General features: G+C 37.5%; 1 protein-coding gene across 3 annotated transcripts; it reads left to right on the forward strand.

Moving 5' to 3' along the window:
* The first annotated feature begins 29,593 nt into the window (after window positions 1-29,593).
* XIRP2 (xin actin binding repeat containing 2) lies at window positions 29,594-100,551 on the forward strand. 3 transcript variants are annotated; one of them, XM_057746235.1, is made up of 9 exons: window positions 29,594-29,728; window positions 53,803-53,963; window positions 58,760-58,897; window positions 79,895-80,008; window positions 80,385-80,457; window positions 81,408-81,538; window positions 82,198-91,555; window positions 93,608-93,741; window positions 98,665-98,742. In XM_057746235.1, exons 2-8 carry the CDS (start codon window positions 53,907-53,909, stop codon window positions 93,700-93,702), a joined length of 9,966 nt encoding a protein of 3,321 aa, XP_057602218.1. In that variant the 5' UTR covers window positions 29,594-29,728; window positions 53,803-53,906; the 3' UTR covers window positions 93,703-93,741; window positions 98,665-98,742. The 3 variants fall into 3 exon arrangements, with proteins under 3 accessions (XP_057602218.1, XP_057602219.1, XP_057602220.1); XM_057746236.1 differs by lacking the exon at window positions 53,803-53,963; XM_057746237.1 differs by lacking the exons at window positions 29,594-29,728; window positions 82,198-91,555 and having other exon boundaries at window positions 53,824-53,963; window positions 98,665-100,551.
* Window positions 100,552-144,179: the final 43,628 nt, after the last annotated feature.

Here is a 144,179-nt window from a genome sequence, read left to right on the forward strand (position 1 = left end):
CAATTCACGGTCTCTCCTTTCTCCGAAATCAGGCTTCTTCTGGTGCTCTAACCTTATTTAATCATACCATAACTCACTTAGTTGTGTACACCAGAAAGAAACATGAAATTCTCTCTCTCTCTCTCTCTATCAAACCTCACATTCAATCCATTATCTAGTCTTGTCCGTTTTACATCCTAAATAGCTTTCAACTTAGTTCACTTCTCTTTACTTCCATCACCACTCTTTGTCATCCCTTGCCGGGAGCACTACCATCCTCTCATAGTTGATCTTCTCATGTATATATTGACCTTCCACCAGTCCAGCCTACTCTTGAGCAGTGGCTCTCAACCATGGGTGACTGTGCTCCCCACTGGAGATCTGGCAATGTCTGAACACACTCGAATGGTGTCAGCTCGGGGGCAGGGGGACTGGCATCTGGTGAGTAAAAAGGAGGAAGGCTGCTAAACATCCTACAGGACACAGAGTAGGCCCCTCACAACAGAGCACTATCTGGTTCAAAATGTCAGTGGTGCCAGTGGAGGCCCACACTAACCATTACGGTCTCAGATGAGTGAGGAGTTACTGAAGAATTTTAAGCAATGTGTGTGTGTGTGTGTGTGTGCACATTTGCACACATGACAGAATCAGCTCTGCAGTGTCTGCAGTGTGAAACGCTCAGCCTACCTCTGGAGTAGGTTTTGTCAAAATATGATATTTATCCCTCAAATATCAGCGGAAGATCTTTTCCCCAGGGGAGCTTTTTATTTCTTTCCTCGCTAAGCTAAGTCCTCCATTTTAGACACTCAGCCTGTGCATCTCTCTCCTTCGTGATCTGTACATTGCTGCATATTTACATTGATTCATGTGCTTTACTATGCTTTGTCTCCCTCACTAGACAGGAAGCTACAAAGGATGAATCATATTCCTTTATTTTATTTTGTTTTATTTCAAATGAAATTGTACTACACATGGTTGCTAGACGTTCAGTGACTAAACCTCTTCCTATAACATATGAGCAACTTAGTCCCAGATGTACCAAGTGACCCGAAGAAAGTCACGCAGCTAATAAGTAGTGAAGGGAACACTTGAATCCAGGTTTCTCGTGATCAGATGCTGTGGTTTTTTTCCCATCTAACCTGGTGCGTGCATTTGTTTAAGCCTGTGGATTTTCACTCAGACTAAGTCTTTTGTAGAAACACAGTGTATGAAACAGATTAAAAGATTCTAAAGCAGATCACTGCTTTGATTTGAAATAGCTCAATTCAACCTTATCTAAGAAGTTCTTTTCTACACAGAACTTCTTACATATACTGTGTGTGTGAAAATTAGAAAACGTAAACATGGTAAGAAGTTAAGGGGTTATTTATCTGAAAGCCTTGCCTTTCCAACCACATCATAGACACAGAAAATGTACCTACTCTAAAAACTTTGAGCTCTTAGCTATATCTCAAACTTGACTCATTCATGCCAATGTATTTAAAATGTAACAAACATGAAGGGCACTTTAAGTCTTTATTTGAATGGTTGTTTAGAAAATACAACCTCGTGTACAAAAATATAAAACTTGTGATTAGCTACTTAAAATTTTTCAATGTATTACTTGATTTTAAAAAAAATACACTTTGTTTCTCAAGCTATCTTGGCTCATTTACTTACTTTTCACAATTTTTGATTCAAAATAATTAGTCTGATTGACTTGGTTTGTTTTATTGGATTGTATTAATTTATAAAATAAGGAACACTAGACTCCCTGTATTTGAAATATCCTTTACACTTTTTTCCTTTGGGAAACTTTTATCTCTCCAATTTTGAATTACTGTCTCAAAGAAGTAATTTCACAGTCTCCATGAATTGCCAAACTGTACTTACTGTATGGTAGCTAAATAGGTTTGTAACTTGGGAGCTCTATAATTACTAAGATTATCACTATAGGATGAGCATGATATTAAAGAAAAACTCATTTCCTTCTGTCTTACATGTATAATGTTGATATATAGCTATTTTTGAAATCCCTCATGGACCTTTCTCAGGCCCTAGGAAGTTGCATCTATTAACATATATTATATTTTGACTCATTTCCACTTTCTCTCTTTTATGAGAGCAAAAAAAGCCACATAAAAGAAAAGCTAATTCAGAAGTGGAACTAGTGGCAGAAAAGTAAACTAAGCATCAGATATGTGTTTGCAGTTCTTGACTAAGTTATCAACATTTTACCCAAAGCATATTGGAAAATATCACTCGTAGAAACCTCCTCCTTCACTCCCTCCCACCTTCTAAACCCCCTAAAAACCACATCTGTTTCCCACTGATAGCTTTTAACACACATCCCTTTAATGTCTTCTAACAGGAAGTGGAAATTGAGAGAAATTTGTGTTCACCAACATTTAAGAGTCACCCTGGGAACCAGTCCGATGATTCTGTGAAAGATGCAGACAAGAAAGGCGAGGAAACACCTTTTGACAAGATGCCACCTGACGGTGGCCGCAGCCACATCTTTGAAGGTTAGCATAACATTTTGCTGTGATTTCTTGGGATCATACATTGTCCAGCATGAGGGGTTAATAAATAAAATCTTTACTAGTTTTGTTTAAAAATTGGGAAGGAATAGCTCAAGAAACACAATTCGGAGGGGAAGGGATATTTAAATACTTCTCTCTACACATATTTGCTTTAATTTTTTAAAGTAAAATATACTTTGATTATAAATCAGTACAATAAGCATTTTCAGTATTAGGCTTTCAGAACAATGCATTTGACCGTCATTTGACTTTTCCTTTTGTGAAAGAGAGGAAAACATATTTGTCTCTCTATCTGTGGGAAATAAAAGGAGAAAAGATAAGTAATTGTCAGTGGCAAAAAAAAATTTAATGCCCTCCGCATCTCTTTTTCAGACAAACTAAATGTGCTTAATGAATTCAGAATAAAAAGTGACATAAGAGTATCATAATTTAAGGGAAAAGCTCATAAATTTGATTAATGTTTTACAAATGTCATTAAAAAGTTAATGGCTCATATGTTAGAAATTACACTATCAATACAATTTCAACTATGACAGCAGTGCAAAATCTAAATAATTTATCATAAAATACAGATATCATTTATCGTTTATGATTAGTCACATTCTGGGTTTTTCCATTTTAGCTAAGTAATGCATATTTATAGCATTTGTGATGTTTGTTAAAGATCATAATTAGTACAACTTTTAGGACTTTCTTTGATATGTGTACTCATACAAAGCCAATCATCAAGTTCCCTGTCAACATGAGCAACTGTGGAATAGTCTTTGGAATATGACAGACAGGTCACAATTTGGGAAAGCAAATGATACTCTACTTTAAAACTTTGCTGTTCAAAATGTCTTCTGTGAATGAGACCAGGAGCATCACCTGGAGGCATGTTGGAAATGCAGAACCTTGGGCCTCTAACTGGTCGTAGAGAATCAGAATCTGCATGTTAACAAGATCCTCACATGATATGCGTGCAGTTAAAGTTTGAGGAGCTATCCTCTTTGACAGTACAAACTGAACCTCAGAATAATTTACATATGATTTAGCCCATTCTGTTTCCAATTGGTTTAAGTATGTAATTTGTAGTAGGGGGTGGTGTGGGAAGAATAAAGGGGAGTTTTCTAATGATGGGCAAGGCACGGATTTCTAAATACCTTCAAATTGGGATCTCAATCTCTATTTTTCATTTTCAATTCATTTTGGTATGCCCAATTGATATCCTAATACGATTAGTATCAGTCTTGAAGAATTTACTCCACATATTTCTGGCCCTGTGATTAAACTTTGTGTGCACTTGGCTGAATGCAAAAGAATTAGATTAGCAGAGGCCAAAAAAAGGGGAAGCTTTAGGGAATGATTTATGTTCTGATGATGCTGGCCTGTGGAGATCTTAGCACAGGGAGGCGAATATCAGTTTGGCAAACTGATCAAAGTTACATGAGATAAACAACTCTCATCTCACCTTACTTCTCTCCTGTGTTTTCTTTGGTTTCCATGCAAAGCTTCTTAAAAAGCCTCTTTACTTTACAAGCTTAGGAAAGGTAGTCTTAGAGGGTAACTATTATTTAGTATCAAGATATGACTTAAATTTAAGAGTGATCACAGATTTAAATTTCCAGATATATTGAAAATACTAAGAGCTAAACTAAAAAAAGACAGAGTAGGGAAATCGCACTAAGGATGACGAAAGCAACTAACTTCATTTTTATTTTAATTATGCATTGCACAAGAATTCTAATCCCTATGCATCACTATTTTTTAAAAGAGAAACTTCTTTCATTATAGGATCCCTTTAATTCTTCCATGGTGCCCCAAGTTTTTCTCTCTGATGAAACAATCATAAGCCCTTTTAATACTTAAAGCTAACTTATAATCTTGACAAAACCTACACAACCAAAGAGTATATCGATGCTGTTGTTTTGCTGCAAAGAGATAGAATTTGTTCCAAGAAGGTAAAAACAAATGTCTGAATACAATGTGATAACTGAAAGATATCAGAGTTTATACGATTACATGACTGACTGTAATAGCCTCATATATTAGATCTCTTAAGTAGCCTCAAGCATTTCATACCTGAAGGTAGTGTTTATTTATAGCTTTTTCATAAACAGTAAAATTTTTAAGATCAACTAACAATATATCATTAAAATGTAGCTACCTAATGTCCTGCCTTGTTAGAATTTAGTAAAATCAATGTAAATGGATAGTCCCATCTCAGGACTCAGGAATAGAGATGCACAATGGATTATTTCCTGCCCCTTAGCCTCAACTGCAGGTCCCAGGGAGCAGCACAGAAAGGCCCTGGGGTTTCCCCAGACTCTTTTCTGTGGCTGATGAGCCATCACAGGTTGTGTTTCATTGTTCTCACCACCCCTTCGGAGGCTTGCTAAGATTTCCCCACTGATGTTTTGGTGTCAAGTGAAACACAGTACTGTGTGTACACGTCATGCACAGTTTCTGTGGGATGTGCTCTAGCAGTTAGTTGTTCCAGTGATTCTAGGAAGTCTTGGCTCATTTGAAATTAAATGTCAAGCATGACGAATCCATAATTTGACGAATTTGGATGATGTCATGGGTGTGAAAAAAAGTAAATTTATATAAGTGGTTTGACTGAAGTATTGTAGTGATATAAAAATCTGATTTGTGGAATTTCCTTTAGAAATTTAAAAGGCAATAAATTGGAAAGTGAATATTGAGAGTCTTGGGTACTGATTTACATGGCTTGATCTACTTAGGTTTGATCAACCTGTACATAGTGTAAAATCTCTACTTTTTCTGCTGAAAAATTCTGGACCAAGGGATACTCCAAATATCACAGGTGATTGGGTAATGTTCATAAAGTTTAAATTACTTGGGATTTTTTTATGTGACAATTACCTGCTTTCCACTTTTATTTTCTAAACCATAATTTTAATATTAATTTTCTAAGTCATCAACATGTAAAATGCTAACAGATAAATTATACATTCAAAGTCACTCTTTCAGGGATTTTGTGATAAATCTTAGAAATTACGTGCTGTCTTTCTCTTTTTATTATGCTCCGTTAAAGCTAAATTCATTCTTTATTCTTATAATGGCCATTCATCTTCTCTGACAGATTTTACAAACTGAGTGTTCTGCTCTGTAAGTGGTGGGGTCCTTTCAACTATTAATGTTTCTACAAAATTGATATAGGTGCAGTATATATATATTTGTGTGTGAGTGATTCCTATTTACATATCTCATTTGCTGTCTAAAATTAGGCATTTTAGAGTAATGTTTTTTGGGATATAAAATTGCTCCGCATGTGCGCTGTCCAATGTGGTAACACTACTAGCCAATAACCACCAATGGCAATTAAGCACTTCAAAAGTAGCTGGTGAGATTGAGCAACTTATTGTGAACTTTACTGCATTTTAATTAATTTTATACAAATAGTTACTGTTTGGGGCATTATAGTTTTAGTAGATGTCATTTCTCCAAGAAACTCCTTGTCCACCTTTCTCATAGGAAGGGATCCAGACGATAGTTATTCATTTTAAGTTACCCTCTCTCTGCAAATTTATCCTTCTTAAAATATATGTGGATAGTGTAAAGAAAATTTATGTCAGCAAAATAAACAAGTAAGTAGCAGTAATCCACATAGTAAAAAGATTGTCTTCGAGATTTAGTGACAATCTCTCTGTGCAGTATTTCTTAGTGACAAAATTAAGAGAAACATAGTTTCACCTGTGTTCTCAACACGCTAAACAACAATGGTTTTATCACAGGAACAGAAATATCTACTGTGAGGCTATGCGTTTTTCTATAACGTCTTTTCTAGAGCTTAATTGTCTTGGGAATATGAATCCTCTCAGGTCAGGAGGCAAACCATTCTCTAAATCCCTAAGGTCAACAAAGTGAAATAAAAGGCAGTAGCAGGATGTTTAAAAATGAACAGAACCATTCCTTTAATAAAAAAGGGCTTCATTTGGAAGCTTATAAATACATCAGACATTTAGTCACAGAGCAGCTCCAGCAATGGCCATCAGCACCATTTGTTCTGCTATGACTGACGTGTTCTCTCTAATGAAATTCAGAGCACGAGCTTTTAGACCTAGTCTCTGGACGCACCGTGGTGAACCCAAGATGCTCGACCCCAACTTCTGCTCCCAGACTTACGTCCTTACCTGCTCATACCTTCTTTCACACCTCTGGACAGTCTCCTGAAAAACAGCCATGTTATTTTAATTCACACAGAAGACATTTCATCAGTACAAGTATTGTCAGTGAATCACCACTTAAAATAATCCTGAGGTGACGTCCTTTACCAAGTGAAAAATCCTTTTGTCACATCAAAAGGATTTGCTGTGTTTGATCTGTTCACTAAGTTTGGGATTGTTTTTTTTTTCTTTCTTAGAGTGGGTCTCACCTGCAGTTTTTCAACGACTCCCACATGTTCCTTTTAGTCCCTTTTATGGTCAGTGAGTCAAAACAATTTCCAGAGTTAAATCATGGGCTCTGCTGGAAGGGGCAGCTGGGAGTTTGCTATTCTGAGGAAATTATAATGAAAGGTCTTTTCAGGAGGTCTTTCACATGGTAGCTATAAATCAGTGCCTTGGAATGCTGGAAAATTTTCATTGATTAATAATCAAAATCCCAGGAAATCATTTTGAGCTGGGGCATGGTCATACTTAATTTTAAAACATGATGCCATCAAAGAAAGAGAACAACAAATATAAATGTCCCGCTTGAAAACCATTCATTCATCTTACCCCCTTGCAATTGGAAAGAACTAAATATTATTTTTAAATATTCTGATTGTAGAATCACTAATGTATATCTATTCGTAGAGAATATTTTTGATGCACTGTTTTCATTTACCCATTCATTCCTTCAGCAAATAGTTTTGAGCGTTTATTTGTGCCAGGTACTGGTCTAGGTGCTTGGGAACATCCATGAATAAAGCAGACAAAGATGAGAAAAAAAGAAAAAAACCTTGCCTTTGTGCAGCTGGTATTCTAACAGGGAGAAACACACAACGCACAATAAAAATAGTTAAGAAGTAAATTACATATCAGAAGGTAACAAGTACTATAGAAAATATAGACCAGGATAGAATGGCTGGGGCATGGTGAGGGTTTGCAGTTTTAATTAGTGGCCAGGATCAGCCACAACAAAAAGGTGACATTTAAGCAGACTCGAATAAAATGTTTTCTCTTTTTCGTCATCCTTAAGGGTATACAAAATCATATTTTTTAATGTGTTTAAGACAAATATATCCAGGAGGATTTGAGGCAGAATCCTCCTAGGGTGATGCCAGGCTCCATGATCTGAGTTGACTATATTGCTGGTTTCTAGGAAAGATACATATGACAGTAAAACCCTCATACCTTACCACTGTCACCAATGCAAAGTGCGTGACTATTCCTCCCTTTGTTCCTCAATATACATCTTATACATTTGGGCTATTCATTGCTCTCTTTTGGTGTCCAGAGGACAGGTCCAGATAGGAGGCAAGTGGTTCAGGTTAAAATCACAGGGCTGGCTGACAACATGGAGGCCACACATGGGAGCCGAACCAAGAAGTGGTTATTCTAGGAAAAGGGACATGAGAATTGTGTCACCTAATAGGTTTGAAATTAGAATGTCAGTACAAAGGTGAAACACAAGAACCCCACATCTTAACCTGAGTTCATGACTCCATGTGTCTCTCCAGGTTGGCACGGCTGATATGACCGTCAGTGTTTCAAAATAAAGGCAACATTAGAGGTTCACGAATGTGATAGGTCCGCACTGGACGAGTTTGATGACAGGTGTTGAAGATGCAATCCTAGCTGGGTTTAAGCAAAAAACCTAGGCACTAAGGATTAGTGCATGACTAAGAAAACTCATTACTTTGAGGCAGTGATTTTGAGGGAAAGGGAAGAAGGAAAGAAGAAAGGAGGAGCAGGAGAGGGGCAGAGAAAGGGACAGAGAGAAACAGAAGTAGGAATGGGGGGGGGTGGGGGAAAAAAGGCAGGAAGAGACCGGGGGGGGTGGAAAGCAGTTCTAAAACAGCTTTTGAGAAGTAGCTAGAACCCAATTATTAAAGAACTGTTTTTGGTATCAGAGACAAACACGGAGGGAGCGAGGTAGCAACATCTAGAAATTCAGCAGATGTTACTAAACACGTGCTATGGACCTCCTTCTGTGTTTGGTACTGGGGAGTGGGGTACGTGAAGACACACTATGTCCTTGAGTGACTTTAAAGAAAGGAAGCAGGTTCATAAACAGATATCTTTAAAGGATGAACAGTTCTACAGTAGAAGGACACAGAGGAAGCCATGTGTCCCTGAAACTGAGATGCTTTGTAGAAGTGCTGATTTTCTTTTCTTCTCTCTTTTACTTTTTTTTTTTTCTGATGGTGGAATGGTTGTCAGGTATGATTGGGATTTGACCAAGAAGAGAAAGAAGGGATGTTTGAGAGGGAGGAATAGGAGGAAGGGTGGAACTTCCAGGTAGATCCAGCAAAATCATGAAAGATTATTGAAAGTAAGGAATTTGGGGGGAATAGGGACCTTCCATATGTTTGATGCTTAGCAGTTCATGTCAGTGAATGTCCTTATACCCCATGAGCTGGGGCCAGAGTGGGTTCTCGATTCTAAAATGAGGGGGAAACAATTCAGGTTGAGGTTAATTAAACTCAGTTGCCAGGTTAAGAAAGCTGGTTTGGATGAAAAGGGAAGACAGTTTTTACATTTTCAGAGTTGATTAAAATGTTCATTGACATGTTTTAACAATGTTTACAAAAGTGAAGGAGTGAAGTATTTGTCTATTTTTTACCACAATAAAAAACTAACATTCTGGGACAATCCTAAGCTCTAGACATCCTAGATACGGGGAGTGGGGAAAACGTCACTAAATATATTAGCTAATTAGCAATTTTTAAAATTCAATTTCAAAGCATATAAAGTTTTCATGTATTTGTATTTTCAGGTTTTGGGCCGCATACTTTTATTAAAAATGTATATTTTTTCCACACAATTTAATATTAGAAATACTTCATGTATTTAAAATCAAAATTAATTAGAAAAATTTTAGTTTAAAGGTAATTTTTTTATTATTTCTGCTTAGTGCAGCTTCATATGCCCTTTAAAATATATAGTATCCATGATGAATTATAAGAATAATAACTTATTAATAATAAATATGAAAACAAATAATAATAGCACATGAACCTTTCTCTTTGTGAAGTTACAAAACATTACACATGTTTCTATATTTGGCTTTTTTTGCACATCTATAAATATGAGGATGGGGCTAAAATAATGTTCTATGAATAAATTTTGCATGTCATAGTTGTGATTATTTGCAGCTTCCGAAGTGATGAAATACTAGATGAGGCCTCAATTAGAAGAGTACACAAAGTCCCAGCCAGAGGGTCTCAGAATTCTTAAAGAATAACACATAACTTTGTATTGACTAAGACAAAAGACTAGTTGCTCAATTTTTTGAAGGTCATCTATTTAAAAAAAGATAATCAATCCTTGCCAAACATAATCGGAAACTCATCCTGTTTAATAGTGTATTAGGTCTAATATTTCAGCATGTAACATTCTAGATAATTCCAGATTTATTAAGGGGTATGTAATCATTCTCTAGTGACTTGTTAAAACCATTGCCTTTTATAAACATCAGAGAAGAATTTGATACACTACCTCCAAACCTATTTTATATCATCATGTCACAATACTTCTGACTCATTGCTTAAATATCTTCAGTCTCCATCGTTAGCAATGATGTACTGGTCTGCAGGAAGGTGGTGTCAGAGCATGGAGCCCAGTACTTTTCGTTATAATATAGATAGGAAACTATTAAGGAATTTTAATATTAATATTTAATGGATCCAGGTTGATAAATGGCTGGTAGGACAAAATTTAAATCCTCTCTGGAAGAATTTACTTTCAATTGGGGACTCAGTAAAGTCTAGGGATAGAGTTCCAATGAACATGAGCTCACAATCAAAAATCACAATACAGGCAAGAAATGAAGCTATATGAGCAACATGTATAATAAAGCAGAACTATACCTACACAGACATCAGGTATGAATTAGAGATTTTAGAAAGGGAACTCTGTATACTATGGAATTTAGTTTGTAAAACATCTAGCATTCAAGTTCACTGGAAATGGATAGACTAGTCTTGGATAATTGTCTGTCATTAAAAACAAACAAATAAAAAATAGTTCCTGTCTCATTTTACACAAAATTTCTTCTAAATGGTTTACTGTTAAACATAAAACTCAAAACTCTCACAAGTTAGAAAAATTATAGAAGGATATATTTATGACTTTAGGGGGGAAAAGAGACACTAAAAATAAGAACCAGAAAGAGAAAATATGAGACCCAATATCATAAAAGTATTTAAACTTCTGTTGACTAAAAAAAAAAAAAAATGCACAATCTAAAAGTTAAGAATTATGTTTTATTTGGGATATTACTGAGAACTTAAGCCCAGGACACATCCTCTTAGATATCCCTGAGGGACTGTTCCAAAGAGGTAAGTGAGGAGCCAGGATGTATAGGAGTTTTTGCAAAAGAAAACAAAAAAACAAAACAAACAAACAAAAAAAAAAACCAGGTAGTCAAACATCAAAAGATTCCAATTAAAGAAAAAACAGACATCTCAAGTTAATGAATTTAACACTTTTTTATGTAAGAGAAGATACAAGAGTCAGGGCTTAGTGAAATTATTCCTATCATATACACCTTAACTATCTAGGGCCAGCATCCTGTTTTTCTCCATCCTGAATCCCCTAAGGTTGTACCAACAGAGGTTGCTGCAGTGGCCGGTGGCTCAATGGCCCCTGTGTCCTTTGTTTTCTAATATGGCAAGCAACATTCTTTCTCACAATTCTATGAACAATATATGAACTAATTAAAAGACTAGAAAAATAGAAAATACTACAGCGCATATAACCAACAAAACATTAACATCCAGGATATAGAGGAAGCATCTACCAAATAAGAGACAACCAGATTTAAAACAGGGGAAAGTATATGAACCAAAACAAAACTGTAATAGATAATAATCATATGAAAATGTGAACAGCATTACTAATGATTGGGAAAATAGAAATTAACATAATAATTAGACAATATTTTCCATCAGGCCATCAGAATAAAAAAAAAGCTGTGTAACAATTTGCATTTGTAGGATATATAAAGAAACAGACCCTCTCATACATTAGAGATGGTAGTATAGAAATAGTATGGTCTCTTGGCAAGACAACTTAAAAATGTTAATTAATTAAAATTCAAAATCTCAACCCCAAATTTTTTTTATCAACTTTTATCTATTTATCTAAAAGAAACACTGCAAGTGACTAAAATCATCAATGTTGGAGGATATATATTGCAGTATTGATTTTACTAGAGAAAACTTGGATACAACTTATAGGCCTATAAATAGGAGGATTATTAAATAAATTATGGTTCACCAATATCATGAGATATTATATAACTTTGATAAGAATGAGATAGTTCAGTTGGTACTGACATTGAAAATTTTCTAAGATGTGTTGTTAGGTTGCTCTGCTATTTTAATGTTTTACAGCAGGAAAGTACTTTTCATGTATTACTAGTATAATTTTAAAAATAGAAAAATTCCTAAGAGTGTGGTAAATTTTGATGAAGTAAAGATATTAAAATCTTCATAATATTGTTGTCAAACCCACATTTGTGTGCCTGACTGACAGGCCAAACTAAAATATCAGAATTTGGAGCAAAGAAATGTTTATTGCAAGGGCCGATCAAGGAAAACAGGTGGCTCGAGCTCAAAAAGCCCAGCCTCTCTGGTGGTTTTCCTGGAAGAGTTTTTATAGGCAGAGTTTAGGGGAAGGTGGTCTGCTGGATGTGTGGCCTTCATCTGATTAGTTGATGGAGGGGGAACAGGGCGGTTCTTCCAGGAATCTCAATCATCAGTATTCTGGTTCCAATCAGTCTGGGGTCTGTGTGCTTTTGCTGAGCCTGAAATTGCCATTCTCCACCTGGGTGGGGGCCTTAGTTCCCGTAGAAGAACTCAGAGATGTATTGGATTGTTATGTGCATCTCTTGAGGAGGAACCAGGACCTGCCCCACCACTGCACTATTGTTTCTTGACTGCCTTTCCTTTGCTTCTGCATTCTCTCACTCTAATTAGTAACTGTTTGAATCTGCCCTTTGGAAGGTCTAGAAGGTTGAAACCTTTTTTCTACAAATGAGAAATGGGGGACATGGAAAGGCTTTTGTATCTGGGAGGCCCACAGGGTCCTGCTTGGTTTCAGTACCGTGAGTAGCATATCCATGTGCTTAAGAATTGTAAAAAGCTGTAAAAACTTAGGTTTCAATTTTTTATGACAAGTTTATTAAAACAATTAGGTTTTAATTATTTCAATATAAATGAAAAACTATTACAAGGGTGAGTCATGAATTATCCACACTCTGGTTATATTAAAACTTCTATAAATTCTAGAGCCAGAGTGTGGATAATTTTTGACACCCTCATATATTAAAATGTGGCTATTTGTTCAGTGGAACTGGCCTTTTGTTACTTATCTGATTCAACATTTTTTAAAAGACCACTGTTATTTCAATCTCTTTCCACCTTGGTGGAAGTTTTTTAGAGATTTGCAAGTTTAACAAATATTAGTGAATAAAGTATTTTAGAAGAGGTTAATATAAAATCCTATACCTTTAAATAAAATCCATTTCAGGACATAACCCAATTTATGACATTGCACTGTTTGAAGAACAAAGTTTAGATTCCTTTACAGGTTTACAAAGGAATGAATTCAATGTTTGTCATTTATCACCAAGCAATCTGGATTAGGTCCCAGTGGCTACAGGACATTGCTTAAGTTGTTTGCATTTCAACTGGCCCTTAATAAACAATTCAGTTATCTTAAGCGATATTGGGGAAATTGTTAGTGGCATAAAGAAGGTTCTCATTAAATATAAACCAATAGGTGGAATTCCTATTGAGTCTAGGCCATAACATAGGATAGGAAGTAATAGGAAATGAATTCTGGAGCAGAGAAAAGGTTAACAAAAGAAGACAGATCATGAGAAAACCGATTCTCTAGGAAGCATAGGCATCTACATTTTAAGGGAGGATGTTAATAACAATTAGGTGTCAGACGCAGGCACTGACAGTGCAAGGCTGAGTAATACTTCATCTCTGAACTCTCAAGTCTTAAAATCTGAGCTTCTCAAATCACCCTGTTAGCATGATTATTAAAATGCAGGTTTCTCAGTGCAACCTACAGCTTAAAGTAAAATGTAGCTTATCTCTTCGATTTAGATTCTGAATATCAGTGCATTTTAATAAACTTCCCAAGTGATTTCTTTGCACTCTGGTCTAGTCTGGTAAACTATATTACCTTGGATTTTTATTGCTAAGGGAAATACCACTGAATTCTAGCATCTCATCAATACCAAGATTGATCCTGTGTTTGGAGAGAGTCAGGAGTTGGGCTGGAGTGAGATCAAAGTTTTGAGTTTGGGGTACGGGCCAGTCAACATGAAAATGACTAACAATGTAAGGCACATGAACACAGATAAAAAGTACCATAAATTTTAGATTAGTAAAAATTCTCTTTAGAGAGAAATAGGGAAATACATTCTCAAGTAGATCCTGGGAATGCTCCCTCTCTCCCCATTATAGTCATTCAAGGAAATTATATGTTGGAGTTGTTTGTGTGAGTGGAGCAGTCTTGCAACATCTGGGTTGAATTAATTCATTTAATGAATTATAGTTGAGCATCTTTTATAGACTAGGCTCAGAAGACACAAATATGAATTAAGACTATAATCTTGCTGTCAACAAGCTCATAGTTTAGAGAAGAAGATGGATATGGATACCGATGTATTGAGATACATGCTAATAGACCTATAGACATCACCATCCATTTGTTCAAGCAACAAATTCATGGAATGACTACTGGATACCAGGCACCAGATATACCATGATGAACAAAAATATGATTCCTGCCCATATGGATCTTTCATTCTGGTGGAAAAAGGTAGACAATAAGTATATAAACCAAGAACAAAATAAGTAATGACAAATTGTGAGAGTAAAGGAAGAAAACGGGGCATATGGGGTGGCTGTGGAATTACTGGAGACAAAGGAACCATTTAAACATAATCTTTAAAATTGAATTTCCAACTAGATTTCAAAATAATTAGCTCTTAAATCTGACAAGATATTTTCTGAACTATTTATGTATCAGTAGGCTATCAAATGATTGTAGAGGTGATATCAACTCTCTTTTCCTGTTGTCGTATTTATAAATCAACTTATTCCTGAAGTAAGCACCTGTGGATGACCGTTCTGTGAGAGAGATGTTCTGCCAATATATTTTCGTTTCATTCAGGTTAAGTTTACTTTTTTTTTAGACCAGTTGGGTATTATTGCTTATGTTTTTTTACAGTCTTCATTTATATAAACATAATCATTTACGTCCTCACAGCAATGCATTTGATATGTCTTCATGCCCAACACGACCTGGACTTGAAGAGCAAGAAGCCAAGTCAAATCATAGTTGATTAGGGCTAGAAAAACAATATAGCAGAAGCCTCAGCTCTGGACATGTGAGTAGCTATTCCATGAGGACTTGTTTACCGCCCCCTCCATGTAATCACTTTGGGAAGTACAACATTCTACCAAATAGAAAACACCTAGATGGCTTAAAGGGAAGCTGGTGTTCTGAACCACTGGCATTAGAATAACAGATAAGATGATCCCAGGACGTCTTCTCCAGATGCTCCCTCAAATGCAACCCCTCCCCCAATTGTACAAGCAACCTCTACATGTATCTATATGTACCTTCTGGCATATTCCACACATGTAGTGCTTTATTTGTCTGTGTTATTCACAAGTACGTAGCAATGTGTGCCCTGTGTGAGGTATATGTTCGAAATACTTATTGAATGAATAAATGAACTAATTACTTTTGAAATACTAAAAACATTGAACATAGTTATAATTGTAAGCATATGAGAATATGCTCTCTCATATACAGACGCATGATGAAATAGTTGAACATGCCCTTTGGTGATAGGCAAATCAAGGTTAAATCCTGTTTTGGGTACTTACTAATTGTGTAACCTTGAGAAAGTTACTTAACTGCTCTAAGCTTTAGTTTCCTACTCTTTAAAATAGTAAAGTTAATAATAGCTGTCTCTTAGGCATGTTGTTGGTATTACCTAGAATGTTACATAAAAATAACTTATTATACTGCATACCACTCAAAAGGGCACAGATTTTGTTTGCCAGCTAGGGAGAAAGGGCATTCTATAAAACTTCTATGAGATATATTTAAAATTATAGTGAATTATTTTTTAAATGTTTTTTAATATTCATTTTACTAATTTATTTATTTGCACTGGGTCTTAGTTGCAGCAGGCAGGCTCCTTAGTTGTGGCATGAGAACTCCCAGTTGCGGCATTCAAACTCTTAGTTGCAGCATTTGAACTCTTAGTTGTGGCATTCGAACTCTTAGGTGCATAATGCATGTGGGATCTAGTTCCCTGACCAGGGATTGAACTCAGGCCCCTTCCCCCACCCCCCAACACTGGGAGTGCGGCATCCCAACCACTGCCCCACCAGGGAAGTCCCTAGCGTGAATTATTTTAAAGCATATCTCTAAAATGTTTCCAAGTTCTTTGCATCATTAAATAATTGTAAGTTCATCAATGCAAGGCAAGTTGTACTTGCATACTCAGTGCCTAGTAAACATTCAAGGAAAGTTATTTATGTGAATACATGATTTTCCAGTTTTTGACAAAGTGGTTGGCTATAGATTGTACTTCTGAGGCATAAATTTAAATGATAAGTTTTGAAAAAAACTCTGTATCAAATAGTCTGCTATATTCATGTTTTTATGACCTGTCAATAGAAAAATATTTTTTAAGTAACTAAGGGTTAACAAGTAAGAGAAACTGACCTATCAACGTAAGATGACAATTGAAACAAAATATAAATGGCTCTTTGTTTAGTCAATAAAAATAGGTGAGGAGACAGACAAGTGTCTAAAACTGCTAAGGTAATGAAACTGACTGTTCATGACTTTCCTCTTCCAAGCTCCACTGCATCTTTTTTAGATTTTTATTTTCATCTTGTTTATGTTTTTTCGATTCACAGTCTAAAAAGGCCCATACTAAATCATCCTTATACATTTTCCCAATTCCCAATATAAACAAATCAAATATTGCTTAGAAATGTTTACTATGCTTTGTTATTTACAACTGCAACAAAATACATTGAGTGCAATAAAAACACGGAAACAAGCATTCTCAACAGACACACAAGAGCAGTTTATGACATCCAAATGGCATTCTTAAAAAAAAGTGATAGATTCATGAGAAAGCCCAGTGATCCTAGCTTTGTATTGCTAAATCCTACCTTCAAATTTTTTTGACTTTCATTCATTCATTCATTCGTTCATCTATTTATTCTGTATTTCATAAAACAGATGTTTTGGGTGTGTTTGACATAATTCATTATTTTTGCTTGGGATAACATTTGATCCTAGTATGTTCAATGGGATGTTCCTATGTCAAAAGTCAGTATCTACTTTATATGGCTATTGTTCTTCATTTACATGAAGCAAAGGAAAGACACTTACAATATATTATACTAAATACATATACATGTATAACAGCTCAGAAGCTATTCTTTGTCTCCTTTTTCTTTTAGAAACACCAGACACAGACACAGAGAAGGAAGTCCACTAAAAAATAAGTGATTTTTCATTACTTTTAGAAAAAGTTTTGGGAATCCAGAACCCTTGCCTTTCTTTCCTCGGTCTATGATCAAAGCAGCTTGTGAAATGTTACTAATTCCATACTCTTAGGAAAAAAGCAATGAACTTCCTTGACAAGGCTGCTGGAGATCATTATGAAAAATGGTGCAGTAGGAGGAACAAGCAGATATGTGAATACAAGCCCACGTACTGATGTAAGAAGAAAAATTGTACAGCTTCATCTTGGCCAAAGTGACATATTTTAGCTTGACGTCTGTCTAGGCTTTTTGGTGAAAATATTGTAGAAGAGACTATTAAAAGTGAAAAAAAATCTATGAAAGCTGTTTCTTTTCTCCCTGAAAATAAAGGGCATCAAGTGTGAAGTTATTTATCCACAAAATAAATGCTTTAAAACAGTGTTCCAGTCATGCTGTAACAAAAACAGTTTGCCATCAGAACCTGTAATTTGCTTAAAGATAACAAAAGAAAAATCAAAGTCAATTGCATGTCTGATCACATTATAAACAGTAAATATCCTTACAAAATGTATCTGAAAATCCCTAATTAAACAGTGCATCACAGTTTTAGTCTCTGAGGCTACATCATTTTCTCCATATTTTCTATCTCATTTATAACTACAGATATTTTTGAGGCAAGAATCTACAATAGAAGATTTTGAGACGTAGTCGAAGGAAACGAAGTATTTTTTATTGTATAATGTTTACCTATTGCACAGTTGAAAGCACCAGATTTATTTACCTGACATTTTTTGAAATTCACTTCAAATGGCCTTAAACGTGACAAGGAGTCACAGAGGCGTGTTCATGCATCTGTTCTCCAAACCAGCAGCGTCCCAAGCCTTGTGCAAGGCCCCTGGGTTTCCAGGAACAGCAGGAAAGAGACCTGCCTTCGCGGAGTCTACCGTGTAGTAGTAATAATGTACATTTCTATTGTGCCTTAACAATAGGTAAGGCATTTTTACAAGCATTTGTGTTATCTACTTCTTACCCTTTGAGACAGGTGTTATTATCCCCAGCATATAAATGAGATTATTGGAACTTGGACATTGTAAGGCTGGGAGGTTCACAGATAACTACAAATACATATGGAAGATATTCAATCACAAAAATAGCCATTTATATTTTGTTGCACTTAATGGTTCTTTCAATAAGATTTCGATCAGAAGACCAGAAACATACAGTAATTTCAACAGGGAAAGTCTAAAATAAGGAATTGTTAAACAGGAGATAGGAGCACAGGGGCGTTCGATGTAAAGGGGTAAAGAAAACACTGAGGAATAGCAGATACAGAGAGCAGCCACAGCCTCTAGGAATAACACAGAGTGCCAAGAAGGAAACAAATACGGAAAGGGGCCTCTGACCTAATAAGGCTGGGATCCAGACCTCCCTGGAGAGGGCACTATTGTGGCCCACTGGATGGCAGAGGAGTTCATCGAGGGGCTGCACTGGGAAACTGGGATATCACCTTTCCGGTTGCTGGGGGAGGTACCATGGAGAGGTGCCATATGCTGCTGGCCACAAAGCATGACAGGACCTGCCAGGAGAGAGGATGCACAGAAACCAAGAACTGTTTCTCTTCCAGGATCCCTCCAGGGTTCTCTACTGATGAAGCTTACCATCTTGCCAGCTGGCAAGGGAGAGATGTTCCAGTATCGCAAACAGAGCCTCAGGGGGTAGATTTGGAGCTCAGAGGAATAAAATGATGTGACACATTGGTATATCAAGAACATTTAGATGAGTTACATCATGTCATTTATTTGTCACAATTCACTAAGGGGATACCATCTTATATCATGGATGAAGTATTTAAAAATATATTTCATACATTTATTTCTAAAAGATAAAGAACTTTGAGATTAAGTATTTTGCCCATTATTATAAAGAGTAAAACTTACAAGCATTGAATTTGGCACCAGGCTGTTTGGATCCAATTTTTGACTGTTAGACTTTGGCAAAATAGGTCAGGAAAAATATTTAACCTCTCTGTATTTGTTTCTTTATTTTAAAAACAGACAAAAAAGCAGAACTTACTCCATATATTTCTTATGAAGATTATATTGGATGATGTTTGCAATGTGTTTGGAATGTAACTGACACATACATAATGCTCATTTGTAGACTACTATTGTGTTATCATATGTTATTAAGTTACTTCTTCCATTAAAAATTCTTAAATATGTAGGATCAAGAATAAAAATCTATAAGCATCCTGGGAAGAAAATCAGTCATATACAAAGTAACACTGTCACGCTGCACTGAGTTATTCTCCAACCTATGCAATGCTAGGAAACAGTAGACTGGCATGTGCAGGTTTTGGGGGGAGGTGATTATTAATAAATAATTCTATAAGCAATCTAGTTGTCTCTAACATACGTAGGCAACAGAAAAATATTAAAAAAATAAAATTTATAGAATCTGGCTATAAAAGTTCTGTATATTGTCCAATGGCAAATGACAGCATGTTTCTTATTTGAAAAAAAAAAATTAATGGGGTTTATTGTTTTGTTCCTGTAAATATAATATGTGATTTTCCATTACAAGATAGAGGGAGTTTAAAGAAAATAAAAATTACTGATATTCCTATCCAGTGAGAAACAGGTGTATTTCCTCCTGGTTTTTTTCTCAATGGATTACATGTAAATAGGCATACATAAATATACATTTTTAGGAATTAGTGTTCTGCTAGCTGTGTAGTGGTAGTCTACGTTCTGCTAGATGTGCAGTGGGATTTGATTGTGTTTTTATTAGATACAGTAATTTTTGAAGGTTTTTAAATATATAGTAATGCAATTTGAATAATGATGTTTGTACTTCTTCCTTTCTAACCATTTTGTCTCATATTTCTTTTTCGTGCCCTGTTACACTGGCAAGACACTCCAGTGTGATGGCAAATGGAAGGGATGAGAGTAGACATCCTCATCTTATTTTTAATAAAAACCAAATATTCACTTTTTATCATTAAGTGTGATGTTGGCTCTAGAATTTTATGTACATGCTATTTATTAAGTTAAAAAATTTGTTTTTGTTCTTTGTTGAAAGTTTTTAGTTATGAATGGGTATTGAATGTTGTCAAGCGTGGTTCTTCAATTACTGGAATGAAGACTTACTTCAAATTTCTTTAATCTACAGTTATGGTGAATGACTTTATTGGCTATGGAGAAGGAAATGGATTTGCATCACTGTTCACAAAAAAATAAAGCAAATGCAGAGCAATGGGTATATAATTCTTCCATTTGTATAAAAAAGGAAAGTACGGATATATATATATGTATGTATACACACACAGACATGTTATGCATATGTTATCGCTCACCTATGTGTCTTTTTATGCACAGAGAGCATTTCAGAATAATGAAAAACTTAATAACAATCTGTGTGGGTGTCTGGACAAGGAGAAAGGTTTTATTTTATGCCTACTCTCTCATGCTGTGTGAAATCTTGACCATATATGACTCTGAAAAAAATGCATGCCTCTATTTCTTATGGTTATGTATTGCATTTAGGCTTAGGTATTTTATTAGCTTAGAATATATTTTGAAGTAAAGTATAAGGTGAGACTTTGAAATATTTTTTCCCAATTATTTAGTTGAATTTAATCTGGACAACTAATTCCATTTTGTTATGCTTGATTCAGAATGGTTATTTTTATCCCATGAAAAGGAATGGTGATTTCAATACCAATTTCACTGTATTTGAATTAATGTAGCTTTGTAAATTGTAATTTTTGTTGGAGCTAGTGTGCCATATTGGTTTATCACATTTTTTACCTCACTCTTTTTTTAATTTTTGTATTAATTTTTCTGATGAAATTTGAAATTTGGCCACCACCTTAAGGTGTGTACCTTGACCACTCAAATTAAAGTGTTTTCTTTTTCATACCACTGATTTCTTCTTTTTTATAAACTTATCCCATTTTATACAGTATATATATTTGTGTATTTACTACGGCCCATGGATTTTTGTTCATCCTATAAACACTATATCTAGACAACGCCTGATACACAGCTGCTCTATAAATATTTGATGACTGATCTACTCAATGAATGAATGCATGAGTGAGAGATTGAATAAATTCATCAAACTCCAAAAAAAATACATACTCGATTTTATTTCCCCTGCTTTTCTCCACTCTTGACATTTAATGTCACATAATTTATTTTAATCTGTGAGTAGAGCCCTGAATTACATTATTAAGATAAGATGTCATGAATACTAAAAATATATTATTTTCCATATATGTTTTTCCAAAGATTTTGGGGGAGTTTACATTCAGTTTTTTAACTGCATTTACAATATTTGTTTACTTTTAATTCAAGTAATGTCTCATACAATAAATTTCTCATTCATTTATTCTTGATTTTTGAATCATCTTTTGTAGGCTTGAAGACATATTTTTAGTTGCTTCCCTACTGAGGATATATGAACTATTTTCTTTCAGAAATTTTCTTCTGTATTGAAAAATATATCTCTGTATGCCTCATGCATAAATAACAGACACTTGTCTTTAAAGAGAATTCTTCATTCAAATCTATTTCCATCATAAAAACAACCAAAGCAAAACACCTCATACACAACATTCCACTCTATCATAGCACATAATATCTCAGTACAGAACTCTGAGACCAGCTTGTCTTTTTCCTTATTCATTATTTTTTATATTTGAAATTCAAAAATTTATAAGGACATATCCAGGTATCTTGATGAGCCTTTGGTTTTGCCCCCTCAGATCTCTCTTCAGCCTGAACACTTTTTCTTTTCTTATAAATTTAATTATTTATGTCCTTGCTATTGTTCTCTTTCTTCCCCTGAAACAGTTATGTTTCTTTGATCATATCTCTGTCCTTCATATCCATCATTATCTAGGCCATCATTTTCATCTCTTTGATTTTGCTCCTGCATTACAGAAAAATTTCTCAAATCTTTCCCCACTTCATTGATTGAATTATTTTTTTTCCGTATGTGCTCTTTACTATCTCACATGCTACTTTAATTTTCTATTGAATTTTGCATTTTCTTACAACCTATTTTAGTCTTCACTTTCTCCACTCTTTCATTCCATCCTATTCTCTCCTTAATAACACCTGTTATGGTTTTGTAGAGGCAGCTCCTCCTGAACCTTTTTGAGAATATCAAGAATGTATATGTAAATTTTTCAGCTATTTCAAAAATAAACTAATTTTTAAAACCATGTTATCAACTGGCCTCATCAAGTCAGTGCCTTTTGCCTTCCTCTAGCAGTGCCTCTTTATGACATCTTGATTTATTTACTTTACTTGAACTGTGTTGAGATCGATTCAGGCTTCCCATTTCCTTCAGATAGGGTGGGTGAATCTTTTCTTTTTCTGCCGTCACGGAACAGTTGGCTCTTATAATTTCTTCCATAATTTTTCCTTTTTCTCTCTGAACTACATCTAAAATCTTTAATTTTTCATCCTATCCAAATTTGCTGAATAGAGGTTGAAACTTTTACCCCATACCTTCCAAAATTAACTTAGGTTATCAGATACCGTGTGTAAACTTGCTTTTGCATGGTACAAAGTGTGAAAAGTTATACAAAGTTCCATCATCTACTCTCTAAAGTGCTTCCTTAGGAACCTAATCCACCCCACTTCTCCCTTCTGTTCTGAGAGATGTAGTGCATGTATTAATGTCTGCAGATGAGGGTAGGGGGAGATAAGTCAGGGCTATAGCTCAGGTTGGCCCAGAAAGTATTTCACATTGTATTGAGGGAAGACCTCCTAGTGTTGGTCAGAGAAACATGAGACTATGGAGCGAGTCAGTCTTTCCCTCTTATTTCAGAAAATGATGTGTCCACTTCTGATTCGGAAGGTTCTCTATGTGATGTGTCATCCAAACCTGTGATTCATGTTTGTCCCTCTCAATGGTCGCCACTCCTGGAGATTCTGAACAAACATCAGCATATTTTCTCCACTTCCTCTCCCTCCTCTTTTCGCTCCTCTTCTTTATCTTCTTACACAGACATAAAATCACATTCATGCTCTCTTTCTTTACTGTATTAGCAATTCATGCTATTTTGCACTGCTTTTTCCTTTTTCTTTTTTACTATTTTAATTGACAGTTAATAAAAAGCCTATTATGTCTAGTCCTTTGTCATTTTTTTAACCAGGTAGCTCCCTAATTTTAACTTTCCTTTTTCTGGATCAAATCTCATAGATTCCCTAGAGTTCTTTAATTCATCCCTCTGTTATAAGGAACATGTTTTATACAAATTATATTTAAAGAGTAGGGATGATTCACATACTGAAATACCTAGTAAAGAACCTTGTTCTTTTCCTTTTTTATGTTGGGAGCCAGGTCGCTAGACAGCCCCTGTATGCAGACGCCAGCAGTGAGTCAAGAGGGTCCACATTGGGCTTGTCAGTCGGGTGATCCCACATCCCTGTTTGCCCTGGACAGTTCCAGATTGTGCTGTTGTGTTCGCGTAATTATTTATAGTGTTCTTCTCACTCTCTAAAGCACCCTGGTTTGCATGATAAATGACGTGATCACCCTACATAAGACCATGAGATATGGTTTAAATGTGAGTCATATGTGCCTGAAGGACTTATTCATGCTTCCTTAATATCGTGATGTAATTTTAATGGAATTAAACTTGAGCAAGTGGAAATTACAGTTAATTAAATTCAGCCACAATTTAGTTACTAATACCCTAATCCTGCTTGCATGGCAACTGAATGGGTCATGCCATCAACAATGTTCAAAGCAGATTGTTAAACCCTAATTGGTGGATTAGTACTTCATGTATGCTAGATAATAATGTACAATTTGAGACTTTTTATATTCAAGTTCTTTAATCCCAAAAAATCTAGATTTTTCTGTTCTTTTAATCCTAAAAAGCTTAGATTGGCACTGTTGGTCCAGGAACGATACATCAGGTAACTGAAGTGCAGTTGTCCCAACTTTAGAGTTCTCACTCATCCACTCTTTTTGTCTTTGGAGTGTCCACTGATGGTTTCCTCTGCTGCCATGCACAGACGGGCCTTGCCAGAGCCTACCTATTGCGCAGGCCTACACTTTGCCTTAACCACAGTATCTATTAATATGTGAAAGAGGTGACCCCTCTCAAAGCATATCATCCAGCATATGTAACAGTGATTGGTTAGCATTTTTAGATGAAGGTCAGGATAAATAGCATATCCCAAATAATCCGAACGTATGAAATCAACAGAATTGAGTCTAATTCCCAATAATGCCGATTAATGTTTTTCTTCGCAGAAGTTGCTTAATTTCACTTCCCCTCAGTTCTCTTCTGTGAAGTGGGGATACTACCAAAATCTTGGGGTTGTGGTGAGAATAAAAGAAAATAAATGTAAATCACCCTGGTACAATTCTTTTATAAAGTATGGATTTATTATTAAGGAAAAATTAAAGGAAGAAGAAAAATTCACTGCTTTTCTTGGAAAATTTTAATATTAATGAACAAGAAAAGAACGTGAATCAAATGCATTCCTGGATGGTGTCTATCTTTTTTGTCAAGGAGAATAGGCTTCAGCCAACAAGTGGTACCAGCAAAAGTAGAAGAGGGAATAAATTCCAGATTGCTGAGGACCTAGTAAAGAAGCACATAAAACTTTGAAATCCCCTAATTTTAAGTCATCGAGAACACCTACAAATGTAAATACATAAGTGGATCTAAACTCATACACCAGTTTCCCCTCAGAGGGAGATCTTTAGCGGGAGTGTGACTTTGTATATGTTAGTGGCTCCGTTCTGTTAAATATTCTTCATTGACTTAGATAAGACATATATTGCCACCTGTGAAGAGAACAGCTATGCTTGATGGCAGAAGCAAGCTGGAATAAACGGGATGGAACCATAGCCATTCACTTAGGCATAAACTAAACAAATATAAGAGAATGTAAGGTGCCTCGTCAGTAACATATGCAAAAAAGACTTAGATTTTAATGGACGATAGTTATATGATTCAACGTCATGTTGTTGCAGAACATCCTGTAAGCACTTTTTGATATTCAATATAAAATATCCAAACCAAAGCTTTCTATTTTTTATTCACCTGTCTTCCAGATTGCTAATCTCGCTATTACTAATCTTTTACCATCTCCCATTTGCTATTAAACTATCCCTTGAGTTCTTAATTTCTGATATTGTATTTTTCAATACTGGAATGTCCACTTCATTATTATTTTGTAATTTTAATCTTATTATGAAATTCTCCATCTTTTGTATACATTATGTTATTTCTTATATTTTCTTAAATATATAAATCATGATGATTTTAAAGTCCTTATCTGCTCATTCAAACATCTGTAACATCTGCTTTTTCTCCCTTTTTTTTCTCTTTGTAGCTAGCGACAATCTTCTGTCTCTTTGTGTGCCTACTATTTCTTTTTAACTGAAAGCCGAGCATTGTGTTTTCAAAAAGTGAAGGTGGATAAACTCCAGATGATATACTTTCATCAGAGAGGTTCAGCCTCTCCTCTGCTAGGCAGATAGAGTAGAGTGGGTAGAGGGGCTGACCACGTTAAGTTTTCATTGAGAATCTGTCAGATCCTAACTCTGCTCTACTTTTCAGAGGTCTTCAGCTTGGCTCTGTAGCCTCACATCCCATAAAGCTTCAGAATTTAGCAAATGTCTTGAGGAGGAGACTGGCTGTAGCTGAGTCCACACAAGTCACCACTTTTATCGCCCCAAGTCTGATCAGGTCCCCAACTTTGCTGTTTCACCTGTCTCCCATTTTCTAGCGGCTGAGACAGAATCCTCACTCAACTTTCAGCTCAGTCCACACTGTCAAGCACCTCTAGGGACAAAACAGTTACTGCAGATTATTTAAGAGTCAGTTCCCCTTTCCTCCGAGGACTTTGAACTGTTACCTGTCCTCCTCGTAAATCTTTGTCTCCGAAGTGTCATGAAAATGTGGGCTCTTCCACTTTAATTTTCTGTGTTTGGACTTACGACTGTAGCCTGCTACCCTGTGAAATTTTGAAACTTAGCAGATATCTCGGAGAGAAAAACAAATTTGCGGTCCTGCTCCTCTCCAGCTTTGTTACTCCAGTGCCGTGGAACTGCCGGAAGGTTTCCTGCTCTTCTGTCCCCCAGCAGCAGTGCTCTTCCTGAGTGGAGCCGGGATTCTCAGCCTCTATCTGCCTCCAGAAGTGAAAAGTAACCTACAGGGACATCCTCAGATTCTTGGCACACATTTGAAAAGTCTTGCATTTCTTGAATTGTGTTCCCTCTGGTCCTCATTGTTTGGCTGATCCTTGATGCCTTACATATATTATTTTTGTAATTGATTCAGCTTTTCTAATTGTTCTCAGTGGGAGCATTGTTCTGATGCTAGTGACTCCATCTCACTAAAAACAGCAGTCCTATGTAGGTTCCAGTTGAGTACAATACAGGTTTCAATAGGTAGAGGTATCGAGGCACTGTGAAGATAATTTAAAGTATGTTTATGGATTGGATGAGGAACAAAATTTTCCACTCAAACTTTCTAAGATTTTTCATACAAGGAATAATCTCAATATTTCTACCTGTCTATCTACTCATTCATCCATTCATCTATCCACCCCTCCATCCATCTTGCTTTCAGAGTAATTTCATAGTAAGTAATTAGATTGTTACTAAATGAAGAATGGAAATCAGTGTCTGAAACAACTGAAATAACAAATGGTAAGAATCCTGGTGCTGATATTTTCATTGTCTTCATGACTAAAATGATAAACCAAATTGGATGATAGCTAGTTAATTCTATATGAAAATTTTTGCTTGATCTTAGGTTAGTCAATTTATGCATACTACTTCAGATCTAATCTTTATTACTCTTAATCCATTACCAACTATTTTATAATGTTCCAACAAGGAACATTATAAAATATTCCTATCCAAGGAACATTCCTATCCATTATTGTTTTTCCTTTTAACAATGCATAGTCATTGAGTTTTGAGGTGATTATAAGCATTAGAAAATATAAGAAAATAGGAAAAAATAATTTTATTTATGTATGTATTTAAATCAAATATACCTCTTTCCTGAAAGGCTGAAAAACAAAAAGTTTGAAGAAAGGTTATCTTGAATGAAACTTAGAGAAACAAGTGAAGAAAGCTATCATGACAATGGAATGAGAAAGCAGGCAGTTTTGAGTAAGAAGAGAAAATAAAGAAGCTGCCAGTCATATCGTTGAGTAATTTATAATATTTTGAAAGACTAAAGCCATGAATAAGCATCATTAGCATCTATATGCAAATACAAGAGTAAAGTTGTCTATATATTGTAGGTCGATCTCCTTATGACAAATTGAACTATTGTGATTTTAGATCTAGTGCCATTTTCTTATCCATAGAGCAGGATAAAGTCGTAATAATAATAATAATTTTAAAAGTAAATATTTTGTCCTTTCATGAGTATTATCTATATGTATTATGTCATTTAATCTTCCCAATCACCCTTTAAAGTAGGTAAACGTCATTCCATTTAGTTATAGAGAAGTAAAATGAAGCATAGACAACGTATGAAATTTTGCCAGGTCACAGAGTTTAGCTAGTGTCAAAGCTGTGTTGAAATCCTGTGCTCTAAATCAGCATTGTCCTATAGAATTTTCTGCAAAAATGAAAATGTTCCATCACTGCACTGTCTAGTACATAGCCCGCCATCAGCCACATGTAGAAATTGAGTACTTGAAATGTGCCTAGTGCAATGGAGGAAATGAACTTTTTTTTTTTATAAATTTATTTATTTATTTATTTTATTGGCTCTGTTGGGTCTTTGTTGCTGTGCACGGGCTTTCTTCTTAGTTGTGGTGAGTGGGGGCTACTCTTCATTGTGGTGCACGGGCTCCTCATTGCCATGGCTTCTCTTGTTGCGGAGCACAGGCTCTAGGCGCTTGGGCTTCAGTAGTTGCAGCACATGGGCTCAATAGTTGTGGCTCACGGGCTCTAAAGTGCAGGCTCAATCGTTATGGCTCACGGGCTTAGTTGCTCCGCGGCATGTGGGATCTTCCTGGAACAGGGATCAAACCCGTGTCCCCTGCATTGGCAGGTGGATTCTCAACCACTGTGCCACCTAGGAAGCCCAGGAAATGAACTTTTAATTTTATTTAATTTAATCAAGTAAAGTTTAAATGGTCACATGTGTCTAGTAGCTACCACACTGGACAGCACAACTCTAAAATAATTAGATTATGTTGGCTCCTGGCCCTGAAAAATCTTGTGGAGTGTATAAGAACACAGTTTTGGAAGCTTTTTCTTAGAGTTAATCAGCTGGAATATCACTCCTTGACCTACTTTCACTAGGAACCAATATTGATATAGAAAGAAATGTAATGTATATACTGGTCTTTATCAGTAAATAATATGGTAAATAGCTTACTTGTAAGCATTTGTAAGAAATAAACAGATGTAAAGTCAGGTGCTTTCTTTAAGTCAGAGGGCAATTTTCTATTTCTTTATCTGGGCTTGCTGTGAGGCCATTAGCATACACACTTAACCCCAGGCGAGGAAAACAATAGAAGAGAGGAAAAATAGGGGAAGCTGGTTGTTTTATATTTACTTAGAATGTATTAGATGTTGGCCTTATGGAACTAAATGGCAATTCTAGGTGAGTTCTCCTACTTCCTTCCAGGTGAGGTCTGCAGGGTGTGCTGAGTAAGTAGGGTGGCAGCAAAGGACACTTAACATGATTCTCTCAGGAGCATGTGAGGTGACTCCTTTCCCTGCCCTGCTGTTCCTCCTGCCAAGTGATTTTAAGCTAATATTCATGGGCAGGAATCACACGGTAGGTGTGCCTTTATTCTCTCTAGAATGCCCCATCACTCCTTCCTCCCTCACTTTTTTGTCCAAAAGAGCACTTTCTTTACTTATATAAACATCGCATTAGTGTTTTGCTTTATATGTGAAACCTCAAAAAGCAAACTAATATTTCCCATACCTAAGAACATTTTGTAAATAAAAACAGCATTTCCACTTCCTGAGAACCCAAATTCTGCCAGAATAAATAGGAACATTTTATTTTCAGATTCTTGACTCTTAAAAGATTGAAATTATGAAAACAAATGCCAGTAATTCAAGGGCTTTCATTCCTCCTTTTCCTCATCGGTGCTGGTTAATTTTCAGGCTTTGTTCAGAAGCTGAGGGTTGGCTTGATGGTCATGGCTGCGGAAGGGAGTTTGATTGACAGCACATGTGTTAATGCCATGCATATGTTATTGAGGACACTATGAGGCAGAGGGCCCTCAGAGACACACTTCTGAAAGGAGTAGTTGACTCAGGCCCCACCTATACAGAGCTCAGTTGCTAAAAATAGGTGCTAAGTTGCATCCTTTAGACGCGGGGCTAAAATAAATTCAGCCGTCCCGTCTGCTTGCTTGATAGACCCTTCAGTGGAGCTGGCCTCCACTCCACCGACTGCTTTCAGGGGACTGGGAAATTTGCTGTACAGAGGAGGAAACTAGTCTGTGAAGAACTGTAAAGATACATGACATTTCCACGAACTTGGGGTTAAGTCTAAATATTACAAAAGGTATGTGTTATATAGTCATTGATGCTCTACTTTCAGAGTTATATGTTCTTGCTGTTTGCTTAAGATCAATGAAGACCACAGGTCAAATTCTAATTGTTATCAGCGCAAATATTCAGTCGGATTTTGTTTTCATAACAATATTTAGCATTATTTCAGCCTGTTAAATTTAAGGAGTCATCTATTAATCTCTTTGCAGAATAGTTAGTTTTCATTTTTAGTATTGAAGAGTAATGAGCCAAACTTGATAAACAGACATGAATGAAAATCATACTTCAGTTTATAGCTAAAAGGGAAAACCAAAAAAATTAGTTTATCTTTTATGAGCATAAATTGATAATCTATGCAATGAATATATTTAAAACTCTAAACTATATTTCTTAAAATTTGCCGAGAGAAAGAGTTTAAGGTATGCTCAACTGTCGCAGCTCGCTCAGAGAAAATGCATGAGATGTATTCTTTCTCCAGCCTTAGTTTGATTTTGTACTCCTTGTCCCAGCCACAGTCTCATCTCCTCTGGGAGTATTACTGGAGTAAGGATTAAAGAATCAGGTTCTTACATGTTTTGCAGAATTAAGAAAAGCACTGCCAGTTGGATCTGCCAGCCCTAATTACAGTAACTACAAACTTAAAGCGAGGAGACAGATTTTACTTTAAAAGTAGCATGCCCTATATACTGTTTCAAACGAATTTATTCTGTCTTCAGTTGCCTGCGAACACCCTCATTTGGTCCTGTTGTGCCTTAAATGTTTAGATGTTAGAGACTGAAGTGATTTGGAAGAGACGTTATAACAGAATCTCTTAAGACACCAACTAAAAGGAAGGACACTTTAAGATTGCATAATACAGGGTTTAAATTTAGCCAGCTGGTGCCGAACTCAAAGATATTTTATTTTTACCAGAGCTCTATTTGGTCACTGACGAGCTGGAGGTTGTTTGAATTATTTGAAAATTTTATGTGCAAGGTGCCAAAGGACGAGTACAATATTTACCTCAGCTACATTCAGAGCCATGAATTTTGATATGAAAGAGCACCTGTTCTGAGTTTTAGAAGCTATTACCGTTGAGTGGCAAAAATACTGGATCAAAAGTGGCAAAGTCTTGAATTCCATGCTTAAATGTTTCTCCACTTCTTAATCTTTGAATCTTTTACCTTTTTTACTGTTAATATGTAAATGAGCAATTAGATCCATTTTTTAAAGTCATTCAGCATTTCCGCTGTCTACCATGTGGCGAGGTGCCAGTGTTCGGGGAAAATGTAGTCTGAAGTTTGGAGTAAATGTTTCTGCGTGCAGTGTCGGCTATCTTTAAGATACAACTTCCCTCAACCACCTGAAAAATAAAAGTAGACATTCTAATGATCACAGAGAGCTTTACTTCAGAAAATGTCAGGCAGGCCTCAAGTCTTCAGTGATTACAAAGGAAGAGACGGTTGGTTGTCTTTCCTCAACTTTAGTTTTGGGTAAAAAAACCCACAAAGTTCATAGATAATTTATTACTCTTTACCATTGATAGCTGTCTGCTATTCAATCATTTCCAGTATTTTGCCTCTCACTTACATTTATCGCAATTGAAAAACTTCTGCATATCAGTATTCTTTTTATTTTTTTTTATTTATTTTATTGGCTGTGCTGGGTTTTTTTTGTTTGTTTGTTTGTTTGTTTGTTTTTTGTGGGTTTTTTTGCTGTGTGTAGGCTTTCTTTTTAGTTGTAGTGAGTGGGGGCTTCTCTTCGTTGTGGTGAGCGGGCTCCTTACTGCCGTGGCTTCTCTTGTTGCAGAGCACGGCCTCTAGGCACGTGCACTTCAGTAGTTGCAGCACATGGGCTCAATAGTTGTGGCTCATGGGCTTAGTTGCTCCGCGGCATGTGGGATCTTCCTGGGGCAGGGATCAAACCTGTGTCCCCTGCATTGGCAGGCGGATTCTCAACCACTGCGCCACCTAGGAAGCCCCTGGTATTCTTTTTATTTGTTGGTGAAATATTATTTATGATGAGACAGTTTGGGGTTGGACTCCCATGGTAACCTCGGAAGTGGAAACTGTTACTTCCTCTCTTCTCTCTCTCTCCTGCATGCACATAAGTCTGGGCAGTAAGAGACCATTTTGTAACACTTGTTTGTTAGCTTGGAGTCATGTCTAGATTCAGTAATTTATAGACCAGGGCAGAAACTTAATAAGTGCCTGGCAGTATAATTCCAAGATTTCTGATTGAACAATCTGTGGGGGATAGTACTTAATTGACATTACATTGTCCTTTTTATTTGCTTCACACTCCCTCTTTTAAATGCATTCGAGTTACACTTTGAAATTTAATTAAATTGTAATTTGTTTTTTCCTGCTTCTGAAGCAAACACTTGCTCATTCAAATTATAGTTTCATCCATTGCAGAGTGTGGGTAACTTCAGACTTTTCTGATTCAGGAATAACTTTTTTATAACACTGATTTATTCAATATAAGTACATGGTCTTTATGTGACTGAATGATACATTGTATTGTGGGGTTTTTGTCCCTGACACTAAATGTGTGGTGTTTCCTGACACCAACCAGTTCTCCAGTTCTCTGACACCAACTGGGTATACAACAATTCAGTTCATTTCTCACACTAATTTCCAGAGTTAGAGCAGAACCCACAGACTGCCACCACTTTAGCCACTAACTCAGGTTACAACTCAGGAACAGCCAAATGGAAGAGAATTATAGAATAATGGCTGGGGTGCAGGGTGGGGGCACAGAACTTCCATGCCCCCTCTGGGGCTCACCACCCATCAACATGTTCACCAACCTGCAAGCTCACTAAATCCTCTTGTTTAGAATTTTTTTGAGATTTCATGATGTAGGATGATTGGCTGAATCTTTGGCCATTGTTAAGTAGCTTCAGTCTCTAACCCCTCTCCCCCTTTCCAAGGTGAAAGGTGGGGCTGAATATTCAGACTCTCTAATCACTTGGTTGGTGATTTTTTCTGGAAACCAGCCGCCATCCTGAAGCTCTCTGTATTTCCCCCACCCCCACATGAGGCCAGGAATTAGCTCATTAGTTAGCATACCAAAGACGCCACCACTCAGGAGATTCCAAGGCTGTTAGGAGCTCTGTGCCAGGAACCAGGGACAAATACCAAATACTTATTTTGTGTTATATCACATATGTCCACAGTGGTACTTCTCCGTCTACGAAAGGCTACCTTTGAACTCCAGAGTAAAAGTTTCACACTATTTTCCTAATCATGGGAATCCTTGTTTTGCAAATTTAACCAACCTGAGTACTTTTCCATGTGTACAATATAGTCAGGAAAAGCACAAAGAATAATGATAATCAGACAGCCAGTGTAAAGAACAAAGGTTTTGTTTTCTTAAGAACTGGGAATCAGCAGATTCAACGAGTTATTTGTATCAGTTTGGATACAACAAAGGAGACTATGGCTATATTTAATGACTCTTGGGACTTCCTGGGCCTAAAGATGGCATAAAAATAATCTGGCAGTGAGCAGTGCAATAGGTAATCCAAATTCCTGGTAGAGTGGCTGTACTTCTTAAAATGTCACAAAGGATAAGAGGAATTTATTACATAGATAACACAAAGAACCTCAGTGACTCTTCGATTTAACACTTTTAAGTTCTCGATAAGAAGACTGAGCCGCAGAACATGAACGAGTAACTTACAAGAGTTAGGCAGGAAGACCTAGAAACCAGCTCTCTGGGCTTATATTTCAGTGCTACATGTCATTCTGCAAAGCTGTGTGTCATGATATCACCCCAACCCCGCTCCACCCCCATGACTTGGAATGCATGAAAGGTACACCTTGATAAAGCCTTTTTTCTTCCAGGTTTTTGTTGCTTTTTATTTTGCATTTTATGTTTCTCTTAAATTTAGGGTAAATTATGGAAAAGGAGACCTGATCCACATACTCATTTAAAACTCAAAAGCTGGTGATTGGTTTATTTTTTAACTTTCCTAAGGAAGCATGTAAGTTGCTCGTCTCCTGTGCTGAATGAGCTCTTGCCCCCCACCCCCCGCCGCAGCCCCGCACCATCATCTTGTCGTTGGACACGTCATTTTTCACTGCTCTTTTTGGCAGACCTTCAAGGAGGTTTTTGTTTTCTACATTTTTCTAAAGCGTATGCAGGATGTATCATGTTGCCTGGTGAGCTGAACACTCTAGATATGTCTGACTGTTCAAAAGTAAATACTTGCCAAATTGCTCCAGGCATATGAATGACTTAAAATAAACATAATACTAAAAGAATTTATTTTAGGAAATTTTTGTTTGTCAAAGATCCACTAGTACATTCCCCCCAAATCTGAATATATCAGCATGTGTGTTTCTAAATGCATTACCTTGGTACCTATCAACATAGAAAAGCTAAAAAGAAAAAAATCATATCACCATTAATTTTAAAAGCAAAGTCTAGCATTATAAATGGTTTCGAAACATGTCGATCGTTTTCATGTAAAGTTTTATAACTATGAACTGAATATAAAACAATGTTCAAATAATCATTTTATTTTATTTTTTAACTCACAGGAACTTACTTGCACTGAAATAAGATGTAGGCAGACCTCACATTATAAAGTGGCTGCTTTTTTTTAAACTATGTGTATTAAATTTGGATGAGCAGAGTCACATTTCCCCATTCAATTGCATTAAAATTCAAGGGTGCTTTATCACTATCTCTATTGTTGTTGATTATTTTGTTTGTTTTTAGTCAGTACCATCACAATAAGAATTCAGCTTTATCTTACCTAACCACTAAGTCTTTTTGTCAAGTAATTAGACTTTGTAAGTAACTATAGTAAATAAGTGCCCCAGGGAAACAGCAAAAAATCTTTTTGCAAAGCTAAGGGTCATCTTTTAATTTATCTGTCTTATAAGTTAGAAGTTTGATTGTTGACACAAGGGTCTTGTTGTCAAGTTGGAATATTCTTGGAAAGAGATAAGAATAAAGTGAGTTTGTTCACATTATTTAAGGGGGGTCAATTCCAGCTACAAGCTTTGCTTAAAATTCACTGCCTCTGTCTCTGTTGGATTCCACCTGATTCTCCTGAGTATTGCATGGGGTAAACGTCTGGTGTTTGGCTACGAGGGTGAAGCCCAGCCCAGTTTCCAGTTGGAGCACAGGGGCTGGAGCTAGAGGTGCCAAAGGAAGAGCCGCGGCCGGCAGTCAGCCGCTCGGTCAGCTCCTGCTGTCCTCTGTGCCACCCCAGGGTGCTCAGAACCTTGTTACGACCCTGCCTTCTTCAGCAGAAACTATGTTAGCCCTCTGGGTCCTGGAGGACTCAAAAACATTTATTTTTAGGAATGTAACTGTATTAGTGCATGTGTGCTTCAGTCACTGACTCATCCTGGGATGGGAATAATTTCAGAATTCATCACCCATTCGTCATCCAGAGCTGGACAACAGCCTCAAGTTTAACTCTGTAAAATACTGAAATTTTTTGGAAGGCATGTGAAATGAAATTTGAAAGGAAGGCATGTGTTTGTATTTAAGTTGCAATCTTTTTTTCCCCCTACAAAGATCTAGTCCAGCTATTGCAATTGTCAGCTCAAAACCATGATTTATAGTTTCTAATAGTCCACCCTTTAAATACAAGCAGCAAATTACCTCAAACTTCAATTTTCACTGCTTTTCATTTAATTTACCATTTCAACCCAGTTGGACCCAGCTTTTTGACTATGTCATTATGTTACACTATTACCATCTCTTTCAATTTGTGCTCCATTATGCATATATATATATACACACACACACGTGTATATCTATGTGTGTATGTATATGTATACATTATTTTCTATAAAGCACATGTTACCTATGCCTCCATATTGTTCCCCATTTCTTTCATATTCTAAAAGTCCATTTAGATGTTCAAAGAAAGATAAGTAGTCTTCAAACAACATCCAATAACAACAACATCATCCATAATGACACCTCTTTTTACCTTTTGTGTAACATCGGTAAAGAGCCTGACACAGTTTTCTAAACATTGGTATTGAGAAAGCGCAAAGCTACATCTTTACAATAACAATGGCAATAATAAACATTTTCTACAGGACTATTCTCCCATAGATAGCTATATAAAAGGAGTTCCTGGAGTTGATATTTAAAATTTCATTATTGATATCATCTTTATGTTTTGAAATCAAAAAGTTTTTTGAATAGTTTTTGAAATTAGAAAGATTTCACAAATGATGTGCTATGTTCTCTATCTCTCCCTTTCTCCTTCCTTCTTTTTTTACTTCATTTCCGTTAAAGACCTCTGGAATATATTACTTAACCCCAGAGCTATCACTATCCTTAAGATGTGTGAAGTGTCCTCAGTTTATCAGAGTCACATAAACATCATCTCCAGGGCCAGAAGAGATTCCAAAGGAAACCCACGTAACACTTTACTAGGGAACCAGAAAATGCTGTCGGGTAAACCCTAATTAGCTGAACACAGACTTTGAAACCAGACCCCCTGGGTTTGAATTCTGGCTCTTACACTTAACCAGTTGGTTGATTCTGGGCAAATTACTTAATCCATCTCTGTGCCTATTTCCTCATCTGAAAATCGCGATACTAATAGAATCTATCTCACAGTGTTGCTTTGAGGATTAAATAAATTCATATTTGTAAAATGACTAAAACAATAGTGCCTGGCACATAGTAAGGGCTACATAAGCTTTTGCAATTATTATCATTATTATTATCATTTAATATACGAGGCTAATAGAATAACCTTTACATTTTTCCCAGAGAGCAAGATAAAAATATAAAGTACCAGGTTATCCTAGATGCTGAACATTCAAAATAACACCACACTAAATAAAAGCTGTTTAAGAGGGAGAACTAGCTACGTGATTTAATAGGTTGTTCTCTTGTTAAAGGCATCCTTACCTTTCAGAGGTGCACTCTTAAGCTCCAATTAAATTTCTGTTCTCTCTGGAGTTGTAGAAAGCTGTTAAATACCCTTTTTCTATTATAATCATTCCAACACTTGAAACTAATAATTTTTCGGTTATCCTTAGCGCTGTCAACATCACAGTACTTCAAGAAACTGAACTCTTCAACCACTTCAACCATAACGACTCTGTCTCCTTTCTGATGGAGCTGCTCACAGCCACACGTTGGACCTTGTCGTTACTTTGACTTAGTTCTTGGACTCTCAGAATACTCTCTTAGATCACAGTTTTCTTTCTCTTCAGCTACAACTGATCTTGACCCACAGCATAGTCTTCCCATCCTCCACACATCCTGCCCGTCAGCCCTGTGCCTCTTTTGCCTCATCTCTCTCTGTATTTCGGATCCACTCACAGTGGATCTGAGTAAAGATGGAAGGAGAACTCTTATTTGTGGGGGACGCACTGAAAGATGGGTACCAGACTGTTTATCAGGACAATCTAAAGCAGAAAAGGCAAAGACGAATCCAGTAATGGAAGACAAAGCAAAAGGTTATGAGCCAGTGGAATGGTATAATGCATCAGGTTTGATGGAGGAAGCTAAGCTATAAACAGGAAAATAAATCACAAGCTCAGAAGTAAGGAGAACTAGGAACAAGACAGGATACAGCCTAGGATGGACTAGGGCACACATTTCAACCAAGGCCAAGAACAAATCAGAGGTGCTGGTGGCCTGGTATTAAGGGCTGCTGACTCCAGGCTTCAGGGATGGGTCTAAAGTTTAAGGGAACCATGCGACACCCAGGGCCCATTCAGCCTGGGCGTCATTGTCAGCCGCAAGAGTAGAGCTTTCACTGACCTCCCATGTCATTTGTCCCCACATTCTTGCACTAAATCTATCTCATCAAAAGCCAATTAGACACTTTCCTCATAAGCTGATATATATTTGCTCCCATTCCCAGGCTGCCTACGTATATATATTTGTATATAGATTTAAATATACATATTTAAAGGTCTGTGGTTTTGCATATATGCTAATACCCAACAATCATTTTATTCACTTTTAATAGACTGCATATCACTTTCACCATCATCCCTGACAATCCCAGATATTCTCTATTTTAATAGACAACTGGAAAATCGGAAAATAGAAACAAGTTTGTGGGTAATATTTTTTTAAAAGCCACGTTGAATTTTAAAAGGTTTGTCAAGGTTAAGATTAAGGCTTAAATAGTTACTAGAAATATACATTGATATAATACGGATGAAGCTGAAAACTGATGGGGTGTATGTGGTAAGACAAAAGCAGAAGACTGAGGATAGAGCCCTGAAAAATATACATGGTTGGGTGTCAAGAAGTGTGTGTGGGGGGTGTGTGTGTGTGTGTGTGTGCATGTTCAGGAGACCAGTTATGACAGATGAATGTTACTTCTGTCTGGCCTAAGCAACCTACCAACTCCACACGCAGTTTTGAGATTTTATACAAAACAATGCAAAGAGTGCTGGAAAGCATCAGAATTTTTAATTCCTCCTTCTGAGATATTTCTTGCACTGGCAAATGTTAGGCTCCACGAGTTTTATGACATTTTTCCTCAGGCCCTGCACTGCTGGTGAATGGGACCTGGGGCTTTCTGCCACATCTGCTTTCCTTGGCAGGCTTTCAACTCAGAGTTGCACTGGGACACTCTGAAAACCTACTGAGGTCTTCCTCCTAGATCTCATAAAACAAATAGGATACTACTTCTGATTAAGTGGTCCTCCAAAGAAAGGGGTGTGTGTGTGTGTGTGTGTGCGCGCACATGTGTGTATTAGTGTTTGCATGTTATAGCTGTGGTCCTGTACTTGTCCACTGGGCTGGTGAAGCTAGTTATTTTCTTCTGGGCCAAACCGTGATAGAGATATGAATGTATCTGAAATTTTTTAGATATAACACTTTTCTAATTTCTTTCTGCAGATATGTAATAACAGGAGAATTTCTGGCAGAAATTAAACTGGGCAGAAAGCCTGAAGTTGACGAGTTTCACTTTCCAAACACATTTTTGTGCAGTTCTAATTTTCACCTGCTCATGTGGTGTCCTGCTGAGTATTTGGGGGGATGAGCTGGATTTCGTTGTGGGAAACTCACAGGTTCACAAGCAAGAAGTTTATTTTTGCTCCCTCCTGGAAGCTCTAATCCCAAATTTCACATCACTGCTCTGCTTAAATAACTTCTGCTACAGAATTTAGAACTTGTTTTCTACTCTTTAAAAGGAAGTACGAGAGAGACATTAAAATCTGTCAACAGGAAACATAAAAAAATGGGCATTGAATTTTGCAGTATTGTTGTAAAGCAGATTCATTCAACAAATGCTTATTGGGCATCCACTATGTATAAGTCATGATGTTATATGTTAAATACCTGTGAAGTTGGCCATATTCATCTCAACTGTCAGTTTGCTTCTTGGCAATCTAGGAGTTTTAGTTCTAGGTCATAATAAAAATTGAATAACCAATTGTGCAAAAATGTTAGGAAAGGCTCTGGCACTCATTGTTAGGGAAAGCACAAGCATATCATGCTTAGAAGTGCATTCTTTTTCTCCTACCCCCACGTAAGGGCCCACAGGAGCATTTTTGACCACTGTGTGATGGCCAGCTTTTCATATTCATAATGTGGGTGTTGCCATTTTGCAAACTGATGAAACTAAGAGATTCTTTGACTGAAATCATGGTAGACACAGTTATGCAGGCTACTAGAAGATTTCAGAGACGGAGACTGATGCTGAGTTCCTGGCTAGTGGTTGATAACCTACAGTTGTAGTTAAGCGTCTAAACTTTTTAAATAATCTTTAAAAACAAACAAGGAGATGCTTAACTTTACAGTCTGAGTACCCTTTCAGGTAAGTTGTCATAAAACAGGAGGAGGTCACACTAAGTTGAAGTGATTTGTTCATCTGCCTAAGGCTTTTGGTACCTAAAGGGAGTAGTCTTGGAAAGTGGTTCTGTTTTAAAGCTGTGAAAACCTAGCTTCATATGGAATTTTACAAAGAAGCCCAATACATAGTTTTTAATTGCTTCTTACAGTTCACTCCCCACAGCTTTCCTCCTCTCACCTTCTACTACGCTTGCGTTTAAATACCATAGGTCTAGGAAAAATTTTTGTTTGCAAGCTTTAATTAAATTCTTTGTTGTTCACAGATGTTACTGTCTTAATGTGCATGGAAAAGAGCAAGTTTCAATCTGAATAACATTGAAAGACTGATTTTTACACGTTGCCCTTTAAAAACAGGAGTGAAATAGGCAGTGTAAACTGAGTTCCTCCACTTACATGATTAGGTTTTGAATCTGAGGGAGAAGAAACAGACGTCAATGCCAAATTGTTTTAAGATAAGTAACTATAAATAAATTAAGGGATGATGAGACTGACTAACTATGTATCCCATGCATATCTTAAGCCAGGAAGACTATTAAATTACTTCCACTCTTTGGACTGTTCCTAGGACCAGCATATCATGAGGAAACTGACATCATCTCTTTCTTTTGAAATTACAGTCTACGTTGATATGCAGAGGGTATTTACGGCATGTTAATGGTGACAGGGACAGTAACCTAGCACTTGGCTGATTCAAAGTTTTGATATATTAAAATTATTATAGCTTTAATTTATAAACATCCCTGTTCTAAATTTAAAAGACTGTTCAAAATGTATACAGCACTGTCTAGTGTCCCCTGCAATTACGGGGTTCAATAATCAGAGAGGAGTTGTGACAGTACAAACATTTGACAAGTGCTGATTACCTTTCATTTTAGAGCATATTAGAAGAACCTAGAGCTTTGGTAAAAAAAAAAAAAACGGTATCCTGTATGGATTCTTAACATTTCTGCTTAGCATTCGCAGTTTTATCTTCCTACTCAGGAAACATTTAAATGATTAAAGATCACATCGTTTGGAAAGTGTTTATTTCTTTAGGTAGAATTTTTGTAAGTACATCACTGCTCTGAAAGAGTGAATTTACTTCCAAAGGAGTCTTTTATGCAGCAAGAAAAATGTTGCATTATTTAAGCATTTTCACTTTTCTCCTTGATTGCTTAGCTTTTCCAAATAATGTTTAGTAAAGAAAGCACATGGAATTAGTGTGCTTTCCTTTCTTTGATCAAGTCTATCAGCCATTAAGTTCAAAAGAAAACCATATCAAAGTATGCTGTTATTTGTGGACTTAGGCAGAGAAAGCATTTTAAACAAAGACTGACTTAGGGTCATTGAAAAGAGTTTGTGTAAATTCAGAGACTGAATTTCTCTAAGACAAAAGGCGGACTGAATTAAATACATTTTGTTATTCAAAGGAAAAGAATGATTAGTAGGAGAGAAGCTGCCACAGCATCAATTGTCTAAGTCAGTGAGAGTCGGAATTCAACGATTCGCTTTCTTTTAATATCCTTTGTCAGAATAAATGTCAGATGCTAACCTTAGCAGAGAGGGGAAAGTTGGAAAGAGGGTGAAGAAAAGAGGAATTCCTAAAAATGCGTCTGGAAACATCTGGCTTTTCCAGACTGCAGCTAGCATAGAACTGATTTAAGGTCATAGTAAGGAAGGAACTTTCCTACCCTGCCTATGCTCAAACAGTTTAAAGGTGGGCATGCTGGGAAGATGTTTTTCAAAGCTGCAAATTATTAAAGGTTCATCTGCATTTTATTACTGTTGCTTATTTTTGATCTGTGAGTGACAACAGCATACTTGGAACTAAACAAAACAGTTGGTACACGTGAACTAACTTCGTATGGATTTTTTTTCAAAGCCTATGAATAGGGAGAAACAAAAGTGGATTATTTTAGGTAAAAACAAATTCTAAGCTAGTATGCAGTAGGAATAAAAAAAGGACTATATATAAAAAAAGGAGTCTATTAGGAAATAACAGGTGAAAAAAAGAAGTTATATCAAAGAGGTAACCACTTAGGGAGAGGTGAATAATGTAGAATGATACCAACTTTGGAGATTTTCTAGAACAGAGACTTTAGGGAAAAAGGGATGGAAATCAATTTAAGTAGAAGGAATACAGACATTAAATAGAAAGAATACTTATATTCAAACTAACCAAATATTAAAATACCTCTTCCTTTAGCAGTTATCGATTACCTGAATAAGGTAGTTAGCAGAGGTACTTACAGAGGTCCCTAGCAATGCAGAGGTACTTAACGGAGCAACAGCAGAATGGATCATAAGTGAGGAGTCCGGGATCCTTCTCTTTCTTTGCCTTTGGTAGGCAGCGACAAGGGCCGCAGAGACTTAGGGAGCGGCCCAGTCATTACCACCTAACGGGTCCAGGCCAGGGTTCATTGTGCCAAGCCCACTGTTCAGAGACCCTATAGGAAAATGAAAAATGTGAATAACTTTGAGTGACGGATTCATGATTTTACCTAAAAAATAGAGAACAGGGGAAAATATGAGGAACCATTGCGGGGAGAAAAGGAGTAGATCTGCCCCTATAGTGGGCCTTACTAGGGTGATTTTCACGCACTTTACATTTTCAGGGGACTGCGCTCTTGCTTGTTTGCTGGTGAAAATTTGGTGGTTCAATGGCTAGTGCCAACAACACAGGTAGACTAATCCTTTGGATACCATATGCATTGACATTCTTCTCTTTTATATATACTTTGTCCATTCCTGTGGCCATATGAGCAGGACTGTTCCACTTTCCTTGCCCTAATCTCTTCCTGTAATTATCTATTCTTTCACAATCTATTGTGTTCTCCTTGTTTCAAGCAACATGGTAGATAGTTGGCTTCTAGAAAGGAATGGAATATCCTTATAGCCTTTAGATTCGTATGGACCAGAATCAAGTCCTATACTTCCTACTTGCTAGCTTTAACATTTGGGAAAATTTCATAACTTTTATTATTCTCAGACTTGTATTATCTCAGATTATCTGGATAATAATACCTAGGATATATAATAACACCTAAAGTGACTGGAAGCTAGAGTGCGTATATTATTTACTAGGTGCAGGATGCTATCTACAACTCCTTACTTTAATAAGATCTCCTTCAGTCCTCACAGGCAGTCAGGTTCTGGGAACATTCCCATGTTATAGGTAAGAAGAAAGAGGCCTTGAGAGGTTAAGAAGTTTGCTTCAAGTCAAAAGTCAGTGTCAGAGACAGAATAAATATTGGACTTTCTGGGTCCAGAGTAGGTGGTTAATCTCCCTGTGAGTTTGCGTCCTGCAGGATGAAACCAAGATAGAACCTGGTGTAAAACAGGTTTTCGAAATGAGCTTAACCCTGTACTGGGGGAACTTGCATGTGGGTGGAAGGTGAGAGAAGTAGGGAGGACAGAGCCATTCAACCAGACACTAAGAAGTAACAAGTAATACCAACAGAGGTGTGATTTTTACATGCTGGGAGAGCACAGCAGAGGGAGCGCCTCACCGCCCAGGTTAAGTGGGGAAAACTCTGAAGAGAAATTGAGCCACTATGAGGATACTTGTGAGGGACTTTTCAACCCCATCAAATCTGATTGGTCTTGATCTATTTTAAGTCAATTTCACCTCAGTTTAAATGAATGTGGTTTGGGGGATATGGATGTGGAATGTGTGCTACCAAGTTCCTCAGGATGCCCCCCCTAAGGAGGACTCCATTTGGTGTGTCCAGAAAATCTCACTTCCTTAGCAGGGCCAGCCATCAGGGAAGTTCTTTTATTCCTAAGTCAGCGTGCTGAAATGGTGCGACCTGTTTTAGTTCTGTTTTTAGAGATAAGGTCAGATCAACACTTAGAATACCATATTTCTTGAGGGTCTTTCTGGTGTTTTTCTTTTCTTCCCTTTTCAAGTAGAGCAGCACTAAATACAATGGTGAGTAATTTGTGCCCGGCCCTGAGTGCTGTGCTTGGTCAGCAAGAGATGAACAGTAGATGTTTTCTGAAATGTATGCCTGAAGCCTTGAGAGGAGCATTTATCAAATACCCTTATTGAATACCTGGGATGCAGATTTAAACAAGAGGAAACTTTGTTGGAAACAGGCAACCACCTCCCATGCCCTGAGGCAAAACAAATCAATAGAAATGAGAGCAGTGGACCTTGCTTCGCATTTTCCTTCTCTTATAGTAAAGTTCGTCTCTCTCCCTGCTGGCTTGGATCAATACCTAACCCCATCTCAAGTCTGATCTCTAGAGTGACCAAAGAAATATAACGGAAGAATTTGCTTTGATTTCTAATTCTAAACTCAAGCTTATAAGGACAAAAAAGGATTCACTTAGAGCCATAGAAATTCAACTTATTGGTTTCCCTTTGATTTATCCCTAGATACACTGAAATAAAGGATGTGTGTGAAGATGTTTAAGAAAGAGAAAGGAGGATTCACACCCTTAATTAAAAATTTACATTACATGTAAAGCAATTATACTCCAATAAAGACCTTAAAAAAATAAAGAAAAAAATTACTGTATAATGTTATATTTTAATGGAAAATACTTACATAAGAGGCTGTGTAGAGTCAAATAGCCTTGTACTCAGAAATACCTGAACTTAATTCCAAGCTCAGCCACTTACTATATGATTTTATCTTTTTAAATGTTACTTTCACCATCAGTAAACTGAAAGTAATACCACCCACTAGACAGAGTTGTTATAAGAATTAGATGTAAAATGTAGGTGTATAAGAATACACGTACAGACTTCCCTCATGGTCCAGCAGTTAAGACTCTGACCTCCCACTGCAGGGGGCCCGGGTTTGATCCCTGGTCAGGGAACTAGATACCACATGCTGCAACTAAGACCCCGTGCAGGCAAATAAATAAATAAATATTTTTTTTAAAAGAAGAGAATAAGTGTAAAATGATTAACACATAATTGATAATCATTAACAGGTGGTTATCGTTGTTATAATGTAATATAAGTCTGAATGTGCTGGGAAATGTCTAACAAGAGACTTACACTATAAAAAGAGGCATCATTGATAGGCATTTAATAGATTTAATTTATTTGACTATTTCAAAGAAATTTGTCATTTTTTCAATTATTGATTTTTTAACTGACCAATTCTTTAACTAAACTAAGCAATTAATTAAAAATATTTAATAGCAATATGATTGAATTTTCAAAAATGCCCAAACTAGCAATATTAATGTACTAATGGTTATTTAATTTGTCTAAATTCTGTGCATTTATAACTGATCTTGTACTAGGAGCACTTCTTGTGAGATGATAGGAGCTGCATAAGAAAGAAGACAAGTCTATACAAGATGAAGTTATTGCAATTAGAAATGACAGTTACTGTTCCTCAGAGAGATTAGAATCTAAACGGACATTAATGCTGAGTCTTCTCTATAAGTAGGTGGACATTTATTCTTTGGGACATGAAGAAATTCAAAGATGTTTCCAGCACAGGGTGGTTTGTGTGTGAGATTTGGGGGAGCTAGAACTGAAATGTGCCTTAAAAAGAATTTATTGTGTAGTGATTTCTGACTTGGTCAGGTGTATGTGTATGTACAGTGGTTGCTTGTATTAGTTTCCTATTAGGGCTGTAACAAATTACTGCAGACAATTGTAAGCACAAATAATTGTGCTTATAATAGCACAAATCCATTATATCATAGTTCTGGAGGTCCGAAATCCAAAATGAGTCTCACTGGGTCAAAATCAAGGTGTTGTCTGGGGCCCCACTCCTCCTAAAAGCTCTGTGGGGGAGATCGCCTGTTTCCTTGCCTTTTCCAGCTTTTGGAATCTACCCATATTTCTTTACTCATGTGACCTTTCCTCCACTTTCAAAGCCAGTAGCTTAGAGTCTGCACTGCATCTCTCTCTCCCTCTCTTTCATCTTCTTGTCCTTCTCCTTCTTCTTCCCTCTCTCTCCTTCAGTCATTACCTCTCCTTTCTGACTCTGACTCCCCTGCCTCTCTTTCGCAACCCACCTGGACAATCCAGAATAACCTCCCCACCTCAAAACCCTTAACTTAATTACATCTGCAACGTCCCTTTTGCCATGTAAAATAAGGTATTCACAGATTCTTGGGATAAAGAGGTGCACATCTTTGGAGGACCAATATTTTGTTTACCACCTTGCTAAATCTTGTCTTTTTTCTCTGGATGTATAGGATCTCTTCCAGTACCTGGTGAATTAGGAGAATAGTGGTTAGGGAAACATTAGTAAGGAGGCAAGAACGAACCATTTTTATTACCCTGAGAGATGATCTGTTTTTGTTAATGTGTAAATCATGCTAACCAGACAAATGGATGGATTTGGGGGAAGGTGACAAGAGCACATGCAACACAATGCATTTGTGGGGAATGGGACCATAGGGAGGCTAGTTTAAAATGTGATTCACTAGGTTCGTATGCTGGAGGGATACCACAGTACAGTTTTTGTGCCGTCTCATTTTTCTCTTTGCCCTTCCTCTCCTTGTTTTTTAGAAACTGTAAATTAATGCAAGAGTGTACTATACACTTGCTCCTTAGTTTTATTATTCATCTATTTCTTGGTTTTATAATATTCATGACAGTAAAATATATAAAACTCAAATTGATTACAAATTTGATTTGGCAGCAGCATTCTGAATGTTTAAAAGAGATGAATTTTATTATTAGCTGAGGGATATGCAAATATTATGAATTATAGAAAATTTATTCATGCTAATGGCTCTGAGTCTATGGTGTGTCCATCAGTATGATATGCTGTACACAAATCTGAGCTGGGCTGTAGATCATATGTTTAAATTTGACAGCATTTAGTTCACTATTCTTTGAATTTAGTTCTAAATCAATTTTCTGAGTACTAAGCAGGTGACTTCTTTATAATGCATCCAGAATATAATAGTGAGGCTACTGATATGTCACCAGAAGTACACTTGCCTCCTTGAAGCTGGCATCTGTATTTGCATCAGCTTTGTGGGCTTCCGTGTGACACCCCAGCTCATTCTCTGCCTGGCATTTAGTTTGGACTAAATAAAGGCTTCTTGAATTGATTTTAGAAAACTTCCAAGAAAAAAAATCATTAAATTCTCATGTTTCTGCTTGAGAGTTCAAATTACTATCAAACTGTACAATTTCTTTTGAGTCATAATTATACATTAAATTAGTTATCCAGGACTGTGTGCTCATTGTATATATTTTATTGCATATGCAATGAGTCAGTTAACAACAAAAAAGGTATCTTTTTGTTGTGTGAATTTTCCTTCATCTGTTTCCTTGGGAAGGTGATTGTTTGGGTTTGTCTTTTGGTTTTTGGACACTTGTACTTCTTGAGATGTCGCATACAATTGTATTTAAGTCACAGAACCTGGAGCCAGACTGCCTGGCTTCCCTTCCAGGTCTGAAGTTCACCAGCCACCTGACCTGGAGCAAGTTTTACGATCTTTCTGTGTCTCTGTTTCCTTATCTGTAAAATGGAGATTAAAAATAAATATAGTCTCTACCTCATAGGGTGGTTGAGAGCCTTAAAAAGACTAATGTCTGACACAGAGAAAGCACTTTATATATATTTGCTGTTGTTTTGTTACTTGTAAATCATTCTTTTGAGTCCCTTATCTGTCTTTTCAATAATGGTAGGTTTTTTTGCAACCAATGTTCTTTATAGAAAATTAACACTTCAACTTATTTATTATAATTGTCCCTCCTCCATTTTCCTTTTTGTCTTATACATTTTTTGAAAGATTTTTCACTTTGAATTTTTATGCTGAGAAAGTCCAACTGAAATCACTTTATGAATTACTTATATCTCTCTAAGGATTTTTCATCATTTAAAAAAATCTCTTCATGTAATACTCTTTAATACTCTGTGTGTGATATGCAGTGTCGTAAGGAACTCTTAATGTTTTCCTCAAAATCATTACCTACTTTTCCCAAAATGATTTGTTGGTGATGCTGCTGTTTCCTCCGCTTTGGCATCTTCCTCTCTTCCACATAGTCACATGGACAAATCCCTCGTGTTTCAGCACCAGTGTTCCACTTCTCAGGATGCCTTCCTGACCCCTAGCTCACTGACACAGCCAGGTGCATTAGGTTCCCGCCCCCCCCCCCCCCCCATAGGCTCCCAACCTACCTGATGCAAAACCATAAACTCTTTGGACTATGACTGCCTGTCTCTCTTGCCAACTAGACTGAAAGCTCTGGAGCATAGAGAATGTGTCTTATGCTTGTTGTAGATAATCGATATTTGTTTCAAAATAAAGAATACATAAATAACATTAAAATAAACTTTACTAGTTTAATTCAAGTAATTTATTATTGACGTTTCATATGGCAAAGATGGAAGAAGGTTAAAGTCATGCACAGCAATTACATTCCCATGAAATTCTCGTTCTTCTTGTTACAGCTGGTCTTTGCATATGTCTGAACTATGCTAGTCAGCACGTAGAGGCCTTTGTTGTTACAGCGTCATAGCGGGGTGGCACTTCTACCTACAGAGTAGCTCTCTATTTCATCTAAAATATTTTGTCTCTCATGCTACTTTGCATGAAAGGAACATAGGCATGGTCACTTCTCTTCATTTATTTTTGCCTGGCAAGTTCTTCCTCAATATTTTCTTTCTAAATTTTGTGTCTTGCAGGTGGCATATGGTTGGAATTATTTTTCCTTGTGTTTTGGTGGTGAAGGTTGACCCTTGTTTATTTACATTTGATTTTACACTATTCCATTTGGTTTTATTTGTTAAGGCTCTTTGTTTTCCTTTTGGCTGACTTTTTTTTTTTTTTTTAATTGGCTGCGTTGGGTCTTCATTGCTGCACTCAGGCTTCCTCTAGTTGCAGTGAGTGGGGGCTGCTCTTCCTTGCAGTGTGTAGGCTTCTCATTGCGGTGGCTTCTCTTGTTGGGAGCACAGGCTCTAGAAGCATGGGCTTCCGTAGTTGCAGCACATGGGCTCAATGGTTGTGGCTCTCGGGCTCTAGAGCACAGGCTTAGTTGCTCCGCAGCACATGGGATCTTCCTGGAGCAGGGATGGCATCCATGTCCCCTGCATTGGCAGATGGATTCTTAACCACTGCGCTACCAGGGAAGCTCTTTTTGGCTGACTTTTGTTAAATGGACTGACTGTATTTGACTTTTTGTTGACTTCGGACTTGAGTTCCAACTTGGATCCACATAAGCTCTAGTTCTCAAAACTAAAATTTCAGTAACCAATAATCAGTTCTCTAATTGTTTTTAGTGTTCAATGTTGTAAAGAAGATATCTCAGGATGCCTGAATTTTGTTTCTTCACCACAGAAACTCTTCATGTGTCTGAATAATTGTAGAACTTTTCTTTTTCCTTGATTATGAAATGTTTTGCCAGAATTTTCTGATATATTGGTGTTTTAAAATTAAGTTTATTTCTGGATTACGGCAAATACTTCAAATCTATGCCCAAATTTTATTTTCAGCAAAATTTTTCTTCTATTGTATTTCATTTGTCCTGCCCACTCCCCCACCCTCTCACCGCATTTTTCTATCTGTTCTCTGCCTTTGTCATCTTCTTTCACTTTGTTGTTAGTATGTTATTGGTTTTCTCTTCTGCAGCATATATTACTCTACTAACTGCCTTCAATATGTATTTTAATTATTCTAAAAAAACTTTAATACCCTTCGACCTTTTCTCACTTTTGATAACTTTCCTTTCTTCTGATTTCACCACAGCTAGTAAGACACATCTCTGCTTACATCTGTGCTGTAAATCAGACAGCAAACATTAGCTTCACAGTTCAGACACTAGCAAGTAGTCCCTTCGTGAAATAAAGAGGTCTAAGTATTTTTTACTTTATTCTATAGACTTTCTCATAATTCTTATTGGGTAGGCAAAAAGGATAAGTAATGAGGTGACTCACAAAATTTACACAGTACTTGTGTAAGCCAGTTCTAAAATTCCTGGTGTTCAATATCTATCTTTTCATTCAATAACATCCATTCACACAGTCATCCTTTCCATAAAACTTTACCTGCAACTACAGTTTGGGAACATGCCTCTCATATTTTAAAATAAGAAGACATATTTAAATTTAGAAAATGTGCTGAGATTGAGTCTTGCTTTAGAAATAAACTCAGGAGAAAGCATTTGGCCGTGTGAATCCTGCCATATTAGGTATTTTCTAAATGAACATTTTCCTGACTTTGGCAGTATTTTTAAGCAGTACACCGATCCTAGCCCTATGTATCAAGCCATTAACCTTTATTTCCAAATCATTAAAAAAACTGAAGATTATATTTATAACTTATTTCAGTTTTTAGACAATTATTTGTTTAATGGGAAATGAGGATAGATTTGTCATTTCTTAATGTTGTAGAAACATATCATTTTTATAAACCACTGAATTCCATCTTTGAAAATTCCTAAACAGCTAATTAGAAGAATGGTTCATAACAAATGTCTCAGTGACCCTTTTGAATGCGTCTTGATATTAGTCTGTACATATTTCTAAGAATTCTTTCACTGATAATAGAAATTGTGAAATTAGGAAAAAATTCCCAAGTGTATTCATTACATTGACTATTCTTCATTGTTTTCTTTATCTGACATCTTAAAGCTATTATTTTATCACCTCCAAGGAAACACAGACCCCTGATTATGCAATCTCTTCTGTGACTGACATGCAGATGAATAATTGCTCAAGAAAGGAAGGGGGTTCTGCCTTCCATTGTGCTACTTTGCTTTTTAAAAAATGCTTCAAACAAGGACTCTCCACAGAAAGTAAAATTCAGGAAGGCGTACTGAGTTTGGTAACCTGGGTAAATTTGATTGACTGCTCAATTGATTTAGTCAGTTTCTTCATTTTTAAAAACTGCAGAAGAAAAGCACGTGTTTAGGAGTCATGAAAAATCGTTCTCTAGTCTCACAAACTCATGATATAAGAAAATAGAAAGTGGACATAAATTGGATCTATCTGTAGTATATAACTTCCTGTATTACAAAAGGTAATAATAGAGATCTTTTCCCTAGGAACCTTAGAATTCTTTGAGAAGACATTCTTATCCTTGGTTTCTAATAGTCTCATGGTAACAGCTTGTATCTGTTAGTGGTTTAATTGTCTTTCAAAGTGCTTTTGCTTTTGTTCTTTCGGCTTTATAGGATTTATTCTATTACACAAAGAATTAATAATTGGGGTGGATTAGCAATTATTTTATTATCAGCAAAGAAAACATTTTACATTTAGGGTACAGTAGATTCTAGGCCGAGGTATGTCATTAACTTTGGAGATTTGGGAGAACTCACTGAACTTTTAAAATGTTTTATTTACTCATTTGCACAATGGATTACCTCTAAACCCCAGAGACAAGTATCTAGTACAATGGTTTCGTGATGTTAGTATCTATAGTGCTTTCTAACAGAAATAGTCATCTAAAAATCATATTTTTCTCTTCTTTTTCACAGACCACTTTAGCAAGTTCCTCCACACTCTGTATTCCCTGTATTACCTGTTTTCCACAGGTATTTTATGATAGTAGCATCTTTTGTTTTCAATTATCAGCTTTTTAAATTTTTTATACAATTTTTAAAGGTTACTTGCCATTTACAGTTATTACAAAATATTGGCTCTATTCCCCATGTTGTACAATACATCCCTGAGTCTGTCTTACACCCAGTTGGTTCTTCTGTGTTACCTTTCTCTTTAAAGTTACCCTAAACTCATTTAACACTGTTTCCAATCTCAGTTGCATCCTAGTCTTCCAAAATGACACATCTTGAGGTCAGGCCACCAATGTTCCTATCTTGTTCCGCACACATCCCTAAGAAAGGGGCTGTCTTATCAACCTTACAAATTTACATCAGGTACCATCAGCATCAGGACAGGAGCAGATAGGTCCACTGCCTTATAGTACACGGCAGGAAGCATCACCTTGTTTTTCAGATGAGGAAACTGAAACACATTAAGCTAGAAGGTTAGGAAACAACGTGGACACAGCTTGTTAGCTCAAGCTAGGATTTCTACTCCACCACCCTGCTTGTGTAGGCAAAGTTACTGATGGGAAAAATAGACAGAGAGAGAAAAAGAGAGAGAAAGAGAGAGGGATTAAAATGTAATGTCTTTTCTGTGATCGGAATAAAAAGCCACAAGGCAATGGAATCCAAATCTCTTAACACTCAGGCAACTGATTTTCTGACCATTCATCTTAGGCATTTCCCAGTGGGATGAAAAATGACAAAAATTGAAATATTTGGAAAGTAAATACTGTCTGTAAATTTTCGCAGAAATAAACTGCTGACTTTCTGTTAATGTGAATAAAAGAATGACATCTTTTATGAATAAAGTGCAAAGTGAAATTTATATCTTAATGTGGAAAAACTTCAGCAGTTCACATTCAATAAAATTTATATTGTGACCATTTACAATAAAATAAGAAGAGAACAGATGAACATAAATGGAAGTCATCTGTGCACATGGATAAACCACAGAGAGAAATACAGATGTATTTTCTTCAGCACGTGAAAGACTTTCAGTAGTTTGTGGGAATCTCTTTTTATCAGAATCAGTTGGAGGAGTCTACTTTTGTATGGTTATGAGGTCCTGGAAGACAGCTGAATTTTAAAAAATAACTGACATTTATGGTGGATATACGTGGTTCTACAATCATAGCATTCATATGATACATTGTCTTATTCCTTTATATGTTGTTTCCTCTCAATACTGTGTGAAATGAAGTATAAAAAATATATATTAATAAATAAATATTAGAATTTTTAAAAATATATTTACTAAAAATATTTTTTATTAAAATAAATGAAAAATTAAATTGACTAAGACATCCTTAAGGAAAACCAAATACTCAGGGAGTCAAAATACAAATGATTTTTGATTTTTCCTGGGTTGCAGAAATTGTTCTCAACTGCTGTTGTGTACACAAACCTTGAAGAAGCTAATAGAAAAAGCAAACAATGTTATAAGAGGATTCAATGTGGGGCCTGGATGAGGAGGCTGGGGGAACATGGCTGGGAGGAAACAGCTTGCTGGTCTGTTACCTGCAGTTGTTTGGGACTTGTTGCACATTAATGAAATCAAGCCAATTCAAATAACAAAGTACACCAAAGACCCCCACCTTGTGAGTCCAAAACACTACCAGCCCTAAGGTGAAAGGCGGGAGGTGTATGAATGAGGAATAAACATATCAAAACACATAGACACACACACACACACACACACACACCCATACACTGGTTGGTCCCAGTAGGAGCCCTTGAAATGATTTTGTAATTACAATTCTTTAAGAGTGAATAGTAAACCAACAAGCAGTGATAACAGCGAAGAACCCTGGATTAAATAAGAAAAACTAGTTTTTAAACCAGCTCTGGCACCTATATCTAAATAACCATGGAGAATCACATTAAGCAGGGAGGCTCCTTACACTTCTTCCACATAAGGAAACATTTGTTTACTTATGCCTAAAAGGAGCTGGTTAGACTAGGTGAGACTATGTTATCTATATAATTTCACCTATATCATCTCTAAGACCTTTCTGTTTTTAACAACTGTTACTCTGTAATCATGCAATCAATCTTTTGCTATTTTTGCGAGTATGTAATTCCTAATACACTATATTTTTGTCGGGTAGGTGGTTTACATGGGAAAATATCAGATGATCTGGAATGACTGACAAAGCTTTTTTTTGATGGTACTATTATTTCTTTCTTATGTAACACATGCCTCTATGGAATAAAAGGAAAGAAAATCCACAGTCTATAACTCCTATAGCATGCACATATTTTAGCTAGATCTATCTCCTTGAGGGTTGAAGGGTAGGGAGAGAAGCAAAGAGCAACTTTTAGACTTGCTAAAGATTTAGTCAAACCACCAAATCTGACACATACTAATTGTGTGATCATGGGAGGGTTCTTTAACTACCCTGACTCTCCATTTTCTTTACCCATAAATTTTAGAAGATAATAGGACCTACCTCATGAGGTTGTTAGAGAAGTAAATGAGATGATGCTTTTATAGCATTTAGCATAAATCCAATACCTAATGCTTCAGGAAATGTTCATTAACATCATGTATCTCTTAATAAATGCCTACTGTTGATCAGAATAATTGCAGAAGTAGGAGTGGGGACAATGTTTTCTTTTACCGTTTGCATAAGCATATGCTTCTGTATAGGGATTTTGTAGCTTTGCTTGAAAGTTTGAAAAAAAAAGAGGGTGACCGTGAAACATGGAAAATACCGTGGAACGGTACAGTCTGTTTTCCGAGACCAGATGTTTTACGTGCCTTCACTGTTCCTAAGCTGATGCTATTTTCTTTTGAAAACCGGAAGCGTATCTGAGCATGCTACATTTGTTTTCAGTGACTGCTGGCCCTAATAAGCCTGCTAGTGGATTTGCAGAAGACAGTGCTGCGCAGAGCGAGGGTGTGTCAGACCTCCAGGAGGTGGTGTCCTTGAAGGAGCGGATGGCGAGGTACCAGGCAGCTGTTTCCAGGGGTGACCGCCGCAGCTTCTCTGCCAACGTAAGCTGCTCCTGTGATTTTGCATTAGGCAGGCTGTTTGTCTGCCTTTCACACACTTTCTTTACATTGCAGTGTAAGAATACTGCTGGACAATGGGATAAAGTAGAAAAAGTACATAAATAGTGTGTATCAAATTCAGAATATCTGAAACTAAGCCTCAGCTCTGCCACTTATTAGTTTGTGAATTTGGGCTACTATGTTAGCCCTTCTCTGAACTTCACTTTCCTTAACTGAAAATTGGGAAAAATCATCTACTGCAGAGGGTCCCTATGAAGGGTCAAAGAGATAATTTACGTGTAAGCCATAAGGCACTGTATAAATGTGTTATTATTGCCGTAATTATTATTTAACCTATAGCTATTCTCCTCAGGAAGGTTGGGAATTAATTTCAAATCTTAATAATGTGGGTCTGCATGCTGCCCTCCTTGGTCTCATGTATAGTTCATTTAAATTCACTGGCAGTATAATTTCTTTTGCTTTTTCTCTTTTCTCCATATGCACTAAATCCATTAGGAGTAGCTTAATCAACATAGAAATGAGGGAGATTAGCAAAGTAGGCACTCTGCTAAACCAATTATGATTATAGGAAACAGCAGGATTCAGTAAGACCACCAATTTTTAGAGCCAACGTGTAATAAAGTCATATTCAAAAGAATTTGTTGGGTTCCATATTCTATGGCCTTCAGTCCACAGGATTTGATAAGTCATTTTATTAGTAGCAGCTTTATATCTTAATGGAATGTAAGGATATTCTTTTATAAGTATAATCTCCAAATTAGCAAAGTTGTTCATTTAACCAAAAGAGAAAGAGAGAGTATAGCCAAGAAGGGTGGTATTCTAAAATAGCTACTCTGAACATTTTTCTTTACAAATTATTCAGAGACAAGAATGACTGTGCCAACCTCGTTAACAATATTGCAATTCTAGGTGACATTTAAGTTTTTACATAGTCATTAAAATACGTTTTAGGCACACCATAGATTTTGAATGAATGTACAGAAATGACATAAGTGACTAGATCACTTCCAAAACAAATAGTATCCCTGCGAGTCTTCGTACATAGCACCCCCTGCTGGATCATTAAGGAACTTTACTACAAATTTAGTATTGTAAATGGGAAATGATTCTTGGGGAAACGAGCTGACTTTGAAAATACCTAGTTAAAGACTGGTTATTTAGTCTTTAATCTCTTATCTAGGAAGACTTTTATCTTGCGAGGCACTAGGAGAGTATACCATAAAACAAATGTGTATAGGGCATGATTGGTACTTACAGTGTTCTAAAAGGAGACCATTTAAATTGGGTACATAAGGAAACTAGATTGTCTCACTATTTAATATAAAATTTTTTTAATTTTAGTACTATTCTGAAGAAATTCTACATATAAGGAATTTAATAACTCTTCTCTTTCCTGCCCATTTACAGACAAAACAAATTGAGGGGCAGTGATTTATGGGAAATCATGAAGTTAGTGACAAAGCCAGACTAGATTCCAAGTCTCTTGACTCTAGTGCTCTTCTAACTATATTCAGCTGCCTCCTCTTATATAAGATAGCATCTTTGGCCCCTCCAAAAATAACCTACTATTTGGTTTGGCCCTATGTTAATATTGTGAGAAAAATGAGCATACATTATCTCAGAAAAATCCTGATAAATATCTCAAGTAAAGCAAAATAACCGCCTTATTTGGTCAGTTGCAGCAAATGTTTGTTCAATCAAAAAACCACGGAAACTGCTTATAACCAAATTTGTCTACCCAAATAAACCAAATATTTTACGTGCAAAATTTGGAGGTCACTGATTCGACCCCAAACTGAATCCATTATATTTCAATCACATTGAGGTAGTTTCTCTTTGTCCTAGATCAGTTTCTCTTTGTCCTAGACTCAGCCAGATGGCATTTTGTTGCACCTAAACTGAAGGCCAGCCTGTGAAAAGGCATCTGCCCGCAGAGGCCCCCTAGAGGAGAAAGGAGAAGTAATATTTGTTAAATAAGAAAATAAGATTCTGTGCTGTGCATTTTCTTTCCTTTATCTTTTTTAATACTTGCAAGAAATCTGTGAGAAATATATTGCTATGCCCAGTTTATAAGAAAGAAAACTGAGGTTCAAGAACTCTAGCCCAAGGTTTTAAGAGTCACAATAGGTTTAGAATCACCATCCAGCTCCCCAAATTATGTTATTTCTATTATGCCCTGGAAACCAAGAACAATTCCTTGTAAAGGAAATTGCTGATTCTGTGTGTAACATACTTACCTAGGTTTAAGTGTCAGGTATCTAACTTATTATTAAAATAACATTAGGTAGGTTCTGTGTTAAGTATTTATATTAACTCGTTCATAGAATAATTATTATCAGCATACCTATTAAATTCCAAATCTTATTTCTGTGTCTAAGAATAAGAAACATAGAACAAGGATAACGTTTTTAAAACGGTTCAACACAAAGCAGTCTAAGTTATGTGGTCATTTACAATTACATGGATTAGTTGGGGTGTTAGTACCTGGTGGTAAACAAGGCAAAGTGATCTCAGTCTGAGCAAAGGAACATCACTCCAGCTAATGGCCAGAGGCTGCTCCTGGAGTAAGTCCTGCCGTCTTACCTACGTAAACTTCCATTTACAAGCTGAGCTGAACAAGCAAATCTCATCACCACCGCTAACTAAACGATAGCTCAAAGGAGTTTCTCCCATAGGCCGGTGAGCAGCATCAGGAGGGCTGGGGTCATGGTTGTACTACTAGTAAAAATAATCAACGGCATGCATTTTTGCATGTGTAATGTGATCTGATTCCAAAGCCCAGTGCTAAAGGAAATGAATGGATGTATCTGTCTTTTAATTCATTTAGTAGATAAGAGGCAATCTGTTCAGTATAAGAACTGATATTTTTGTGCAAACACACACTCTAGGAAAGTATCCATTCATTAGCATAATTAATGAGGCTTACCAGACTAATTTACACATCATTTGGACATTGTTTATAGTTGTGGGAAACAGTAAGTTTCTTCTTAACAAAATTTGCCTTAATTTCTATAATTTAATATTTATGTATTATCTACATATGATCAGTTGAAGAAGGCCATTTATGGAAAGTAAATGGCAGAGGGGGTAAAAGAATTAGCCTTAATTCACCCATCCCTTTCTTTGTCTTAAATTTCGAAAGAAATGCCATAATTTCTTATGACTTTAACATGTATCAAGTTGACCAGGATTTACATGTGAAGTTTGTTGCCGAATTTGATAGAACGTATCCCTTCTTTCCATAGAGCCACTGTGCATATTCTTCAATATCTGGCAGTCCCTGTAACTGGGGAAAGGTTATGAACTTGATAAAGCAACCACTTGAGTATTTGCTAGTAATTCAGATAATCCTGAATATTCATTTCACCTCCAGGATCTTGGCGTATGGAAAACCCCAAGCAAATAGTAGTATTTTTAGCATTCGTTTGAGAAACTGTATATTTGGGTAAAGATTTCAGGATCTCAAAGAGTCCACAGCCCAGGGTATGGGAAGCTCAGCTCACAGGCACCCAGTTATTCTCAGGTCTCAAGGCTTCCAGGGTTATGTCAGGACCGGGCCAGACCTCAGGAGACCTTCTGTGCGCGAAGTGTCACTGAGTCTTCTCCCAGTTTCAAGTGGACCTGGACGCATCCTAGAGGCGAGTGGGTTGGCCTGGGGCCTGTCTGCTTGACAGTTGTCATCCCATCTGGGCTCGAGTGCCCGCTGGGCTGCAGGATGTGCCGAATCATCAAAACCAAAGCCTTCAAATGACTGCACTTCCCACAGGCGCATAATATCCGACAGGACTCCTCAAAGTTGTTCAAGTTGTTCTAAATGACAGCTACTAGAATCGGCTTTCTCATCGGTAAAATGCCCATGATAGACCAGAATCCTTCTAAACTTAGACCCCCCCCTCTCCCCCCCACTTCTCACATACCAATGCTAAGAGCTGAGTCCCAGGGTTGCCAGTCCTGGAGTAGCTGTTCTTCTGCTGTTTTTTAAGGCTACTGATAAGACAGACAGCTGCAATTAAGATAGGCAGATATGGGTTCAAACTCCAGCTCCTACACTCACAGTCTAGCTGTGAGGACTTAACAAGCTGTCTTACTTCCCCAAACCTTGATTTCCTCATTTTAAAGTAAGGAGGATGACAAATGACCATATCTTACAGAAGATGGAGAAGCAGCAAACGACAAAATATATGTAAACACAGTGTACACAGAAAAATCACTCAGCGCTATATATTAAGTAGTTGTTATTTTTACTAATATTAATATTTTTGCATATTATTAAAATTTGCTCCCTAAAATAGCTCCAAAGCTATTTTGTTCATCCTTAATGATTTAAATACATTTTGGAATAGGTCAAATGTTCTTTAATAGTCTTAATAATGTGTTACCTATACAGACATTTGGAATTTTAATGACAACTTTATTGTGGATTAAAATTAAACCCACTATTCTAATTTCTGCTAGTCTGTGTATTATGAGAGAAATACATTCTAATAGGTCTAATCTCTAGACACCAAAATCTATCTGAGATAAGGAAAATTAACTCAATATTTTGAAGATCCTTCTGACTTTATATCAAAAGACTGATACATGAAAAAATAACATGAAGAGATTATTTTTATTAAGTTTTTCTGTAATAAGGGCCTCCTGAAATAATTGTGTATGTTAATATGTTTTTTCATATACCACCCATTAATAACTGTCAATGATTTTTTTAAAAAATAGCTTGAGAATTCCATCCTGAAAAGATGTCAGACTGAATTTTCCTTTTTCTTAACTTATCTTAGATGCTGGAAGAATCAGACATGTGCACCGTGCCTGGTGGTTTGGCCAGAGTGAAGAAACAATTCGAGAAGGACAAAACTGCTTCTTCCTGTAATACCTTTACTCAGTACCAATACCAGCACCAGAACAGATCTGAGCAGGTAATACTCCTATCAGTAAAGAATAAATCATGTCTGGTTGAAATGCTATCATTTTAGTGCTAATATAAAAGACCACACCTGCCCTCTTTGGCGGTATATTTATTATTTTCATTACTCATTAATAAGAATTGTAATTTTAAAATGTTTTAGAAAATCATCTTTAAAACATATCAATGTATTGATTTCTTTACTTGGAGCATTTTGCCACATTTCTAGGGAATCATACTGGAATATTTTTCCTCTCAGCTTCTAATGTCTCAAACAAAAATGAAAATTAAATAGCCTAGGTTAGTCAACAGGTAAATAGAAATGTTGAGGACAGTGTTTACACTGAGCCTCTGCCTTTAGGCTATGAGTCATGAGAAACTATCTGTGATTTGTTTGCATAGATTAAACTCAAAGCATTATCCAACTGCTTCTTTTGATGAGTTTTCTGTCTTCTTCAAGATCATCAAAAATTGAGTAGTGGAACCCAGATGTTATATAAAACTGCACAGTACAGCTTCTAAATGCTATCTTATATAAAAGATTTTTTTCCCATTTCGTTACTCCATTGTCACATATCACCAAATATTGTCATGGGTTATGATTTTTGAATGTGAAAATCTAAGGAATAACACTCATTAGAGTGAGCCTGGCACTTTGAAAAATAGTAATTGCACTGTAAACAGCTGCACTCGGGCCCATGTTTTCCATGAGGGAGAAAGTAACTGGGGTATTTCTGAAATGTTGCAGTCAGAGATAAAAGTGGGATTTTGTCTTGTGTTTTTTCAGAAAAATCCGTAGGATATTTAAGTTGCCTACGTTTTGAATATTAATGCAACTAGGTGTATATGGTGGTGGTGGCAGGGCGAATACATCAGATAGATTGATTAAAAGTCTGGTATGTGAAATAGTATATGTTTTCTTTTTCTGGCTTTGTTTGAAAAGTAAAAAAAAAAAATTTTTAAGTGCAATATAAGTAGTTCAGTAAGTTTACTGTAAGATTTCTTTTAATTTTGCCTAAAGGAAATGTAAGGTAAATAAATAAAGACTGGATATACTTGTGATTTAATGCATAGCTCTTGCAACATAGGATTCTAAGTGAATCGAGTATGTGTGTTTACTTAAAATTGATCAACCACATGATATATAGTCATCATTAATAATTAAAATAAATCCTACGTAGAAATATAGGTAAAGTATTTACAGATCCTTCATTTTGCAGGGAAGCCGTGTGGTAGAGTGTAAGGGCTATGGGACTTGTAGATCTGAGTTCACACACCACCTCTGACACTTCTCAGCTGAGTCACATAGACCCAGGGCCACTTTCATGGTGGGCAGTTACACAGGGACCAATGTTTAGAGGGGCCCTGCACTTAGTTTCATGCTCTGCTCTCATCTTGAAATTCTTAATGATTTTCGAACAGGGACCCCTACATTTTCATTTTGCACTGGGCATGGCAAATTATGTGGCCAGTACTACACACCCAAATTCATAACCCCTCAAGTCTCAGTTTCTGTTGTGTTAAGGTGGAGAAACTGATGAGTGATTTGTCTATCTCATGAGGTGATTGTGGGGGTCAAAGATGACTAAGAGCAGTTGCCATGAAAGCATTTTATCTTCTGTGAAACTTGGTATCAATTAGGATGCTTTATTTTGAAAAACCCAACCACAAGAGTCTTAAATCAAAAGGAACATTACAAATTCATAAAAATGCAGTCTTGTGGAAGGGAGGTCTGATGTAAGTTCCAGGGGTGTGCGAGCACAGCTCGTACCAACTCTTTGATTATTACATTTTTAGGAATTTTGCAAACCAGGTAATGTCATGTTAATAGCTTGCACTCTGCCATATTTGGAATATTTATACCAAGGGAATTGGCAACTACAAGAAACCAGGAATGTATTTCCTCCCTCCCTCCCTCTCTTCCTTCCTCCCTCCCTCCCTCCCTTCCTTCCTTGATGGATGAGTCACAAGACCATGATGATGGAAAAAATGCCAGATCTGGAGTCAGGAATGTTGTGATCGCTGGATTTTGAGAAAGAAAAATAACTTCTCTGCGAGATTTCATAATTGAGAGAATTCCCGAGTTGATGGCTCTAAAGGCAGATACTGCATTTGCCTCCTTTAACCCATCTTTCAACCTGTTTGTTTTTTTAAAGGCTTCACTAAGGGTTGATATATACCATGATATGGGGCAATTTTCAGTCAGCTAAGGCAAAAACCTTATGCATGAACATTTCCCAGACTCCTATGATGCTGTTGAGGTCCTAGGCAATTGATAAAGCAGTTGTGATAAATAAAAACCAAAGTCTCCTTTACTTCCTGACATAGATACTGACATGACAGGAAGCTCTTGGATTGGGGAAAGTAACTAAATTTTAGATTTTTAGAACATAGACTCAAAGTGGCTGAAACAAATTGGTTGATAACTTTAAATTGGTAACATATTGTTCCTCTGGTATATCCTTTAGGATTGTTTCACTAAAGTTTTATTTTTCAAAAAACTTTACTTCACATTATTGTACATAAGTAATTACTTGTCAGTGTTCCAGATATATCTTAGCTAAAACTTGTGAATGCGCTAATTTGGATGGTTTTGAAGCCTGCACATTTGGTATTCTTTGACCCTTAAATTTTTACATCTCTTAGCATGGAGGACAAAGAAAGGCTGCACATTGTTGCCTGAGAGTCTGTACATTTAGAGCAAATTTGTATTTGCACTGTCGGCATGGCAAGTGAGTGAAAAAAAATGTTAATACATTATTGGACTTTTTCTTTCTTTTTTTTTTTTTTTTACTCAGCTTGTACCTGGGCTGAAAAACCTCAATTTATGTTCATGACAGTAGTGATTTTTTTTAATGTCTACATTCTTTCTAATAAACTTTTGTAAGACTTCTTGGCTATCCTTTCAAATATGGATAGATAGATGATGGATAGATAGATGATAGATAGATAGATAGATAGATAGATAGATAGATAGATAGATAGATAGGTGATAGATAGGTGATAGATAGATGATAGTCTCTACTATAAGCTCCTTGCAGATATAGTTTATTAGTATAAGCTGAAGTCCCTGCTCTGTGAACATGAAATACTAAAGTGTGTGAGAGTAAAAAAAAAAAAAAGTGCTAAAAATCTGAATATCTGCATGGCTCTGGACTTGTAGTGACCTCTGTGAACTTCAGTTTCATTATATACCTTTAGACATGTTAATAACACCCTGTAATTCCACAAAGAATGACTAAATCTAAGTCATAATGCAATGCCATATAAATAAAATAGAAAGGAAATGTATGGGAGAATAAACTAGTATATACCATTTGTTGAACTGTATGCAGAAATCTGTAGGAAAATGAAAGAAACAAGTCATCTGTACCTTAGAAAATCAAATGACTAATTTACAATCCTTAACGGAAATTAGAGATACATATCAAATTTGGTCATAGAAAGGAAAACATAGAAAAATCATCTCTTAGATATTCACTTAAACTTCTAAAGCTATCCTAATGCGTTCTAAAAATCATTTCTTTTATCAGCAGGGTATGAGGACAAAACATTTACTGCTGGACAGACAGTTAATTCTTTAATTCTGTCTTACCCAAGCTACTGTCGGCTCTGAGAGTGTTTTCAGTCTCTTTGTTGAAAGTGCTTGAGGTTAATCTCTCTGCTAAGTCTGCTCCTGGCCAGAAAAATATTTATTTTGCTAACACATAAAAATTAACTTGAAAATCAAGTTTAATTAGAGTTAAAAGAAAGAACATTTGTTTTGGATTTCTGACAGTATTTAAAATCACAATTAGTAATAATTGCATAAGGTGTAGTAATTAAGTCCAATCTGCCTCTTTCCTTCTTAATGTATTGAAGTCAGGTATTTCAGGGTAATTAGCTATTTGGAGACAGTTTATCTGGGTGATCGGTAATGGGACGAAACAGGTTTTGAAAATTAAGCTATCTCTGAGGTTAAATGTCCCTCTGTTTTTTGTTTGATTACCTTATACCTTTTGAAAAAGGGATACTGAAATAAGGAAGAAAGAAAAAAAAAGGAGGTACAAGATATAGGAACACTCAGTTATGCCAGACATTTTAACTTAGAATGATGTCCTATTTGCGTATTCTAGACGTGTGCTTTATGGTTCTGCCTATAGAACAGTCAGCAAGATTCATTGCTAACCTGTGGGGTATCCTCATGTAAATTAGAAAAAGGAGCCACTCTGGACAATCAGGGCTTCTGGGTGAGGGAGGTGTGGGGTGACGGTTCAGCTTCTTAGAAGAATGTGTTGGAGAAAACTTTATTAGGTGGCTCTGGCAGTTAGTACTGTTTTTAATATCATCCAATTAGAGTCTGTTTTTCAAAACAACCATTGCTGATTCCTATAGATATGAATGGAATCCAACCCTCCTTAAGGGATTATAAGTCATTCAGCATGTGTCCTGTTGATATTTAGGTTAGAAATATCACATTAGCATTGTTTCTGATTTTGTCTTAGGATTGAATTCTCAGAATTCTATGCCAGTGAAAATCAGTAGGTTCTTATCGCTAGAATGGAAAGGACCACTCAAGAGGGATATATTTAATCCACTCACTGCAACAGGCACCCTTTGGGAGAACATTCTGAATAATCCACGCCCTCACCTTTACTTATTTATTTATTTATTGGTGGCAGTTTCCTATTTAGTTTTCTTTCTTCTTTTTCTCCCCCTCATCTTTAAAAGAGTGTCTTGAAGCATGCTGGAGCAGATATTAGGATAAATGTGTTGTTGGTAGGAAACTGCCATTGTCTCTTTTCAGAGTTTATCTTCACTCACCCATTCTGTGGTTTCTGGGTTGTAGTTGTTTTTAAAGACTTTCTTCCTCTCTTTCTTCTTTTCTAACAGCATTATTGAGATAATTTGCATACCGTAAAATTCACCCATTTTAAGTGTACAATTCAATGGCTGTTTAATATATTTACAAAATTCTGCAGTGTCTAATTTTAGAATATTCCCATTCCTCCAAAAATCAAACCTTAGACCCATTAGCAGTCTTAAGACGTTCCTTCTTTGTGCCATTTTCTCACATTCAGGGTTTAATTTTCATCCTCTCATGCTTATTTCCTCTTTGATTTCTTTCTCTTTTATTTAGGCAGTACTGAGTAGCTCCTTATGTATTAATTGTGAGTCCTAGAAGCCGCTTCTTTTCTGGAGCTGCTTTTTTTTTTTTCATTTTAAGTGGCTTAAGTAGGGAGGAGCAGATGGAGCTCCAAAAATCTGGTAAGTAATCAGTGCAATACAGCCCTTAGGTAACTGCTTTCATGTGAAAATGGCTGCACTGAATCTATGTCAAGAGTCTAAAGTATTCCTGACCTTTCCTCCCTGCCACCAAGTCTGACGTGGACCAGTAGGGAGCTGCACAAGACAGTATGCATCTTTCCACATACATCTGCTGTTGCAAAAATCCTCACGCAAACATTAGCACTCTGTAAGATTATGTGGATTTGGAACAATCTCTGGGCAGTTTTAGGTTGATCAGAAAACATTTTTGACAGCTTGTGACAGATATACTCTGACATCTGTGTGTTTAAGACTCTTTAAACGTGACCCGCAATTATGTTCTAGCAAACTAAACATTTTTATCAGCTAAATGTCCACATGGCAAAGCATTTCTCATACAAGTGTTTTAAACCTACCTTTAGCTTTCTGCCACATACAGAATTTTTCAGGGACCTAGATTGCTATTAACAGCCCCAACCTAACCTAAATCTCTATCAGCACACAAGGTTGTGACCAAAAGTGTGACTTGAAAAGTTTTTTAATTGTATGCAGAGTTTTAAAATGATTATTATAACTAAAGTAATCCCACTCAAAATGAGGCAGTTTAGAGTAATGGTTAGGCCTATTGGCTCATACAGCCCAGGTTATAATCCCCTGAGTTAACCAGATAACCTCTTCTGTAAAATAAGGATGAAGTAACAGGTGTTAAGAATAAAATGAGACAGTTGATGTAAAATTCTTACTAGAATGCCTGGTGGATATTCATTGTTCAGTAAACACCAGCTATTATCATTCGTGCTATTGCCACTAAAGCATAATCCAGTGGTAATTATTCTCAAAGTAGAATACAATTCATAAACATTTTGTGTATAAATAAAATGATGAGGAAGGATGGCATTGTTATGTGCCTCACACCTTACTTGGTTTTTTTTTTTTTTTTTTTGGTTTTTTGGCCCAGGGAGACAGAATCATTTCCTAGGAGCTCATTAGGTAATTAAAGATTAGTTTTAAATTAACATCCCTGTATACGCTTTGCAACCAGTGACCTCCTGCTACCCAGTCTCCATCTGTCTCCTCTCTTCCTACCTGTGTCCACCTTCCTATAGCTCTGTAGGTCTTGGTGGAATCCCATATTTTTTTCTACAGAAATTGAATGAAAAAGAATTATATTTGGTAAAAAAAAAAATTCCTTACTCAAGATGCAAAGTCAATTAACTGCCTTTTGTATTGCTTTTCCCAACTATGAGGAAAACAAAAGCAAAAACAAACTAAATTCTGTGAAAATATGTATTTCTCAGGATGAAAGCCTTTTTCTCCAGCCCCAACAACCCACTAATTCTTCTCCTGCTTCTGTGAGGCCTGTATGTGCCTGGTTTGTATAGAAATGCACCCTCCCTACCCACTCCACCCTCCCCGCGTCCCAGTCCTTATGGAGCCCCTATTACGTGCTTCTACCCCAGGCTTCCCTGGGTTGGGGTACAGGAATATAGTAGGAGTGGATTTCAATAAGTCTTCTGTCCGCTGGTTTCTATGCCACTCTGGACCTGAAGAGGACCTCTTCAGAGCTCCTAACATGTCTCCTCCTGCCTTTTCTCTGACTGAACAAGGATTTAGAATTGACATGAAATCTCAGTGGGAGCTCTTGTCACCTAAGTTTCCTAGGCCCTCAGTAAGGTGGTCCTCAACTCTGGTCATACCCTGGAACTCCCCGGGGAAGCCCAGGTAATTCTGATTTAATTGTTCTGGCGGGTGGTCAGGGATCAGGGGAATTTTTATAGCTCTCCAGGGGATTCTAATGTGCAGCAATGAGCATGGCAGTGCAAGCCTGCGCCAGGATTTGTTATCCCAGAGATGACCACTCCCTTCTTACTTTCTCATCTGAAGCTTCTCCACTGCCCACCTCATTCTTCACTCTGATTCCAGGGCCCTTCTATTTCTATTGACATTTCTCTTGAGATGCCTACTGCAGTCAAAGAATAAAACAGGGGCTGCTGAGAATACAGAAACCAAGGACTTAAAGAAATCATGGTGAATATAATAAATGCCAATCAGCCAAACAACCAATTTACTGGTCCCTCCAAGCCCAGCTAACACCTTTGTTAATGCAGATAGTATTAAAATAGTGGGGTTTTTTGCATTTATACAAAGATATATTCAAATTTTTTTTTAAAAAACTAGATAATGGGAGTGATATAAGTGAACTAAAGAAATATATATCAAAGCATTTAAAATAAACCGATTAAAAATAAATTAAATAAAATAAAATAAACCTATTAGAATAAAAATAAACTAAAAAATAATGAACTTATTAGCTTAGGCTACACTGATATGCCAATACTTAATTAAAACTGAGATTTAACTCCTTATCAATACTGCCATCTTTCATTAAAAAACTTTAATTTCCTAGGATTATACAGTCTGGATACCTAATGTCTCTTGAGTTTGTACCTTTGATATTTCTATACAAATAATACTAATTTCTGAAAAACATGACTTGATTATAAAGTGATAAACCTTATTAAATCATGTAGTAACGTGCTCATAGACATTTGGCTCCTTACACAGCTAAATTAATGTGTGAACTCCCCCTGGGATACAAGGTGTGCCCATAAAGCACAATAAGACTGTCTTCCGTGATCTACTGGCATTAATCACACTATTTTAGAGCCACACACTCTAACTCTCAACTTCTGCTGTCCCAAATGAAGGGGATGGTAATTGCTAACTGTCTGCTGAGATGTGACCCTACAGTCTCAGTCATGGTTCCTTTACAACTTCCAATTTCAGCTTCTTTTGCAGAATCTGTTGGTAGAGGCTAGTGCATGGAGGACTTCACTCCTCCCTCCCCTGGGGCAGTGCTGCAGGCCATTCCAGTGCATCACTAGAAAGCAAAATGCGTTCCAACCCCACACTGAAGATGTTGGCACAGAATGTACCTGGGTCTTTTGCGGAAACTCTTTATCTTCGTGATGAAACAGTGTCATCCATCCAGTGCATGCATTCGGCCTGGGTGCCTTTACTGTGCTGAAAATGAGCAAACAAACGAATCTGCCAGGTGGCTTGGAGGGGTTTAGAAACATTACCACACGAAGCCCCTCACCCCACCCCACCCCACCCCACACTGTTTCTCAGGCAGTCAGGGGCTCAGTGGGTAGTACAAATACTCACAGTAAGACTGAGTTGCAAGAGTCAATGCTCTCAAAAAAATGTGAATTGGTTGCTTTTCTATGACTCATCTTATTCTCTAAAATAAAATTGGTAGTAGCGACATTTACCCCAAGTATTGGAATATTACTACCAGAGTTTCTCTTTTTCTTAATGGTACTGTGAGTTCTCTATTCCTGAAAGCTATTTGTTCTTATAGAATCCATTTTCAGTTTCATTTACAGAAGACAGTGTACAGACAGATATACCATTCACTCCTGTAAAGCAAAAGGAATTAGGATTGCTTTAGGAGAAAAGGAGTGGAATTGTTCTCATCACAGGGCCTGTGGTTGTTGAGAGTATCCGCTACACCCTATCCTCAAAGACACAAAGTCACAGAGTTTCGTGTTCTCAGTGCTTCAACAGGTGATCACAGAAAGTTTTTGATGTTGATAAAGATGTAAAACATAGATGTTTTGACATAATCAAATTCTATGTCTTCTTTTATGGGAGGCAGTGGACATTTAGGGAAAATCAGAATAGAAAAAAAATACATTTGTATAGCCCCTTCTTCAATCTGAAGTCTCTCCTATTAGTTTAGAATTATAACTGTGCTCTTTGTATAATTACACTTAATAGAATTCTCAAGTACATAGACAATATAATATACTAATTAAATTTACTTTCTTTTTAAATTTTATAATAGAAGAGCAAGATACAGAATTTTAAGTCCTGAGATTTTGCTAGTTTGTGAGAAGCAAGGAAAATTATAACAACAAAAGAAACCATTACCATTACGCAATCATTATGTTTGCAGAACTTGGTAAAATCTGCAAAATGTTTTTCCCACATAATTACTTTTATGAAAAGGGGTGGTTTCTGTAAGTACTTGACATCAGAGGATATTATTAGCTCTCTCTGCTGCTTCTGGGTCTGATATTTCTCAGAATAAACCCATCTTCATGGATCTCTGAAAATGATGGGATTGAGTCATACTTGTCTATTCTTTTGGATGTTTGTTTATTTATTAGTTTGCATAATTACAAATGAATTATCATGCTAAACAAAACAAAACAAAAGAAATAGAAGAACACAAGGCCTCAGCAAAGGAAGAGGCCTTAAGAGATTCTGTCCGTAGCACCATGCTCTTGCAGAGATATGTTTAGGAAATTCTTCATTTTTTCTAGCTTCTTTGCAAATCTCAGCATCACGGAACCCAGAGTAAAATTACATCCTCTTCTTGTGCTTGTTCTTTATCCCTCTCTGTCCTGAGTGATCTACTCAGCATAGTCCAAGAAACAACTCTTTAGGAGACTACTTCATTTCCAACCCCATCAGGAGGACAGGGCACTTCATGTATCAGCCACTAGATGGACACCAATAGGGGGAGCCAAGTGCTCAATCCATCATCCTTATCCTTGGGTAAATACCAGGGTCTTCTAGAGACATCATCCTGCTATGGCACTTGAAATTCCTTCCTTGGACCCTGCAATTCATCATATTGCACAGTGAATAGAAATGTTTACGGGAGATTTGCGGGGGCTTCAATGAAGTCAGTACTTTAGGCTGGGATCATTATTCTAAAAATATCAACAAATTCCCCCCAATCATATTTTCTGTGTTTTGTTTTTCTTTTAGAGAATCAAAAAAAAAGGAGTTTTCTTTTTTTTTTCCCTCAGTTCCTTTTCTTTCCTGTCTTTATTTTTTCCAGGCCTTTCATTACTAGAGAGGGCATTATAATAATGAGAAAGTATACCATCAAGTCTGGGTACAGAAAATAGAGAAAGAAAAGCAGTAATTTGTAGGGAGGAGGGAGTGTGAAAAAAATATGGATGAGAGAATTATAGATACTTATATACACAGCTACTTCTTCTATATCAGAATCAGATGTAAATATGTTGATTTCCTCCTGTAAAAATAGTGGCGAGACAGACAATATCATGTCACACAAAATACAGGTTAACTTACTTAATTATAATAATCATAGGCTCTGTGTTTGGCACCTATGCTCAGCAGAATTTCTCTTCTTATAATTTTAAGGTACATGATCAAGTATTTATCTTTTACTATTTCATAGACCACTATACTTAAAGTAAGTTTTAAAGACTATCACTCCTTCTTAGCAAAGCCTGTTTGAATCTCATCCTCTCTGACCCATCCTTATAGAACCAACTTGATCTTCAGTCACAAGTCTCCAGCAAGTGGGTGAGTGCTCTGTCCTTTACAGGGCCCTGAACTGATAAGTATAATTGGGAGAATATCCAGTACAGACCAAAGGGTATGTCCATAAATTTCATTTCATCTGACTTGTTTCTATAAATCTATAGGAGTTAAATGGCTCAGTTTTCATAAGCTGTAGATGTATATTTTTAGGCAAAATGAAACTATTTAAGCATCTACTTAAAGCAAATCGTTCTTTATCCTTTTTTGTAAGAACCGCTTTTCTATTTTGAGACCCCTCTAACTTCTGACATTGATTTTTGTATTTTTTGAATCTTTGCCCTTGAGACCGATATTATATTGATAGAAAAGATGTTTCACTGAATCACTAACCCTAAAAGAAATGAAGAAAAGTGTGTGGTTAACTGATATACTAGTGAAAAGCATATTAAGGGGAAATATTAAATGATTTTTTTAAAAAATTAACATACAATAAAAATTACAGCACATGATTATTATTTTTTGGATTCTTTGAAGGCATTTCAGTGCATTTCTTCAGCGTATTTAGCTACTTGAGGATAATGACTCTCTTTCTTGTCCCTACTTTAAACACACTCTGGGTACAACACCAGTGCATGCTGAGCACAGCATTTATTGCTTTTAGGTGTTAAAAGCATTGATTCAAAACAACTGGCTGATGGAATTCTTGTTAATCTCTATATTCATGGTATATGTTTGGAATTCTCAAATCTTGCACAGCACCTTCCTTTCAACTCTTTTTACTGATTAAGTCCATAAGTAATCAACATGTAAAATTTAAAAACGGTAGAATTCTTAAGAAATTAGGTGTTATAAAGTGTGTGAAGGGCCTTGTATATTTCCTGACACACACAACACTCAACCAGTGGTAGCTCTTTCTCTCTCTCCTTCAATGCTTCCTTACTCTCTACCCCAGCAGATTACAAGCCAGGAGTCTAAGTGAGACTGAAATTAACTGCGATTTACTTACCTGATTTCTCACTTGAATTGATGACAAACAGCCCATAACTCAACATTCCTGTCTCTTCTCCAGTCTCTTTCCATTCCCCATTTTACTAGTAGATACATTTACCAGTGAAATTGCAACTAATTACCCTTTTATTTTTTCTGGCTTTCCCAGGGAAAAACAACCGAAGTGATCAGATAATTACTTTGTAGTCATAATTAATACTTATCTTGAAATTCCTTACATAGATTATCTTGGAATGCTTGCATCAGAGCCAAATCTGTTTTATTGTGCTTCATCCTTCTGCTTGGATTTTATATAAGCATTTAAAATATATTCCTCCCAGTGAGCAAGACTGATGGCCATAAAGACTCAGAGGAAGAGGGAATGAAGGAGGCAGGTGTGGATAACAGGAACTCCTCATGATCCTCTTAGCAGGCAAATCGTACTGTCTCAGTCTTCCTAAAGGAACTTGTAATGTCACATGGAACATATATTGCCAAGAAATAAGCCCAAATCAGTTTCATCATAGGACATGAGTAGTGTTTTCTATTATGTTATCTGTTGTCAAAATGAGCGGCATTCCTTTTCTTGTGTTTTTAACTGGTTTCTGTTTGGTTAAGAAGACCTCAGTGACCATAAAGAATACCTTAGGAGACGTGAGGTGCACTTCTCATCCTTTTGCACATCTGAACCTCCTTCTGCCCTTGAGGACTCCCTCACCCCATGAGGCAGAACCAGCCTCCACTAGAGAAGCTGCAAATACCATGCACTCACTCTCCTGGCCCTCCTGGTATCTGGGACTGAGGCTTGGGAACTAGACTGCACCGATCAGACACCCCCAACTCAGTCTTTGCATACAAAAGTAATGAGATGGCATGAGAAGCAGGGACTATGCAGAATCAGTTTTGGTGATGGCTGGTAGGCATGAGATTAGCTACACCAATGTTCAAAAAATAGCCATTGTAGAAGCAATATCTGTTTATAGTATAGTATAGTATAGTATAGTATAGCTTTGGCAATGAGTGTGTCCAGTGTCAGCAGCAAGGGTGCCTTTTCCAGAAGGTTCTGCAGCATTTTTCAGCACTGTTCCTGGCTACAAAACCTCCAAGTCTTATTCTGTAAGAATAAGTATATTTCTGGAATCTTATTCCTGGAGATTCTGTGAAATACACTTCTGCTATGAAATGTCTCTTTAACAAAGTATCCTGTTTAAATCAGTTAGCCTCTGATGCTTGACATGGGGAGCTGTGACTGACAAAAAGACACATAAATTAAAACTCTTAACATTCTTAATTTATTGTCTAGATGAGAGGCACACAACAAAACCTTCCAGGAAAGAGTTAAGTGTGAGAAGAATTGTATAACAGTAGATTAAGTCACTGTGAACTGACTCTTCACTGGGAATCAGTTCATGAACGATGAACCAGAGGAAAACTGGATAGGTGATCAGAAAGCCACTCTCTGGCCATGCCTCTACAGAAATGTCCATGTCCTAAGGGCCAGAGTGACTGAGAAGGGTTATAACATGCATAAGTACCTTTTTGCTTCTCTTTGAATAACCCCCCAAATCCACTACTTCTCTGGTTGAAAACATGTACATATTGAACCTTATTTTTTCTTTCATTTCTGGGCTTAATTCTATAATGAAAAAATTCATGGCAAAATTTATTGACATAACAATAGACAATCTACTTTCCTTCAATCTTTTGTTTCTTTTTTTGTTTTGCCTTGTTTACTATGTATCCCAAGTTACTAGAAAAATAGCTGATGAAGAGTAAGTGTGCAATGAATATGTTAAGCAAAGATAGAAAATACTAATGTAGCACGTATGAGCCAGGTTTTCGCATATGTTAACTGACTTTCTCCTCACAACAACCTTCTGAGATAGGCGTTATTTTTAGCTGCCCCGGCCCCCCCCCCCCCCACTTTTCTTTGATAAGAAATGAACTCTTGGAAGATCTAAGTAACTTGCCCAAAGAAAATAAGCAATGTGATCCCAACTCAGGAAGGCTGACTCCGGAGTCTGTGCCTTATATTTTTTAACCAGCTGATAGTCACTAAGCACTCACCATCTGTCAAGCACAAAAGATTCAGTGAAGAGTATGATATTATTTTGCCCTCAAGGAGCTCACTCTATCAGAGAGACACACACATGACAAATAATTACAAGTGCACTATGCTAGATTCTATCATGGAAAATATAAATGAGGTTTGTTAGGACACAAGGAGGTTGTGATAAACTTTACTCTGGATGAAGGATGGTCGAGGAGGGGAATTTGAGGGTGGAGGATGCTTCAGCTGTGACTTAAAATAATTTTTTATAAATATAGAATTACATTCTAGGAGAAAGGAACAGCTTATGCAAAAGGTAAAATAGTGTATTTGTGAATATAGTGAGGCATAATTGAGTCATGAAGCTGGAGATGTAGCCAAAGCCTGGATGAGCGAAAAACTTATACGCTTTAATAAAGAATTTTTACTTTATTCTAAGACAATCAAAAGCCATTGAAGAAACAAACAGGGGAGTATGTTGAATAGATATACATTTAAGAAAAATTTTTTCTAGCTGTATAGGATTGATATAAAGGTTTCCAAGGTTAGACTGAAAAAGATAAGAGACTACTGAAATAGCAGATTAAATACATGAGGACTTAAATGGGTCAGAAGTTCTAGGGTAAAGAGGGCATTGACAAAAAATAATTAAAGATAGAATTGGCAGAGCTTCTAAATCAATTGGATATTGGTGAAGAGGGGTAGTAATTAAAAAGGTAGAATTCTTCTGTTTCTCTATTTTGGTTTGCATTAATTAACATAAGATACATGTTACCCCTGGTTTTATTTTTCTTAAAATTGTTTTCATTCTTTTTGCAAGCTTTTTATTTGCAGTTTCACTGCTCCTTGAGATCCTAAGTTTTAGCCTCTTTTATTGGACTTTTATGTTTATTTGTATCTTCATGCCTCTTTGGTTTTAAGATGCTTATGTCTATGTTAGATTGAAATATTGTATACGTATATATATGTGTGTGTGTATATATATACATATATATTTAACATACATCTACATAAAACTTCTAGAAAGTGTCATTTACTGAAAATTGAATGTTTTTATGTGTCCTGTTTTTTTAGTTTCTCAAATAAGTATTGTTATTTATATAACTAATGTGTTTGATGGCCCAGTTGAGAGTATATCTTTTACCTGTTCTTTTTAATGAATCTTCAGCATTTTTGGATGCTGGGATGTGGCTCTATAAATATCACTTTGGGGAAAGAAGAGGACAGATCCTTAGAAGTGAAAGCTGGCATTACTTATTCAGAAACCTCTCTCTTTGAAGTCAAATATTCCTACTTTTAAATTAAATATTTTTATTAAAAAATGTTTTGCTCTTTATAGCTAAATATGACCAAAGAATAATTGATTTGAGCCCAGAAAGAGTTGAAATTAATAGTACTTCTCTCAGAGATTTATGCAACAAACCTGCATAATTCATGCATGTGTACATATTACAAATCTCATCTCAAGAGAGTTTCAAGCTAAGTGAGCCATTTTTATTCTATTAGATATATATGTACATTTTATTTATTTATTTATTTATTTATTTATTTATTTAGCTGTGCTGGGTCTTCATTGCGGCAGGTGGGATCTTCAGTAGTCACATGCGGGATCTTTTTAGTTGCATTGCAGGCTCTTAGTTGCGTCATGAGGGATCTAGTTTTCTGACCAGGGATTGAACCTGGGCCCCCTGCATTGGGAGCACGGAGTCTTAACCACTGGACCACCAGGGAAGTCCTGTACATATTTTTATATGTTGCACAGAATACAGAGACAGATGAATAGACAGATGATTGATATGTAGGTAGGTTGGTAGATAAAACTTTTACTAAAACAATACTGACAGTGCCTAGCAAAATGCTTTAGATAGTTGGTGCTCAGTAGTATTGGCTGAATAAATAAATGTATTGGTGAAGCTATATACGATCACTCACATTTAGGGATGCAGTGATTTCAAAGGAAAAAGTTATTACCTTAATTTTTTTTCTGAATGTTTTGCATCATCATTCTCCTAGGACCCAACAGTCCAACTAGGACACACTCAAAGCTTCAGGCAGCACTACTACTGAACCAAGTAAAATTGGAGTCTTCACTCCCAAGCATATTGAGTTATATGAAGGATCACAACTCACATTTGCCTTGATTCTTCTTCCCCCTTGATATTAACAAAAAGGATAAAGGATTGTCTTTTATTGTCATCATAAATATCTCAACTTGATTTTTTGAGGTCATAGTAATTCTATTCAACACATTTCTACTGCTATTTCTACATGATGCTTGACGGTACATAAGGCTCACCAACTCAATGAATAATAACAATTCACTAAAAAAAGGACACACAGACTAGTTTGTTTTTAGCATCATGAAGATCTTTTTATAAAAAGACCACTTAAAAATAAATTTTCCTATTTTGAAATGTTCTTTACCTTTTTGTATGTGTTTATAACCTTTGTGTATTTTTTGGTGTCTTGGTACAGGCTCTCCTCCCTCTAATGATGCCCCCTGCTCTTTACAGCATCACAGCACTGCCCAAATTCTTCCATAAATGTTCTGATTACTTTCAATGTTATCAAGAGACCTCTTATGCATATACTTTGTCAGTGATTGACATGTTATTGTTACATGCGTCAGCTTCAGTAATTCCACCTACCAATCATAAAATGTTCAGTATCAAAGATTGTCAGCCAAAATACCAAAAAGTAAACTCATAGGATTACGTGGGGAAAAAACAGAATTTTAATTTTAAATTAGATTTTGATAAAATCATAAAGTTTTCACACTCCTGGGAAAAAAGTGTCTATTTGCTCATGATCTTACTATGAACTATTTTCTCATAATATTACTATTCACTCCTTGATATTTAGCAGGAAGCTAAACATGGGATTTGAGGATGCATGAGTTCAGTTAAAGGAAAGGGTCATATTATCAAATAATGAATGTGAACTGTGACAGGTAGATAATAGAGATGTGTACTGACCATGCAGGAATACAATAAAAGAAGCAGGAATAGGGAGTTCTGTGTAAAAAAGTCAGGACAGGTTTCACATAGAAAATATTTTTTGAGCCAAGACTCAAAAGTGTATAGTGAATGAAAAAAAGCCCTAACCTAGAGCTTAAATGATAGGTATGTCAAATTTTATACTGTAAAATTTTAAAGGAAATTTTTACAAAGTGAAGAGAGAAACCTCAGGGCAAAAGCAAAACATGTTTGAATTCAAATATATCCAAATCTAGACAAACACAATATATCAACCACAAATGCTCACGCTCATCACTTAAAGAACGGTTGATTCTTTTAAACCTTGAATCCACTGACATCTTCGCTAACATAAATAGCACACTTTGGGTATCGTGTCTGTCTGTTCGACAATGATGCAAGTAACGTTAGTACATCATAACCCTTCCTAGGTTTATGAGGAATGAGGTTAGTGATGGGTGAAAGTGCTGAGTTACTGGCATTGAGCGTGAGCTGTTTTTGCCCCTCTAGTGAGGCAGCGACCATCTCCTCTTCGGCCAGTCTTTCATCACACTTTTTTCTATTGGGTATACTTCTAAGAGTCACAAAGATAGTGAGTCACCATAAAAAGTCTGTCCTTTTCTTTCCTTACTCCTTATGCTAGCATGCGTTTGCATTTTTACCAGTGGAAATGTACAGTGTCTTTTCCTGTAATGATAATAACAAGGGCAAGCTAGGTAGGCAAAGTGTGAGGTCTTTCCTGTGCTGGAGAAATCTCCGTCGGAGAAGAGTACGTCAATGAGACTTTTGTAATATACTTGGCTAATCTATCAGCTGATATCAGATTGGGATGAGCTATGCAAACATTCTAACATTTTGTGATCACGCCACATTTTCTCCTTTAGATTCCAAAATTAGAGCACGTATATCATCTGTGTTTCTTCTCATGGATGAACGAGATTTTTAAAAAGAGTTTAAGTGATTCAGTAATTTACCCAAGATTATGGCGTATCTAGTATAAAGGAGGGAGGGAGTACTAATCCCCATTCCTGACTTTGGTTAATCCACCTGTGAACAAAACTGCATTTTTCTTCCTACCGCCCGATCTATATTTGAACTTAATTTTTAAGTACCAATTTCATGAATTGTTCCGTGTGAATTTATGTATGGTGTTCCGGCCAGAATTCTGCATTACATTTTTGTCGTGTAATTAGATTTCTTCCTGAGCATTACGGTGGGCCGTCCTTTTATCTAACCCTTCACTCTACAGACGCCAGCACTTGGGAAGAATGAAAGTCAGATTTAAAATCCAGTGCTGCTAGTTGTCAAACATGAAACACAGTAAATGATAGAAGCAAAATCTTGGAATATTTTAAGACAGACTTTATGTAAATTGCAGAAAACAGGGGGCAGTAAAATTGATGCATTGACACTGACATACCAAACTAGTGTAGCAATTACAGTTCTATTTAGTAATAGAAGAGAAGTCCTGAAGTAGAAACTCTAAACTAAATTTATGTAACCTTGTTCTGTTGATGTTGTGTCATCTCCCACAAGAAAATATATTTAGAGATGATAGGCCTGGATTGTTTTTACTCAGGTAGATACACATCAAGTATAAAATGTTTGCCCCAGAAAATCATAATTTTTAAAAATGTGTCAAAACACATTTATTTACTGTTTCTTGACTCCCAATATTTTGCATTTGTCTTTCTCAACACACATTCACATTACTAACTCTATTCTTTCAGCCTGACAATTAGCAGCAAGTATCAGGAACTCAACTTTCTATGGTTCCAGGCAGGTTTTTAAAACATGTCAACATGGTGTTAAATACTGTATTAGTGAGTGATGGGAACAGTGACCAGCTGAAAAGCACATGCCCCAGCTGAGACGGTGGCCGCTACTTCGTTCCAGCAAGCCACTGCCATGGTGGAATACGAACCCAGTGTTGCCAGATCTTCGAAATTTTCCAACAGAAGCAGAGACCTTGAATTTCTGTAGGTTTTAACTAGTTCAAAACTTTGAAAACATTGAGTGGGTCAAATAAGCTTGTCTCTGGGCCACAGCTTGTCACGCGGGCCTCTAGGTGGAGACGTGATTCTATAGTCATGACCATGGTGGCGCCCTTCAGTAAGGATCTTGGGACTGGTCAGGTTCCCATGTCCTTTGCTCTTTCACCATCTGTTTAACCAGTACTTCCTGTTTCTCAGTGTGTCATAAGAAAGTCATAGACTATCCCCATTATGTTCCTACAGATGCAAAGACTTGCCACAGTTGTCAACAGTTATTACGCAGTTCTTATTCGCGCCCATGCATTTTCTTCTGTGGTCTGCAGTGACAGTTATTGTTCCCTCCAGCCTAATGGTATTAATATCCTTTAATGAAACTTGATTATGCAGAACTTTTTATTATATAGAATATGATTCTTTGAACATAAAGGAAAGAGTATGAATTGTTTACTTTCTATACTCCCTCTTGAGAAAGTAAAGTACACATTTTGTTCATTGTTCTAACCCTAGGTTCTAGGACATTCTCAGGCAAATAGAAGGTTGAATGAAATTAATTTATTAATGGAAGTTTGCTATTTTATTCGTTCATTTGTTAAGTGAGCGTTTCCTTTGCATATAATATGTGTCAAGCATGCTAATAAACGATCTATGGGTAAATCATTAACTAGGGCTAGAAACCATTCTGCTTAGGAAAAGATTACACTGGTCTTTAATGATCTATAATTTACATTTTTTCATCTTTATTGAGGTATAATTGAAAAAACTGTAAGATATTTAAAGTGTACATAGTGATAATTTTTTTCACAGTGATAATTTGATAGACGTATACACTGTGAAAGGATTCCTCCCATTAGTTAATTAACACACCCAATGAAATATAACCTACCTTTCAAAGTGCAAACCTAGATTTTGGCATCCATTCTCTGTAGGACTTTTGGGAGGGTATCAACTTTTTGTCTTTATTCTCCTTCCTAGAAAAGTGTAATAAGATCAGATAATACTGTATATTTCTAAGCAAACGTCTGACTGCCACTTGGCTAATCGGACCTTTAACCCTGTATACCAAGTACCCTTGGGGGTAAAAAGCCAGACACTACAAGCCCACTAGCCAGAAAAAAAATCACAAGTCAAGATCTCATGAATTAACTTTAAACTTACTCCTGGTTTAAAGCTTTAGAATTTGAGCGCTTAAAACTATTTAACTCCATGTTTTAAACAAAAAGTTTTAGTGCTCCTATTTTCTTAGTAATAATAATGCACCTTTGCTCCCTTGACTATTCTCTACCAAGACCAAATTTTTAAAATCCCATCCCCAAAACAGTATTTGTTTGTCATGTAGATAGTAAGATTAAAGTGAAATCCCAACTTCAAATAGGTGTGTTCCTAGAGAGTCATCTGTCTATCCTTATTTTTTGATGTTAAGATTTTTAGCAGTATGCCAACTGCTTCACCATATCAATCAATCAATCAATCATATACTTGTGTCAGATCCCATTCTGTAGTAACAGTAGGGCTGGATGACCAAAATTAATAGGAGTTTCAACCTTCCAATTCAGCCAGGATCACTGTGCTAACTTAATCAAAATCAAAAGTAGCTCCATGTGTAAAGATAGAGACACACTAGCATAATATGGCCTGTTTCTATTGGTTATATTTAATGGTTATAGCTTCGATTGAACTCTGGATGTGTTATCAAAACAGAAACCACCTTGAAGATGGGAGTGTCTTTCTGTAACATGAAAATCTGGCTTGTAAACAAAATATCTTTCTTTTTCATCAGAGGTTTTCATGTTATGTTTGAGATTCATCTTTACCATGTGGGGTATGAATTCCCTCATTAACATTTGTTGCTTTCTCAGGGTGGTCAGCAGAATAATGGCTCCTGAAGATATCTTTGTATTAATCCTCAGAATTTGTGACTGTGTTAAGTCACGTGGCAAAGAAGAATTAGGTTGCAGATGGAATTACAGCTGCTACGTAGCTGACCTTTTGACAGGGAGATATTCCTGGATTCTCTGGATTAGTCCAATGTAATCACAAGGGTCCTTAATAGTGAAAGAGAAGATCAGAAGAGAAAATCAGAGAGGTGGCAGAGTGAGAAAAAGTTCAGCTTGATAGAGGAGGGGAGGCCATGAGCCAATGAAAGTGGGCAGCCTCTAGAAGTGCAAGAGGCAAGAGAACCCTAGAGTCTCCCTTAGAGTTTGCAGAAAGGAATGCATGCCTTCCGACACCTGCCAACAGCCAGTAAGACCCATTTAGGGCTTCTGACCTATAGAACTGTAAGATATTCGTGGTAATTTGTTACAACAGCCAAGCAAACTAATATGCTGAGGAAACGATTTTTTTCAGAAGCGTGTGTCACTGAAATTGCATTCATAAAATAAAAGTTAGCATTTTCAGAATTTTCTTAAGGCATTGTCTATTCATTTACTCATCCATTCATGCATTTTCAGGAGGTAATCCGTAGCAGCCAGGTCGACGTTGCAAGAAGCAGCCAGGAAATGGAAAGAAATCAACAAGAAACTTCCAAAGCACACAAAAAAATTGATGTTCTTGGAACAGAAATGGTAACTATTTAGAAAGACACTTTCTACAAACTGTGTGGAAATTCTGGCCTTATTATAAATGATTGCTTTTATTGTCCTTTATGTATTTAACATCAATACAGCATCAGTGTCTCTTTCCGTACTTTGGAGTTGCTAGTCTTTGAAAAATAAAATGAGCACCCTAAAAATATAAGTGCACTGTAGGTGTCAATTCATATTTGTTCTGTTATAGCATGAGCCCGTCCATTAAAATAAATGATCAAAGTTTAATTAGCATCTCTCAATGTGCACTGAAGTCTTGGATGAAAATCACTGTGCAATGAAGAATATGTGTGTAATGCTGAAATAACTGACTTCTTAAAGACAATTATTTATTTAAAATTATCTTTAAACACAGGTCTCTCATCTTGAAAAGCACACTGAGGAAAGAAATCAAGCTTCTCAGCTCCATCAATATATTCAAGAAACAGGTAAGAATCTGGTATTATTTGATCCCAATATACCTTTCTCCTATTGAGTTTCTGTGTTTGAATGGAGGACTTCCAAAGCACAAACCTTCCCACTAATAAAGTTAGTAACTATGACTCATGATCCCAAAGGGGACAGGGTAGTACTTCTATATATAATTAGGTTCTGTCTGTGGTAAGAGATGCAATAAGCTTCTAAAATAGTTCATTGCCCTTCAACCCTATGATGTAGTCATCCAAAACACCTAGAAGGTGATAAGCCAGCCATCTCTGAATTGCTTTTTGCCTCAGGGATCCAGAATAAAACTTGATGTTATCAAGCTCCCTGGGAACAGAACAGTCATCTAGATTGCATTACTTTTAATAATAAACTTAAGCATGTTTAAGTCTAATTCTCCAAGGCACAGATATGAGATTAGACTACAGGCAAACCTGTGCAAATTAGCATAAGATGGGTACAGGGTGTCTTGCCTATAAAAGGGGAATGAGAAGTTCTGCTGTCCCAAAGTGCTGAAAGGGAAGATATAAGCCAACTGTGACCCAAACATTACTTGACTATATCTGAATTTGGTTTTATTTTAGTTTTGCTTAAGGCAGTAGATCTTTCTTTTCTGTTCTTCTGCTATTCTTTCCTTGTTTTATAACTTTTATTATTTTTTTAGCATAACAGTAAGACGTGCTTGTAGAAAATTTGGAAAATATATACAATTAAAGTAAACAACAGTTTCATTACTTATGACTTTCCATCTAGAGATCACCACCACCACGTTTCTTCCTATATTTCTTGACATATACTAACTTACATAATGAAATAGTGCCACGTGTATACATTAATCTCCTGAATATTTTTACTTAACTGACATTATGAGAAGTTTTCCATAGCATTATAATGTCTTCTCAAACACCATGTTTGTTAGTTACATAATATCCCTGGTGTTCTTTTCTGTTTGTAGTCATAGACACACCTGAGGATGAAGAGGTTCCAAAGGTTTCAACTAAGTTTTTAAAAGAACAATTTGAAAAGTCTGCCCAGGGAAAGGTCCTTTATTCTGACAAAGAGATGACCCCAGCCAAGCAGATTAAGGTAAGATAATTTCTCTACACAGAGACATATTAAGTGTAAAACCAGATGTAAATACATAATATTTTCAAATTATTAAATGTTTGAGGTGGTTTTTCAACAACAAAAAATATCCTGAGCCAGTACTTATTCTGTTCCATAAGAAGAATATTATTCTACATGAGAAAAGCTGTATAGAGAATTAAAAGTTTTCTCACTAGAGAAAATTAGGAAAGAAAAAATTATATATGCGCTAAAGTTTAATAATTAACATTAGATAAAGTTATAAAGCCAATTTTAAAATGTTAGCTGCTGGCTCTGTTCTGTTTAAAATTCCAAGGAAAACAAAACAACCCTCAAAAGTACTTTAAGACTTTTATTGTTTTCCTCTACGTTACTCTGCGTAGTACATTAAGTAAAGGAGGAAAAATAATCAAGATGCGTGTAAATGTTAAAATACCGAGTCGTTGATTACTGAATAAGGAATATAACTCTAAGAAGTGCAAATGGATTATAAGAAAAGCTAGTAACAAGTCCTGAATGTTGTTGCTCAGCTGGTCTCTAAATGGAGTCTATCACCTGCTGTGGAGATGACATAGCAGGTGGACAGGTGAAGGGCAATGCCTAGAAAGTCTCCACCACTATACTCGTCTTTATAAGATTTGATTTTCTCTCCTTTAAAGATTGAAAGTGAATATGAAGAGACTTTAAAGCCATCATCAGTTATGGGTACCTCTTCTACTTCTTACACTTCAACCAGCCAGAGGAAGGAAACATCAACCACAAGATATAGTGACCACACTGCCACTTCCTCAACACTGGCACAAGTTAATGCCACTCCTTCGGAAAAGATGGAAGAATTTCCTCCTCCCCCACCTGACATACTTCAAACTCCAAAAGATGTGACAGCATTTTCCCAGTCCCCTGAACTCCCCAACCCTCCTAGAATACCACCAGTCCCCAAAGAATTATATTCCAAGCAAAGAAATTTATATGAATTAAACCGTTTATATAAACACATCCATCCTGAGTTAAGAAAAAACTTGGAAAAAGATTATATCAGTGAAGTTTCTGAGATTGTTTCTCAGCAGGTGAATCCAGGGAGCTCAGTTTCAGCAGATGTGCAACAAGCCCGGTATGTTTTTGAAAATTCAAATGACAGTTCTCGAAAAGGTCTAAACTCAGAAAGAGAACACTTGGAGTGGGATGAAATTCTGAAGGGGGAGGTGCAGTCCATGAGATGGATCTTTGAGAACCAGCCATTAGATTCCATTCACAATGGCTCTCCAGATGAGGATAACATCTCCAAGGGCATTGCTGATCAAGAAATCATTGCTGGTGGTGATGTGAAATATACAACATGGATGTTTGAAACCCAACCCATTGATATGCTGGGGGACCATTCTTCTGGCACCAAAGAAAATGCTGAGAAAATTCCTGAGCTAGCCAGAGGAGACGTCCGCACAGCCCGGTGGATGTTTGAAACAAAGTCATTAGACTCAATGAATAAAATGCATCAAAGTCAAGAAGAATCAATAGTAACTGCCATAAAGGACATAACCAGGGGGGATGTCAAGACTGTGAGATACATGTTTGAAACTCAACATCTGGATCAACTTGGACAGCTTCACTCAGTAGATGAGATGCACCTACTGCAACTCAGGTCTGAGCTCAAAGAAATTAAGGGAAATGTTAAGAGAAGTATAAAATGTTTTGAAACGCAACCACTATATGTTATTAGAGATGGCTCAGGTCAAATGCTAGAAATTAAAACTGTTCACAGAGAAGACGTTGAAAAGGGGGATGTGAGAACAGCACGCTGGATGTTTGAAACACAGCCCTTAGACACAATTAACAAGCATATAACAGAAATTAAAGTCGTCAGAGGAATATCCATGGAAGAAAATGTCAAAGGTGGGGTGAGTAGGGCAAAGTGGTTATTTGAAACTCAACCTTTGGAGAAAATCAAAGAAGAGTCAGAAGAGGTCACCATTGAAAAGGAAACAATAATAGGTACAGATGTCTCTAGAAAGTGTTGGATGTTTGAAACCCAGCCATTAGATATTCTAAAAGAAGTTCCTGATGCGGATCCTCTAAGGTCTGAAGAGATAATAGGGGGTGATGTACAAACTACTAAGCACCTGTTTGAAACACTTCCAATAGAGGCTTTAAAAGATAGCCCTGATGTAGGAAAACTTCAAAAAATTACTGCATCTGAAGAAGAAAAGGGGGATGTCAGGCACCAAAAATGGGTTTTCGAAACCCAACCTCTGGAAGAGATTAGAGAAGATAAAAAAGAGTACATACGAACAGTGAAACTTGAAGAAGTTGACAGAGGAGATGTAAGGCATTGCACACATATCTTTGAATCAAACAACTTAATTAAATTTGATGCATCACATAAAATAGAGGTGGAAGGAGTCACAAGAGGTGCTGTAGAGTTAAATAAGTCACTCTTTGAAACAACACCATTATATGCCATTCAAGATCACCTTGGAAAATATCATCAAGTAAAGACAGTCCAGCAAGAAGAAATCCTAAGAGGTGATGTAAGAAGCTGTAGGTGGCTTTTTGAAACCAGGCCCATTGACCAGTTTGATGAAAGCATTCACAAATATAAGGTAATTAGAGGAATATCTGCTCAAGAAATACAGACTGGGAACGTGAAATCTGCTAAATGGCTGTTTGAAACCCAACCCCTTGATTCCATTAAATATTTTAGTAATATGGAAGAAGTAGAAAGTAAAACTGAACAAGCTACAGATATTGTTAAAGGAGATGTCAAAACCTGTAGGTGGCTTTTTGAAACACAGCCAATGGAATCTCTTTATGAAAAAGTTTCATTAATGACTGGCAGTGAAGAAATTCATAAGGGAGATGTGAAAGCCTGTACTTGGCTCTTTGAAACTCAGCCACTTGATACCATAAAAGATGACTCCGAAGCAACAGTCAAAATGCAAACTGTAAAACAGGAGGAAATCCATGGTGGCGATGTTCGTACAGCATGCTTTCTTTTTGAGACAGAAAATTTGGACAGCATACAAGGAGAAGAAGGAAAGGAAATCAAGGCCGTGGAATTGGATATCCAAGCTGGGGATGTCTCCAGCATGCGACATAAATTTGAAAATCAGTCCTTAGATTCTATAAGTTCCAGTTCAGAGGAAGTTTTGAAAAAGATCAAAACCCTAAAGACTGAAGATATTCAGAAAGGCAATGTTTTAAATTGTAGGTGGCTTTTTGAAAATCAACCAATTGATATGATAAAAGAAAGCCAAGAAAGTGATAAAGTAGTTAAGACAGTGACAGACATACGAGGTGGAAATGTAAGAAAGGGGTGCTTTATTTTTGAGACTTTTTCTTTAGATGAGATTAAAGAAGAATCTGACTATATTAGCACCAAGAAAACAATTACTGAAGAAGTAATAAAAGGTGATGTAAAAAGCTACAGAATGCTCTTTGAAACCCAGCCACTCTATGCAATTCAAGATCGAGAAGGGCTTTATCATGAAGTGACAACAGTTAAAAAGGAAGAGGTAATTCATGGAGATGTACGAGGGACAAGGTGGCTTTTTGAAACAAAACCATTAGACTCCATTAATGAATCAGAGACTGTGTATGTTATTAAATCTGTCACACAAGAGGACATTCAGAAGGGAGATGTTAGTTCTGTCAGGTACAGATTTGAAACACAGCCACTGGATCAGATTGCAAAAGAATCACGTGATGTTGTGCCCACTGTAGACTATATTCAAGGTGGGGATGTAAAGACAAGCAAACAATTCTTTGAGTCTGAAAATCTGGATAAGAATACTTCCATAAGAACAGTAAGTGTCAATGAAATACAAAAGGGCAATGTTAAAACATCTACTTGGCTATTTGAGACCCACACTCTAGATGAGCTGAGAGGAGAAGGGTCAGAATATGAAAATATCAAAACAGTCACCCAGGAAGATATGCAGAAAGGTGATGTGAAGCAGGCGGTATGGCTTTTTGAAAATCAAACTTTGGATTCTATTAAAGAAGCAGATGAAAGCATCACACAAATCACCAAGGAAGAAATCCCTCCTTCTGATGTCAAGACAACTACATGGCTCTTTGAAACTACACCCCTTCATGAATTTGCTGAAAATAGGGTAGAAAAGGTGGAAATTATTGGCAAGAGCATTAAAGAAACCTTAGCAGAACTCTACTCTCAAAAAGTTATTGAGGCTCCTGGCATCATCATTGAGGCTGATGAAGTTGGGGATGTTCGAATGGCAAAATACAAGCTTATGAATCAAGCCTCTCCTGAGATACAGAAAGAAGAAATTATCAGGGTTGATCTCAGAAATATAATGGTGAACCTGCTTTCTAAAAGAGACTGCAAGAGAAGAGAGATTTTGGTTAGTGAAGAAGAGAAGGGAAATGTTAATTTGACCAAATCTCAATTATTAAACAGATCAACAGAATTTCATGCTGAAAAAGAAGAGATAGTGAGTGGTGATGTCCAACAAGCAATAAAAAACCTGTTCTCTGAGGAAAGATCTGTAAAGAAAGGCATTTTGATTCAGGAAGATGAAAGAGGAGATATTAACATGACTATCTACTGTCTTCTTCATGAAAATGCTGGTGACACAATTAAGCGTGAAGAAGTAATAGGGGGTGATGTAAAACGCACCATTCATAATTTGCTATCTTCCATATCAAACAATCAAATACCTGAAAGGGCTAAAATTGACGCCTCTGAGAGGGGAAATGTTCAGTTTTTTACAACATGCATAGAAACTGGAGCTTTGGATTATCTCAAACAACTCCAGACAGGGTCAAATGAAACACTAACAGCTAGGAAACAAGAAAAAGAGGAAGAAATAATTGGTGGCGATGTAGAAGGCACAAAACTGTTACTAAAGAAAAGGCAATCTCAGGTTGAGCGTACTGTTAATGAAACTGACATCATCCCAGGAGATGTGTATAATACAGTTAAGGTTTTTCTGACAGAGCCTCAGAGTACATCTTGTAAGGTACCCAAAGAAGAAATTATAAAAGGTGATTTGAAGTCAACCCTAAATTCCCTCAGCCAGGCCATAAGTCAGAAAACAGTGGCTAAAACAGAAGAAATTATAAAAGGTGACATGCTGGCCACACTCAAGTCACTTAAGGAATCGAGCCAAAAATGGAAAGAATCTAAACAGCCTGACGTCCCTGGGGATTTTGAGAAAGCTATTGAATGCCTTGAAAAGACTGCAAACACAAGGACGGAAATCCTGAAAAAGGAGCTTATCCGAGATGACCTTGAAGCATCATTAAGGAATCTAAAAGAAGCACAAAGAGCTTTCAAAGAGGTAAATAAAAAAAGTGTAACCAAAGAAGATGTGCAATCTGTGATGGTAGGATCCGAAGAAGAGCAGAAAACTGAGATTCATCAGGTGGCTGTCCAGAGGGACAAAAGAAGCGTTCTTCAGCCAAGACCAGGACCATTTGAGCCGACAGCCAGGTGGCAGGGGGGAACAGACATTCTTAATCATACTATAGGCAAATCTTGTCATGGGGATTTAAGAGAAGAAAGAACTGAGGTTAATCTTCCAAAAGCCCCCAAAGGCACCGTAAAGATTGTCATAGATCGTGAACAAAACAATGATGCTCTTGAGAAAAACCTTAGAAGACTATCTAATTCACACCATAAAGCCACTAAAAATGTGTTGGAATCAGGAGACAGAATGGGTATCTGGACTGATAACACAACAGAGCGACATCTTAGAGATGAACATGTGAGTGGACAATTGACTTCAACTGTGTCAGTTAGGGAACATCTAAAAACCAGGGAATCAGAGACAGTGAGAGAACAGAAGAAGGATGCTGTCTTTAACTCAACCCAATCTATTGATAAAATGATTGGAAAGCAACAGACTGCAACCTGTGAACTGAGGAATGACCACCAGAAGACTGAGGCTTTCCCTGTCAAGAGTCCTAAAAATACCAAAAACACTAAAACATCAATAGATACACAGAGTTCTAATCCCAGTTTTACCCAGGGTCCAGTCAACAAGATGGCTGGAGAAACATGTGAAGTTTCAGAGGACTTTCAGAAGCAGACTCTGTTAAAGCAAGAAATGCAATATTCTAAAAAAGATATAAAGAAAAAGAACATGACCCTTCAACCAGTGTGGCAGACTTTGCCTGTGGATCAAGACATGTCAAATGGAACAGAAGGGAAAGTCTCCCCAAAAAGCCACAGTAAATTTAAAGCAACTGACAAAAAGCAGACTGATATACACCTGAAGAGCCAGGACTTTCTAATGAAGACAAATACTTCCAAAGACTTAAAAATGGCAATGGAAATGTCCTTTAATCCAATCAACTTTAACCCTGAAAATAATGCAAAAGAAAGCGAGTTCCCTCTTCCACCTCCATCTCCACCTCCTCCTCCACCTTCCAATTCATCATCTGAAATTGAGTTTCCTCTTCCTCCTCCACCTCCTTTAATGATGTTGCCTGAAAATAATGTGTTTCTTCCCTCAACGTCCACAGAGAAGATAAAGGCTGAATTCGAGAATTTCCCAGGCCTCCCTCTTCCTCCACCACCAGAAGATGAGAAATTGGAAAGAGAATGTCTATCAATGTTTCCACCACCTCCCCCTCCTCCAACTCCATCTCTAAAACCAGCACATTTCCTTTCCTCTTCTGTTCAAGAAAAGCACAGTGGAGCATTTATACAGTATTCCCAAGAAGAAGCCTCAAGCTCTCAGGCTAAAATCATAACAGGAAAATCTGGAGGGCGTTTGCCACCTCCCACACTCCCCAAACCCAAATTTCCCAAGCAGATAGAAGATAAAAAGAATCATAGTTCCCCAAAAGCTGAATTGGAAAATTCATATATGGAATGTAAAATTACCCCCTCAAAGGATCAGCAAAGAGTAACAAAGGCAACTAGCAGTGAACACATAGAGACCAAGCAGAATGTATCTAGAAAAAGTCTTGATAAAAGAAAACAATTATCTATGGACTCTACAAGGTCTCTCTCACAGACAGTTCCAGAAACTTCACCACCCAAGGAAAAAGTGATAGCACCTCTCGTAAAATCTCATTCATTTCCAGCAGGCTCAGGACAGCAAAGTCCAAAACCTTACATGAGAAAATTTAAGACACCTTTAATGATTGCTGAAGAAAAATACAGACAACAAAGAGAAGAGCTTGAAAAACAGAAACAGGAGAGTTCTTGCTACAACATAGTCAAAACAGAAAGCCAAAATCAAAAAGTATCAGAGTTGAAAAAGGAAGTACTGTTACAAAATACAAAGGAGGAGGTCCCCCTAGCCGGAATGGATTCGGGGGTCACTGTGGTCCAAACCAACCCAGTCTCTCAAACTCAAAGTCTTTCTCAAGTACTAGGAGTGTGTACTGATAACCAGCCCTCCACAACACCAGCAGTGACGTTCGCTGCCAAGAGGCTCCAACATGTTCCAGCAGCCTTGGAAGACAAAGATACCATGAAAAAGGAAGTTTTGCAGAGCTCAAGGGACATGATCCAATCTAAATCAGCTCGTGAAATTAAAGACAGTCACCAAGAATGCAGGACACACCAAACACAACAGAAGTATCTGGAGCAGTTGCACTTGCCCCAAAGCAAACCAGTTTCCCCCAGTTTCAAAGTTAAAACCATCAAGCTTCCAACTCTAGATCACAAGTTAAATGAAACTAACCACAGCTATGAAAGTCATAAAAAGCAATCTGAAGTTGATGTTCAAACCATTACCAAACAACAGTACCACGAAACTGAGAAAACAGAAGCAAGGACTGAATGTAGCAATAAGCAACTGGTGGCTGAAAAATATTACCAATTACCTACGAAGGAGAAGAGAGTAATAATAAAATTGCCTACAGAATCCGCAGAGAAAAGCCATGAGAGTAAGCTCAATATAGTTCATGAGAAGCAAAAAGAATTCAGAGAATCTGAGAGTGGGAAACTTCCAGGAAGTGAAGAAACAATTCAGGGACCACCAATGATTGGTCCGAAGAAAGAGAAACTAGTAGTTGAAAGAAAACAAGAACATTTGAATACATCAGCCCAGAAGGTAGTCAAACAAAAGGCTACTGACGCACATCTTGATTCACAGACTCAGAATTTTCAGCAAACACAGATACAGACTTCTAAAAGTCAAGCTGAACATAAAAAATTGCCTCAGTCATATAATAACCTGCAGGAAGAAAAATGTCTTGGCGTCAAGGGCATACAACAGAAACAAGTCTTTTCTAATACTAAAGATTCAAAGCAAGAGATTACACAGAACAAATCTTTATTTTCCTCTGAGAAAGAATCTCAGCAGGATGATGGAAAATGTGCTGTAAATATACTGGAATTCTTGAGAAAACGTGAAGAGCTACAACAGATTTTGTCTAGAGTAAAAGAATTTGAAGCAGAGCCAGATAAAAATGGCCTTAAAACATTTCAGACACTGTTAAATATTATTCCAGTTTGGCTATTAAGTGAAGAAAAAAGAGAATATGGAGTTCACATTGCTATGGAGAATAACAGAGAAAAAATCAAAGAAATAACGCACATTAAAACTCAGGCAGAGGATATGCTTGTGTCCTGTGAAAACATAATTCAAACAGCCATGATATCCTCTAAAGCAGGAAAGCAGAGACATACAGCTACTAGTCTTAATGAAACATTATCCAAAGTGTCTAATGCTAACGTCAGCTATAATAAAAACACCGAGCAAAAAGAAAATACAATTGTAGAAAAAACAGAGCACCACCAAGGAGCAACTCATCAAGAAGCAACTGCTCAGCATCATGTGAAAACCCATCAGGAAATTAAACTAGATGATGCCAAGGTTTCTCCTACCTCTTTGAAAACACGTCCACCATCACCAACTTTCATAACAATCGAGTCTTCTGCACGGCGAACAGAAACCTCTTCTAAGGATGAGCTTTCCCAGTCCCCTAAAAAGGACAGTTTTGCTGAACCATCACCAAGACCTGTGTCCCAACCATCTAGAATCCTCAGAGCTAATTCCTCCCCGTCTCCACCCAAGAGTCGCTCTGAACAACTTGTCAGACTCAAAGACACCACTGCGAAGTTATCCAGAGGGACCGTCCCATGTTCATCCGTAACCCCGGTTCCCATTGTAGAGAAGAGGTCTGAGATCATCACATCTCCTGCCACACTTCGTCGTCAAATTAAGATAGAGGCTCGCGGTAGGGACTCTCCACCTACAATCACAATACCTATAAGTGTAAACCACGCTGATAGTGGTTCCTTCAGAGAATCCATGGAAGCTCAAGAGGAAGTAAGGAAAGTAGAGAAAAGGGCGACTTACGTTCACAAAGATGGAGAGAATTCCGCTAAGCTCGTAGTGCCGGATGCTGAGAGTTTTGACGCAGTCGAAATCATCCGCAAAGTCGAGGGCCCTCGCCTGTCCGGACACTCGCAGAGGTATGAAGCCACCAACCGAACTGTTCAAATGGCTGAAAATTTCATGAATGACCGTGAAAGTGAAATAAACAGATGGTTCAGGGGATTTGAAGATGGCCTAGGTTTCGACGCAAGGTCAAATAGAAGAGTTTATGCAAATGGAGAAGCAAACCATAATATAAAGCAAGAAAGTCGCACATTCTGCAAGGAGGAATTTGGATTAACATCTTTAGAAAGCTCTGGCTTTGCCGACTTTTCTCACAGTCGTCCTAGAGAGCTGCAAGACACGATGCCTGTTAAGCCGCCCAGCATACGCTCTGAAACAAGGTCTCTGAGTGAACACGTCTCAGGTGTAGATGCATTTGAGAGTCAAGCTGTTGGGTCCAGGATGACAGTCTCTTCCTCACATGGCTCAGAAGCTGGCAGATCCGGCTTTGACTTCAAGCACGCCCCGCCGACCTATGAGGATGTCATCGCCGGTCATATTTTAGATGTTTCTGCTTCCCCTGAAGAACTCAGGAGGAATTTTCAACAGACGTGGCAGGAGAGTGAAAGAGTTTTTAAAAACCTGGGATACGCAACCTCAGATGCTTCAGCAACTGAGATGAAAAGCACCTTCCAAGAGGAATCTGCATTTATAAGTGGTAAATGAGCTTGCAAAGAGCGAAGTAAGACTAACCCATTTAAAGGCAACTAAGACGATATGCAGTGAAAGAGTACCTGGGAAGTACTAAACAAGTAACCTAAAACTAACAGCTTTGCCTGACTGTTGACATCTTTCCCTTTACAATGCTCGCTTTGAGTGTTTTCTTGTTACAAAAGCATTCACTATGATTCACTAGCTCTGCATGAGAGTGACAAACACTACTGTATAGATTATTGAGACCTGTATTTATCAAGGTAAATAAGGCTCAGGATAAAGCAGCAGGTATAATAATGATTGTTATTGTGATAGTATTAATTATTACATGGAACTATACAGTTATTAATCATTGTATACCATTGGCACATTATGAATATTTCTCATGAAAAGTTATTATTTCATCCACTTGTTAAAGACAATATTAGATAATATTCCTTGACTTACCGTTGACGGATTTTTAACTGCCAGACTTAAGTGGTGTTTGAGTTTGAATTCAATACAGTCTGGTAATAAACCAAGAGACAGTTTTCACTCTTCATATGTGCTTTAAGGATTTTCTTGATTGGGATCTCTGACAAAATTGTAGGTATGGAATTAGACCTTTTGTGTATTTAATTATTGTTACTGAGTTGGATGGAATTAGCTTTCTCTAATGCCATATTTTTTTTTCCTATAACTGATGTTTTTCACCTTCTTAAACCCTAAATTATATCTCAGTTGGCCTCATTCACAGATGAACATGGACGATAATTTTAAAATATGATTATATTTGGAAGTAGGGAGATTTAAAACATATGAACTTAAAACAGATTTTTTAACATCAGAGAACAGCTCATTTTTTATATTTTCCTACTTTTTACAATTAATGAGGCTTCACAACAAAAAGATTTGATGTAATTAATGTAGTCCATTCTTTTAGACAGATTGAAATAGCAAGCTTAAAAATAAGAACTGCTGAAACTAATAATTCTGCCTCTATCATATTTGCAACATGTGTCTAGTTTATCAGGTTAATATGATTTCTTAATGTACTTGCTTCTGGTATAATTAAGCAAAGCTGTCTAATTAATTTCAAATGCTCTGTTTCTGTTAAGATCACTAAAAACATAAAAAACACAAGGAAACTGGTATTAAATATAGAAGTGTGTGTCCTATGAGAACAAAATAAACACAGGAGATATTTCAGTAGCCCAAATTGAGCGTCAAAGCCTTAAAGTATATATATTTATTTATTTAAAGAACATTGAGCATATATGCTGTTATATATAACTACTATGAAGGCTTATTCTCACTGGATGGTTGTGAGGATGAAAACAATATTCCGGTGAGAGTTCTGTGTCAGTTTTGAACCACTGTGCAAACACTGGTTAGTAATACAACTGCTGGTATTCACAGGAGGTGGCACTTACATGCAAGCAGCAGCATGTGACTGTAGGTAGAGACAGGAAAATTGTAAGAGGCAGATATAAGAACCCCTAAAGCCCCCAAATCTTAAGCCATTTAGATTGAAGACAAACGGCCCTGAACATTTTAATGTTTATAATATTTAAGAGTCTCGTCTTCAAGTTAAGAACTGGTGTTGTAGAGTCAACACTAAGTCATCAAGAAAATATCGAAACAAATACAGTATCAGCTGAAAATGATATGTATATATTTTAGAAAAATATCTTCAGGATGTTTTAAAAACAGAAACTTTGGACCACGTTGGGTGTAAACCTTTATCTACATGGCAAGTTATTGAGAATGATAAGTGCTCTCATGGCCAAGTTTCCCATATATACTTTTTAATGTATTAAAGTTAATGAACACATTTTACTCATGTTTTCTTCTTTAAATTAAAAAAAAAAACAACTAGTACAATGTATAAATAGAGTACGGTTGATTGTACCAGAACCGTAAACCTGTTGGTGGGATGCCCTGCCCCCAGGGCAGTAGTGTTAGCGCTTTCTACTCTTAACTGCATGGCCAGTTAACATGCTGTTGCTGTTTGCTTTGTTTCAACAATGTGACTGAAGACAATAGTACCTAAGCTTTTATAAATGTTTACTTTCAGAAACTGCAACTCCAAGACAAGGAAATATGTATACTTTGTCAAAAGACGGTTTATCCAATGGAGTGCCTAGTAGCAGACAGTCAGAGTTTTCATAAATCCTGCTTCCGCTGCCACCACTGCAACAGTAAACTGAGGTAAAATGCTGTGTGGTCTGGGGCACAAATATTCGAAGAGCCTGCAGTATACTTATAACATCATGTCTCTAGAAAGATGTCCGTTCTTCTAGATCCTGTTGCCATCAATTAAAACAACAAACGGGAATGTGGTCATATTCTGGCATGTGTTGCTCAGGATGGCTGTGACCTTTTTTTCCTTTTGACATTTTGGTTTCTTAATCAAATCCAGAAGGGTCCCTTTTGTCCAAGCAGGGAGATCACATAAATAAGAATAATCAAGAGTTACTCTCACCACCACCAACCTGCCCCAATGCCATGCTCCACCGTGTAGGGAGAATGATCTTTCTAAAATGCAAATCTGAGATCACATCTCGGTTTAAAACATACAAGGGCTTCCGCTATCCCCAAAATTAGCATCTAAATATGAATTAAAAGACAATTCAAGATCTTGTCCCTTCTCATTCTCCCAACACCCCTTCCTCCTGCTGCATGTTACATTTCATGAATTTCTTTCAGTTCCTCAAAATCATTATCTTTCTCTTTCACATCTAGCTACTTCCAAATGTTATTGCTGCTCCTTGGAGGAGTTTTCCCATGCCTCTCCCCTAGCTCTCCACCCAGCTAATATCCGCTCATTCTGAACTGAGACTTTATGTCTTTGATGAGACCTGCTTTAAGCCCCCTGTGTGGATCACAGCATCCCTGTGCTTGCCCCATTCTTAACCCATTCTAAGGTAGGGGTCCCTGGCTGTAGGAGATGTATTAATGTTTGTCTTGCCAACAGCTAGTAAATGCAGATATACAATAAGGACTCAAAAATATTTATTATATGACTATTTATTTAGACATAGATACACTACCAAATGTAAAATAGATAGCTAGTGGGAAGTTGCTGTATAACAAAGGGAGATCAACTCGATGATGGGTGATGCTTTAGAGGGCCAGGACAGGGAGGGTGGGAGGGAGTCATGGGAGGGAGGGGATATGGGGATATGTGTATAAATACAGCTGATTCACTTTGGTGTACCTCAAAAACTGGTACAAGAGTGTAAAGCAATTATATTCCAATAAAGAGCTTAAAAAAATCATTATACAAATCCCCACAAATACAGAAAGCAAGTATGTGGCTCACTAAATTATTATAAAGTGAACATTTTGTAACCACTACCAAGGTCAAGAAATACAGCATTGCTAGCTATTCCAGAAGCTCCTTCCTCCCCAGGCCCTACCCAAACACAACCTATCCCTTGCCTGTGAGTAAACAGTATTCTTTGTAGTGACTGGGGTTTTTTTGCATTTGTATTGTTTAATCCCAATGTGCTTTCCTAGATTCTATACTCTAGTTTGGTTGTTTTTTTAAAACTCTGATATGTCTTTCAAGTCTTTTTAATTTATAGACTTTCCATCCATTCCATTCATTTCTTACAATTTATTTGTGAAGGACCCAGGACATTTGACCTGTGGAGTTTTCCATAGTCTGGAATTGCTGATTGCACGCTCATAGTGCAGTTCACATGCTCCTTTATCCTCTGTATTTTTGCAGAGGCAAATTGTCAGCTGAATCTAGATTCTAGTTTAAACTAAGATTTGATTTCTTTTGCAAGAACATGGGGAGTGTTGCCAAGAGTATACTAAACACATTATGTCTGCTTTTCTCTCACTTTGTGATCATAGCAGATACTGAAGCTTAACACCTATATCCATTAATTGATGTTGCAAAATGCTGATATTCTAAGCTTGTTCTTTCTTTTTCATTATTAGAATACTTTTATGGAAGATGCTTCCCCTCGTTTGCTATTTGGTTACACTGGGGCACAACTGATAAAGGAAAGGCAGAAGAAGTACATAATTCTTTCCCTTTATTTACCAGTTTTGTCAATTATTTATTTAGCAATTTAATGTAATGGTTTCTTATCGCCTAGAGATGACCACTTTTAAAATATTTTAATGTCTTTATAAACTCACAGTTACACATATTTGATTGGTTTCAATCAGATGCAATTATCATCATTACTGAAACTCCAGTTATTCCATACCTGGCCAGTGGAAGCCACGTCAGGTTGTCTCCTGAGTCCTTTTGTCAGGACTTGGTAGTCTGTGATAGCTTCCTCATCATCTGATAGGACTAGATGTCCCATGCTCCTCTGGTACATTTACTGGCCCAGACCTGGAACCCGTCATTTCTCCAAGCCTTGGTTTTCTTTAGTGAGAAATGGTATTTCAGGACTACAATCTTGATGCTCTTTCTACTGGGCTGATCACTATTTCTAAGCTTTTTTAGTGTTAAGAGCTAGTAAATATTTATATATAAAGAAAAAGTATATCATGAATTCACACTGATGTTTCCAAATTGAATTCAAAATTGCATTGCTTTAACTATGACCTACCGGTGAAATCTGACTTGTCTCCTGTTTTTATAAATAAAGTTTTATAGGAACAAAAAAATAATTGCATTGCTTTTGCTTAGCCTCTTCTCTATTGCATGGGTATCTCCTTTCTTCCACTTCAGGGCTTCTGGTTCTCAAAGACAAAGGAGATAACAGAATTAGACTATCCCATATTCATTTAGACAACAATTTTAGAATAACAAAACTCTCAGCACCACTAATTTGATTATCAAAGCATTAAAAAATTGCATTTGGTCCTCTGATCACCCACACCCCATTTTTTAAAATTGTTGTACTATGTCTTTCGTGTCATAGTATGTAACCATTATATGTCATGTTATCTCCCTCTTTGCTTTCATTTCACCTCAGTGTATAGATGACAGTTTATTTAATGCTTACCAACAATCCTTACTTTGATATTTCATAGTCATTGTGGTTGTTCAAGCTTATTTTCAAGTAGATTCCTCTGCATAGGCTCATGGAAACTTTATTCCTTGCATTCTTACAAGTTAATAACAGTCTGTGATCATTACAACAGAAATGAGTAAGTTTTGCTGAAAATAAAATCCTGGGCTTACATTTTCTTTCATTAAGTATCTTAAATGCATTATTTCATTTTTTTCTGGCATGAAATGTTGGAAAGGTGTGATAATAATCTAATTTTCTTTCTGTTACAATAATATGCTCTTTTTTTTTCTTTTTAGATACACAGAGGATTTTTTCTTTTTATTAAAATTTAGTCATTTTACTAGAATACTTCTTGGTATTGGTCATTCTGGATCAGTGGTGTTGATTACCTAGTGTATTCTTTCCATATGTAGTTTCATACTTTTTTATATTGGGAAACTTTCCTTAAATTATAACTTTTTAGTACTTAACTCATTTCATTATTTTGTTCTTCAGGAACTCCTACTATCGTTCAAATCCTCTTTTTTCACTTATGATTATAAATTTTCATCTTTTTATTTTCCTATTTTTCTTAAGATGTTTTCTATTGATTTGCTCTTGTATTTCTTTTAGTTTAGTTTTAACTGCTGACATGTTTGATTTTTTCCTTTCGTTTCTATTTTCTTCCTGATACCTGACACCTTGTTTATGACTTTTTCTAATTACAGTTCATGCTGCTCTTTCAGGTCTTTTACCATTTTCTTGTCTTTTAGCTGATTTTGAAATAGTAGGTTAAAATTTTGATGTTTTGAGAGCATGTTATTTTAGCACGTTTTCATTGTCTTCAGTGATGTTATTGGGTTGGCCAAAAAGTTCGTTCGGGCTTTTCCATGCGATGTTATGGAAAAAACCCGAGCAAACTTTTTGGCCAGCCCAGTGTAATGCTCTTTATTCTTTCATATCTTATAATAACTTTGTATACTATTTGACCTTGATACTTTTCTGTTGCTCATTTTTATGTGGAAATAGTTTACCCAGATCTTGGAAGGAAGCAAAATTCAGGAAGGTTTTCCCAACTTCACAGACCTACCTCTTCTAGTTTTCATATAGTGTTCAAAAAACTATGGTGGCTTGATTTGTGGAATTTCCTGCCTTGGATCCTCTCCCCCTGTTGATTGGGACCTTCTTTGATTTCTGCCATCATTATCCAACTCAGTTTTGATTCCATTTCCATATTTGTTTTTCTCAGGGTAGGGTCTTTTTCTAAGAGGGGATCTCAGCGTGTCAGTTTTGAGTTTGATTTCTCTAGCCTCTTCAGTCTTTCCTACTACAGGGTCTTTGCAGTCACTGGCTATTGAAACGGGCAAAACCCTTCGCAATTTCAGCTGCTGCTCTCTGATTGGCATGTGACACTTTCATATTGATTGGCTATTTTGTGGTCTCATATTATCAGGTCCATCAGACACCTTCTTTGCTCCCTCTGCTGTCACCCATACAGATGCGGCTATTATGCTAGTCTTGTAGCTGTTGCTGGTTTGTCCTCACCTCCTTGTATTTTGGGGTTGGTGAGGATACCCTCTCACTTAGTTTTGTTGTAATTTTATCCATGGGTTTTAAGTTTTGCTTTGGAGATTCAGAAATATTCAAAAGTGATGCTGCTGCCTTTGACTAAATTTGATGTTAATTTTAACAGGCATTCTATTTGTTAATCTCACCAAAGAGACAAGATAAAAAAAAAATTGCATAGGCAAGCTTTCCAATTCATTCAAAATCCAGTTAACAAGGAAGTTCAAATAGTCGATTTTGGCATGTATGCTATTTAGGATTTATTAAAAACTGCAACCCCTCACACAATTCACTGAATTAGCAAAGACTTAGTCCTATCATTTTACACCATGTATAACTACATATGTATTACACTACAACATGTGTTACACCAGTACCTGACATACAGCATGAAATTCTAAGTACTCCGAAACAAGTATCAGGTAAGGCTTCAGGGGTGACTCTTATCTAACAGGAATGCTCGATGGATAAGCACATTCCTATTGCCAGTAAGTTAATTGTACTGACTCTCTGACGCATTCTTGAAATAATCAATTCTCTAATTCGTTATGAATTTGCAGTGTATATGTAGAATGTTAAAAATTTTTTTTCTTTTTGGCAGTTTGGGAAATTACGCATCACTTCATGGACAAATATACTGTAAACCTCACTTTAAACAACTTTTCAAATCTAAAGGAAATTATGATGAAGGTTTTGGACACAAACAGCATAAAGATCGGTGGAATTGCAAAAATCAAAGCAGCTCTGTTGACTTTACTACTAAGGAAGAACCAAATATATGTAAAAACAATGCAGAAAATAACCCCATGCTTGGAGAGCCTAATAAACATGTAGATGCTGATAACAGTGAAAGGCAAAGGGATGATTTGAGAAAATGTGGGGCGAGGGGAAAGTTAAAAATCATTTGGCCCCCTTCCAGGGAGATGCCTAAGAAAACCCTCCCCCTTGAGGAAGAGCTTAAAACAAGTAAACCTAAATGGCCACCAGGAATGACAACCCCTACATCTGCTGAATTTAAAAGTGAATTGCTGATAGAACACATAAAAACTGTGGAAAATAAAGGACAGGAACAAGATGACATTTCTTTCCTGCAGCCAGGTCTGCAGACCATCCACATGTGTCAGAAAGAGGATGTTACAGGCATCGAAGAAATGGAAATGTGTGAAACAAGAAAAGATGAGAAGACAGGAAACAAGAGTGTGCAAGATAAGCTGAATGAGGCCAAAGATACAACGAATAAGAGGAGAAGTGAGACGGATCTTAATGACACCAAGAATGTGGTTGTGCAGAGTGCTGAGAAGGAGACAAATACAAAAACTAGTGAAGCTGCTGGTGCAGACACTTTACAGGTTACTAACACTGATGATGAGGTGGTACCAGAAAATCTTAAAGAGAATTTGAATAAGAATAATAATAACAATTATGTAGCAGTGTCATATCTGAATAATTGCAGGCAGAAGACATCTATTTTAGAATTTCCTAATCTATTGCCCCTGTCAAGTGAAGCACACTACACAGCAAATGAATATCAAATTGAAAACTTAGGAAATGCTTCTAGAATCTCTGAGTTACTTGGTATATTTGAAGCTGAAAAGACTTACTCGAGCAATGTACTGGCTATGGCTCTCGATAAACAGACTGACAGAGCTACTGCTGGCAGTCCTGTGCAGTCTGTCCCCAAGTCAGGCCTCAGTGACGGGGTGGTAGTAAAGGGGGAAAGGTCCATGCCCTCTTCTGATACAAATATCTTAAATATCAAAGGAAATCACTCAAATAACAAAAACCTACACTTCTTCTTTTCTAACACTGTGAAAATTGCTGCCTTTTCCAAGAAGAATGAGAACGTCTTTAAGCGTACTTTAATAGATTCTGTAGATCAAATTAAAAATATGCCATGTCTGTATTTAAGAGAATTGGAGAAGGACATCAAACATTGGCATGGTGAAACAGTAGGAGCGGCACACATTAATGGAAACGCAAGTTGTGATGCTCCAAACAGTGAGTTCACAACTAAGCCTCCCTTTCCCACAGTGGAGGTCCAGTCTGAACAACTCACAGTGGAAGAACAAATTAAGAGGAATAGATGCTACAGCGACACTGAGTGAAGTGTCTGTGGGCACTTGCAGTCCGCACTCAGGCACTGAGAAATATCAGTGCCCTGAAACAGGACTTTGGGGATTTTGATAATCTTTTGTTGAACTTGCAAACATTCAGAAATCTCATGTCTATCACGATGGAATATTCCTTGTATTACACTCTATAATGTCTTTCGTAATTGGTTTGAATCTACTTTTATTCTGAATGGAACAAAGAGATGAAACAATATGGCTCTGTTTTCCTGTCAAGTGGCACTTAAGTATATTGCCCTGTTTTTCAACATGCCAGATAACATCATTGGTGACATTCTATACTGCTGATGTTTGTAACCGTTCTTATACTTTCTCCATAATTTCCGCTGAAATAAAATTAAATCACCTGGGGTGCAAACCAAAACACTCGTGTTTCTTTTTTCCATATATATTGTCTTTCTAAGTATGTATGTTTTCCATGATTTAGGAAGTATTTGTCTTGGGGCAAGTATGTAATACACACACACACATGCACACACACGTATTCCTGGAGAAATTAAATACTAAACCAAAGCCACAGTATTGTTAGAAAATATAAAATATTCTTTCTCTTTTTTGCTCTTTTTGTAAAGATATGAGGACTACTATGGTTCTTTAATTAATTAATTACCTATCATAGAACATGTCTATAAACATTTAATGAAAAATATCAGTTTTCTTCAAAATAATTTGGAGTCTATACTCAGAAATCAACTTAACTGGAAAGGGTTTAGAAGTTACTTGAATTATGCCAATTGCATTTTTAATTGTTTACTATAGGCAGTTGATAAACATACAAACGATATCACTACATTTTGTCAGATTTTTTTCTTATCCTATTTAATGCTTATTAATTTTTTCTGTTAGGAAAACATTGTCTTTTGGAAATTTGGCTTCTGAATTTTCTGCTGAATTTGCCTTTCCTCAAATACATTTGATGCTTCTGAGAAGAAAAATGACATGAATATAAAGGAGCCGCTTCATGTTTTAATATGAAATAGAACTTATCCCATATTTTCTACATAAGCACAAACCATTGTCTTTCCAAACCAAAATTCAGTGCTGAAAACTTGTTCTTTTTAGAAATTATAGCAATTCTCTCTTGTAAGTACGTTCTCAACAGACACCTAAGACATTATTAGTTTGCCAGGGCTGCCATACAAAGTACCACGTGCTGAATGGCTTAAACAACAGAAATTTACTTTCTCACAGTCCTGGAGGTTGGGTGTTCAAGATCCAGGAGTCAGCAGGACTGGTTTCTTCTGAGGCCTCTCTCCTTGCCTTGCAGACAGCTGCCCTCTCACTGTGACCTCATATGGCCTCTCCTGTGCGGGTGCACTGCTGAAATCGCTCCCTCTTCCTATAAAGACACTATTCCCATTAGGGCTCCACTCTGATGACCTCATTTAACCTTAATTACCAATACTGTAATAAGGTCACACTGGGAATAGGGCTTCAGCATATAAATTTTATGGGGATATTTTACCCAATTTAATGGAATACAGTGAAGGTCTGCCAAGAAAATAGTAAGCTGTGGGCTACAATAGCAAAATTATTGTTTAAATTGAATTATGGCACTTTTGCACCACTATTCACATATTCTTAAAGACATAGCATTATATCTACAATCATTTATGCTAAGAGTACACAGAAGTTTCCACAGAGAAAAAAATAACTTGTGAATAATCATGACACAATAGCTTAAGGTATAGCTTCTTAATGCCAGTTACGCTTTTATAAAAGTGCCTTACTTTAAGAAAACTCTACCTTGGGACTCTGCCCGCTTAATCTCAGTAGCCCAGTCCACTGTTCAGTTATGTTAAAACTTGGGATTAAAATAAGCTACCGCACATATCAGGGAAGACAATAGAAAAATATGAATTGCTCTTCTGTTTACCCTTCATTCAATCAACATACAGTTTCAAAATCTTCTTTATCAGAAATATCTTTATTATTGACGGCATCACCTTCCTTAGATGACATGTAAGTGTTTTTAAAAATTCAGATATACTTAAGAAGCCCAACTATTGCTTTAAATATTTAGTCATGAGTATTGGTTCACTCTAATTATGACAAACTCTTTCAACTAAATAAATGGCAAGCTTTAGAAACTAAAGTACAGATAAACACACAAATCCAAAATTCAGTAAATTTTCTTATTGCTGCAAACAGGGTATTAGTTTGCTAGGGTCACCATATTAAGTTCTACAGACTGAATAGCTTAAACAACAGAAATTTATTTTCTCACAATTCTGGAGGCTGAGTCCAAGATCAAGTTGGCAAGTTGGTTTCTTCTGAGGTCTCTCTACTCGGCTTGTAAATGGTCATCTTCTCGCTGTCATTGTCATTCTTTTGCATGGGTCTGTGTCCAGATAGCTTCCTCTTACAATGGCACCAGCTTTATTGGATTAGGGCTCACCTTAATGACCTCATTTTACATTAATTACTACTTCAAAGACCCAACCTTCAAGTATAGTCACTTTTTCAGATACTGGGGGTTCGGACTTCAACATATTAATTTTAGGGGGACACAGTTCAGTCCATAACAGCAGTAATCACATTTCTCCTTGAGTCCTTTTTTAGATACATCTATTAATATTATGAAACAACTTCCCAACAATTTTTCACTTGGGATTCATATCACAGGATTATGTCATATGTAGATTTATGGTATAAGAATTAATATTTCCAGGAACATAATTCTCTTCCAAAGGAATCAAAATGGGCTCCTGGTAGACCAAGTGCTTTACCAGAGGCTGGCTGATGGCACATCTTAGCACGGAAGGGGTTTTGCATTATCTCTTCAAGACTGGGCCTTCCAATGAATCTTATTAAAATGTTCTGTTACCCAGAAAACTCTGCTGAATTATCTTTTGCAGCTTTTACACAATCAATCCTTGTGATGGATTTGGAACTCTGGGCAGCACATCGTTGCTTTAGGACAGTGGTTTTCCCGCAGTGCAATAAAACTGCAGAATGCACACCTACTACCAGTCCCTAAAGTGCAAACAACATGTACATCTGCCATATGTGCCCCCAGACTCACAATTTTCTGTACACATCTCTAGAGTAATTTCTAAAGGCGCATTAATTTTTTAAGGAGATGGAAGATAGAAAAAATACTTTCTCTGCTATGTTTTAATAACTGACTACTAGTTACTGTCCAATTGAGGAGGAGAAAAGTTTTCCCATTGCTAAGAAAATGAACTTGTAGAGAGACAATCACAGATGTTACAGTGAAAGAGAAGTGCAATACACTTTTTTCCTCTCTGGAAATGCTATTGAGAGCCAAGGGCAATTTCCAAATCTAATGTAAAAGTTTTAACATCAGCAGGTATTAACAGTAATATGAAAATCTTACTCTAGAAAAATTGAATTTACATGGAGATCAGAATTAGGCCACGAACATAAGACTCAGATTCAAAATAAGAGCCAGGAGAGCCTATGAAAGGCACTGAAGAGTTCACAGTCTCGATCCCCTGGGAAACATCTCTAATAGAAGACAAGAAATATTTTTGGATAAATATAATCTAAAAGTAATTTAATGTCAGCTTTGATGGAGTCCCTTGGAAAGGCTAATTTAAGCAACCTAACAAGGTTCAGGTGCCATGGATGTTTCCCCCCTAAAATATTATGAGAAGTTTTATCCTTAGGTATTTGTATGCAAATGAAAGGATAGAGAAAGTAATAGTTGTAGAATGTCTAGTGTGGTTATTATTTTTTAATGTAGTACCTCTTTGGAGAAAGTAAACTGATGGATAGAAAGCCTAACAGCTACAGCCTGTTGTGGCACCCAGGAAACAACCATTCCACAAATATTATGGAACACTTGGTATGTGTTGACAGAGGGTTTGTTTTTTTTTTTTTTTTTTTTTTAAGAATAAATCATGGTATCTTCCATATAAGCTCTCAGACTGGAATAAAAAACATTGAAAAAAAAAAAACCTACTACTTACAGCTGATGCTTATGGATGTAGAAAGAACCAACCCAGGAAAATGTATAACCACAAGGAGTTCTCTTAAATTGGAAGACTTCAAAATAACTAGAAATAAACAGGTGGCAAATTAGGGACTTTGAAAGCTAAACTCTCTCCATTTTGCCATAATCATAATTTACTTCAATGTAATTATGTGGTTGTGGACTCTGCTATGCACAGCCAAGATTCCCCCTACAGGGATGGAGATTTAATTCCCCAGATGCTGCAACTACTGCCCACAGAAACCTCCCTGCTTCCAGGCCACTGCCAGGATTGCTTTAGCGAAGAGAGCCACTTTCCCTCAACATGGACCATATTCAGTAAGTGATCCATTAAAGGACAACCTGGCACAACTCTGAAGGTCGCTCCAGTGTCAGTCTTGCTGTAGGACTGGCTGAGGGCTTCACTGAGCCTGCATCACACCTTAGCTTCTCCTTCTGTCCAATCCTCCTTTTTCTCCACCCCTGCCCTTCCCTTGGTACCAAGAGCACACCCCGATAAACCATCCCCACGTTAATCTCTGTCTCAGAATCAATGTCTTTGAGAACCCAACCTGGACCAGCTGGTGCTCGGAGTGGCTCAAGAAAGCAGACACAGGCATGATATTTTGGAGCTAAGATATTTGCTGCCTGACACTGGGCACAAGATGGCAGTGCCATTGTTAAAAATCCCGGCATTGTTGAAGTAGAATGGCTATACTGATTGAAGCAAATCCATAACTGGTACCGTATATCAGATATTGGAGATGTGTAGCAGAAATAGCAATTACTGCAATGAAAATGGAATTGAGTGGCCCTTGTTAAACCCTGCCGCTCTGGGGGGAAAATTAATAAGACACTGAAAGTATTAATCAACAATAAAAGGCTAAATGTGGTTTAGTTGTAAGAGTAGCTGAGCCCCATGGAAGGCTAAAGTTTTTGCCAAGGTCAGGGACTAGCTTGGAAAAGAATGGGATCCAGACCATGGACGGAGATAAGCTGGCCGATGCAACCAAAAATGTTGAAACCCCAGATTCCTCTAAACTACCTAAGCCTATAGAAATGGCCCATTGTTCCCTATTAAAGGTTGACACTTAAACTCTTACTCAAAGAGGAGGCAGGTGCTTCATCCCAACTCAACTGGGTGCTGTTGCTGGTCTTGGCTGGCCTCACTCAAACATCAACAAGTCTGCTGGGGACTGTGTTCTAGGTTGCGCTTAGCTGGGACAGCTCTGCAGTAGGTGATTCATCCTTCTTGCATGACCTGAGCATGTGATTCCGAGCATGTCCTTCTCGTGGTGATGGCAGAAGTAAAAGAGAAGAAGAGGAGACACTGGCACACCATTTACTTCTGCTTTGTTCTATGGCTGAAGCAAGTCTTGTATTCAGAATCAGAGTGAGAGCACTGCAAGCCTCTTGTTGTATAGTGTTTACTTACAGCAAGAGAATAGAAAGTGTGTGCAATAGCCAGCCCCTTACAATGTGCTGGTTCCCCCATAACTGGTGGATCCACTCCATAGCCAACATGAGCAGTGTCAACTCACTTCATGCTACAGTAGGAGGACCCTGCCCCCCACCCGGTGGAGTCTGAAATACAGAAAGCTGAGGGCACTCCCAAGAGCCACTGACACACCATAGCTAAGCAGTTCCAGCAAAAGTTTGCATGTACCCGACAGAGGGAACAGGGTGTGCTCTGAGTGTGTCGTGCAATGTGATTTGTGACCTTGCTAACACGTCCTTCAGGAGCATGAGATTCTTTGGGGGAACAAAGAGATGTCCAGCTGCACTAGGACCCATCCCACACATTATTGTTTTAACTTAACATCATTTCTGATGAATGAAGATTTAAAAGGTTCATAGAGACAATAATTGGTAATGACAACTTCTGTATCCACCCCCTAACTTACTGTATGTTTTGTAAGATAGTGGTAGATGTTTATTTATTAATTCTCATGGTATTCCTTTCAACTCCATTAAACTCTTTCCTTTAGGAGCAGGACAGACTGGTTAAAGAATATTTCTGGTGAACATACCTTTCTGTATTATCTTTACTTTCCTATATAGAAATTTCCTCAAATTAGCTAAAAAGCCAGTTTCAAAATAATTCATTATTTCCTGAACTCTATCTAACCTAAAATATTTCTTTTTTTAATAAATTTATTTATTTATTTATTTATTTATTTATTTATTTATTTATTTATTTATTTTATTGGCTGTGTTGAGTCTTCATTGCTGCACACAGGCTTTCTCTAGTTGCAGCGAGCGAGGGCTACTCTTCATTGTGTTGCATGGGCTCCTCATTGTGGTGGCCTCTCTTGTTGCGGAGCACGGAGTCTAGGCACGTGGGCTTCAGTAATTATGGCACATGGGCTCAATAGTTGTGGCTCACAGGCTCTAGAGCGCAGGCTCAATAGTTGTGGCACCAAGGTTTAGTTGCTCTGCGGCATGTGGGATCTTCCTGCAGCAGGGATCGAACCCGTGTCCCCTGCATTGGCAGGCAGATTCTTAACTGTGCCACCTAGGAATTCCCCTAAAATATTTCTTGTTCAATAAAAGTTTCCAAGGATTTTGTAACTGAGGTGATATACAAAACACAATTAAGTTGGCAAAATCTAAGAACAAATAATGAAAAAAATGTATTGAATGCCATACACTAGTTCCTTTAAAAATCTTTTAAAAATCGTAACCCCTGAATTTCATACTGTAAGTGTGCATGTTTGTATGTGTGAATGTGAGTGTATGAGTATGTGTTTAATAGTTAGGGTCCAAATTACAAAAACATCAATATCAACACTTTTCATTGCTGTTCAGCCTGTTTTTAGCAAGCCAACACATTCAATCTTAATGCTGTCAAAATCACCAATTCGGAATAAGTATTTGTTATAAATTAATAACAATATTATTTGGATAAACAATTATTATCAAATGGAGAACATTTATGTTACCAATTGTAATATTCAAATTTTGCTTTTTACTCCTCTCTTTTTTGTTAATACCTTCATTGGTTTGTTGTTGTTGATGTAGATATAGTACTTGTAAGCAAATGCACGTCTATTAATATAATTCTTATAACCGTGTTATAGCTACTCAAAACATTTTGCTAATCTCTTTTATTTCCTCATCTATACTATTCCTAGCAATTTGATCTATGCCTAAGGCTTCAATTATCTCTTTAATATCGATAAAATTGATATCACCTTCCCTGAGCTCTCCTCGGAACGATAGAATCATATAGACAATTGCCTGTTTGACAGTTTCTCTTGGGTGTTTCAATGGCACCTTAAATCCAGCCTGTTCGAATCAGAGCATCATCTACTCCCTACCTCCAGCCTCAGACTTGGGTATCTTCCACTATTTCCTATCTCAGACTCTGTTATCCATCCAATTGCTAAAAAACTAGGACTCATATTTTATACTTATTTTTTTCATCCATTCACAAAATCTTTCACCAAATCCAATTAATTTTCACTGCTAAAATAACTCTCTCATCTCTTCTTCCTAGCACAAATCACGTTTGTAGTTTTACGTGTTTTAATAAAGTATTTGATGAGTGCCAGTAGCACTCAACCCCATCCCTCCCGTACTGACTGGAAGCTTTACAAAGACAGGACTGGGTCTGATTTTACTCTCCACATTTCCTCAAATCCCAGCAAAAAGTTTGGCATATGGTAGGCATTTAATAAATTTTGAAAAAATTGAAAGAGCCAATCACTATTTAAATCTAAAACTTGAGCCTCTGTACATACTGTATTAGAATTATATAGGAATGGATAAGGATATCTTCTGGAATGGTTTTTGGGTTATATGCAAAGTATCAACCACTGAGCACGTTGATAATATTGAAAAGCAATGCTTCCCAGAGAACTGCAGTTGTACTTCCAGATGGCATATCTAAATGTCAGTGGCACTGTTGGGCATTTTTCTAGAACTGAATGGATAGATTTCATTATTACAAATAGGGCCAGGTAGACTTTTACAGGAAAACATGTTTATTTTCTTAAAGACTGACAAAGTTAATCCAATACCTAAGGACAGACAAATTCATTCATACAAATACACACATACATGTGTGTAAAATCTGTATGAATATTCATTACAATAGCTTTAAAGTGTATATTTTCCCATGTATAATAGTTAACTTTTTGTGTACTGTAACTTGTATAGAACATTTTGGTTGGATAGTTAAAGGTTGGAATGATGGTAAGTCTCTGATTTGGAGGTCACATTTCAAAAAATATACCCACATATAAATAAAATGGTGTTAAAGATGGAATTTTAAAGGAACTTATTTAAAGTATAAGAATTTGTATGGTAATACCTCTATTATTTTTACTAGCTATAGAAGTTTACATGGCTCCTTGTAATTTATAAAGCACGTCAATATGATTTATCTCCGTCTTCACAAAACCCTAAACTGTATGTAAATCTTTACTTCATTTGACATAGAAAGACACTGGGGCTCAGAGAGGTTACATACTTATCCCAAGATAACCCAGTAAATTAGAAATGAAAGCTATTTTAGTATTCCTAGTTCGTATTTGAGGAAAACAAGATTTAGAGATATTGAGTTGCCCAGGATCACACGTTTAATACTAATACTGTGACACAAAGACATGAAAAAGAGTTATTGTTTGAAGTCCCATACCCTTTCCTCCATCCAAACAGTCTCTGTGAAAGTCTTGTTGTGGTTTTGCTACCAAAGCATTTAATTTTTATTCTCTGACTTTATTTTTTGCTCTTGCATTTATCATTGTATGTAATTATGATTTACGTGTGTGTGTGTAGATGTCACTTACACACACATGTACATCTATGTGTGCATATACTTGTGTATGCACGCGCACTGATGTTCTAATGTTCTAGAACCAAATGAAACATCTATTGCTCAATCAAGGTCCTACACATGATTTGTCTGAAAAAACAATTCATTGGTTTTAACGTAAACACTTAATTTCAATATATTTAGAAAGTTAGTGTGTTCATCATTTTAATGAAACTGCAGAGTCCATTGGTTTTGGAAGATTTTAACAAGAATTGAGAAGAAAAGAAAAAAGGTCTAGATTAACCATTATTTAACCAGAAATTACAGATAGGCAGGAAACTAATTGCCATTAATTAGAGAAAACGGCTGTGCATGTCCATACAAAAATAATATAAATTAGTAGCAGGTAGCATTCATCTTTTGCTGTGTTCCAAGCTCACAGCAAGGACAAGCACTGTGGTCCCTGATCTCATTTAATCCTCACAAGTGTTCCATGTGTATGACGTGAGATAAGGTTTTCATTATTCCTGGTGAAGCGTCTGTGCATTAGAGAAAAGTTTCTTGACCGAGTTTCACCAAATTATCCAGCTTGTGAGTGTCGAGACTCACAATGAAATTAGTCCTCGCTAAGAAGTCCATTGATTATGCCTTTTCCACCTCCATCTGGCCTCTCAACCCTTCATTGTGTGTGTAAAAATATATACGTGAAATGTTTACATATAAACATATGAACACAAGTGTACGTCAGTAAGTGCCTATAACTATATAAATGTGTATATTATCAATACACTGAATATACATACATATAATGTACATACACATTGCATTTTGTAAGTGTATCTGTGCATTTGTGTTTGTACACACACACACACACACACACATATATTATTACATGACAACAACCAGATACTTACATGTACATTCCAAAGACACATTTATAATGCAAAATTGAGAAAAATATGATTACTTGTTGAAAATGTCATCAGCCTCAGGGAATGGAAGTGAAGGGAATACATCAATCCTCCCGCCTACTTTAAAGGCATGCAACAAGCAGAACTGCTCTTTTTGCATTGCTGAAATTAACAAAAGCAATTGAATGTGGCAGAGAGATGTCAGGTAGGAATCAGCACACGTGGGACCTGAAGGCTGTGAATAACTTAGAGAAAGACATCGACGCCTCTGCTGCTAGTGATTACCTCACTCTCTGTGTGGCTGTAAAACATGGCAGCGTCTGTCGTGCGCCAGGAAATGTCAGGACGTGCAATGTTCAGCCTTGATTACGTGAAACAGGACAGGAATTATTCGCCCTAAATACCAAAGCTTTTAATTTTCAAAGTTCTGAAACATTTAAGCCAGAAATACTTCCAACACTGGAAGATGTATAAATGGCTACTTTATACAGAAGAAAGGAAGAGCATGTGCCTATTTTTTAATTCATAAGAAAGTTATTAAATCACTAGCATTTCAAAGAGCCCGCTTTCAATTACCCATGAAGAGATTGCCTACAGAAAATGTTCAGTTCCAGGCTGGCGTCTCCAAGCTACCCAGACCACTAGCTCCCTTCCACCTTCATTTGTGTCCTCGGGGAATAAGAACGAACTTCAATATCAGCAGAAGTAAAACATAATGGCCACATTTACAGAGTAATTTCCTCTAATATTTTTATTCCAAGGCAGAAGGAATTGTGAGCATAAATGACGGCCTGGATTTCTGATGCTTCTGCTTTCAATGGCAATCTTCTACAAGATCCCGCTAAAGACGTTCCCCATGGCCTTCCGTTTTTCATCTTTCTCCTGCCCTCAGGGTCATGCAGCTACTTACTCCCACACCACCTTTCCCAGCTTTTTAAATTAGCTATGGCATCCTGCCTCTGTCTCCCTTCATACTAACACATGATGAGTGTTCAATGACTACTTGATAGATGAATGAAAATGAATGAATGAATGAATGAATGAATGCCATAGGTTCCTGTGGACAGCAAATGGTAGCGTGTTGCAGAAGCACCTTCAGATCTTTGTCCCCAAATATAGGTAATAACAGAGAGTAAGGGGAGCAGGAAGAAGGACAGGAGGGAAGAAACTCATGTGGATGCCTACATTTTGCCAAAGTTCAGGTTTTTCAAAATAAAGATCTATTACTATCCATCTGATACTTATGATAAAATATACGGCATATATTCTAGTATCATGCTTTTATAATTGAGGTAACTGACGCAGTTTCATTTACTTTTAACCACATACTTCTGAGATAAGTTATTATTATCTCTATGTAAAGAACTTACGTCTTAAAGAAGTTAAACCACTTTCCCAAGGTCACCCATTCAGAAAACGGGAGATCACAATACATGATGAGAGACCATGGGAACACTGGCCAAAAATTAGTAGGCCTAAACTCACTCTGGGAGATCTGAGAAGTAGAGGTATGTGGGAAATAGTAAAAGAGAAAATCATCCAGGGGGACAGCTTTAAAGTATTTTTTGTTTTTTGTTTTTTGTTTTTGCATATGCTTTTCATTTAAATGTGGGTGATAGTGAACAGATGAAGGAAAAGTAAAGGCTTTTGCAGCATAACTGGGGTTCCAGCAATGAAAACAAATTGGTTCAGATTCTAGGACTGAAACCTCAGAAGCCAAGAAGGCAATTAGAGGATCATATTGGTCACCATCAGTAACTCCAGGTGTAACAGATAGACCCTGAACACTCAGTGGTTTAAGATAAGAAAGGTTTAATCCTTCTCCTATCACAATCTGCTGTGAGGATGAAACTCTGCTCTAAAAAGTCCTTCAAGAACTCAGTCTTCCCGCGTGGTGGCTCTGCCCTCCTCTGAGGTCCTGGAGGGTCCTGAACTGGCAGACAGGCAGGTAAAGGGGAATGGGGCTCACCAGTGGGAGGTTTCTATGGGCCAGGCCTAGAATCACTTTTGCCTGTATTTCATTGTCCGGAACTCAACGATATAGCTACAGTAAGGGAGCCTGGGAAATGTAGTCAACTTTGAGCCCAGGAGGAAAATAAAAACAGGCATATATCTGAAGCTCTGCCGTAATGAGATAAAAGGAAGTGTAGACTTTCAGACACCCGAGCACATCTATTGTTTCAATACCTTTGTACTAAATATTATTCTTTAAAATTTGTACCTCTATGGGTTAGAGCCGTTCATTTAGAAATCCTCCATAGATATTTTTGATATGTATGTATGAATCTAAGTCAAAACAGATATGGAGGCCACCTTTGGGAGATCGAGCACTGGGCTCAGGGCTATCTCAAAAGGCCAGCAGCACAGATTCGGGAGTGAACAGCAGGCAAAGTGCAGACCAGGCCTGCAGGGACATTACAGCACAGAACTTCAGGTAGGAATGCAGACGGGGCCATTTCAGACAAACGTGGGTCTTTGGAAGACCTGAGAGTTCAAAGCACCCCCCAGCATAGAAGAGTTAAGAGGCTGCCCAGGTGGGAGGCATGTGGCAAAAGAGATGCTACAATAATGACTCAGCTCTGAGGGCTGAGATCCAAAGCAGAGGATGGCTCACTTAGGACAAGCTGAGCGCCCAGGACTCTGCGATAGGACTCACCACTGTCCTCAGCCTTGCTTGCGGACGTTTTACAAGATGCCCTGGCAGGGACTGGAGGATTGCTGCTAAACCTACAAGAATGGAAAAGGCAGAAAAATGAGAATAAAGATTACAAATGGGTTGGCAAAGGTATAGCTCCAGCTTCAGTGTCTGAGGGAAAAAGGGGGAACTTCCAAAGTCGACCGTTAGTGTGTTTAGATAGATGTGCTGGGGAGAAAACATTCTAAATCCCAAAACAAATGGGTTTGGCACTGGCCTTATCTACTGCTTTGCATTATCTTGAGCTCCTCATCTTCTGCTGGAGTAGATTCTGGGGTGTTCCACACTTTGGGAAGGCAGGCAACGGCAAAGAACAGACCCATGGATCACATACCAAGTTACTGCAGTTGCCACCAGCTGCTGTGGCTCTCCCCTCCTCCTGTAGGGTACCTCCTGATACTTGGCTATCGAAGACAGTTTAGTCCTATAGTTCTCTCTGTGCGTTACTTCATTTTTTTTCTTGCAATTATCCAATTGGGTGCCTATGTAAGCTTTATGGATGCAGAAACCTGGGAATACTTTGGCAGGGGTGGTCTTTACTTTCAGTCAATCCAGGTCTTTATGTGTGTCGATTGAAGATTCATACCCTGTTCTTAAGAGAACAAGAAAGTGATCTTTTAGAGCCCGTGTGCATGGAGCAGAACATAGGCACTGTGCATGTGTGTATACGTATATACACACAAATATATATGAATAAATTACTTTTTCTTTCAAGTATTAAAATGCAGTTATATTTATAGAGATCCTTGCCTTTCATGCCTAATCAGTCACAGGTGTTTTCTAAAGCTTATTTGACTTCTAATTGTTGAATACACTTCAAACATATTAACTAACAAGTTAATTCAGCTCTATTGGATGTAAAATTACTAGTACCCACTATGAGTAATGGGTTGAAAGGATATAGGGAAAACAAGGGAATAAATTCGCCTGTGAAAGAGGAGTTGTTTCTTTTTCCCCATAAAATAGATGACTTAGGATACCCTAAATAGAACATAATTAATAGATTCAGGTGTCACCTTATCATAGAGTTGAATTTTTCTATGCTGGTTTTAAAAATAAACTGTTGATCTGTCATACGGAATGAGCTTAGATTTTTGAAAAATGTGCTGCTCTGTATCTACAGGTATAAATATATTGTGCATAAATTTCTCTAAGGGGTGTGACAAGGCTCTCATACTATGCTTTTACATTTTACTTCATTTCATCATTGTTATGGAAAAAATGGAGGAAATGAAAGTTTCTCTTTTGCCCCATATCAAAGTCTCAGAAGCTAATTTATGGTTAAACTTTCCTCCTCTCTTGTGGTTTTCATACTGCTGCCTCTGAAGGGATCTTGTTCTATCAATGATACTTCCTGTCTCCCAGAACTTGTACCTGTTCTTTGTCCTGTTCTACCTTAAAAGAAAACAACACTTTCTAGGTCATGCGTCCTCCCTTAGCTAGACTGTGTCTCTTCTCCTGCACAATGAAGCTGCCTGAAAACATATTTTTGTTTAAGTTGCAGTTAATTCTTCCTTATTTTTTCCTACACAGCTTAACCAATTTTAAATTGGAATTACCTGACCCTTCCTAGTGACACCCTAGTTATGGGACTTAGGAACCACATTCAATCTGTTTGGCTCTGGCCCTTTAAACATCGATACTGCTCTGTTTCCAGGTCCTAAGAGTGTTTTCCCTTGTCCTCCTAGCACTGTAACTATATTTTCACTCTGTTGACCTCCCTGGACCTAGTGATGTTTTTCACTCTTCATTTAACATTCGGCAACCTTGTGTTTTTTGTGGTCTTTGGCTTAAACCTCCTTTTTTGTGTTGAAGAGCTTTCCTTCACGTAGGGATCTCTGACTTGGTCCCTCAAACTGTGGAAACTCTTCCCAAAGCTGGTTACTTGGAAGTAGCCACTGAAGTAGCAGGACTGGTTCAATTCACTTCAGTTTTCTGCAATATCTGACACTGTCGACTGCTGCTTCCTTGAAACCATCATCGACCTCAGCTCCCGTGATACACATCTCTCCTGGTTCTGTTCCAAATCTCTAGGTGTTCCTTCTCTACCTTTTCCATGACAGCTTCTCCTCTATATCTCACTTGAATGTGTATCCTCCAGACTTTTCTTTTCAGCCTTCTCCCCTTCAGCCATTACACATTCTTCCCAGGCCATTCTGTCCACATCCACATTCACTTGTATGAGTAAATCTAGCTCTCAAGACTGGACCTTCCTCCTGAGTTCTGCCTCCTTTTTTTTCCAATTGTTTGCTCTTCTACAAAGACCTTAAACACAGCAGGTTGATATGTTCTCCACAGACATTGACCTCTTGCGTATGTGTTTGTGTGTCTGTGTTTTATGGGGTGTTAATCGAGTGGGATGGCCATGGATAGCAGTCAGTGAGGCACGCTGGTGATCATCCTTAATTTCGTTCTCTCGGTCTTGTCTGTCCGTCTGTATGTCTGTCTCCCTCTCTGTCTTCCTCATGCTGTCCTTTATCCCTGGAGGCCCCTTCTCTTGTTTTGGCTAGGTGAACTCAAATCTCATATGTGTTTCTCAAGATCAATTCCAGCATCACCTCATTTTGAAAACATTCTTACACCCTAGACTAACGTAGGTGCCTATCCTCTGTACTTCCTGTTGTCTTTGTGCATGGAAATATGACAAACTGTCAGACATCTTGCGGTTGGAAAAATGTGTCTTTATCCTGTCTGTAGGTTCAGTTATAGGAATAAAGGAAGCCAGGGCTTGAAAGCTAGAGGCAGCAAACTGGGATTCATCCACACAAAATGGATATGGATGTGAATGAAATTGCCTAGGCAGAATATATAAGGACTGATGATTGAAAACATTAGAATCAGGCATGAGCATGACAATATGATTTGTGTGCAAAATAAATGATTGGGCTTTATGTGTAGTCCCTATGAGCTCCGGATTTAAGACAAACAACATTGGATGCTGACAAACTAATAAACAACCACAACCAAATAAAACAGGAACACAAAAATACATGCTCAATGAGTAACATAAGTCATAAAGAGTAAGAGCAACCCAAAGGCTTTTAGAGATTACTATTCTGGTTTCACTCTGACAAGGTAAGAAGCGAGGTTTGAGGAAATATTTGGATAAACCAAGAAGAGGAGAGTTGGAAAAGATACTGGAGCGGGGGAAAAAATGCCAGCAATAGGCTGTTGATTATGAAAATTGGAGTAGGATAATCAGATAAAGAATAAGTGTTCTGAAGTAAGTGCGCCTAAAGCATGTGAGACTAGGATTAAGAGAACAGTGATCACATTTGCAACTAACACAAGAAAGGAGATACTGAAAACTAGAGGCATTAAATTGGGATTCAGCCACACAAAATAGATTTCCTTTCATTTCTGGAGTTTAGACTCTGAATGCTACGAGGATGTGTTAGTTTTCTATAGCTTCTATAACACATAACCACAAACTTGGTGGCTTAAAACAACACAAATTTATAATCATTTCTTTCTGGAAATCAGAATCACCAAATCAAAATATCGACAGGATTGTGTTCCTTCCAGTGGCTCTAGGAGAGAACCAGTTTCCTTGTCTTTTCCAGCTTTTGGAGCCTTCCTGCAATTGTTGGCTGAGGTATGCCAGCAGAGTAGCCATGCAGGATAATAACACCATCGCCATATCTTTAATTTCATCTCATCTGCAAAGTCCCTTTAGCCGTGTGAATAACATATTCACAGGGTCTGAGGCTGAAGATGCCGTATGTCTTTGGGGGGATATTATTCCGTCTAACACAGCTGAAAGAATACAAAAATTAAGCAAATATCTGAATTTCATTCCTTTATTAACACTTGAGAGTCTATTTTCCATTTAAAAACAATCCTTTACATTAACAGTTTCATGCTCTTTAAAGCACTTTCACACTCACAATCATACTTGAGCCTTAAAATAACCCTGTGAAAGAGATAGGGGAGACATTGTATCCATTTCATAGATGAGTTTATGCATGTGTTCCTGAGAGTTTAGTGGCTTGCCCCAAGGCACACAGCTAGTGAATTCCAGATTTAAAATACAATACCATATTTTCTAACTATAAATCTTTCTCTCCGCTGCTCTATAACTTTTTCTTGTGAGCAAAAAACTAAAGAAAAATTCCTGGATTCACCAGACATGTCACAGAAGAAACAAACAAACAGAATGGTAATTTAGATGTGGATCTCTCATTGTATCTTTCCTAAATACATTCCTCATTTTGAATGAAAGTGAGAAAATTGAACTCATTTCTATTCCTTTCAAATTTTGGATTCAAGACTGACCACTCTGGAGTGGTCTAGAGGCACAGGACATAGAAAGACTGTGCAGACTTAGTTCACTGCTTGTCTCTTTCTTCCAGGTCTAAAGACACACAGAGAAGGGTAGCAGGCACAAATGCCCAGGGAGCCAAGCAGGACTTTATTTTTTTTTAAGAATTTTTATTGAGATACAGGTAACACACAATAAACTGCATGTATTTAGAGTGTACAATTTGGTATCCCAATCTCCCAATTCATTCCCCCCAGACCTCCCCGCTTTCCCCACTTGGTGTCCATATGTTTGTTCTCTACATCTGTGTCTCTATTTCTGCCTTGCAAACCAGTTGATTTGTACCATTTTTCTATATTCCACATATATGTGTTAATATACGATATTTGTTTTTCTCTCTGACTCACTTCACTCTGTTTGACAGTCTCTAGGTCCATCCATGTCTCTACAAATGTCCCAGTTTCATTGTTTTTTACAGCTGAGTAATATTGCATTGTATATATGTACCACATCTTTTTTATCCATTCATCTGTTGATGGACATTTAGGTTGCTTCCATGTCCTGGCTATTGTAAATAGTGCTGCAATGAACACTGGGGTGCATGTGTCTTTTTGAATTATGGTGTTCTCTGGGTATATGCCCAGCAGTGGGATTGCTGGGTCATATGGTAATTCTATTTTTAGTTCTGCAAGGAACCTCCATACTGTTCTCCATAGTGGCTGTATCAATTGACATTCCCACCAACAGTGCAAGAGCGTTCCCTTTTCTCCACACCCTCTCCAGCATTTATTGTTTGTAGATTTTCTAATGATGCCCATTCTAACCGGTGTGAGGTGATACCTCATTGTCGTTTTGATTTGCATTTCTCTAATAATTAGTGACATTGAGCAGCTTTTCATGTGCCTCTTGGCCATCCGTATGTCTTCTTTGGAGAAATGCCTACTTAGGTCTTCTGCCCGTTTTTTGATTGGGTTGTTTGTTTTATGATATTGAACCGCATAAACTGTTTATATATTTTGGAGATTAATCCTTTGTCTGTTGATTTGTTTGCAAATATTTTCTCCCATTCTGAGGGTTGTCTTTTTGTCTTGCTTATAGTTTCCTTTGCTGTGCAGAGGCTCTGAAATTTCATTAGGTCCCACTTATTTATTTTTGTTTTTATTTCCATTATTCTAGGGGGTGGATCAAAGAAGATCTTGCTGTGATTTATGTCGAAGAGTGTTTTTCTGCCGGAGCCTGCCGGCAAAATCGATCAGGTCCTTAGGCAAACACGACGCGGCTAAGAAAGACAGACAGACAGACACATAAAAGATGGGGTCGAGAGGGCCAGAAGCTCATAGGCAACTGACAAACTTCTTTATTTTACAGTGGCTTTTTATACAGATTAAATCAGAGGAGTCATTGACAACAAGGCTAACAGAAAAATGATTCTTACTGTAGAGAACAATGTGTTTTTCCCATAACCATCTACCGTAGCGAGCATAAGACCTCTTGTTGATTGTTTCTAGATGTACCAGCAAGATCACAGACCTATGGGCGCACATAGTGCAGCCCAGGGGATCACATGCTGTTTGTTTAAGCACTTACTCAAAGGTCAGGGGTGGCGGGACAGAGAGCTATGCTTGCCTAGGCAAGCCCTTACAGTAAGGCAGCTCCCAGGGCTATGTCCTGGAGACCAAGGCCCTTGTTGGGGGCAACTACGGAAAACAGGACCCCTGTTCAGGGCAGCTCCCCGCATTTTTCCTATGTTTTCCTGTAGGAGTCTTACAGTGTCTGGCCTTACATTTAGGTCTTTAATTCATTTTGAGTTTATTTTTGTGTATGGTGTTAGGGAGTGTTCTGATTTCATTCTTTTACATGTAGCTGTCCAGTTTTCCCAACACCACTTATTGAAGAGGCCAAGCAGGACTTTTAAATACGACAAGCACATTGGGAACAGAAAGCCAGTTCAATTGTAAATAGTAACTATCACTTACCTCCCATGGCAGGGACAAAGGGGAGCAGTGGGGCCTGTGGCAAACTGAGATCAGTTTGAAATCATTATTTCTTGGCCTGAGTAGATGAATATTGTTGTGGGTATTAAGCGCATGATAAAGGCATATGAGATCATGTTTTTTACATGAAATGGGTACAGATTGCTTTTGTAGATGTCAAAAGTGGTTAATATAATTGGTAAAATTATGAACAGTGTAATTAGTGTAAAGCAGGTAAATAAATTTGTTACTTTTATTTGCAGTTGCACCAGTTTTTTGGTTCCTAAGACCAAAGGATTATTTCTATGCTTTAAAAGTTTGAAAAAGCCACGTCGTTGTATATGGAGACGTGAATGAGCAGTTCTTTGCATACTTTTTCGGTAGGTAAGAAGTTTTTTGAGCTTCTATCATTAACTTCACAATTGAATGTTTTTATTAAATTGTATTTACAACATATAGGTCCCCAGATAATTTGGGGGTTAAGTGTAGAAGTAGAAGAGGGGTAGGTAGAGGGTTATGAGGGTGTTTTCTCATGTGAATGATGGTGTCATGGGTATTGATATGATACATGTACTTACCTCATCATGTTGTAATTAACATATAGAGGGAGTGTAAGGCAGTGAGAACTGTATTGACTCCTCTTAGGATAGGGTAATGCAGGATCATGAGAACGATGATGACACTTTAAAAAAAAATTTTATTGGAGTATAGTTGCTTTACAATGTTGTGTTAGTTTCTACTGTACAGCAAAGTGGATCAGCTATACGTATATACATATCCCCTCTTTGTTGGGTTTCCTTCCATTTAGGTCACCACAGAGAATTGAGTAGAGTTCCCTGTGCTATACAGTAGGTTCTCATTAGTTACCTATTTTATACATAGTATCAATAGTGTATATAGGTCAGTCCCAACCTCCCAATTCATCCCACCCCCTCCTTTCCCCCTTGGTATCCATACATTTGTTTTCTATGTCTATGTCTCTATTTCTGCTTTGTAAATAAGATTGTCTATACCAATTTTTTCAGATTCCACATATATGCGTTAATATATAATATTTGTTTTTCTCTTTATGACTTACTTCACTCTGTATGGCAGTCTCTATGTCCATCACATCTCTACAATGACCCAATTTCATTCCTTTTTATGTCTAATATTCCACTGTATATATCACATCTTTATCCATTCATCTGTTGATGGACATTTAGGTTGCTTCCATGTCCTGGCTATTGTAAATAGTGCTGCAATGAACATTGGGGTGCATGTGTCTTTTTGAATTATGGTTTTCTCTGGGTATATGCCCAGTAGTAGGATTTCTGGGTCACACAGTAGTTCTATTTTTAGTTTTTTAAGGAACCTCCAAACTGTTCTCCATAGTGGCTGTATCAATTTACATTCCTACTAAGAGTGCAGGAGGGCTCCCTTTTCTCCACAGCCTCTCCAGCATTTATTATTTGTAGATTTTGTGAGAATGGCCATTCTGATCAGTGTGAGGTGATACCTCATTGTGGTTTTTTTTTTAACAACTTGATATTTTTTTCTTATTAGTAATATATATATGGCAATCCCAATCTCCCTATTCATCCCACCCAAACTCACTATAGTTTTGACTTGCATTTCTCTAATAATTAGTGATGTTGAGCACCTTTTCACATGTCTGTTGGAATGATAAGAACTTTAAGTAGCGTTTGTTGGAGGTGAGACTAGGTGTGTGAGGCTCGCTAGCAATGATCACGCTGCTCTTCGTGGGAGAGATGTTTGTAGGCCACGGGCTGAAAACTCACCTTCACTCATCAGAAGGGGCAGCTCCTTCTCAGGACTAAGCCATTGTTGCTTTGGAGAAGGTGGACACCCTGCCGACAGATAATCCCCTTTACAGAAGGGATAAACCAGAAATTTGAATTTTTATATTAAATCTCCCAAATTTTAAGGGTTAGCATTTTAAATTGTTTGAAGTCACTGAGCAGCGGCCAGAGAAAACACATAAGAAGACCAGAAAGAGTACCACAGCAGGCTGACACAGTTTACAATTTCTTGCCTAAGGACATCGATAGGCCTAGAATTATCTGCCCAGGAAATGTTTGGAAATAAAGGGAGGAGAGGCTTTGAGAGGTCACCAAGGAGAGGTAGAGAATAGAATCGTGTCTAGATTGTCCTTTGCGTGTTCCAAAAAAAGGCACCTGCTCTTTCATATCTCCTTTTAAAATTTTTATTGATGGAAACCTTGTTGGTAGCATTAATAATTCTTTCAAAACAAAACAAACAAATAAAGAGGAGGTAGTTGCAGCAACGAGACATTTTTTTTCCTTGATGGTTTTCTAAAAATACACTCACAAAAAATCACAGAATCCCCAAAAAAGATTTTAGTCTTAAGGATGTGATGAGCGATGCTGGAGCCACAGAGCCCTCAGTAATAGTGGGAGTGTATTCTAACATTCCAACCTGAGACTCTCCATCATTTTTAAGAGATAAGAGTAAAAGAGAAGAAAAATCAAGTGAGTCCTATGCACTATGAGTTAAGAGGACATGTCGGATGAAGAGAGGACCTCCCTGCCTAAAGCAGCTGGACAGTCAGGTTGGATCAGAGCAGGGAGACTTCCAGCAGCTCAGGCGCCAAAGAAAGCATGGATGACCTTGGTAACCTCTGTTCGCTGCTTTGCAGCAGAAGCAAACTGGCAGCCAGAGAGAATTTACTTGGTAGATTAGTGACAATGGCCCCAGGTGGTGAGAATTAGCAACACACAGGAGGAAGACCATTTCCTCTTTTGTAATTTTGAAGATGTGGACAGAAGTAGGTGAGGTGCACAGTGGCTCTGATTGCAGAAATGCACTTTGAGCATCTTGTTCCTGGTGAGGAAGATGTGAAATATGTCATACTTGTGTGATGATGGGGATTAGAGAAGTCTTCACAAGCCTACATTTTGAGTGGTAGGAGTTGTATAAGCCAAGAAATGCCTCAAGCAAGATTTGGAATTTTTTATAATGGTGTCCATTCCTCCCATTTTGATATAATTAAAATAACTTTCTCTAAAAAGTCAATGTAACTTCATAATCAAGAGATAACCATTGCTATTTCTGGGTATATATTTATATACCTTTCATCCTGGGATCCGACAACCCCCAAAATGATTTTTTTTTAGTTTACTATATTCGCTTTTTCTGCTATAAAATTCTATGAGTGTTGAGAAATGCATCATGGCATGTATCCACCATCATAAGATCACACAGAATAGTTTCACCTCCCAAAAAATTCCCCTGTGCCTCACCTATTCACCCTCTTGAACCCCTGGCAAGCACTTCTCTGTCTACTCTCTCTATAGTTTTGTCTTTTCTACATTGTCACACAAATGGAATAACACAGTATGTAACCTTTGCAGACTGGCTTTTTTCACTTAGCATTATGCATTTGTCTTTGGGTATCTTGATAGTTCATAAACTTTTACTTTTCCCCTCTGAGTAACATTCCATTGTCTGGATTACTGGTTTGTTTATCCACTTACCTATTGCAGGACATCTTGATTGCTTTCAGTTTTTGTGGCGATGAATAGCTACTATCAATGTTTGTATGTGGGCATAAACATTTTGTGTGGATTTACCATATCAACTAAGAATGCATAACAATGTTTAGCTTTGTAAGAACCTGCCAAACTGTCTTCCTAAGTGGTTGCACCATTTTACATTCCTACCAGCAATGAATGAGAGATCCTGTTGCTCCTCATCTTCACCAGCATTTGGTTTTGCATTTTAGCCATTTATAATGTGTGCATATGGGCATCTCATGATTGTTTTAATTTACAATTCCTTAGTGACAAATGATGTGAGCCTATTTCCATATGCTTATTTACCATTTGCATATCTTCTTTGGGGTGAGCTATCTGTTCAGACCTTTGTGCATTTTAAAATTGGGTTATTAATTTATTGTTGAGGTTGAAGGGTTCTTTGTATATTTTGCATACGAGTCTTTTATCAGAAGTGTTTGACAAACACTTGCTCCCAGTCTATGGCTTTGTATTTTTGTTCTCTTCACTGGCTCTTTCCCAGAGCAGAGTTTTTAATTTTAATGAAGTCCAACATCAATTTTTCTCTTTCATGGATCAAGCTTGTTGTTTTTGACCTGCTGTTTCCACTTAATATGTTTTGAGCAAATTCTTTGCTAATAAATATACCCTTATGGCTTCAAAAAGCAGAAAAAAAAAACTTTCAGACAGAGAAAAGAGTGAAAGAAATGTTTTCTAAGGTTGTGAAGCAGAAAATTAGTGCAAAAAATCATTTCTGGTTTTATGAATAAATGAATGTGCTATCTGAAACACAACTCCGGTTGTATTCTCTGTATTTTTATGATGACCTCTTCTTGATTTAATTTCTGTTCTGCTGCCACCACTGTTGCACTGTCAAGGTGGATGCTTGAAGATGATCTGAATGCCAACATGTCTCTGGTTGTGCTACTAAAAGTATAGCCTAGTTCTTTGTGATATTGAAAAAAAAAGGCTTTAAAATCTAAGAATGGGATTTCAGAGAGAAAAAGCTTGGAAGTGAATTTGAATCATAGAATCATTGAATCATTTTTATCTTTAAAAGAAAATATTTACAAGCTAGGTCAGGGTCATGGGTCTCTTGACTCCCTTGGATCACCCTTGAGCTATAATAATGAGGGTAAGGAGATACTATGAATTAAAGGCTTGCATTTATTATTTCATTATAGATAGGGTACACAAACTGTCTTTCAATTCTCATAATGTTAATCAAGTAAATTAGTATGTAATCTGTAGCTAGGAGAAAAGATACCTTATCTTTTATATCCTTTGATCTTCCCAATTTCCCTACAAAGTAGCTATTATTCCCATTTTATAAATGAGAAAACCAGTACTCTGGGAAGTGCAGTAACCCAATGGCACACAGCTAATTTGTGACAGAGCTGGATTTTGAACCCAGGGCTGACTGATTCAAAAGCCTAAGCTTGCTCAACTACCAATACAGAAATAAGAACCAAGTGTAAGTTTCATGTCTGTATATACACTTCTCATTTGGATGGAGATGAGGAAGAACTGACCTAAATATAACTCCTGGTGTGATAAAAAAAAAAAATAATCTCCTGTGGTGTCACAGTTAGTGTAATGAAAGATCAGTAAGAACTGAAGTAAATAGGTGAGCAACTAGTAAGCTGTTCAACAAACCCATCTCCCTTTCCTCCTGGAGAGATACACCACATTTCTCAGCCCACTTTACAGTTAGTCTAGTCATGACTATAAATCACTTCCAGGCCCCGCCCATAAACATCACCTACATAATCTTCCTCCCTTTCTTTACCAGGGCTTCTATCAGCCTGAATTCTTAAATGGATTCAGTACTACCCACCCGTAACTGGACTTTATGTGAACAAGAAATGCACATCCACTAATTTAAGCCAATGATATTTCTAGATTTACCTGTCATAACAGCTAGGGTGACCTTGGCTACAAAACAAAAACTTAAAAAACATGGCACTGGCTTAGTAGTTGGGCAGAAGTCTACAAGAAAATTAATATTATGAGCTTGAAGGTGTAGAATGATACCATGTGGGGGCAAAATGTTTGGAAAAATTGTTGTCAGCAATAAAGTGAATAATACCAAGTATCACTGAGCCTTTCTTTAGAACTAGGAAAATCTGGAAAATGCAATTGTAACAGTGTGTGTTATTTGCTCATAGGTAAGCCTGCAAAATACTAAAAATAAAGAGATATGAGGTCAGTTAAGAATTGATTGGTTTACAAATAGAAATGAAAAGGAATAGTGAAAGGTAAAAAAAACTGGTGACAAAGTTTAGACAAATGTGATTCTGGTCCTCACAAATAAGAAGAGAAAATTTAAAAATAGATTGAGCAGCTTGGTCCATTAAGTTGGTTTAAGAGTGTATCCAATCCACCCATTTATGCTGATTAATCTCAGAGAAGCTTTCCTTGAGTTGAAGGGCAAGAGACAGAAGAGCAAGGATAAAAACAAATAAATTAGGCTTAAGAGTTATATCGAAGAAAGAACTTGTGAATATGTGAATACTAGCGTACAGTACTCTCTGGAAACAGGACGGGAGCCTATTAAATTTTTGATGTATTGTCAAAGACATCAGAAGTCCAGGCTTTAAAAACAAGTACAACAACAACACAACTTGGACTCTTCAGGGTATAAAACAACCATCAAACTTGAACCAGCAGGAAGCAGGCTGCAAGAGGAGAGCATACGCCCCATCACCAGCTTCAAATGGGATCGTGGAGAGTAATGTACAAGAGAGAATCCTTCCTGCAGGTAAAAGCAGAGCCAGAAAGACATATGCACAAGAGACTTCCTCCCCAAAGTTAGAATCAGGAGCTCACTAAGGAACTTAACCCCACCCAGACGGAGGGGCTTTCACAAGGCCCACAATAAGGTTTTCTTGATTGCTATGGACCAGTGTCTCCTTGACAGGTCCTACTATTCTCACTCCTAAGAAGATGGTGTGTAATTGCTACTCTATTTACCATTGTTCATGGGGGCGGGTGGGGGGACTGTAGATAACTAGTCTTTTAGTTTATAGTTTATGAGGAAGCTTGCCAGATGGAGCAGAAGGTGCAGCACACAAATATCTCAGTTTCAAGCCAGATGCAGGATTTAGTTAGGAACTAGTTTATCTTTCTAACCATAGTGGGGGTTAAGCGAAATTGTAAAAGGCTAGCCTGTGGTAGAAACGGATGAGCTGTTCACTTAAAGGCATTTCTCCTTCCTCCTGGTGAACAGTTAGACTGGCATTCCCAGACCCCTTGCAGCTGGTGTGGCCCTGTCATTGAGTTTTGACCAGTAACACGTCAGCAGAAATGACAGGTCACACCTGAACAACATTCTGTCTCATATGTCATCTTCATCTGGATGTTGAGTCCCAGAAGCATTTTGAAAGCCATGTGTTGACAATGAAAGAGCCTGAACGACCCTATGGAGAAGATCCCTTTGCTTCTCCTCCTCACGCTACCGATAGAACAAGAATGAGTGAGAAAGAAGTGTCTACTGTGTTAAGCCATCGATATAGTGGGGTTTATCTGTTGCAGGGTAGGTATGCCAACAACGACTTTAGGAAAGATTTCCCAGAAAAAAAGCGAAAGTGAAATGGCCCCTGAAACTTTCTTGTAATGAAGAAACATCTCTCTTTAGTGGGATGCACATAAGCAAAAACTGGAAGACTAGATGGATCTTTAAAAGAATGGTTGAAAGTTCAAGTCAACCACCTCAAGTTTGATGACTCCTGCTCTAAAATATTGATCAATAATAATGAAAATTCTCTACATAGCTAATATATATTGAGCAGTTATCTTCCAGGTACCAAACTAAGCACTTAGAACATATCATCTCATTTAAATTTCAAAGTTCCTTTGACAACTAGATATTATGATGATGATGATTCCTATTTTACACAAGTGGGGAAACCAAGGCACCGAGTGATAAATAACTTGCCTGGTCACACATCTCATAAGAGGTAGACCTAGAATTTTAGCTCAGATTGGTCTGTTCCCACACTCCCCATTCTTAATCACTTCATTCTATGGCTTAGAAAGCTAAGCACTTTGAAATGTCTCTGCTTTACCCATTCGATGCAAATGAAAATGTGCCCGGGATGATTGAGGTTTCCTGGTGTTTTCCAAAATGAATCAAACCATGCTCTCTTAAACACATTTTCAGTTGATCGCCAAAACCAGCATTTATCTCATTGTACATTGTCACTCAGCTGATGTCCAGAAAATCCCATAAAATAATATATACCTCACTTGTGTTATGTCACTGAATACTAGCCACTCCATTCCAGTGAATATAGACATTACACATTAATGACTTCATGTTTAATTTTCATTACTTTCTCGTTAAAAGTCAAGCAAAATAGAATACGTGCACATTTTTGGGGTTTTTCATTTATTTTCTTCTTGTGACTGATTTGCAATTGTGCGTCACGCCATTATCCCATTACTTTTCAGAAAATGATATTTTCTTGCCCCCAGAGGCTAACGCCCAACAAAGAGGATCTATGGTCTGGTGCCAATAACAGCTGTTGGAATTATCTTCCAGCTCAAATTCGATCTGTTGTTTTCAGGTTCTAGGGTCTCCTGTTCAGTCCGCAGAAACAACACTTTTTTCAAAGACTAAAAAGACACTAGTTAGTTACATTAAAGTACCTGATTTAAATGTTCTGTTAAGGGATTTCCAAGTTGCTGCAACAGCTTGAGACTTTATATATATAAGGTCTACTGGGTTGTACTGTGAGAACATTTTTGGTATCCTGGACTCGGGGATGTAACCCTGGGGTGCTATTAAAAGGGCTTGAGATGGCATGTGGCTGAGGACGGGATTAATGCAGGAAGATTTACACCAAAGACTTAAAAATCCACAGGGCAGTGGCTGTATGAGAACTGACCATCCAAGAGGCAGTGGGGGAGATAGTTAAATACCAGCAAAGTAAAATACCTTGTCATGTATCTTTCTTATACCTATTAACATTAATTCTAATATAGCATATTTATAGAGTACCTAAAACCTGATAGCGATGTTACAAATGGATCATGCTGGGAGTCTGACTTATCCTGTGCAGTGATGTTTTGCAATGTCCTTGTTACAAATATTTGTAATTAATGTCTCAATGGAAAAGTGCTTGATAATAATCAGAATTGCTTCTCGAAGAATGAAGCACTCAAGGCAAGTACTATATAGGTCTAACCGGTGAGTATAATTAAAGAAAAAGAAACCTGAATGCAGTGTGTACATGTAAAATCTCAATCAAAACAATGAAGGATACAGAAAATAATTATTTCATTATTAAATGAAATAATCAATTTTTTTTTTCAGAGACAGTCACATGAACTGTTAGAAATTCACATGTTTTGGGAGAGAAAAATCATCAGTACAGGAATACAGTTATAAGAATTTAGAAAGGATTGTAAGCCCAGGACATAAAGATGTAGACTCCAAGATTTCTAATTTTCTAGTTTACAGAAGCTACATGTTAAGAAAATTTGGACATGTGAAACCAGATTTTCACTTTGTGATTAAAATAATGCTAATAAGAAAGGTAGGTTTTTCTACCTTTTTAAAAACAATTACTTCTACTTTCTCTCTAACCGCATCTAAAAGTCTGGTCTACTAGCAGCTAAAGGCACATGGGCATGACTGAGTCTATGTGCAAAGTAACTCACATTCTATGGTATTAAACTCATAAACACATGCTCTCAACTCCCTGGTTTATTTTAAAGCCTCAAAAATTCTTGACATTGTAAGGGCATAAAATATTTTGTTGGCTATTTTAATTTAAGGCCTTCAACACTGAGATGTGCAAGTCTATTATATTTTTCCCTGTGAATATAAAAGCGTTCCGTGGTGCTCTCTGGGTCTCTGTGCAGTCAACATGCAATAAAACAGAAGCAGCAACGGCTTGCACGCTTCACTTACCAACTAAACAACAGAGCCCACCTACCCCTAGCATTGCCAGGTCAACAGCCAGGACACCAGCCGATTACAAACCAAGGACTGAATATGCTTGTGACTTGGTGGTGTAGACATTCAGAGAAGTGAATTTAAAAAAATCAATTCTGTTATGAAGTATCAGGCCACTGTAAAGTAGACACCAAAGGTTACTGAATACAAAGGAAGCATCCAGCCTACCTCCAAAGTAATGCAGCCACAAAAAAGAAAAAAAGGTTGCTAAAGGAAAATACTACAGATTTATCTATAGGTACAGAAACTAAGGCAGGCTTTCAGAACAGAGGACAATTTTCTTAACGAAGAAAAAAGCTTTACAAACTTAATTTCTACAAAGTAATTATAAAGCTGCATGGTAGTATAAAGCCCTATTGATCCACATTTCTCTTCCTGTATGAACTCCACAGACTTGCATGACTTGGCATCAGTAAAAGCTAATGATGATTCATGCTATTAAGTTCTTTATACAGTTCCAGCCGCCCCAGTCCCTAGGAACTCAGCTCTGACCTTTTATTAGCACTTTTCTCCCAAGCAGGTAGGATCATTCTCCAGGCATACTTCCTAATCACCTAAAAACACCTGGAGAAGGAGTTAAAAGGCTGACTGGGTGAGGGGCTGGAGAGCTAAGGGAAAAGAAAGATTCAGGCTGAGGAGAAAATGTATCCTATCATGTGATCTGCCCAGCAATCCTGGGAAAACCTGGAAAGTAAAATTACATGTTAAGCTTTCATTTACATAAACTTAAAATAGCCCCAATTGCCAGATGTATGTTAAATGTTATCAGTTGATTTCAACTTTTAGCAGCAGCTCTCTCCCTCCCCCTCCAAAAAAAAAAAAAAACATGCAGTATTTATAAATTCAATTTTTTCTTGATCAAACATTTATTGAGCTCCTAGCACTATGCTAGGCACTTAAACAGCATTCTGTTGTGGTAATATAGGTCATTAGTTTTTAAAAATTAATTTTAGTGTCCTCTGCTTTCAGTGGCTTCTGAATGAAGTATTGATTAATGAAGCCATGGAAAACTGCTTCACAAATAATTAAAAGACTACTCCTCTCCTTCCTACTCTTCCCATCCCCCACTGCTCCTCCTTCACCTGCCTACCCTCCCCCCCAGCAGTACACACACACACACACACACACACACACACACACACACACACACACACACATCTTTCCACTTTTCTGCTTCATGCTGGACCAATGTAATATGCAGCTATTCTTTAGTGATGAAAGCTACAGGGGAAAAAAAAGAAACATTATTAAAAGAGATTGGATTCTCTTATTCAAGCAAATAACCTAATTCTAAATTACAAAAATTGAAGCTAATCTATAGGGTAGTTAAATATTTTTTCTTCAGTTTTGGTAATGGTTTGATTTCTATAACATACACATTCATTAAAGGATTGCACATCTTTGCAAATGATTTTGTTTCAATAGTAACAATAAATATTGTCAATAGTTTAAGACTTTGTGAGACTGCCTCAGTTAAAGTTCTTTATACAGCTTCTGCATAAATCATGCCTCTACCTTTATTTTAAAATACTGAACCTAGAATAACATAACTCTTTTCTAATATAATAGAAGCATAGCCACCTGAACTAGCCTTTTCCCATTCTGTGTGGATCAAGTGATTTTCACTCTCATCAGCCATAACTGTCCTTTCAGAAGAAACCAAACATCATACTTAATCCACGAACTCACGTGAACACTTAGCGTCAAGAGTTGATACATTTCACCTTCCAGTCCTTTAACAGCCTTCTCTTTCCTTGGACTCCACAGTACGAAACTACTTTTCAATTTCTTCCCAGATTTCAGATTAAATCCCCTCCCCCTGCAAAAAAAAACCCCACCATCCTTACTTTCTCTTCATTGCAGGTGATCTTCTAGGCTTGCTGCTCTGCCTACAGTTTGTCCTTGGATATCTTTTACGTTCTCTTAATTTCTGTGATTCCCTCTCTACTGACAACACCCAAATCTCAGGAGAAAAGTGTGATGAGGGGGAACAGGATAATGCTAGGAGCTGGAACATTTGCTTGGCTTGGAGTCCTGTCCCCTATAAAATTGTGACAAGTGACTTTATTGTGTTCACGTGTGGGGGGGGCGGGGGAAGAACATTGGTTCTGGTATAAAGCATATTTTAAAAAAATACTCGTTATGATGACCTGAATAGAATACAATTCCATTCTGGTGGTTTTGTTTTCTTGTCTTGATTTTTCTTTAATCTTTTAGCACAAGAAACTTACATAGTAATCTTTTTACATGAGCATGACATCCATTGTTACAGATGTTTCAGAGTTTTAAATATGAAAATAGAAAAGCTTTATGTATTTGAAGTTATCTAACTAATTACATTATTGGGGGAACTAGCTTTATTCCAGGTGCAACTGACATCCAATACCGAACCAAATGGGTTGACCTTCATTTAAATTAAGGAGCCAGCCTTTAAATTTGTGTGTTTCAACCATATTGGAAAGGGCATAGTGAGGCAACCATTGGAAAAACACTCTTTCTGGATTACATCAACAAATAAAATGTACCTGAGAGTCAGTTTAACAAAAAATTGGTAAAAGAGCCTCTTTGGAACTTAATATACTCATCTGTAGAAACAGGTATTACGTATCCACAAAGAACAGGGCTGTTGTGAGAATTAAACTAAGAGGATAATATTATCATTAAATTCAAAATATTCAAAAGAGGGTAATATTACCATTAAATTCCAGTGCTCTACCTTTTTGGAAAAACTTTTCTGCAAAAAGCCCGTTGTGGCTTACAATTCCAATTATAAGTTAATCCTCACACCTGAGAAAGGCAGCTATAGGTTTACTTTGTTTTTAATCTGTATTTTACAGATAAGAAATGCTGGGCAAGTTTAAGTGATTGACCTTCGATTACTCACCAGTCATAAGCAGAGCCGGAACTAGACTGATTTCTTTCCTTGTTATTCATTTTTCTGTCTGTAGATGTAGCTTATCTCAGAACTGACTCCAATGAAGTATTCAGTTTCTATTTTTGATATAGATTTTTGCATCAATTAATATAAAATTATTTTATGTATTTTCAAGGTTAGACAAGTTGTTATTGGTTTAGGTAGTGCCTAAGCGAATTTCTTCCTCTACTAACAAGTTGAGTGAGTTCTCTGAAAGAGACATACTTAAGAAGGAAGGAAAAAAAAAAAAGGAAACATCAAAGTTATTTACTTAAACATAATTAGCTCATTAAATAGTCATATATTTAAATAACACTGGACTTTCTGCCCAATATATCCCATGAAATTCACAGCAATGCATAAAACCTAGCATCAGCATGCAATCTTTTCTGCTACTTAAAAATTTTTTTTCTTAATTTTCCATCTTTATTGATGTTAAATATTTCATGGTTTTCATTCTTAGTAGGTTGCTAATGGTGCAGGTTTCCTTTGCTCAAAGCTGCTTATGCATAGCACTAGCGATGAGAGATAGTGCTGTACACATGCTATTAATTTCCTTTAACTTTTTTGCTTCTGTCAGTCCTTTGATTGTCATAATGACTAACGACGCATGGTACATAGGACCCATATATTTTCAGGATTAACTGTTGCAAATACCAGGTATCATCTAAATATATGACAGGACATGGAAAAGAGTATATTTGGCAGAGCATGGAGGAGTGGTTAGAAAAATAATGCAGATATTTGTGTGCACATCTCTGCAAGTTTCAGCATGCTAAAGTTGGATAACATTTTCAAATTTTAAGTGCTTTCATTAGTCAGGATTATCTTTTGGTTCAAGGTCACTCTAAACTTATCTTTCTCAGAGATATTTCTAAATTGTCATTGCACTTAAATTTCCATTTTAGGATATTCTTTTTAACATTTCTACTTACTACAAATGAACAACTCCCTTTTTCCCCATGAGATTTGAATAAAACACCTATTTTGTTTCTTTCTCTGTCAGACAAACTCCATTCCTCTACTGTCCACCTCATGTAGTTAATGAGGGTATTGATTTTAAGTTACACAATAATTACAAAAAATAAATAATGAACAATAAGTAATTTTTAAAACTAAACAAACAACAACAAAAACCTTCTCTAGATTAAAAATTCAAAGTGATGTGATACATATTTGTTTTTAGGCTTAAAAATAACATTTGTTTCATTCGCACAGTTGTTTCCTTAATCAGAGATGGTCTACCTCCCAAACTAGATTGGTCAAATGACTGATGAGGGGGGGAGGAGTACAAGAAAATTAGGACGAATGCTGTTGATAGGCATGCTTTTCCTGTAGTACTAGAAGATGGCAACACACAAGTCTACTCCGCAATCACATTTTCCTTAGAGTGCTCACAAAATTTCCGCAGGGTTTATTTTGGGTATCACAGGTTACGTGGAATTATCTTGGAAGGTAAATGAAGAAAGGGTTGATTATTGCATAAAGAAAAGTATCACTTAAACATAATTAGAAATTGCAGCAGCAGCACAGCTAAGATGGAGTCCAACTCTTTGTCGGATAACTACGTAGCTAATTTACACACTTGAATTCTGACCTTCACAACAACCTTGTAAGATAGAGAAGGTTACTTGAAGAATGACCCACACGAGATTCTTCACATAGAACTTAGTTTACTTTTTTTTTTTAAAACTGCAACATGGATTACAGACTTATTAGAATTCTGGACCTTTGCACTGAGGGGACTTAAAATACTGCGCAAGATCATAAGTTTGGGGGAGACGATGCGGGGAAAGTTTGCATTTTCGCTTTTTCTTTCCTTGTTAAGTAACATCACTTCGCTGATGTTTGTGTCAAGCGCGCACGCGCGCGCACACACATACACACGAACAACAAACACACACCTATTTTATCATTCAGAAGTGATTCTCCAAAGGGGGGTGGGGGGGGGCCGGGGAGAAAGGCAACGAACTAGGTAGTTTAAACCACCTTTCTCATTGCTACTTGAGGTGTTCTGTTTTGCTGAGACGGGGTGAAGGTGGGGGAGTTTATTTGGACGGAAGGTCTGGACGGTCCCTACACCGGCAACTCTGAGAACATCCCTCCAGGTGCCTCTTTCATAGCCCGGGCACACTTCTGGGCTGATGACTATGAGGAGGGGTTCGGAGACTCAGAAGTACCACTCTTTTCAAATGCCAAAACTGCCAAAGGGAGAAGGACGGGGGCGCTGTCTGGTGCTTCTTCGCGAGATTCCTCCCAGGCGGCGACCACCTCCGGGGATCCGCTCTCCCGCAACGCCGTCCGCACTCGGGTCCCACGGCCGCCGCGCAGGGATGCCGAGACGCTGAACCTCCGGGCCGAGGCTCTAGGGGCACAGACACCCCGGGGCGCCCCTTTCCGCCACGCCACGGGCTCCGGGCCGTCAGAAAACGCCCCAGGCCCGCCTCGGTGGGCCCAGCCGTCCGGCCGCAGCTAAGGCTCGGGAGCCAGGAGCCCCGCAGCGCGCGCCCCTCCCGCGCCTCCCCATCCCCAGCGCCCGCAGCCTCGCCGCCTCTCCCGGAAACGAGCCTGCTGAGCCAAGGCGGAGGGAAACCTTGGGCCTTCCGTTCTGATTGGTCTCCCCCCGCCTCGCGCGGCGAGGCAGCGATTGGCTGCCGGGCGTTGTCAGTCGCCGAGGCCGGAGCCTCCGCCGGGGAAGCGCAGCCGGGCTCGGGTGCTGCCGCCGCCGCCGCCGCCGCGGCCGCTCCAGCCGGTGCCGCCGGGCGAGCTCGCGCGGGCGCCGCCGCCGCCCCCGCCGCTGCCCACCCTGCGCCGCCGGCGCTGCCGGTGTTGCAGGCGGACGCCGGGGAGGGGCGGCCGAGGGGACGTAGCGCGAGGAGGCGGAGGCGGCCAAGTGATGCTGGCGCCGGGGATGGGGCAGCGGCAGCGGAGCAGCGGCATCTACGGGACCCCGGCGGCAGCGTCCCTGTGGCCCGCGGGCCAGCCGAGCGGCGGGAGGCCAGGCGTCCCACGGGTAAGGTCCGGCCCGGCGGTGCGCGCGCCGCCCCCGGGACCGCCGGGGTTATCTTTGGGGGTTACGAGGAGCGTGGTGCCCGGGGCATTCAGACGAGGGTATTTGGGGTCCGGACAGCGCGTCCCGACGCCTGGCGAGGCTGATGCTCGCTCCGGTGCCACTGCTGCTCGCGCGTCCTCCCCTCCGCGCCGCCAGACTTTGATAGCGCGGGGATGGCATTGTGTGTGCAGGAGCGTGTGTGGGCGCGCGGTTTGGGGCACTTCGCGGGGAGCACGATGGTTCCCGTCTTGCGTGAACCGACGTCCTTCAGGGATCCGGGCTGGGATGAAGTGAATAGGATGCACTTGGCTCCGCGGGAGGGAGGGCGCATGGACCTCACGGGAAAGTCCTCCGTGGCTCATTAAGGGCAGGGCAAATTGAACTTTATTGCCTTAATGAGAAGAGGGAGCCGTGGATCCAGCGCGCCAAGGGACAGGCGCATTCACCGAGGCTCCCCAAAGTCCCTCTTTGCGCCGGGGACTTGGGAGGGGAGGGGAGAGGAAAGTCACGGTTGGTCCGCCCGGCTGGAGAAAAGCAGGACAGAGGCGGGGGGAGTGGAACTAGGCTTGGAGAGTGGAGGCTCTTTTTGTGCCTGACGCCCCACGTAGGAAGCTCGCTACACTTTTCTCGGGAACGCAGATTTGGGGATGGAGAGGGTCCCGCTTTGAGGGGCTGATGAAGGTGGCTCTTGGGCCGCGCCAGCGCGGGGCACGGGTGTCACAGACCCAGCTTGGCAGCTGAAACGGGGCGGGGCTCGAGTGCGCGTTCAGGTGTCTCCCCTGCCTCATTAGGCTACCTAGCTAAGCTGGGTACCTTTGGGGTCGGGCGCGCCCGGAGCAGCTGCGGACTGCCCGGTGGCTCCGCCCTCCGAGAAAGTTCCGGCCCACTGGGATCTGGGCAACCAGGGCTAGAGCAGGTTAACCACCAAGTGTAATCAGGTTTACGTACCTAGCTTCCTGCAGTGCCTACACTGTTTTTATTTTATATTAAATTGGTTTATTTTGTAAAGCCACTGGGAGTTCCACCCGCGCTGCAAACCTTTCCGCAGAAGGCGGATTTTTTGCGCTGCTGCAAATGGATGATGCCGCCGGGCTAAGTCCGAATCTCCGTAACTCAGTGCGGTGGTCTCTCCATTCCTCCTCAGGACGCACAAACTTACTCTTGGCAATTGTTTTGTATGTGGCCCCTTGTCTCCTTGAAATCTTTGCTTGGAAAGTTCTTGAAATACCTCGGCACTAACACACTGTCCCTGTCCCTGGCGCAGACGGAGAGGCTGTGGTCCTTTACAGAGGCGGTGGAATTGCAGCGGGGAATGGGAATGGAGAGGGCAGCTTCCTTCTTACCAGCTAGAATCTTTGGAAAAATTTTGAAAATTGGCTCAAAACAGGGAGCCGGATCTTGAGCTGAGAACAGCACTTTCCTAGTTATGTAGATCCTTAATCCCTTTCACTGGACGAATCTTTTACCCCCACACACAACGCAGCACAACACAGCAAAAATAAAACCCAGACCCAAGCGGCAGAAACGACTTTGGTTGGGCTCATTTCTGATTTGGCAAGCTGAAAAAAAAAAATGAAAGTAAGACACCTGATAGAGGTACTGTAGAAAAATCAGGAGGGAGCTGTCCAAAATGTCAGCATTTTTGCAAGTTTGGTTTTTATTTTAATTGCAAAGGTTATATTTTCCCCCAATTTAGTAATATAAAATAATTTTGAAGCGGATGAGTAACTTACTGGTGAACTAGGAGTGATGTTAGTTTTATGTCCGAGAATGGTTGCATCTTTTTTCATCACTTAATTCATGAACTGTAAATGGAATTTTTCCATACTATTTTAGTTGAACACTTATGCATTGCATTTGGGTTAGTACAAAATTAGTAGCAAATATTTTCCCTTTAGTAGTCATCACATCTGGCTTAAAAGGCTAGTTTACTTATATCATTAAAGAGAGTATAGCTTGTGGTTGTTACATTTCAATACAAAATTTACCTGTTGCCAGGTGAATATTGTAATATTGCAATATTTAGTTGTAACGTTTAGGATTTTATTAAGATGATTAAACACATGAGGAAGTTGATTTTAGTTTTGTGTTTCATTTATGCAGTGCTATGAGCTGATAAAATTGTTTTCCCCATTAGTGGATATGGGAGAAATAGGTTTACAGTATTATACATTACTAATCAATAATTTTAAAATAAGCTTAAATTAAAACCAAGTTACCGATAACATCCAGTAATCAAAGTGGAACTTTTAAGGAAATTTTCAGCTTCTTGGCTAAGAATGTGGTTTTTCACATTGCTAACAAGTAACATCTTGTAAATCCACTGCATTATATATTGGGATAAGTCACAAGTTTTTAAACAGAAACAGAGCTTTTGTACTAATTTTAAGGTGTTTTGAGGTTTTTTTGGGGAGGATGGGAAACTTTTACCTTGGGATTATTTTTTGAGATCATTAAATACATTTTCAAAACCACCAGACCAAAATGTAATAAAGTGTGGAGATATGTGTCAATGAACAGAAATATTAGGATAAAGCAGCAGTGTTTGTGTGCGACTGAGAGCAGCAATGCCACGGCAGGCGTGTGGGAGGGGGACGCTCAGGCTTAGGGGAAGTAGATAGTGCTAACCACTTAGTTTATGCAAGCAATTCAAGTTCTGCCAGTTCTGCGCATTCACTTCAGTTTTGACTTGTTTTGCTGCAGGCCAACCCATGAGCTCAGGCTGCCATATTTTCTAGATGGATTTTAGTAACTCAAGTAAATGTCAACTTGTCAAGACTCGAGGCCACTAAATTCACTTTTTGACCTATACCGGGTTTTAATTTTAATACTGCATAAATTTTCTTAAAAGATCACATTTACTATGAATAACAGTGCAGTAAATACCATGATCTTATTAAATAAAACATATGTGTCAGATAGTCACGATTAGAGTTTCTACATTGTTAGGACAATGAAGTTTATTTTATTTAATGGTAATTTGTATTTATGTATTTAACGATGAGATCATCTTGTTTTTTAAAAAACTAACATGTTTCAGGTAGTTAAAATCCTCAACCAGTTCAGTAAATCAGAAATTCATTTGCATTCTGGCACAGTCTTTGTCCCTGTCTCTGTCTTTCTCTCTGTCTCTCTCCCTCTCTCTCGCACACACACACACACGCACGCACACACACACACGCACATGTACTGGAAAGCCTTTCAGGAAGAATATAACCACTCAAATGATGCGTTTGAAACAAATTCATCAACCTGTTCTAAATGATGAATATACTTCATAAGGCAAGATTTTCATCCTCTTAGGTAATCTGTTACTAATTAATTACAATACTGGTTTATTCAAGTAAAATTTAACAAATTGTACTGTGTTTTAGCTGTGTGCAAAACATTGTTCTAGTTGCTTTGACTATATCAGAAAATAAATCAAAGACCCTTGCCCTCATAAAGCTTATATTTTCTTGGGGTAAAATAGATTATAAACAAAAGATAGATATCTTATATAGAAGATTTATCTCCTGCTGACCTACCCTCTATCCCATGGATTAGTCTCTTTCCATCTCATTTTCTCTCCAATTGATACAAATCTACCCACACACCCACACAAATATACTCAAATTAATCTAAGAACTGGAAAGTAATCATGGTGAATATCTGATACATGTTACTTCTGAAGCTATGTATCCAAAAGCAACACTGAGTATGATGAGGGTTAAAGGTAAGAGAAGGATTCAGAGATGATTAAGCAATCAAATGACAGGGTATCTGCCCTTTAAAAATTCTTTAAAATCAAATAATAATATTTCTCAGAAGAACTAGAGTGGGAAACATTATCCTTTAACATACTGCATGCAAACTAACAACATTCTAAAAGACATTTATGACTATCCAAGGTCAAACTCTACATAACCTCATTTAAAGGGATGAGCGAATTAGAAGTGGTAATAAAGGAGCCCAAAGCATAATTCTAATGAGAAACATTCTACTTCTTCTGCATGGAGAGTGATGTATTCATGTACCTTTGTGAAAGTCTATCAGAAACCTAGAGTTTGAGGTCCGGGTTTTCCAAAAGTTTATGCATTAAAAAAAAAGACGATCTGATCATCTAATAAGAAATGCCAAAACACTTCAAAAATTTCAAAATAAGTTTGTCTTTAATTCAGAATTGATTTGGTTATCTAGTCAGTCCAATTACAGATAAAACCTTGCAATATTTTCCCAGATTCTGTTCTCTTGGGCATAAAACAGTGTGCAATTACGATTCCAGTTTCACTTTCTGTGCTTTCCATTTCATTATTTTCTTTAGGGTCTTTAGTTTATGTCTCAAAATAATTGTGTGTGTGTGTGTGTTTATCTTCGTGTAAAGAATGGAACCTAGCTTGGCTTTCAAAAGTTGGTTTGTGAACAGTATTTTCATATTAGAGGAAAACAGAAATTGTACTCCCAAGAAGCCAGATCACATAATGAATTAATGCCAACTTACTCATAAGTTCTGTTATAACATGATATTAGTGCAGGGCACACAATGCTAGTAATCTTTCTGAATGGATTTCCATCATTCAAAAATCTTCAGGATTGCTGTTCTACAATCCAGTTTTAGGAGTCGAGGAAAAGTCTTCCGATAATGCCATTTCAGTATCTATCTAGATTCAAAAATGCATATACCACCCACTTAAGCCATTACTTTTTTTTTTTTTTTTTTGCCCTGGCTTTTCTCCTTTCTGCCCCAAATACAAAACTTTAGGAAAACAGTATTTTAAAAAAGTGAGTAAACCAACCAACACTTTACCTAGCATGCAAAGTCAGCTTTGGCTGATTATGAAATAGTTCAATGAAAACTAAGCAGAAATCAGATATTTAGACCTGGGAAAAACCCAAGTCATGAGTCTGACCTCTTGCCTGTAAGGAAGAACTTCACTCCAGGAAGTTAATAATACACAAATCCAATTGAAAGTAGAACTAGGTCTAGAAACATTGGTTTTCAAGTACTAAGTGTATAAGTTAGCTCCACACCAGTTGCCCATCACACAGCCCTACAGTTTGTAAAATGGTAATGTAAGAAGAGATGACTGGGACTTCCCTGGTGGCACAGTGGTTAAGAATCTGCACGCCCAATGCAGGGGACATGCGTTCGACCCCTGGTCCAGGAAGATCCCACATGCTGTGGAGCAACTAAGCCCTCTTGCCACAACTACTGAAGCCCGTGCGCCTCGAGTCCGTGCTGCACAACAGGAGAAGCCACTGCACTGAGAAGCCCATGCACCACAACAAAGAGTAGCCCCCACTAGGGAAAGCAACTAGGGAAAGCCCACGCACAGCAGTGAAGACCCAGTGCATCCAAAATAAATAAATAAATAAATATTTTAAAAAATGACTATATCCACCAATTTGTGCATCTAAATATTTTAAAACCTGAAATAATAAATCACATTAATGTTATGTTGGGATCAAGAAAATGATAAATTGGGAGGCATTTAGAGATGTCATTTAAGATTTATAGGGCTAGAGGTGTGTTTGCATGTAAAATATTTGTATTTAATTCAGTCATTTTGTCTACAGAATTCCTTTAAAATATCTACTTGTATCTCTAAAACAGGATTTCTTATTTCTAGAGGTCTGCGGGTTTCTAAGTGATCAATATGTGAATTCAGGGACTCCAGAAAATACCAATTGTTTGCAAGTTTTTTCCATTCTCAAATGTTCCATAGTAAGGGAAAATGGTTAAAAGTGGAACTTCCCTGGTGGCACAGTGGTTAAGAATCCACCTGCCAATGCAGGGGACACGGGTTTGAGCCCTGGGCTGGGGTGATCCCACATGCCACGGAGCAACTAAGCCTGTGCACCACAACTACTGAGCCTGCCCTCTAGAGCCCACGAGCCACAACTACTGAAGCCCGCAAGCCTAGAGCCCGTGCTCTGCAACAACAGAAGCCACTGCAATGAGAAGCCAGTGCACTGCATCAAAGAGTGGTCCCCGCTCACCATACCGCGTGCAGCAAAGACCAAACACAGCCAAAAATAGATAAATAAATAAATAAATTCTTAAAAATAAAAAGGAAGAAGAAATTTACTTTATTCTTTAAAAAAAAAGGGAGAATCTTAAACTCTACTGCTCTAAGTTAGCATAAAACAGAAACAAAACAAAATACAGCAGAGTGAGGGAACATGCGTGAATAAGGAGAGAATTTTAAAGAACTCGTACCTCTCTTATTACTCAAGGAAAGGAAAAAGAAAAAAACCAAACCTATTCCTAGATTCTATCAGAAAACAGCCCAGACAATGGTTTGAAGAGACACTTTGTCCTAAGTTGCAAATTTGCAACTGAAGAGATGGTTTATAACTGATATACTGCACTTGGTTCTGAGTTTCTACCGTTAGCATTTCGCTTGGTCTTTGACTAGGAAATGTTTTCATGGCATATATAGATGACATCAGGGCTAAATCAATTCCTCACTGAACAACAAAATTTGTGGGTGACTTCCCCAGGGCCCTAGCACTCAATCAAAGACAATTGCCAGAGGTATAGTTTGGTTGTATACAATTGGTTATAAATTTAAATGCTACTAGACAAGAAAAATTGCACTAACTGTGCACACATGCATTGTGGCTGCCTGAGTAGGGCACGTGAACTAACAGTTAGACTCCCTCCATTGCTGGGGACTTCGCACCGCAGTCCATCACTCCTTTAGTCTCTATGTCTATTCAGTGACAATAGCATTAGTTTTTACTTGAATGCCAATTTTTGAGGGGTTAGATGAATTGAATATGAGTGATACGTATTGATTTCTCTGAGTGAACACAGCCATCTAATTACTGACAGGAGAGGTGCTGTGTTTGATAAGTAAGAACCAAACAATAATGAACTACACGGATACACTTATTGTAGTGATTTTTTTGGCCTAATTCCCTTTATTCAAAAAAAAAAAAATCTTTAGTTTCTACCCATGCTGACTAAAATAAAAAGTAGGCCAATCCTGAAATGTCTTGAAGGCAGCTAGTCATTTTTTTTCTCCATCTTGATTGTTCCTTCTTTCTCTCTGTCTCTCTGTCCCTTTGTCTGTCTCTTGATAGATACATAGACAGATAGATATTTTATATTTTAAATGTTATAAGGAGTTATTGCAAAGCTGCCTGAAATTTTCTCCTGACTTTTTGCTATAGTAAGTCAAGACTCAGAGGATATTAAAACTCAAACCTTTGCTAATGGATATTGACAAGAAGTGTGAAAAAGTAGAGACTTTTCCAAAATAGAAATGCTGCATATGTGTGTATGTGTATATACATGCATATATATAGACAATCAAAAATCCAAAGAGATTGTTGTAAAATTTAGATTGCGAATTTCATATGGAATAGCAAATAAGTTATAATAGCAAAAGAATGTTTAAACAGAAACATTGAGATGAAGTTGCCCTATCAACTAAAGATATTAAAAATGGCTGTAATTAATATATTAATGTGCAGACAAACATGAAGAAATTAAAAAAACCTCAGACATGAACTCTAAAATATGGAAAATAAAACATAATTCGCAGTAATCACAAATATGTGGGAAAACAAAAAACGATCAATATATGGTGCTGGGAAAATTGAGTATTTGCAAAAAAGGTACACTCCCTATCTCACATTTCATTTCAAAAATAAATGTCGGATGATGTGAGGAGTTAATATAAAGAAACTCTATCAAGTTAGAAGAAAAGAGACTTCATAAACACAGATATGAAGGGAAATATATAAAGATGTGACCTCATAAATTTTGTTTTAAGTCAAAAATGCCATAAGTAAATCAAGAAAATATTTTCAACACGAATTATGAATAACAGCTTAATATTACTTTTACAAAAACCTTTCAGTGTTTTGTCCTATCAGAGGACTTATCTCAGAATATTGATTCACAGCTTACATCCATCCTCTTCACTAGATTGAAAACCTCTTAAAGGGAGAAACTGGTCATCATTCCATCCCTGGTGCCTTGAACATGATTGGGGACAATAGGCATTGTCATTGGCTGGTAAAAAGTCTCCAAGTAGACCAATAGAAAAATGAACGAAGAAATAGATTGATAATCTACAAAAGCTGGAACTAGATAAAGCCAATAAGCAGCTGCAATTTTAACTTAATGATCAAATGTAAAGGAAAAAAATTTAAACAATAGCACTTTTTTAGCTTATCGAAGTAGCAAAGCCTGTAAGTGAAGGATGATTCACTTACAGGAGCTGATGGGGATGATGAAGATGGGGCAATCTGCAGATTCCCCTAAACTTCCGGTAAGGCTGTTCGCTGGTTTTACAGGATTCTTCTGTTGCATGCTGCAGATATTAATTATGACTAACTCAAGGAATAAGATTCACAACAAAAGGAAGGTATTTGGTACCTTACAGAATCAAAAGTGAAGGAGAGGAAATAGAATAGCTACAGAGATCACAGAAGAAACTGATGCAATCTTTGCCAGGTACCATCACTGGGATGAATCAGCATCAGTCATTTTCTATCTATGTGTCAATTTCCTCCAGACCCAAATTCCTAGAATGAGAAGTGTGACTAACTTAGCTCAAGTTTCATGCCTAGGCTTTTATCAGTGGATCACTGGGCACCTTGATTTCTGGTCCTATCAAGAACCACATTCCAAGGAAAATCAAGGGACTGTTTACTGGGAGGGAAAATGGATGCTGGACAAATAAAAACAAGAGACATCCACTGTGTGTATCAAAAATCTTAAGAGTATTGCCTTTGTTTCAGTAATACCACTTCTAGAAATTAATTCCATGTAATTAGAAATAACACAATGTTTCATTAAAATGCCATTTGTAGTGGTTTGGTAGTAAAAATAATCTGACCGGTAATTTGAGAATAATGAAATTATGTTATGTATCACTAAATCATGATTTTGAAAGCTTGGTAATAACATTCGAAAATGCTGATGAAATCATAGGGGAAAAAGAATACAAAATTTAATATGAAGGAGGAGCTTACATTCACATTCACAAAAAGGCTTAAAATATTAACGTTTGTTTTTTGGGGGTAGTAGGATTATGGGGATTTTATGTTTAAGTCTACAAAACTATTTTTGGCAGGAACGGGCACTACTTCAATAATCATACAAAAATCAATACTAAAACAAAAAACAAAAGAATAATTGGAGAAATGAAGCGGCTTTGAGCTTCTAGACAACCATACTGGAAGCAAAACATTGGGTTGATATACTTAATTTTGGAAGGAAAGGAGCTAATTGTACAGTATTCCCTTTTCCACATTAAGTTAGTTACTAAATATCAAGTGAAATTTGACTAGTTTCCTACGTGGATAACTTTTCAGGAGCCATCTTGGACTTTGCTTTTTAAATGTTTATCTTAATGTAAGAGAATTTAAAATGTATGCACATCTTATGGTTCAAATGAAGAATTCTTCCTCGCTTAGGAAGTTTAAAAAAGAATAAAAATAATTACATGTATTGATATGTGTGTATCTCTCATTTACCCTGCTCATTCCTGTAGGCTCATTCTTAAATTGAGACAATGTCAGTTATTATATCTTAAGAAGACAAATTACAGTCTGGCGCAGTTATTAAATAAAATTAAAGATACTATAAAATTTGATTGTAATAAAGCAGAAAACTGTACCTCCTCATATAAATCAGAAAGCAAATATAGCTGAATATTTTAAATATTATTTGCCTCTCGCTCATACCTACAGCTCAGAAAGTATAATTTCCAAAGAAGAACAAAGGCGTTTGGATATAAGAATGGGTGGAATGTACCTAAAAGAATAATGTGTTGCCATTGTAATACATTTTTCTGTAGCCATTTACTCTGGTATGATAATCTATATGGGATGATTTTGATGATCTTGTGAATTGTACTTGAACAAATAATGCAATTACTGGAAGAGAACAGAAGGAAAAGAAAATTGGTTGCTCGTTGGTTCCCTCTAATAACCCTGCCGCCTTGCAGCTTGTGGGGATATGCAGTCCAACAGTTAGTATCGTTCCAGGGCACAGGATACGATCATTTC

Source organism: Hippopotamus amphibius, chromosome 8, assembly GCF_030028045.1.
Source record: "Hippopotamus amphibius kiboko isolate mHipAmp2 chromosome 8, mHipAmp2.hap2, whole genome shotgun sequence".
In the NCBI taxonomy this organism is placed as follows: domain Eukaryota; kingdom Metazoa; phylum Chordata; class Mammalia; order Artiodactyla; family Hippopotamidae; genus Hippopotamus; species Hippopotamus amphibius.

Coding starts and splice junctions, on each gene's coding strand:
- XIRP2 (XM_057746235.1), top strand. CDS start 53,907: ATGGCGAGGTACCAGGCAGCTGTTTCCAGGGGTGACCGCCGCAGCTTC. Junction 53,964..58,759: donor GCCGCAGCTTCTCTGCCAAC/GTAAGCTGCTCC, acceptor AACTTATCTTAG/ATGCTGGAAGAATCAGACAT. Junction 91,556..93,607: donor GGAATCTGCATTTATAAGTG/GTAAATGAGCTT, acceptor GTTTACTTTCAG/AAACTGCAACTCCAAGACAA.